Raw genomic sequence first — 144,179 nt, forward strand, 5'->3', positions numbered from 1 at the left:
TCCGCATTTGCCTGCTGTTGAGCTGCATTTGCTTGCTGTTGAGCTGCATTTGATATAATCAGATGTTTCAACATCTCCTCCATTTTGAGTTTACTTTTCATCTGAGCACACTGCGTCTCCATAGCAGTTTCATCAGTGTTGCTAGGGACAACAACCTTCCTCTTTAGTAGACTCTCTTTAGGCATGGATGGGGCTGGTTCAGACGGCAACATCCCCTCCATCCATAGAATCCGGTCTCTCATTTCATCTATCTTTGCATTTTTCAGGCGTTTGGACCGCCCCATCTTCAATAACTCCACAAACAAATTTTTCACAGTCCAGCAAACAATTTTCAGACCACTGTCTCTTCAACACATGTAGTTTTTCTCTCTCTTGCAGGATCTCTTTTCCTGCGCACACAGTTTGTGCAGTCACTTGCACCAGACACAACAAAGTTCATCAAATAATTTTGAGACCCCTGTCTCTTTAAAACACTTTTTTTTTTTTTTTTTTTTTGTCAGGATCTTCTCTCCTGCACACATAGATTGTGCAATCTCATGCACCAGACAAAGTTCATCAAACATTTGCACTTCCTTGCAGGGATCTTCGCTTCTGCCCACTGCATACCTCCACCATATGTAAGGGATTAGCTCGGTGGCGGGTGTGGATGACCCCTTGGGGGGTGCGTTTTCCCAGAGAGGTAGCCGACAAGTGCTTGCAAACAAACAGTGTGGTTTATTAAATGGTGTTTTCTTCACCAGGCTGTATGCAGCAAAACATCCAAAATAAAATAAAACAGAAAATAAATCCTTGCCTCTGTGGGCGGCTACCTTCTCACAACTGGAACCTGCCTAAGTGTCTGTCTCCAACCTACCGTCGGGCAGACTTCCTTGTCCTACAGCGGACACTCAATAGTCCTTTTATAATAGCTTCACAGGGCAACACAGTCCTTTGTTTCTTTCACATCAACAGTTCGTCTTCTCACCTTTGAGACGTATTCACCCTTGGTTACCGTCCCGGGCACACATCACTCCGGGGGGTCTTCTCCCAGGCCCACACATCCTGTCGGGAGGCACACGCTGACTGTCCTCCTGCTCCCAGCCCACATGGCTTCAGGACACAGCTTCTGGAGGCAGCAAACAATAGGAATTTCTCTGAACAAATTATAGAGCCTTAACTCCCTCATTCTGAACAGGTGAAGGCCTTTCAACTTCCTGCTGGCTAGCTCTGTAGCCAACACCCTAAATTAATTAATGGACTTTCTAAATCAGGTAGAAATGTATCTCCTTCCTGTGACTACATTCCCAGATTTAGCTGACTTCCTGTTACAGTATATAGACACCTAGCCATATATAGGTGTGATAGTAGCAGAAATATATTACTGTAAATGATTTCATTAGCGCAAGCATTTATTTCTGCTACTATCACACCTATATATGTCTAGGGGTATATATACAGACATATATGTGTATATATACCCCCTATACACATGTTAAGATGTCATGTCTGACATCAAACATGTCCTCAAAAAAGCACTGGCAGTGGCAGCCCCTGCAGCATGAAAAATGCTTGGCTGGTGAGAAGCCATATTCCTGTCCCGAAGCAACTCAGAGAAATGATCATTTCTCTATAGCGGTCACCCTGCTATGGAAGGGTTTTGTCACCCTTCCATAGCAGTCACTGTCAGTTAACCCTACACTACACTACGGTCCCTTTACACTTAACACTTTCCCTACAGAAACTAAATTTTTGAAGCTAACTTAAGTGTAAAGGAGCACTCTAACTACACTAGATATCCCTTTCCTCACACTAATAAATGCTAAATGACACTTTTAAAGTAAAATTAACAGAACTGCTTCCACTCTCTTCCATGTCCAGTATAACAATGCTAGGAATATGGCGGGGTGATCTTATATACTGGGGGGCGTATTCACTAATGATTGGTCTAGGGACCCCCTAGTCACTCCAATCACATTCCTAGCATTCTCCTGCCCCCTCAATTGGCTTTTGCTAATGGTTCTGGTCCAATCACGGGCTTTTAAAGCCCATTTCCTGAAGCATTGCATTTTGGTCGGTTCTGGTTGCCGAATTCCGAACTTTTTGGGCAAAAAGTTCTAAATTCGGCCGAACCTCGAACACCCAATGTTCGGACCGAACCGATGGTGGACCCGAACCATTCGATCATCCCTATCCAGGAGACACACAGTTACTCTAGGAGAGCTGGGTGGGGCTGTAGAAGGTCCTTAACCTATCAGCAGGACTGATATCTGTTCCTTCATGCACGGAGGAATAGGATGAGCACTGCCCTACAAAAATACCTCCAGCAGGCCACTGGTCTGAATGTCTCTGACCAAACAATAAGAAACAGACTTTATGAGGGTGGCCTGAGGGCCCTACATCCTCTAGTGTGCCCTGTGCTCACTGCCCGCCATCATGGAGCTCAATTGGCATTTGCCATTGAACACCAGAATTGGCAGGTTCGCCACTGGCACCCTGTGCTTTTCATAAATGAGAGCAGGTTCACCCTTAGCACATGTGACAGACATGAAAGGGTCTGAAGAAGCCATGGAGAATGTTATGCTGCCTGTAACATCGTTCAGCACGACCGGTTTGGTGGTGGGTCAGTAATGGTCTGGGGAGGCATATCCATGAATGGATGCACAGACCTCTACAGGCTAGACCCGCCTTTTCAACCAGGGTGCCGTGGCACCCTGGGGTGCCTTTTGGGCTCTTCAGGGGTGCCTTGGCAAAATGCTAAATATTGCCTCAAATTGCACAAAATTGTCAGCTTGCTGGCAGATGGATCTCACCTGCATTTTTTTGTTACACAAAGTCACAGTTTTTAATTTTTTCAGCATTGCAACCTTGGGCACTATGCGAGCCAGCTGCTGGCATTCTAATAAATGATGTCATAAATTGATAAGGAATATATTAAGCACCTGAGGATGTCTTTGTTTGCCCTTCTCTGTCTGCATTGGGGTTACATTAGCTGAATGAGGGAGGGAAAACGAGGGAGAGGAGAAACACTGGAATACTAGTCAGTGCCACTGTGCAAAGGTGTATAAAATAAATCATCACAAATGTTGGGTGTCCTATGTGTGTCGATGCTGCTGCATTATGTGAAACTATTCATTTCTTTTTTATTTTATAAAAGGGTGCCTCAAGATTGTGCACAGTTTTAAAGGGTGCCTTGACTAAAGAAAGCTTGAGAAACACTGGGCTAGACAATGGCACCCTGACTACCATTAGGTATTGAGGTGAAATCTTTGGACCCAATGTCAGACCCTATGCTGGTGCAGTGGGTCCTGGGTTCCTCCTAGTGCACGACAATGCACGGCCTTATGTGGCGAGAGTACGCAGCCAGTTCCTGGAGAATTAAGGAATTGATACCATTGAATGGCCCCCACGCTCGCCTGACCTAAATCCAATAGAACACCTCAGGTGTCACCTCAGTCCGTTTAGAAGCTCAGTGATGCCCTGGTCCAGATCTGGGAGGAAATACCCCAGAACACCATCAGTCGTCTCAATAGGAGCATGTTCCAAAGTTGTCAGGCATGCCTACAAGCACGTGGGGGCCATAAAAACTACTAAGTACCATTTTGAGTTGCTGACATGAAATTTCAGCAAAATAGACTAGCCTGCTGCATCATTTTTTCACTTTGATTTTTGGGGTGTCTTTGAGTTCAGCCCTCTGTAGGTTAATAATTTTAATTTCCATTAAACAATGTGGCCTCCTTTCATTCCTAACACATTACCCAGTCCATAGCAATATACTGTAGATATCCAGCATGATATTTTTCCCAATTGAGATCTAATGTGTTTTCAAAGTGTTCCTTTAATTTTTTTGAGCAGTGTATATTTATTTATTCATTTTTAATCATTCAGATTAGCAAACAAAATGGATAAGTAGACCATTGTAATACAGAATGTACTGGATAATTCTCCTGAATATAAAAGTAAAAGATATTTGTAATGTGTCTGTAAAGATGAACAGAATTTACCAGAAATAAAAAAAGTAACTCAGCAAATAACCATAGACAAACACAACAAACACAAAACTAAAATAAGAATGTGTGAATTAATTAGCTAGCAAGTCACTACTTGGGAAAATGACAGTGTAAGAAAAAAAAAAAGCATGACGCTATCTTTTTTTTTTTTTTTTTTACTTTTTTTCTTTTTCTACAAGGGAAAAACTCCTTCCATCAGCAATTATAGATTCAGTGTAAACCAGAATAGCTAATAGCTTTACTTGTTACACTGGATCTATTAGTTCTGTCATCCAAGTGAAGTCTAGGTGAATAATATTGTGCTATAATTCCAAACGTAACATTTTTTTCTGAATAGCATATAAAGCACCTCTTGAAATTCAGTATTTATCTATTTATTTATATGTTACAGGTACTTCTGCAATGCTCACATTTTATTCCTTTTGTTTTATATATATATATATATATATATATTGTACATTTACATTAGTCTCTGCCCTCAAGATAGCTTACAATCTAAAGTCCCTAACTCACATTCATACGTACACATACTAGGGCCCATTTTGACAGTCTTCTTTAACCACTTAAGCCCCGGAGGATTTAGCTGCTAAAAGACCAGGGGTTTTTTTGCGATTTTTTACTGCGTGACTTTAACGGACAATTGCGCGGTCGTGCGACGCTGTACCTAAACGAATTTGAGGTCCATTTTTTCCCACAAACAGAGCTTTCTTTTGGTGGTATTTGATCACCTGTGCGATTTTTTGATCATGCGCTATAAACAAAAAAAGAGCGTCAATTTTGCAAAAATAACAATATTTTTCACATTTTTTTATATGAAATTCCCCAAAAAAAATGTAAAAATCAAAATTTTTTAACATTTTCGGCCAATTTGTTTTATGCTACATATGTTTGGTAAAAAAAAATCGCAAAAAGTGTATTTTGATTGGTTTGCGCAAAAGTTATCGCATTTACTAACAAAGGGAAAGATTTTTGTCATTTTTGGTGTTTTTTTTTTTAACGCGTAATGGCGGCGATCTGCGATTTTTTTTCGGTACTGCGACATTGCGGCGGACAGATCGGACCCTTGACTGACATTTTTGACACTTTTGGGGTTACCAGTGACATTACTGCAGTAATCAGTGCTATATATATGCACTGTTACTGCAAAAATGACACTGCCAGGAAAGGGGTTAACTGTATTGGAGAGGGAGGGGTTAAGTGTGTCCTAGGGGCGTGATTCTAACTGTATAGGGACATGGCTATTGGTGTAAAAGCAAAGATCAACGGTCCTACATAGTAGAACCGTCTGATCTTCATTTTTACACCAGGGAGAATGACGAGCGGCTTGTTTACATTTCTCCTTTCACCGGAGCGATCGTAGTGTGACCGGCGGACATCGGGTCCGCCGGTCACACGCACTGACTTGTCAGTGAACGAGCCGCGGCAGGGGCGCGCCTCGGCGGGCGCGCGCCCACCCGCAATTGGCTCTCAAGTCAGTGACAGGCGAGTGACGTACCCATACGTCACTCTGCCTGGCCGGGGCTGACCGCCGCAGTATATAGTCGTGCGGCGGTCGGCAACCGGTTAACCTTCCTAGCGGTATTCCCGAGCGTGACTCGGGGTTAGATTTTAGAGCCAAAAGCGGTAACCCCGAGCCACACTCGGGGTAGCGCTAGGAAGATCGCTGGATCCTGGTAGAGGTTTTACTTACCTTTTCTCCGGGATCCAGCGAAGTATGCGGGCGGTATGCCGCGGCGGAGCTTCCTCCCGATCGTCTGCGAGCCCCGGCTTCCGTCTCCTGCGACGTGACGTTCGCAGGGGGGTGGAACCGGCGGCAAATTCAAATGTAAAAACACACCAAACACACTGATACCATTCAAAATAAAAAAAATTCACATTACATTGCCCCCCAGTGCCCTTTCCTGCAGTTTTACTGTACTTTTTATGTAAATATATATATATATATATATATATATATATACAGTATATATATATACATATATATATATATATATATATATATACAATATATATATATATATATACATATATACATATGTATATATATATATATATATACGTAATTCTTGTGAATGAGCAGCCCAAACCAACTGTATACATTATATATTTTTATATATATATATATATATATATATAATATATGTATACAAAATATATGTATACATACATATATATATATATATATATATATATATATATATATATATATATATATATATATAATAAATGTATACAGCTGGTTTGGGCTGCTCATTCACAAGAAATACATGCAAAATAATGGTACCGCTTTCAGCACCTAAAATCCAAAAGAATCATACCACCAGGGAGGTTAAACAAAATCAATGCAACCTAATAACAAATTATATATAAAACATATTATATATTAAAAAACTGCAATCAACATTAAAATTAAAATTATAATTAAAAAGTAATTTGAAGGGCAAGCAGACAGTGATAATGGTGACATCTGCTGCCTCTCCTATCAATTTAGGAAAGGATCAGCATTTTTAACTTGCATAGCCTCACATATTATATCAGTGGGCCCATTACACTGCACTTATTCACTTCAGAGAGGGAGCCCCAGTGGAAGCACGAAAATTATGTAAATGGCATCACTGGATTACACGTGAGTACTTTTTTCCCCTCTATTTTCCTTTTAGAGATGCATAGATAGTGACTAAGAAAAGTCTTTGTGAAAGGGCCATTCTGCTGGCCATTTGATCCTCACTGCAGGTATTCGTAATTGAGAGTTGTAGCTGTGAGGCCAATTTCCTTTCTGTTGTCAATGGCATTGGTGGCAACAAACAGAACATCACCAGCTAGGCAACAAACTGATTTGTCAATAGCCTCCATTACCTTAATTTACCGCTGAGTCCCCTAGGTCAGAAGTTCTTAGCAATTGTTTTAAATATTTATGATTTTCTTTTCATTACTTCAGGAGTAGGGCATACGAATGTCCATAATTTCCGTCTTTCTGAAAATGCACACCTTTCTAAAGCTTGGTAAACATTACCGTTGTTAGCCTGGGGGAGGGGAGAGACCAATCCCACCTCCCCCTTTAACCTTCAATAGGACACGTGTATCTGGTCTTCCAGTTATCATTTTTTAACATTTCTTTATATGCAGCATATTCGTCATTGCTTTGCTGAGTACATATTAGTTGCTGCCTGGTACCAAAGGAGTTTGCAATCAAATATCCTTTCTAGATATTGATGTATTGATGAAGTATTTTGCTAACTTCTCTAGTTTTTGCTAGTTTTGGTTAGGTATGGGTTATATTATTTCAGTCACATTCTGTGTTGAGCTTGCTCAGTCTGAGTTAAAGCAGTTGTAAACCCAAAAACGCAAACCAAAAAAAAAAAAAAAACCTGCAAGACAAAGGCATAATGAGCTAGTATGCACCGCTCATTATGCCTTATTACATCGGTATGTATTACTTACCTTAGAACGAAGCCCCGACACGGACCCCCGGACATCGCTGCGGGCGCTGCCATGGTCCCTCGCCGTCTCTTCCGGGTTCGGCAGCTCCGGCGCTGTGATTGTCCGGAGCCGCGATGACGTCACTCCCGCGCATGCGCGCTGGGGTGATTTTCTGGCAAGCTCCCGGCAAGCAAAACTGAAGTTCCCCCCGGGAAGTTACAAGAGGAAACCTTGAATATACTGGCTGCCATACAGTGGTACTTTGGGCATAGAGACTGCAAATGTCCACCACATGTAGAGGGTGAGCAACTGAATGGGTTGGAAAGCAACACAGGAACTCTTCTACTGCTGTCCTATCTTCAATTTGAAACCATTAAAACCTCAACAGTCAAAGAGCCGCTTTGCAGTTTACCAGTCTAGTGTAGTAGAGTTTTTGTAGTAGAGTTGGCTGGTCTGCGATGACGTCATGGGAGCCATGATTGCAGCACAGCGCTCTTAAGGGATGGCTATGTTGTCCCTTCAGAGCAAAGTACACATGCGCAGGTGACGTCACCTGCTGCAAAACATGTGAATATCTCCTGTACATTTAGGAGATATTCATTTTACCTACAGTTAAGCTTTATTATAAGTACTTTGTAGATAAAAGTTGAAAAAGTAGAGTTTTGCTTTTTTTTTTTTTTTTTTACAAATCAGGAGTGCTTTCTTGAAGAACAAAGCAGTGCAGAGTAAAAAGTAACAGAAGCAAAATAAAGTGGCATACATAAATGACAAATTGGAGCAGGACAATACAATGACATGTAGCAAATAACCTCATAAACTAACAGAGGGAAAAAAAAAGAAAGAATTCCCAACCCACCCACATGAGACACCGAATAACACCTGAGGAGTTATCCATCTATCCACAAATATGATCGTTAAAGCAGGCAGTAAGGGGGAAGGTAAAAGAAGTAGAAGAAGGGGGGTATCAGAAAAAAAGGGGAAGAATGAGAAGGAATAAGAAAAGAGATAGGGGAGGAAGAAAAGAGCAAGAGTGGGAGGTTGGAGCAACCAATTGCATCTCAACTCGAGGTCCAAGGAGACATACTTTATCATATTTCCAGGGACAGCCACAATTCATATATGTAAATTTATACTTTGGCAGGGCAGCATCCACCATTGCTTCCTAGGAGGAAATCACAGGGGGAGTTGAGGAGGTCCACTTAAGTAGGATTTCTTTTATGGTATAATACAAGAGATATGAAATTAACAATTAGGCCCCATGCACACGGGACGTTTTTAACGCTGCTGTAAGCAGCGTCAGGCGTTTTCTTTTTGCAGCCTAAAAACGCCCCTCCATGTTATTCTATGGCCTCATGCACACTCAGACGTTTTTGAGCTGTAAGTGGCTTAGGCGTTTTTAGGCTGCAACAAGAACCCACCACCTGCGCGTTCTGAGGACCAGCGTTACAGCGTTAAAAACGCCTGACGCTGCTAAAAGCTGAATAACTTTGCTATAACGTTGCTTAACGTGCGTTAAGCCACGTTATACGTTTTTTTTTCTTCCATTCAAAATCAATGGTTCCCTATGGGAGCCTATTGATTTGAATGGAGGTCGCACCGCAACACCGCAAGTCGGATCCGACTTGCGGGGTGACTTGCGCTGTGGGAATCTTGAGGGGGAACTCCACGCCAAAATGGGAAAAAAACGGCGTGGGGTCCCCCCCAAAATCCATACCAGACCCTTATCCGAGCATGCAGCCTGGCAGGCCAGGAAAGGGGAGGGGACGAGCGAGCGGCCCCACCCCCCTGGACCACACCAGGCCACATGCCCTCAACATGGGGGGGTGTTGGTGCTTTGGGGCAGGGGGAGCTCTGCACCCCCCACCTCAAAGCACCTTGCCCCCATGTTGATGAGGACAAGGGCCTCATCCCCACAACCCTGGCCGGTGGTTGTGGGGGTCTGCGGGCAGGGGGCTCATCGGAATCTGGAAGCACCCTTTAACAAGGGGGCCCCCCAGATCCCGGACCCCCTCCCTATGTGAATGGGTATGGGGTACACTGTACCCCTACCCATTCACCCCATAAAAGGCAGTGTATGGAAATAACGACAAGAGACGTTTTGGAAAGTTTATTAAAAATCTTCATCCGACTCTTCTTGTCTTCTCCTCTCCGGGGTCTTCTGCTCTTTTGCTGTCCGCCCTTCTTGTCTTCTCCTCTCCGGGGTCTTCTGCTCTTTTGCTATCCCCCTCTTCTTGTGTTCTTCTCTCCGGGGTCTTCTGCTGTCCCCTCTTCTGCTGTCCTCCCTTCTTTTCTTCTCCTCTCCGGTCTTCTGCTCTTTTGCTGTCGGCTGTCTTCTTCCTCCGGTCCTCCTCCGACGACGTCTCCGCTGATTATGCCTACCTCCGGTCTCTGCAGCTTATTATATAGCCATTAGGGGCGTGGCCCCGATGACGTCATCGGGAGGCCCCGCCCCCTCATGTCACATATGACGTCATCTGTGACATGAGGGGGCGGGGCCTCCCGATGACGTCATCGGGGCCACGCCCCTAATGGCTATATAATAAGCTGCAGAGACCGGAGATAGGCATAATCAGCGGAGACGTCGTCGGAGGAGGACCGGAGGAAGAAGACAGCCGACAGCAAAAGAGCAGAAGACCGGAGAGGAGAAGAAAAGAAGGGAGGACAGCAGAAGAGGGGACAGCAGAAGACCCCGGAGAGAAGAACACAAGAAGAGGGGGATAGCAAAAGAGCAGAAGACCCCGGAGAGGAGAAGACAAGAAGGGCGGACAGCAAAAGAGCAGAAGACCCCGGAGAGGAGAAGACAAGAAGAGTCGGATGAAGATTTTTAATAAACTTTCCAAAACGTCTCTTGTCGTTATTTCCATACACTGCCTTTTATGGGGTGAATGGGTAGGGGTACAGTGTACCCCATACCCATTCACATAGGGAGGGGGTCCGGGATCTGGGGGGCCCCCTTGTTAAAGGGTGCTTCCAGATTCCGATGAGCCCCCTGCCCGCAGACCCCCACAACCACCGGCCAGGGTTGTGGGGATGAGGCCCTTGTCCTCATCAACATGGGGGCAAGGTGCTTTGAGGTGGGGGGTGCAGAGCTCCCCCTGCCCCAAAGCACCAACACCCCCCATGTTGAGGGCATGTGGCCTGGTGTGGTCCAGGGGGGGTGGGGCCGCTCGCTCGTCCCCTCCCCTTTCCTGGCCTGCCGGGCTGCATGCTCGGATAAGGGTCTGGTATGGATTTTGGGGGGGACCCCACGCCGTCTTTTCGGCATGGGGCTACCCTCAAATTCCATAACAGACCCGAAGGGCCTGGTTTGGAACCCTGGGGGGACCCCCACGCCGTTTTTTTCCCATTTTGGCGTGGAGTTCCCCCTCAAGATTCTCACAGCGCAAGTCGGATCCGACTTGCGGTGTTGCGGTGCGACCTCCATTCAAATCAATAGGCTCCCATAGGGAACCATTGATTTTGAATGGAAGAAAAAAAAACGCTGCTAAAAGCAACGTGGCAAAACGTGCAATAACGCCAATGGAAAAAGCTACTGAAAGCACGTTTTTACAGCTGCTTTTTCCAGCGTCAGAACTAACTTTGACGTACGTTTTTTCTAACGCCCCGTGTGCATGGGGCCTTAAGCATGGTAAGAGCACTGCTCTTGTTCATGAATCCCCAGATAGACCAACTCCGGGGAAGCTGGAAGTGTCAATTGTAACCTAAAATATTCAATTCAAAAACATCCAAACAGAATTTTGCAATACACGGACAGTCCCAAAACATGTGTGGGTAGAAGCAAAGTGGAGTTTACTGCCACATTACTTAAAGTTACTGATACTCATCATTTTGAACATCCAGAAAAAACAAATACTCCCTGAACGAAATGTGCCTAGAACATTTATTGCCCACTACGTCGGTCTGTGTCATAGCTTCCTAGCTACTAGGAAGCTAAAGAACAATTTTCCTTCAATTGCCTCCACCCAGGGTACAGAGTAAAGGGGTCAGGTCTATAAAACATACTACTTAGGCAGCCCATACACAGTGCAAATTTCTTTCTTGCAACCACGATTTCCCCATCAATGCACTGCTGACAGGGGAATACCTCCCGCCGAGCAATTGTCTGCTCCTGAAGGGGGAAGGGTAGGGGAAGCTGTCCCCGCTGGAAGAAGACAGTGAATATTGCTAGCACCTAAAGCAGTCGTCAGCAATAATTACAAGAGAATCTTGCAGGCTGGTTGTACTCAATAGAGTAGATAGGTTGAGTAGTTGATAGATTGATCAACTTGGTACATTCAGTCTGCCCATTAACGATTCCAATTCAGGCCGGTTCCTGCTAAACCGGCCGAGATTCCAAGAGTGTATGGCTGGCCTTAGTGTATGAAATGCAGGGGTCAGATCTAGGTAATGTAGTACACCGCATATACAGTAGTTGGGCCAGGACTATGTACAACAGAGCATATTATACAGTGCAGGGTAGGGACATAGTGCCATTCAGAGGCGTAACTAGAACCTTCAGGGCCCCGGTGCAAGAAACCATGAAGGGCTCCCCGGACCCCTTACCAGGGCCCTTCCCTTCAAACCTGGGGCTCTTCCCACTGATCCTGGGGCCCTTAAGGCTCCATGTACACGGGACGCTGGAAATGGCTGTTTAGGAGCAGTTGGGCGTTTTTTTCAGAAGCCCCTGAACCCATCTACATTTTATCTTATCTGTCCATGTACACCAGGTCGTTTACAGTCATTTGCAGGCAGTTGCGTTCAGGGACTGTTTTTAGAACGCAATTATTTGCGTTCGAACGTGTGTTTCCCGGCGTTTCAAACGCGTCCGAACGCGATGATCCGCGTTTAGCGTTCGTGTTTTTCCATTTTAAATGGGAATAATTTTTTTGACCTCTAGGAACGGTTCTAAATGCAAACGCCGCTAAACGCCCGCTAAACGCGTGTACAAACACGACCGAACGGACGTTTCAAACGTCCTAAAAATTTCAGCATTCAAAGGGACTTTTAACAACGTCCCGTGTACATGGAGCCTTACTCTTGTTGTGCAGCCTTTTATTACAGTCCCGCAGCGGGACCCTTTCACAAGTTCTGCAATGGGCCCCCTTCCTGCCATCTTGGGGTCTCCCCAGAGAGAGAGAGGGAAGGGAGCACAGCGGGGGGGGGGGGGGCAGCACAGTAGGTGGGGTGGGGGACCAGGGGAGCACACAAGCACACAGGGGCCCAGAGATAGCAGAACACAAGTGAACTGGATAGGAGGAGTGGCGGGGGCAGCATACAGAGGATCCAATCTCCTCCATTTTCCTCCTGCAGCTTCAGGAGGAAAAAGGAGGACAGTGATTTCTCTACATGCTGCCCCCGCTGCCCCCTCCTATCCAGGTGTACAGGGGAGCCGCATAGGCCCCCAGGAGCATTGGGCCTGGTTGCAATTGCAACCCCTGTAGTTACGCCCCTGGTGCCATTTATATTGCTTGTCAGTCGAGGAATACATGTCCCATTGTTGGGGACAGTTCAAGGTTGCTTAGCTGAATGAGAACAGTCGTAAATTTACCCTGAAATGGTTTATGGTCTAGTAGAGCAAATTTAAAAAGGTTCTGTTATTCCTATACTGTTACACCTAGGTTGGCCATAAAGGGGCAGATGTTTCAGCAACTGGAAGTGAGCTATCAGCTATCAGCCCATCTTTACTAGGACACCCCACTGTGATTTTTTTTCTGGAAAGAAATGCAGTGGCACAGAAAAAAACAAATGACTGGTATCCGGTTGCGCAGAAATGTTATAATTCGTTGGAATGTTCCTGTGTTTGATAATAAGCTTCCGATTCTTGGATGTGCTCATCATCCCTTAGTTAACCAGTATACAGGTCAATAGTTCCCCAAACAATGGTTGAATCTGTCACACTACTTAAGATCCTTGTTTTTTTTTTGGTCATCCCCCTTAAACATCCTGGCCCATTTCAACCTCCTTCATCATACAACTCATCATTCTACTACTTCTCTCAAGGTAGGCTCTTACGCAGCCTAACAATGTTTCCTTTCTCACTTCTCTGTTATACATCCTGTCTTGCTTCACAAGGTCTCAATAACATGCTGTGGTGTTACACAATCAAAAACATCTTTCTGTATTCAGCACTGATCAAATACCTCAACCACCTGCTGTTTGCCTCATGGTCTTTTGATACACCTCAAAAACCTGCTGCCGTTGCTTCACTGTCATCTGTCAAGGCTTGATGGCTTTGTCCCTAGCTTGAAATACAGAAGAGAAGCCAAATGCCATTTCTACAATCTTGTACGCTTGTAATGCTCGATAAATTCCACAAATATCTGTATAAAATTTAGACCTTATAGTACTACTGCCAAATATTATCAAATATATAACTGGGCAGACACCATTTGAACCTTTTTTTGTCACGTATCGTTTTTTTTTTTTTTTTTTTTGTCCTACAATATTCTCTTGCAAGTATCTGCATCAAGTGACATCTCCATTCAGGTAGGAGTAAACATAAACTGCCCATATGCTCATTATATTTCTATAAAAGACCATTGTTTCAGTAAGAATTTTCAGCATAAACTGGTGACTCCTGCTTGGCTAGAAAATGACAATATATTCATAAAGTTCTCTACTGTCCATTTACATTACAAAGGTCCCAACGGTAAACTGCACCTTTATCACCAGAGAGAATTACCAGCCTAGTGCAGACATATATTTTAAAAATGAACTCCGGGCAAATAGTTAAATACACATTTCATATACTTATTCCATTTTACCTGCTAAGCTATGTGTATTTCTGTACATCCAGTCCCCAGATTTACACAACTTTGCTAGACAGCTGAGCTGGATGGATGGGTGACCTGACTTTTCTTAGCCTAATCAACTCTCTACCTCCAGTTTGTGATTAAACAGTGAAGGAGCAGCATCAGGCGGGCAAGCTCATCCCTTTGCTTACTCCTCTCATCATCATGTTCCTGATGTGTTCCATGTGGCCATATCTGGTCAATGATGTCACAAGGATCCCCACACCTTTGTTATATGCAGCTGTGGGGCATTCCCTGGTTGCAGGTGATTGGGCCGGTGGTTTGCTATCATGTAAAAGTTTCTACAGGTTTGGTCCAAACTGGGTTCAGCTCGAACCTTAGGTCATCACTACTTATGAGCAGATTTACACTGCAGCACAGCTGATTGGTTCCTGGTGCTACCCTTCTTTCTATCAAGTGCTGATATCACAACAAATTTAGGAAGTGACACATCTGCTTGATGTTTTACCTTATGTAGTTGAGTCCTAAAACAATAGCTAGTTTACTATACAGTATAAAGTATACTTTTTCGGTTTCAAATGCCGCTTTATGCATCCTTATTATCCTTAGATCTAGTATGTCTGGACAATGTGGTCACCTGCTGACTTGTCACCATCCACAGGCAGCTTAACTCTTTAATAAGGCACAGAAGTTGAGTCTTACTTCAGATAACTGCAGTACAGAGTCATCTGAAGTGTAAGAATGCAATGGATTTTCCTGAACCCTGTGTCTGTGAATAACTGACCCTGACTGAAGGAACATGGAGGAAGTGAGGGGTGTCTAGCTAAGACTAACCCAACTAGCACTAAATAGGAGAAGCCTTTTGCAAACATTTATTGATGTCATCTTGCTGATTTTGAATACATTCTTTATAAAGTGAAACAAAAAGTGCAGCGCTAGTACATAAATTACATATCATAAATAACAAAATGATAATAATGACTATATGAGTGTGCACAAAACAAAAACAAATTGGAAAATAAATATCCAATCCTCTATAATAGTCCATGATCCACAGTGAAAAAAGAGCTAAGATGTGTGGATATGAATGCACACATCACAAATGTGGTATAAACAAAGAGTTCAGAAAAAAACGGTGAATCCACCTCCAGTGACTGCTGCAATCAGTGACAAAGCTCCTCCACCAACATACGGGATGTATGTGCTCACCAGATATCCTGAGAACATGGTTTGTTTACAATCCCATCAGGAATTGGAAAAACCCTCTGTGGTGCAGGGACGTCCTCTCAACCATAGAATGGTGGACTTGCTAATAAATGCTCATCAAATGGAGCCAAAAAAGCTTATATAGTGTAGTATTTAATAAAAATGGAAGTAAAAGGAGGCCTACATGCTGGTGTCTGACCGCCATATCCCTGCTGTAGAACGGCGGTCTACAGAGGCGTAACTAGAACCTTCAGGGCCCCGGTGCAAGAAACCATGAAGGGCCCCCCGGACCCCTGGCCGGGGCCCTTCCCTTCAAGCCTGGGGCTTTTCCCACTGATCCTGGGGCCCTTTACTCTTGTAATGGGGCCCTTTATCATGGTCCTGCAGTGGGACCCTTTCACAAGTTCTGCAGTGAGCCCCCTTCCTGCCATCTTGGGGTCTCCCCACAGTGGTGGAATGCCAGGGCTCTGTTGCAAGTGTGACCTTTGCGATCCTGGAAGTTCACCCATTGGTGTCAGTAGTTTTTATTTTTTGGTATTTTAATTGTATTATTTTTTATCATTTTATTACAATGTCACTGACTATGACTCTGTCCATTCAGAAAAGGAAGGAGCTGGTAAATTACATATTTACCGACCCCTTCCTGGTTCTCTATTGTGACACATCCCCTGCAGCAGCCGGCAGGAGAGGGGAGGGAGCATAGTGGGGTGGGGGGGGGGGGGGGCAGCACAGTAGCGGGGGACCAGGGGAGCACACAGGGGCCTAGAGACAGCAGAACAGTAGGAGGAGTGGCGGGGGCAGCATACAGAGGAACCAATCTCCTGCGGCTACAGAAGGAAAAAGGAGGACAGTGATTTCTCTACATGCTGCTACCCCAAAACCCCCCGCCGCCCCTCCTATCCAGGTGTACAGGGGAGCTGCAATTGCAACCCCTGTAGTTACGCCCCTGGCAGTCTAGTTGATGTGAGTTATTGGCCATTTTTTGCTGTGACATGTACATGTTTTTTACTTCCATTTTTAATAAATCTTAAACTATATAAACTTTTTTTGGCTCCATTTGATGAGCATTTATTTAGCAAGTCCACCATTCTATGGTTGAGAGGACGTCCCTGCACCACAGAGGGGTTTTCCAGATCCTGATGGGATTGTAAACAAGGTCCATGTTGTCAGGATATCTGGTGAGCACATACATATGTCGGTGGAGGAGCACTGTCACTGATTGCAGCAGTCACTGAAAGTGGATTCAACATTTTTTCTGAGCTCTTTGTTTATACCACATTTTTGGTGTGTGCATTCATACCCACACATCATAGCTTATTTTTCCCTGTGGATCATGGACTATTATAGAGGATTGTACATTTATTTTCCAATTTAGTTTTTTTTTTTAAAAACACTCATATAGTCATTATCATTTTGTTTTTTATGATGTAATTTATATACTAGCTCTGCATTTATTTTTGTTTCACTGTTTAAAAGGTACAGTATATATTCACCTTTTTGTGCTAGCGCATTTTTGCACATTCTTTATAAAAGTGCCCCTTTTATAATAAATTGCTTTGATGTTATGTCTTCTAAATGTTGCTGTCATTGCATATCTGGTGTATACGAAACAAGGAGGCTTATATGCATTATTATGATTGTGGGCACAATAGCGGCTCAGAAGCCCATAATATTTGGAAAACATTGGATTGATAGGGCTTCTACTGTAATGATGTGATTGTCGAATAAAGCTGTGGACCCATTCTGGATATCCATGGTATGCTGGTTACATTCTCTTGCTCTGATTTTCTTCGGGTCCAGCCAGTAGTAACTGCAACACCCATTTACAAAAACAGCCATTTTGCAGGAATGTGTGCATTGGGAATATCGTGTTTGACTCCTGTACTCTGTACGTTAACCACTCCGGACCACTGCATTTTGCACTGACTCCTGCACTTGGTTTCTAACGCATTGCTGACCACTCTGTGTGATAACCACTCCTGATCCTTGCGCTCTGTGCAAAAACCACTGTGGCCCCTGCACTCTGTGGGTTACCCACTCCTGACCCCTACGCTCTGTTTGTTCCACATTCCTGACCTCTGAATCCATGACCTGACCTCTGCATCCTGTGAGATATGCACTCCTGAGCTCTGCACACTGTGTTATGCACTCCTAGCTCCTGCACTTTGTGTTGAGCACTAATGGCCCCTGCAATCTGTCTGATTTATACTCCTAAGCCCTGCGCTCTGGCTGTTATGCCCCCCTGAGTATAGGACTCTGTGCATTACGCACTTCTGATCCCTGCGGTCTGTGCATTATACACTCCTCACCCCTGCTCTCTCTCTCTCTGATGCCCACTCCTGACCCCTGCGCTCTATGCGATATGTACTCCTAAGCCCTTTACTCTCTGTGTCATCTACTCCTGAGCCCTTCATTCTGTGCATTACGTACTTATGAGCCCTGCCTTCTGTACATTATGCACTCTTGGCCCCTGCATTATCTGCATTACACATTCCTCCACTCTGTGTAATACTCACTCTTAAACTCTGCACCCTACGTTACACACTCCTGAGCCCCGTACTCTGCGTGTTATGCTATCCTGACCACCTGCACTCTGTGCGTTACCCATTCCTGCCCCCTGCAGTCCTGGCACATGCACTATAAACCCCTACACTCCTGGCACCTGCACTCTATGTAATACGTACTCCTGAAAGGTGTGTGATAGCCACTTCTGACCCCTTAAATCTGTGTGACAACTACTTCTGGCCTCTGCACCCTGTACACACTCCTGACCCCTACACTTATGCGCTTTGCAAACCTGATCCCTGGACTTCATGCATTATACATCTCTGACCTCTGAAATTTATTTGATAACTACTCCTGACCCCTGCACTCTGTCCGTTACACACTCCTGACCCTTTGCACCCTGTTCTTTACACACTTCTGACCCCTGCAATCTGTGTGTTACGCACACCTGACCCCTGTACTCTGTGTGTTACACACACCTGACCTATGTACATTGTGCAGTAATCACTCTTGACCCCTGCACTCAGTGCTATATCTACTCCTGACCCAGGAACTCTGTGCAGCAACCACTCCTGGCTTCTGCACTCTCTGTGCTACGCACTCTGACCCCCTGCACTCTATGTGATATTTAATCCCGAACCCTGCATTCTGTGCATTATGCCCTCCTGATCCATGAACTTTGTGCGCTATGCACTTCCGGGCCCTGAACTTTATGCGTAATGCACTCCTGGCCCTATACCACTGAGTCGGGACTCTGTAAGTTATGCACTTCTGAGCCTTGGACTCTGTGCATTATGTACTTCTTAGTCCTGCACTCGGAGCGCTATGCACACTTGGCCTCTGCAATCTCTATGCTATGCACTCCTGGCCCCTGCACTCTGTGCAGTTCCTACACCGTAGCCCTGCATTATATGCGTTACACACTACTGATGCCCATATTCTGTGCTATACCCACTCCTGACCCTGTACTCTGTGTGTTACGCACTCCTGGAGTCTGTGCAATATACCCTCCAGAGTCATACTTCTGAGCCCTTTTCTCTGTGCGCCATGCACTCGTGGCCCCTGAACTCTCTAGGGGGAGTTCAATAAAGCTGCTGAGACACTTTTCTGGTGTTAATCCCTCTTGTTAATGCGCAAAGCATCTGCAACACTTTTGGTTGCGGGGGCTGAGAAAAAGGCTGGTCACAGTCTCTTCGGGCGCCCAACAGGGTGGTAGATACAGCGCTGTAGGAACAACCAGAGGTGAAGAAATGATGGTGTCTTAGCGGGTCCTTGTGTAGAGGAGCAGATATTCTTCCAGGCTAGAAGGGCACAACTGAGGTTTCAGAGGTTTGCCTCCTTTGTCAAACCCCAAGGGCTTATACATCATTTATTTGTGTCTGTATATTTTTGTCTGCCAATTGGGCAGATTATCCCTTCACTTCCTGTCCTGGTGATAACCAGTCACTAGCACAGGAAGTGAGGGAAAACCTCCCTATATAGAACCAAACAACAATAAAAACATAGCCGAGGGTCTAATCTTTCCCCACTCTGCTCAAAGAAACATTTGGATTGGAACGTTAAAAGTAATATTTAACATAGAATACAATAATAGTCTGGCTTCTTAAAGTCTTTGTAGAAAGCTGATTAACAAGGCCCACAGCAATAGACTACCTGTGTGCAGTAGTAAGGAATTATACATCTGTGTAGAGGCTAAAGAATTCTAAGCCTGCTGTCCTGAACCACCATGAAGACGCCATGACAGCCAATTAGGTTTGTCTTCTCACATGATACTTATGGCTGATCAAAATATACTGTAAAAGTGATTATTAATATGAACCAAAAACATAAATTAAACAGCTATAGTGGCGTTTATTTACTACAGTACTACCAACACATGTGCAACATTGAAGGTGGTTGGTTCTCCTTTTTTTTGTTGGCCCTACCAGTCAAAATGAGACTAAAGCCTCGTACACACGCGTCGAAAATCGGCAGGGAATTTTCGGCCAACGTCCGATCTGCCGATTTTCGGCTTGTTAGTATGATGCTTCCGACAACCGACTCCGACTTTTCGGCCGAAAAAAATCTGGTGTGCAGGCTATAAAATTTTTGTCCGCCGTCAAAACACGGCTGATTTTCGTGCAGTCAGGACAGATTTCGACAGGGAAAGATCTAATGAGCAAGACTGGGCATGCTCAAAGAAGAAAGAACACAAAGAAAGCAAACCAACACATGACATCACTTCTAAAGTAGAATTTTGTCGGGCGAGAAAATTTGTGTGCAGTCTAGGCACATTCCAACCAACAAAACACCACTCTGGACAAAAGACGGACGATCGGTCGGCCAATAATCGTTGCGTGTGTACGGGGCTTAAGACAGAATTTGTTTGCCCCAATCCAACCACTGGCATTGCATTGCTGATCTGGGGGAGTTTAACCTCAACAGTTTCAAGCTCGAAAAGGTATGGTAATCAGGATTATTGTAATCCTGCTAATGAAGGATCCACGTAGAGATAAGGAGAAGGGATTGTTTTTCTGATCATAATTTGACAAAACTCTGCTTGGTGTTATAGTAGGGAGGGTAAACATTTCGGGTAAAAAAATGCACCACTGAGTTTTTGAAAAGGTAATTTACTAGGCAAATGATCTGTCTATAAAAGGTATAGGAGACGTGATATTCAAGAAATTTAAAGACAAAGGTGAGAGTTCTTCCTCCCACCTTTACACTAATCCTGTGCAACGTCAGTGTGTCGGTGGCCAAGTTTGTTGCTGAAAAAACAACAGGATAGATTTGTATAACCCGGCCCTGCCTTCTGTCAGTGACGATAACCGGAGGATATTTCTGTGTTGAGTCAGCTAGGTTGGCTGCTCATGTAAACTAGCACCTTTAATTCTTGTGCCAAAAGCATTTCGAAGAATTAAAGCCGCAACGCATGCATAAGGAAGCTATTCATTTTATCATTAATTTATTTCCCTTTGCAAAGTTACCATGCTGGTTTGCATAATTATAATGATTATCTCTGTGTTTCCTCTCTGGCTGAACATGCTGAAATCGCTAATGATTCCGCTCGTGATCTATTTAAAGGAGTTAACCCCTTCATTTCCAGGAGTGTAGAAGCCCTCTGGGCTGGCAGTGTGTTTTTTTTTTTTTTTTATAAGCACCCTCTCTAGGAAACCTTCAACCCTCCAAACATCCCTACAGTGGGCTCTTTTTGTAGAGCAGATGGCATTTCAGTTTGTTTTCAGCAATAACATCTGGGACTAAAGTGCTACGGTTTTAGGGAATGCAGCCGAGCACTACTATTCTCTAGAGGGGGGGAGATTCTTAGTCAATGGTGCACACTCAGCGCTCATTTATTCTTTCCTGGCAAATCAATGCTGTGTAACCCCCGCTGACCCTGAAAGAGTTAATGGCAATATTAATATTCAATGAGATCATGCTTGGCAGAGATTTTTATTGGTGAAAAATGAATTGTCTGGTAACGTTTTGGCAGAATTCATAAACCATAGGAGCTGATTTATTAACGTCGCTTTTTTTTTTTTTTTTTTAACAATAGGATGTGTTAATTTTACAATTCCATTTTGTTTATGTTTTTTTTTTTACTTTTATTTCCAGGAATCTAATTAGATATTTGAAGGCTAGTGAAAAAATTATGCCTTGAGCACATCAGCTCCTTAGTGTTGAAAGGTATCCACCAAGTATGAATTATAAGAGCTGTCTTTGCTTACTTGTCCTGGAAGGGCAATGTTCCAGGGCTGTCAATTCTAACCCTCTTCAATTTTCTCTTCTCTCTTTCTCTTCCAGTGCATGCTTCAGATACTTATGATCTGTATATGCTTGTTCCGAGAAAGCTGACTTGTTAGGAAGAGAAGAAGGAATGAGGAATGCAGCCCTAGAGCATGGACTTTCCAGAATAAGCCAGCGCTGGTATTTCCATGGGGGGTCCGCAGAACTTTTTTCGGGGGGGGGGGGCATCATTTAGGGTCACCCATGCTCCGCCCATTTTTAACAATGTCATGAAGGGGAGGGGCTTAGCCATTATACTTATTTAGAGTAGAGGCAAATGGCAGCGTTTATTTCTAAAGCATTTGTTAACCTAAAAAAAAAAAAAGTATCCTGTTCCCTTAAAACATGTTATACAGCACAGTGCTTGTGCTGTGTAATTTTGCCCCCCCCCCCTCCCCCCCATATCACCTAAAATACCTGGCTGATCCTGCCTGGCTATGTCCTCCCCTCTGTAAACTGACCACGGTATACCATGGCTGCTGAGCCTTGACACCGTGGTCAGTTTATGTGCCTCCGTCATCCGCAGCCCACCTGTCCTCCTATGTCTTCTTTACCCCCTTCCTCCCTGCCTGTCTGCTCCTGTGTCAGTGCCCCTCCTGCTGCTGTAGTTTCATTTAAAGTTTAATATCCTGTCTACCATCTGTTTAATAATCCTGTGTACCAGCTGGGTATGTGTTTTATAAAAATAAGCCATTCTTTACAAGTTTTCAGAGTGCCAATCACCGCTCACCTGACCCGCCGCCCCTCCCCTCCTTCTCCCCTCCCGACTGACAACAGTGAGGAATCCTCGGCCCCACCGGCTGCAGGCAGCTGTCAGACAGGGAGAGGAGAGAGCTGACAGGTCACGTGAGCGGTGCTCGGCGCTCTGAAAACTGATAAAGAACGCCTTATTTTTTAAAACACAGACACGGGCACACAGGATTATTAAACAGACCAGACAGGATGGTATAAAGTGGCTTAACAACCACTTTAAAAGGGAAGTTGAGATTCCGGGGGGGGGGGGGGGGCTACCTGCGGATGCCCATGGGTATTTCCTATACATTTACTTTCTCATTACTGAGCTAGCTTTTACTGTTTTCCAGCATAAAGTGAAGACATTTTTAAGATAGAATATATAGGTGTATAAGGGCACGATTCAGCGAATTGTGCCATGTATGTCAATGCTTATTATTTCCTATTCCTAATACAAATGTATTTGCATAAAAAATCCATTTGTGTGAAAAAAAAAAAAATATCCTGTATGTTAAAGATTGCAGCATAAATAAAGCATAAAAATTCTCATACCATAGCAACCTCTCAGACTTCATTGGAAGTTAAAGCACTTAGAATAATGCCATGTCCTTGCTGATTGATACCAATAAGTTGGTTCTGCCTTGCTGAAGAAGTCTGTATTGAACATACAATAAAATACGTGCGTGACAATTCTACAACATACTGCCTGTCATTTTTTCTGCTGTCAGTGTTTAAACTGCCAATACATTACACCCACTAGACTTGACGCCTAGTCAGGCAAATTCTTTGCGACTTCATATTGTGTGAACCATACCAAATATATTTGTTAGGAGGTATGTTTAACTTTTTTCTGAACACACTAGTATTTTATAGCACTGGCAAGACAGTATAAACCAGTAATTGCAAACCTTGGCACCCCAGATGTTTTGGAACTACATTTCCCATGATGTTAATGCACTCTGCGATGTAGTTGATCATCACGGGAAATGTAGTTCCAAAACATCTGGAGTGCCAAGGTTCGCCATCACTGGCCTAGGCCATGGGTGTCCAACCTACAGCCATCCAGCTGTTGCTGAACTACAAGTCCCATGAGGCATTGCAATGCTGACAGTTACAAGCATGACTCCCAAAGGCAGAGGCATGATTGGACACTCATGCGCCTAGGCAATCCAAGTGGAAGTTCTCCTTTCCCCCTCCCTTCCTGCAGTCATATGGGACACGTCACAGGTCCAGGAAGACTGCGGGACCATTTACAATGTGCAGTGGGCACCTGGCTGTGACAGCTTGTGCCCACAGTTGAGATGCCAGTATAGACCCACAATACAGAATGTACTGCACTACAATGAGCTCACCATACCTTATGCCCAAAATCTGTACCCTATATAAGATTTTATGGTTAGTAATAGATATTCAAAATAGAGAACATATTAAGTGGAAAGAAGGGGGTGCTTAAATTACCAGGGAAATATCACCTTCATGACAGAGGGGACCTTTTCCTTCAGAGTAAACCTCAGACATGAAATATAACCAAAGCATATCCTTCTATACTGTATACTTGTCTCAATCCAGAACACTAAGTGTCATTTCTGTCCGCTGTCTCGTTCCCCTGCTATAAGCATGAGTTTTCTTGACACCAAGAAAACAAAGGTAACAGGGAGGGATCTCCAGCTGATTGATAGTCTCCTGTGTGAAAGGGGGTGTGTCTCTTCTCTCCAATCAGCTCTCAGAACTCTCCTTACTGAGCTCTGCAGAGTGAATTTTCAAGTAGAACTACAGGCAAAACTTTTTTTCATTTTGGATAGAACAAGGGAGGGTTATAACCCTGTCAGATGTTTTTCACTATCTGTGTCCTATTGCAGAGATTTCTCTTCACTTCCTGCCCCATAGCCAAAGAGGAAGTGAGAGTAAATCCCTGCAAATTAAGGGAATTCCTTGGGGGCCCCCAGATCATTAGACCTAGTGTCCCCATTGGACGATTTGCTCTCTTTTACTTTTCTGGGGACAATCCAAAATCTGGGATTTTCTTTCACATTCACTTTCAAGTTTCAATGATAATGCTAAACAGGACAAATAGAGAAGGTGAACATCCTTAACGTGGGCACAGATAGCAATCCATCCCTACTATATCCAAAATTAACAAAAATGTTTTGCCTTTAGTTGTACTTTCAGCACTCTGCCCCAAGTTTTCTGACAGCTCAGACAAGCTTTATAAATGTAGCACTTTGAACAGATGTAGAGAAGACAGTACTGTAGATAAACAGATACACCTTATATAGGAGGATTTGTTTGCTCTTTGTTGATTACCTGAGGCCAGTCACTTCACTAAGTATCTGAGAGGGTTTACAAGCATAATAAAGACTGAACATGCTGGCCCCTATATAGCTGAACATAAGCAAGTGATGTGATTGACTTGAGTATTGCATGCGACAATTCAGCTGTGCACAGAGGAGGTATAAAGTTTACTGGATTCATGGAAATTATCATTATTGATTGAATAGTCTACCTTTCCCTAAAGTATAACTAAAGGCAAAACTTTTTTTTGTTTTTGTTTTTTTTATAGCGGAAAGAGATTAGAACACTTGTCAGTTTTTATTGCTGTTTGTGCCCCTTTTAGGGAGAATTACCTTCTCTATTTGTCCTGTTTACCATTATCATTGAAAGTGAAAGTAAAGGACCGTACACACGATACGAAAATCGGAAGTAAAATTTAGTCCGAGGAACGATCTGACGATTTTGTTATTGCTATGGATTGTTAGTATAGTGCGTTGGACAGCCGATTACGAATTTTCGGATGATAAAAACTGGATGTGCAAGCTATAAAATTGTTACCGTACGTCAACACAACGTCCGATTTAATTAGTACAGTTTTCGTCTGAAAATAATCGTAAGAGCAAGACTATGCATGCTCAGAAATGAAAAAACACATACAAAACAATTCAACACATTACATCACTTCTGAAGTTGATTTCTGTTGTACGGAAATGTTCATATGAAAGTAACCTCTTCACTTTTGATATGAGACTAGCATGCAACAAAATACGGACGAAAGATCGTTTGATAATCTGATCGTGTGTACGAGGCTTTAGAGAAAATCCCATCATTTTGGGTTGTCCCCAGAAAAGTAATTGAAGGAAAATCTTTCAATGGGGACACTAGTTCTGGAGACCTGTGGGTCCCCAAGGAAGTCTCTTAATTTGCAGGGATCTCCTCTCACTTCATGTTTAGCTATGAGACAGGAAGTGAAGAGAAATCTCCACCATGGAACGCAGATGGTGAAAAAAAAATCTGGAAGGGGATATAATCCTCACTTGTTCTATCCAAAATAAGAATAAAAAATTGCCTATAGTTCTACTTTAATTATAGGGAAAAGAAAATTATGTCTTTACCACATGTGTCCATAGACTAATGTCTCGTACACACGCATCGATTATTGGCCGGGAATTTTCGGCCAACGTCCGATCGGCCGATTTTCGGCTTGTTAGTTTGATGCTTTCGACAACCGACTCCGACTTTTCGGCTGAATAAAATCTGGTGTGCAGGCTATAAAATTTTTGTTGGCCGTCAACACAACGGCCGATTTTCCGTCAGTCAGTACAGATTTCGGCAGACAAAAAACTGATGAGCAAGACTGGGCATGCTCAGAGAAGAAAAAACACACGGAAAGTAAACCAGCACATGACATCACTTCTGAAGTTGATTTTTGTTGGCCGAGAAAATTCGTGTGCAGTCTAGGCACATTCCAACCAACAAAACACAACTCTGGACAAAAGTCGGCCGATCGGTCGGCCAATAATCGTTGCGTGTGTACGAGGCATAAGCTGCCAAGATTGCAGTGGGCCTCAGTGATTTAGAAGTCATTAAAGGGCCAAGACACATGTCCCAAACCTCTCTCTTCATAATGTAATATCTACCTGTCTAAAGCCACTAGTTAATGCCATTAGCAAGCATTCTTTCCAATCCAATATCAGGGCTGCCTGAGACTGACCACTCCAAGTATTACAATAAATGTTTAATGGGTAAGCTACATGTGAGCCGCAAGCTGTGAATGCTAACATGTAACTGTAGCATGATTAATCGCATTCTGCTTTCCCCTATAGTGGTTGATATGCTGAGCTCTCCCGATGGTTCCACCCTATTTTATTTAACTGTAAAAACAGACATTCAATGAGCTTTAACAAAATGAAACTATGTGTACATAGAATGTGCCTGTGTTGCTGCAGCGTCGCTCTCTGCCTATGCTATAGCATTAGAATACACTTATATACATATACGTAAATTACTCAGCATACCTGTGCAAATCCTATTTCTCTATGGGCATAGTGATTGCAAAATGTTACAGATTACCAATTTTTAAAAGAGTCTCTTTGGCTATATAAATCGCTACAAGAGCAAGCTGCGTTTGCTTCAAGCACAGAGCTGGGTATATGGCTGACATTTGATATGCAATGCAGGAGAAGCTCAGGCTTGCCCATAAGGGGGGTGGTCGAGTTGTTTGTAGTGGTCCATCATTCCTGTAGTTATTATGCACCAATGCCAGACCATCCCCTCTTACAAGGACGCACAGCCCCCACCCTGACACTATGCCACATAATGTATATATCCCATATGCAAATATGTGGAAGATGGGGGTCTCAGCTGCTTCATGCAAAGGGGATCTATAGGTTTGTATGTGAAATGAGGTGATGAGGAATGATGCATTATGGCTGAATGACCCCAGAGACTCCCTGTATTTCCTGAGTGTATATAGCATAAACAAGCATGCATGCCTTACATACATCATGCTAAGGAGAGATGGTGGGTTCATGCAGTGCTCTGCTGAGTCCATGCAAGAAAACAGATATGGAGGAAGCGCCAATTCATTTATTAAACAAATGCAGGCTCCATTATTACACATAAACATTTACTATTCAAAAAAATAAATAATTAAAAATAACAGAGCTAAAGCAAAAATGTAACATTTCTATCTATAATATAACCAGCAAGGATAAACTGACCCACACACATTTCAATCTGATTGTAAAATCTCTGTAATATTTCCTTTAGGTTTCTCAAAACCAATCAAATCTCCTATCAATGTCTGCACAACCCTTTGTTTGAATTTATATTCAAGCAGATAAGAACCAACACTAAATAGCTGGTAGTAAATCGAAAACAGTCTTTGTTAGATCAGATTGTAACATGTGTGGTCAGCTTTAGATGCCCACACCCTAAAAATGTCTAATGGAGATGTCGGTGTGAACAATAAAGTTTTAGATGGACCTCCATTGTTTATGTTATAATCAGTGTTGTGGAGATTGCATTCACTTAGGCCGGCCATACACAGTTTGAATCCAACAGAAAAAGTTCAGATGGACCTCCATTGTTTGTGTTAATAACATTGTGGACATTGCTTTCACTTAGGCCCAGAGATGTATAGTAACTAAGTAGAACTACTTCACTACAGTACTTAAAGCGGAGTTCCACCCAAAAGTGGAACTTCCGCTTTAGGGAGTCCTGACCCCCCGACATGCCACATTTGGCATGTCATTTTTTGGGGGGGGGGAGCGGGTACCTAGTTTTGACAGGTACCCGCTCCCACTTCCGCTCGGAGCGCCGCGGCGCCCTGAGCGGAAGTTCTCCTCTCCCCCTCCCTCCCTGCAATCTTCTGGGACACGTCAGAGGTCCCAGAAGATTGCCGGCCAATCACGGCGCGCAGCGCGACTCGCGCATGCGCAGTGGGTACCCGGCTGTGAAGCCGCAAACTGTAACAGCCGGGTGCCCACAGCAGTGATGCCGGCGTCGAGGGAGAGGATCGAGGCTTCCGGCGGCCGCATCGCTGGACCGTTGGACAGGTGAGTAAATGGCTGGAACTCCGCTTTAAGTACCGAAAGGCGGTATCTGTACTTTCCTAGAGTAGATTTTTTTTCTCCTACTTCCACTTTTACTTCACTACATTTTTTCAATGATTTCAATACTTCTACTTCGATATTTTTTTTTTGTGCTGCATAGTTACTCGTTACAATTATAAAAATTACCACTGCCAGAACAGTAGATGGCAGGTTTCATGAAGCTCAAAACATGTGTATTATCAGCGCATACGAAAATAAATGCTACTGTATGTATAAATAAAAGCTGCATTTGAAATAATAAAAAACAATATGATGTTCAAACTTTTGACTTCTTTCTTTAATAACTACATAACACAGTACTTGTACTTTTACTTTCAGTACTTGAGTAGCATTTTTTTTTTCAAAACTACTGGTACTTTTACTTTCAGTACTTGAGTAGCAACATTTTTTAAAAAAACTACTTGCAATACTTAAGTACAAAAAATGTTGAATACTTTAGTACTTCTACTCAAGTCACTTTTTGATCGAGCACTTCCACTTCTACTCAAGTCACTTTTTGATCGAGCACTTGTACTTTTACTCAAGTATGGGTTTCGAGTACTTTATACAACTCTGCTTAGGCCGGCCATACACAGTTTGAATCCAACAGATACATTTCAGATGGACCTCCATTGTTTGTGTTATAATCAGTGTTGTGGAGATTGCATTCACTTAGGCCGGCCATACACAGTTTGAATCCAACAGAAAAATTTCAGATGGACCTCCATTGTTTGTGTTATAATCATTGTTGTGGAGATTGCATTCACTTAGTCCGGCAATACGCAGCTTTAATCCCACAGAAAACTTTCAGATGGACCTCCATTGTTTGTGTTATAATCAGTGTTGTGGACATTGCATTCACTTAGGCCGGCCATACACAGTTCGAATCCAACAGAAAATTTTCAGATGGACCTCCATTGTGTATGTTATAATCAGTGTTGTGGAGATTGCATTCACTTAGTCCGGCCATACACAGTTCGAATCCAACAGAAACGTTTCAGATGGACCTCCATTGTTTGTGTTATAATCAGTGTTGTGGAGATTACATTCACTTAGGCCGGCCATACACAGTTGGAATCCAACAGAAAATTTTCAGATGGACCTCCATTGTTTGTGTTATAATCAGTGTTGTGGAGATTTCATTCACTTAGGCCGGCTATACACAGTTCGAATCCAACAGAAAATTTTCAGATGGACCTCCATTGTTTGTGTTATAATCAGTGTTGTGGAGATTGCATTCACTTAGGCCGGCCATACACAGTTCGAATCCAACAGAAACATTTCAGATGGACCTCCATTGTTTGTGTTATAATCATTGTTGTGGAGATTGCATTCACTTAGGCCGGCCATACACAGTTTGAATCCAACAGAAAAATTTCAGATGGACCTCCATTGTTTGTGTTATGATCAGTGTTGTGCGGATTGCATTCACTTAGGCTGGCCATACACAGTTTGAATCCAACAGAAACATTTCAGATGGACCTCCATTGTTTGTGTTATAATCAGTGTTGTGGAGATTGCATCCACTTAGGCCGGCCATACACAGTTTGAATCCAACAGAAAAATTTCAGATGGACCTCCATTGTTTGTGTTATGATCAGTGTTGTGCGGATTGCATTCACTTAGTCCGGCCATACAAAGTTCGAATCCAACAGAAACGTTTCAGATGGACCTCCATTGTTTGTGTTATAATCAGTGTTGTGGAGATTACATTCACTTAGGCCGGCTATACACAGTTTGAATCCAACAGAAAAATTTCAGATGGACCTCCACAGTTTGTGTTATAATCAGTGCTGTGGAGATTGCATTCACTTAGGCCGGCCATACACAAATGAAATCCTAGGCTGGCCTTCCACGATTCGAACTGCTAATGGGATGGCTGAATGGACCAAGTGGACCGATCGATCAATTCTCTTGCGATTATCGCTAGCAGGTGCTATAGCCACTAGGAATAGTCACTGAAGATAATGGCCTGGCAGGAGGGATTCCCGCATCAACACTGCCTGTGTTAATGGGGAAATCAAATGGATTGGTTGCCAGAAAGAAATTTGCTCCTTGTATGGCTGGCCTTAGAGCTCATTGACACTGTTGTGTATTAGCCCTTATGAACACGGGTGCATTTGCCCATACAACTTAGAAAAACGGGTGTATTTTGGCATCCAGGGGGCACAGATGGTGTGCGCAGTCTGCAAAAATGAATGATAGGCTGAGCTATGTGGCTGTAAGTATCTGTGATCAGGGCCATGAGAGCACAGGGATGTATGCAATGAACACAGAATCTACGCATTTGGGGCCTATACCTTCAAGCGCATACGACCCTGGTCCTGGATATTGTTCAGATGTGCCGATACCTTTGTGGTGCGATTTGAAACCATACAAAATAAATAGGCTCAAATGGCACTACAAAGAATCGCATCGGATTTGCACAGAAATGCGGTGCGATTCCTGTATCAATAGCATGTGGTTTCCTACGCTGGTCCTGTGTGAACCAAGGCTGAAGTCACTATGACAAGCCTGGGTTCACACAGGAGCAGTGGGGAAACTGCATGCAATTTGGACAGGAATCGCAACGCATTCCTGTTGAAATCACATGCGACTCTTTGCAGTGTGATTTGAGCCTATTCATTTTGTATGGGCTCCAAAAGCACTACAAATGTATCGGTTTCAGGTATCGGGAGCATTTGCATGAGTACAGATACTGTTATTGGTGCAACCCTACCTTAAAGTACATGCCAAAATGTATGTGACCAGTTTCCTCATACATCTCAGCTCTGCAGTAATATGCATTTTGAAACTATTGGCACGTAAGTGTTTTTCTGTGTTTTAGTGCATTAGGCGACCAATAGAAGTCAAACGCAAACACTGTGTTTTTACATGTTGGAAACATTTATTAACCTCTTCCTTAAGCAGCGCCTCCTCCCAGAATTAAAACCCATTAAAAGGCCGTCGTGAGAATAGGCGAAGGGGTTCACAAGCCTTGTCCAATGGCTGATAGCTTACTCACTCCAGCCTTTGAATTGTAGTAAAAACATGTCAAAATCCTTGCTTGCGCACAAATGGAATGCAGGCTCGCACATAACAACGCACCTGCCTAACGCTACAGAGAAACGCACCTCCATGTACATGCATTGGTCTAAAGGGGACTTGGTAAAAGAGAAAAGAGAAATGTATTTATTTTATTGTTCCAGGTACTTATGAAAGTCTGGGCGGGAAATGACTAGTGGTGTTTGTGGAGATCTATACATGAGGAAGCAGGATATTATCCGTGTAAGTGTGGGAGTGTATGTTGTGTATAGTATGTATGAGGTATACAGTATGGAGTAGCAGGGTGTCATCCATGTAAGTGTGGGAGTGTATGTTGTGTATAGTATGTATGAGGTATACAGTATGGAGTAGCAGGGTGTCATCCATGTAAGTGTGGGAGTGTATGTTGTGTATAGTATGTATGAGGTATACAGTATGTAGTAGCAGGGTGTCACCCAGGTAAGTGTGGGAGTGTATGTAGTGTATAGTATGTATGAGGTATACAGTATGGAGTAGCAGGGTGTCATCCATGTAAGTGTGGGAGTGTATGTAGTGTATAGTATTTATGAGGTATACAGTATGGAGTAGCAGGGTGTCATCCATGTAAGTGTGGGAGTGTATGTTGTGTATAGTATGTATGAGGTATACAGTATGTAGTAGCAGGGTGTCACCCAGGTAAGTGTGGGAAGTGTATGTAGTGTATAGTATGTATGAGGTATACAGAGTAGCAGGGTGTCATCCATGTAAGTGTGGGGAGTGTAGGTTGTGTATAGTATGTATGAGGTATATAGTATGGAGTAGCAGGGTGTCATCCATGTAAGTGTGGGGAGTGTATGTTGTGTATAGTATGTATGAGGTATATAGTATGTAGTAGCAGGGTGTCATCCATGTAAGTGTGGGGAGTGTATGTTGTGTATAGTATGTATGAGGTATACAGTATGGAGTAGCAGGGTGTCATCCATGTAAGTATGGGAAGTATATGTAGTGTACAGTATGTATGAGGTATACAGAGTAGCAGGGTGTCATCCATGTAAGTGTGGGAGTGTATGTTGTGTATAGTATGTATGAGGTATATAGTATGTAGTAGCAGGGTGTCATCCAGGTAAGTGTGGGAAGTGTATGTAGTGTATAGTATGTATGAGGTATACAGTATGGAGTAGAAGGGTGCTATCCAGGTAGGTGTGGGGAGTGTATGGTGTGTATAGTATGTATTAGGTATATACATGCGGTAGCAGGGTGTCATCCAGGTATGTGTGGGGAGTGTATGTAGTGTATAGTATGTATGAGATATACAGTATGGAGTAGCAGGGTGTCATCCATGTAAGTGTGGGAAGTGTATGTAGTGTATAGTATGTATGAGGTATATAGTATGTAGTAGCAGGGTGTCATCCAGGTAAGTGTGGGGAGTGTATGTTGTGTACAGTATGTATTAGGTATATACATGAGGTAGCATGGTGTCATCCAGGTAAGTGTGGGGAGTGTATGTTGTGTATAGTATGTATGAGGTATATAGTATGTAGTAGCAGGGTGTCATCCAGGTAAGTGTGGGAAGTGTATGTAGTGTATAGTATGTATGAGGTATACAGAGTAGCAGGGTGTCATCCATGTAAGTGTGGGGAGTGTATGTTGTGTATAGTATGTATGAGGTATATAGTATGTAGTAGCAGGGTGTCATCCAGATAAATGTGGGGAGTGTATGTTGTGTATAGTATGTATGAGGTATATAGTATGTAGTAGCAGGGTGTCATCCAGATAAATGTGGGGAGTGTATGTTGTGTACAGTATGTATGAGGTATATAGTATGTAGTAGCAGGGTGTCATCCAGGTAAGTGTGGGGAGTGTATGTTGTGTATAGTATGTATGAGGTATATAGTATGTAGTAGCAGGGTGTCATCCAGGTAAGTGTGGGGAGTGTATGTTGTGTACAGTATGTATTAGGTAGGTATATACATGAGGAAGCATGGTGTCATCCAGGTAAGTGTGGGGAGTGTATGTTGTGTACAGTATGGAGTCGCAGGGTGTGACCCAGGTAAGTGTGGGAGTGTATGTAGTGTATAGTATGTATGAGGTATACAGTATGGAGTAGCAGGGTGTCATCCAGATAAGTGTGGTAAGCGTATGCTGTGCAAAGTATGTATGAGGTATATAGTAGCATGGTGTCATCCAGGTAAGTGTGGGGAGTGTATGTTGTGTATAGTATGTATGAGGTATATACATGAGGTAACAGGGTGTCACCCAGGTAAGTGTGGGAGTGTATGTAGTGTATAGTATGTATGAGGTATATAGTATGGAGTAACAGGGTGTCATCCAGATAAGTGTGGGAGTGTATGTTGTGTATAGTATGTATGAGGTATATAGTATGTAGTAGCAGGGTGTCACCCAGGTAAGTGTGGGGAGTGTATGTTGTGTACAGTATGTATGAGTGGTACAGTATGGAGTAGCAGGGTGTCACCCAGGTAAGTGTAGGAAGTGTATGAGGTGTACAGTATGTAGTAGCATGGTGTCACCCAGGTAATTATAGGGAGTGTATGTTGTGTATAGTATAGTATGTATGAGGTGTACAGTATGGAGTAGCAGGGTGTCATCCAGGTAAGTGTGGGAAGTGTATGTAGTGTATAATATGTATGAGGTACTGTGTACAGTATGGAGTAGCAGGGTGTCACCCAGGTAAGTGTGGGAAGTGTATGTTGTGTACAGTATGTATGAGGTATGGAGTAGCAGGGTGTCACCCAGGTAAGTGTATGTTGTGTACAGTATGTAGTAGCAGGGTGTCACCCAGGTAAGTGTATGTTGTGTACAGTATGTAGTAGCAGGGTGTCACCCAGGTAAGTGTATGTTGTGTACAGTATGTAGTAGCAGGGTGTCACCCAGGTAAGTGTATGTTGTGTACAGTATGGAGTATCAGACAGTGATGTAGTGACCTGGGGGTAGAGCCTAGGAGGACACAGGCAGTAATATTATGCACCCTGCTCCCATTGTACACTGACCCCCCTCCTCCTCCTCTGTATGGGTGCCCTCTGCTCCTCCTCCCCCTGTGCCATTCTGAGCCCTGTGCCCTCCTTCCTCCCCTCCCTCCGTCACCACCTCTCCTCTCCTCTCCTCCCTCCCTCCTTCTCTCTCTCCCTCTCTGGCTCCTGTTCATATTGCAGGTCAGGGGTGAGTCCCCACGTCACGCTGGAAGATGGCGGCCGGGTGGCTGTGAGATGAGGAGCCCGGGGCTGCACTGACAGAGCCGCTCGCATGCAGTAAGGTAACCGAGGGGGTGCTGGGGGGGACAGTGGCGGTGCCCTTTAGGGGTGCACAATGCCTGGCACACAGGGGGAGGGAGAGTGCACGGAGTTGTGGGGGATGAATGGTGGGTGCCATGGACGCCTGTGCGGGCTGTGAGTGCCCCGTAGATGTGGACGTGGTGGCAGGGGCTGTGAGGGGGCACAGGGGATGGGGGGCAGAGCTGGGGGGTGGGCGGGGACATCATTTTATCTCTTAGTAGTGGTCTGCTGCCAGCTGGACCCTCCACACTCATACACTGGCACAAGGTGGGCTGCCTTCATGGGGGAGGGGAACAGCCACTTCCCTGGGGATGTGTAGGATAGTATGTATGTATGTATGTATATAATATATATGTGTGTGTATATGTGTGTGTGTGTGTACATATATATATATATATATATATATATATATATATATATATATATATATATATTGCATATATTTATGTGACTGTCTATCCCAAAGGGCAGATTGGGGGGTGTGTGTGTGTGTGTGTGTGTGTGTATGTATATATATATATATATATATATATATATATATATATATATATATATATATATATGTATCTCTTTTCTATATGACTGCTTATACCATGGGGTAGATGGGGGGTATATGTACCTTTTTTATCTATGTGCCTGTTTATACCCAAAGTGTTGTTGGGGGGCGGGGGAAATATACCTTCTCTATGTTACTGATCATCCCAGAGGGCAATGCAGGGTATATACACGTTTTCTCTTTATCCCAGAGGATTGTGTGTATGTATATGTATATGTATATGTGTGTGTGTGTATGTATATGTGTGTGTATGTATATGTGTGTGTGTGTGTGTGTGTATGTATATGTATGTGTGTGTGTATGTATATGTGTGTGTATTTTTTTATGAAAAGGGGGAAATATAAACTAACATTTTTAATATATCACTGCGACTTTATTCCAGATGTAGTATGGGGTTAGATTTATACTTTTTCTATGTAATTGTTTATCTTGGAGGGGAATTCAGGTGTGTGTATACCTTTTTTCCTTTTGACAAACATTTTTACAGGGTACATTTGCGTTTATATATAACTTGTTTTGTGTGTGCAATGATAATAATAATTTTATATATAATTATGATTATTGCTAAAAATATATATATATATATATATATATATAATATATAATGAGATTTTTTTTACTTTTTTTTTTTTTTTTTTTTTTTAATTCATTTTTTGGTATCATTAGAGCTGCTTTGCATACGTTATAGAACAAGCCCCCCTTGATGTGTAGTAGTTGGCGTTGCTGTATATACAGTGTGTGGCAGTATATACAACCAGGGAAGCCTCCTTTTTGGCTTACTACAGAATAGCTTCTCCTAAGTTGTTGTCATAGATCTTATGTTTGCACACATGACCTGCAATGCTGATTGGACCAGCAGAACCTTTGTGTATTACCCTGGTCCATTGGCACTATGTACAGGTTATAACCCCTTTAGTGCTCTAGGGCAGTTGTCAGGAGATTGCAGTACACGTTAACTCTTCTTCCGCTGAGCTGTCACTAGTGATCATTCTGTGAACCCCACTCCTCGTGGGAAGAAATCAGGTCCCCTGCTCCCTGGAGATGGTATATGTCAGGGTGATTGTTGTATTGTTTTTTGCTTTGAGTGGGATTTCTTTCCAGGCTCAAACCCATGCCTGTACATGCTGATCTGGCACGAGTTACTGGCTTACATTACGTCTGCAATGGGTTAATTTCCTAGAGCGTTGACTTGCTACGTATGCGATCTTTATGCTTCTCACGCATGTGTGTGTTGTAGGGATGGGAACCTGCTCTGCCATGGTATTAAGGTAAATAAAAGCAGTTTACCTCCTTCATCATACACCTTGTAGCTATTAAGGGGGTGTGGGGGACTAAGTAGTCAGCATTTCCTCCTAACAAATGCAGGTGCTGCTTGAGGTTTGCAGAAAATCTATATAGTTCTGTTGGATTTTCTCTTGGTTTACAGATAGCACTGGGAAGGGGTGGGGAGGTGGGTCTTTGTACATCTGAATAATTCTATAGTAAGATGGGTGTACAGCTGATTTGCTGGTACTTTACATATATCAATTCAGTCTTTGATATCCAGTGATGGCTGATCAATTATGCTGATGTGTTACAAAATTCTCAATCTTGATCCCTGTCTGAGCGCGTATATGTAACAATGTCCTGGTGCAAGGAAAAGGAACACTGCTATAATAAAAAAGCAGTCTAAAATAATCAAGTACAATAGTTTAATTTTTCAAATATTAAACCAAACTCCTTGAACAGTTGATTCATTGAAGCTTTTTGCTTTGCTATCATTTTCTCCTTTATGTATATGATGTTTCTGCCATTCCTATAGTTTGTTCATAAGTGTAAAATTAGTCAGATAATCTAATCAAAATGTTTCTCCAGATACCAAATGACTGACATTGTGTAGAAGCAATGGCTATCACAAGGTATAATTTAGTGTCTTACAATCGTAATGGAATTGTGTTTTATTAACTATTTTCTTGAGATTCCAATTTGTGATTGTATCGCTGCTCCTTGCTTTAAATTTAAGTGAATTCCTAACTGGGTTGGCACTTTAGGACTGTATTACCATGCTGTCTTCTAGGCAAAAAAAAAAAAAAGGCTTATAGAAATGTAGACGGGGGATGGGCAAAAGCAGAGTTCAGGATCCAGTTGGTGCAATCTGGTTGCCATCAGGCAGAGAACATAGGGCTTAATCAATAAAACAGTGCAAGGAGCAAAGGGCAGTACTCAAAGTAACCAGTAAAGGCCCGTACACTGCAGATTGTCGGCCGAAAAGATTCGGCCGGCGACCGATCGGCCGATTTTCGGCTTGTTAGTATGATGCTTCCGACAGCCGACAGCGCACTTTCGGCCGAACAGAATCTGGTGTGCAGGCATTAAAATTTTTGTATGCCGACACCAGAACGGCCGATTGTTCGCCAGTCAGTACAGAATTCGGCCAACAGACAGCAGATTTGCAAGACTAGGCATGCTCAGAAAAGAAAAAACACAGGGAAAGTTAACCATCACATGACATCACTTCTGCAGTCGGCGGACAAAATTCGTGTGCAGTCTTTTGCACTTTTCAGCGGACACGACAGCCCGGGGACAAAAGACGGCCGATCGTTCGGCCGACGATCGGTACATGTGTACGGGGCTTAAGAGTCCATCTTGGACTAGCTTGGCTTCAGTACATTGTGGTATGGTTGGTATCAGTTACTACAATTAGTGGTGTATGTGTGTGTGTGTGTGTGTGTATTTCCAATGAGCATCGTTCATGTCTGTGCGACTTCAAGTTGCAATGACTTTAAAGTAGTCCCTGCACTACTTTGGTCCAACCTTGATGTGCTTTGAGGTCCATAGACATAAACATAGCTTCAAGTCCAGTCAAAATTGCAGTGAAATCGCGTGACTTTTAGGTTGCACAAGGGTGAAAGGGGCCTTATGTTGATTATAGATGGTTGTGTGTTTTTTTTTTTTTTACAGTCAACCAGCTAAACTAAACAAAAAATGAATTGATTTCCCCATTCGCACATTTGAAGTGAATGGGGGAATCCCCAGCCCGGTGCTATTGTATTCTGGCAGTGGGATTTCCCTCCTGCCAGAATACACTGATCAGCATCGCAGCTGATTTGGCTACAAGGGCTGATCAAGGGAAAACAGTTCTGTTCAGGAGGTTTTAATCACTAGATCAATTTCTCTCCCAACAGGAATGGCCAGCTTTACACTGGTGATCAGTGGGCATAACCCTCTTACAGTGATGTTTAGAATATACTAGGCATAGGGCATGTTTGTTTTTTTTGTTGTTTTTTTTATGGAATGAAAAAAGTTAGTACAGCGCCCTCCTCAGTTTTTATGTGATGTTAGTACAGTGATCTTCCCGCTGTGCTATTGTGTTCTGACAGGTGGATCACCCCCTCTGCCAGAACACACCAGTCATTGCTTGTAACCATTGGCTGAAAACGCTGATCAGATGCCGATTAGCTTCTCTTATTCCAGCATGCTCGTATGACTGAAGCTGGACATTCAGCCAGCTTCTCTCAGGCAGGTTACTTTACACACGTGCCACATGTCGGCTTGCTTTTGTTCAACCAGCTGATATTTGGCCCGGGTGTACCAGGCTTTACAGTGGTGTTTGGAATGCCGCCTTTACAGACAGCTAAAAAGGGGACTGGTGTCACCCTTCTGGGTTTGTCAAGTGGCATTGGTCCTGGAACTATGCAGTACACAGCTCAAGGAATCCTGGTTGAGAATGCCTGAGATCTGTATAACTGAGGGTAGTACACCCACATGTATATAAGCATTTTGTGCAATGGCAGAGAGGTCCTATGTTTTCTTAGTACCTACATTTTCCTGATTTAAATAGGAAGCATTTTAAGAGGTTGTTGCCACTTTTAGTTGCTCAGCTAAGGTTGCCCTTGCTGAATATTGAAGGCTGTATGCTTCAGAAGGAAATACTTGGGGAGTAAATCTGTAATGGTTGTGGATGTGACTGGCTTAGCAGCACACCTGGAATGTAACATGCACAGAGGCGTCGTTGCTCTTTCCCCTCCTCGTGCCCCTGGCTCTGCTTCTAGGCAGAAGCCTGTTTGAAATTACAGCCCGGGTGGCATTTTTCTTTTTCTGCTCTGTCTGTATCATGGTAGAGCAAGTCCAATGTACCTTTAACAAACCTGATCAAAGAACCATAGGAGCCTTAAGCTTGTTCTGTCATGTACCGGGACGTTGAAGTTTGTGGCACAAATTCAGTAGGGAAGATCTAGTAACTGAAGAGGAAAACATTTACCAAATGAAAAACTGCCTATCAGTTTAAGAGGGTTCATGCACACCGGGCTTAAAAAAAAAAACAGGAGTTCTGCTTTTAGAAGCAGCTTATAGTTATACTAGCCATACACTGTACGAAAAATCGTTCAAAATCTTTTTCAAATAACGAACACTCGGTCATGAGAGCAAAAGGATAGTGCCATCATAGAATGACCGAAGGATAAAGTGTTCAATGGACATAAATGAATCCGTTTTTGTCACATATAGGCATTTCAATTTTTAACGGGTGAGAAACGCATCAACTTTTTAATTTATCGTTCGTTCAATATTTTTTTTGTTTTTAAAAAGTCAAACTATTTATTTTCTTTTTGTGCCCATTAACTGGACAAATCCAAATGACAGGTTTTCATACAATTTTTTCGTATAGTGTATGGGGACCTTTATCCTATCTGTCCATGCACGTTAGGACGTTTTAGAGGCATATTTTAAGCTCTGCGTTTAGAGGCAGAAAAAACTCTTCTGGTTTGCATTTATGAGAGCAGTTTTCTGCCCTCAAGCAAAAAAAAACGCTAAACGCTCCTGAAAACATCTAAACACCTGTACAAAAACACTATACGACTTTTTTTTTTTTTTTTTACTTCAGGCCAGGGTGCATGGATCCTTAGCATTATCCTTCCTTTTCATATACTTTTTTTTTGGGAGGGGGTTTAAATGCTTAAATTAAAATTCATTTAAAATATCGGTACTCCCAAGGCTTAGATGTTTTATTAAAACAGACTGGCATTATGCAGCCAAGAGTCTTTGATCCATTTGATATGATCCTTGGGGAGATCTGTTTGCCTGATGCATACATATATCCAAATAAAGGTTTTCTGTAAATAAGCACCTAGGTTGGTGCTGTAATACCCTGTGCTCGTGCCTTTGTTTAACCCGCTTAGAGTGGTAGCATAGGGTTAAGATTGGGAAGCGTGCCTCTCACCATCTGTGTAATTACTGCACCCCCTCCTCCCTTCTCTTTTGTTTGGCTTCTAATTATAAAGTATCACAGAGTTGAATTGGCATTGGTTGGCTAACTTCTAGCCAAGTAAGGTATAATATTTACCCTAGTGATCAGTAATGGACCATTGGTCCTTTTTTGCTTTATTTTCTTTTTTCTTTTTTCTTTTTTTTTTTTCCCTGAGTCACTGAGTATTGTTTATCTTGTTATGCAAAATGTTGCTGTGCCGAGTGGTTGTGGAGACCTCTTGGATGGCACATTTCCTGATGCCTCTCAGCACAAAGGAGAAGAGAAAAGGGAGATAAATTGCAACCCTATAAGTGGCCAGCTTTTCACTAGCAATCTGATCCTGATGTCTTCAGGGCTATTATTTACAGGGGGTGGCTGACAGTTCCAGGTTTAATTATTTAAATCAGTTTGACCCCAATGGGTCAGCACAAACTGCCCTTTTATTATGCAGAGGTAGGTCCCTTGCTGCATCTGACATGCAGTCACATGATCATCAGCAAACATCCCCCCTCATCCCATCCTTTTTCTGCCTGCTTTACCTCTGGAAGCTTTATAGGTTTACAAGATGAATGAATGTCATCTTCAGATTCAAATAAAGCTAGTCTTGGTTGTAGCAAAAAAAAAAAAAATGATCAGGGGAGTTTTCTATTGTCCCTAAATTAGAGGTGTTTGAATAAAAAAAATAAAAAAAAAAAAAAAAGTGTCTATTATTATAAAAGGCTAAGGATATTTATTTTATAACCTATTTACAGTAGTTTCTTCAACTGTATTGTGGGGGTACTTATCCATTGCTCATGAATCAAAAGGATGGTCTATAGAGCAGGACAGTCATACCTTTTCTTACCGGCTATATATCTTGTATTCCTAAGAGTATGTGTTTACTGTGTATGCGTCAGTAAAGCAATACTGAAGGTGATGATGGATAAATATTAAAGTAGTTGTAAATATTTCTTTATCCCCCCCCCTTGTGGACAGACAGTCTTGGCTGAAGTGCTCTCTGTACGATAAAACTGGTTATTCATAGTCCATTCTGTTTTTTTTTCTCGGTGTGTACAAGCACTGATCTGAAGCCGTGAGTACACATGGCAGCGTGTTTTTCATTCCTAATTACTTAAGATTTGAACCACAGATTAGTTATACATAATTCACCAAGTTTTAAAGGAAGTATGTTGTAGTGAAAAATGCAAACCATGTCTTGCAATGTAATTTATTAATATAACTCTGTGGTTATTGCACAATGGGATCTTATATTAAACCTAGTAAGCTAATCAGTGCTGGTTTTGGTCTTTCAGCAATGCATTTTCTCCAGCAGAATGTATGCTTACTTCTCTATTGGCAAGTGTGTTGCATTCAGCTGCACTTCTACATCTGTGATTTTTTTTTTCTGCCCTCATGTCCTTTTGCCCTCAACATTTACATCCTCTTTCCTTGTATTTTCAGTTTCAGACTTATTTGCACTTGTTTGCATATTTTTTTGCTGGTTCTAGAATGGGTTAACGGTTATCACGAGCAATTCCTGAAAAGTCTCTGCCTAGTAATAACTTGTAGAACAATGAAGCCTGGGGTTTGATCCATCGCCAAGGTAAATGCAGACACCGCACAGATAAAAGGCCTCATGGTTGCCTTACCTGTTCTTCAGTAAGAGTGAGGTGTGACTGCTGCTGGAACTGGTCCCAACAAACTACTAGCTTGGGTAATCTTTTCACTCGCTGCTCTGCGTAGGGCTCATTGCAGGCAAGTCTTGTGACAGCTCTTACTGTTTGCACCGATCTCTGCAACAAACTAAAAGCAATATAAAACATTCATTACTGATATGGTACTAATCTCTTCATATTGGTTTCAAAACGTATAATTGTATTTAGCTTCATATCCTTCTAAAGACTTGACCGTTTTACCCAATTACACAAAAAGCAGCAAGAGAATTCCACTAGACCAGTGGTCTCCAAACTGTGGCCAGGATGTGGCTCTTTGCTTGTCTTTATCTGGCCCTTGGGGCACTATTCATCCTACTGGCACAAACATTGGGGGCATAATTCTTGCCACTGACACCAACAATGTAGGACTAATCCAACCACTGATACCAGTGATGGGTACCCTTCCAGACCACTAACACCAATCATGGGGGGGGTACTATTCCTCTCACTGACAGCAGTGACAAGGCACTATTCCTCCCACTGCCACCAATGACGGGCCACTATTCATTGCACTAAAGATTCGGCATGGTTTACTCCCACTGGCGGAAGTCTAGCATCCTAAGGCTCCACTCACATTTGAGCATATCGGTTTTTTTCAGGCGTTTAGAGCCAGGCATTGACTTCTAACAAAAACGCTTGTAATCTGCCAAAAAAAAAAAAGCTAATGTACTTTTTTTTGCTTCAGGCGACAAAATGCTCATATGTGAACAAGGGCCATTGAAATGAATGGGATTTTGCTTGTTGGGCATTTTGAGACTTCAGAGATGAGCGTTTTAGGGGCTGAAAAATGCTCGGTGTTAAGGACAGTAAACAGACCCCTGCACTAGACTAACGAAACAATTGCAATTTTGCATCTATGCTCTGTGTTTACACATTTCTTGGGTTCCATATGAAATGGTCATGTCTTGACTGATGATCAGTGCAGTTTGGGCCTGGACTTGTGGCAGATTATGGATGTGATGGTGGCTGGCCATAATGGGCAGATCTTTGATGACCATTTAAGAACTGCCCATCCTATTGATGAAGCCCAGTACTGTTGTGACTTTACACCTGACTTTGAAGTGAATGATTTGACTCCTGTACAGGGAACACATAATTCCTTTCTTCGTGCTATTTTGTAGAGATGTTCCAACATGCTGGAAAATCTCTCCCAATCGTGATTAGTGTTTAAGTCTATATTTTATGGGATCATTACTATTCGAATACTACTAGCATCTTCTTTAGGTTCCCATTTTTTTTCCCCCTGTTGTCCCACACTGATGCATATACAAATGTTAGCATGGGTCTTGTAAAAAATAACTCTAAACATTTTTCTTGACGCTTTCTTTACCAAGGAATAAAGAACCTCTCTGGAATCACCCAAGGGCTTTTTTTTTCCAGTATTTAGTTAGGCTGTTGTGCCCCAGCTCTCCTACTGAAGGGGATTTTAGCTTTAACAATGGCAAACCAATAAAAGCGCGAGCAATGATACATCTGCAAGAAAATGCATCATGCCCCCCCACCCATCCAAGAAAAATAAGGGAGGTTCCTTTTCTTTTCTGTACGACAATGATGATCAGCCAGCTCTACATCCAAAATACGTGGCGAGTAGAAAGGTGGAAATACTGGATGAACCTGCTGAGTTGAACATCTTATTGTACCTATTTTGTATAATAGGCTTGTGACCTCAGAGGCAACACGTTTTAAGATGCTGATTGTTAGTTATTCTGAATGGTGGAAAATATGGACTGTCAGAAACTCATGATCTCTGTGCATTCTCCAGGTATAATATACGTCCCAGGACTTGAGTTATGATGATGGTAGAAATGTAAAATGGTTCCAGAGAATGCTGATATAGTCACGTTTTAGTAGCTAATTGTCATATGTACAGAATTTTGCATCTGCCTTGTGCATGGCTTCGTTTGCCATGTTACTGACTCCTGGCCTGGTTATTCTCTGGGTGCACTGTGAATAATACATAAGCTCATTTCGCTCTGGCCTCTCACCCCTCCTGCATTACAGATCAAGAGCCATTCTCCATCTCCCTGAAAGCTTCTCTATTACTCGGGGGCTTTTTTCTTTATTCCAATAATGCATCAACCAACGGAAACACTTTCTGTGATAAGTGTGTCCAGCATCCTTTAGAGCTTTCTCCTGAACATACCCACGGGGCTTGGTTTCTGGATAGGTTCCGGTTTTGAAAGGACAGAATGTTCCACTATGATGTTTGATGGTACAGTCCAATAGTTGCATTGTATGCTTGTATACACAGGGGTTAATTTACTTAAACTGGAGAGTGCAAAATCTGGTGCAGCTGTGCATAGAAACCAATCAGTTTTGGGCTCGTTTCACATTGGTGCGATGCGAGGACCCTGAAAATCCACTACGGGTCCTGGCATCGCACCCGTCTCGTAGGCAGTTTACACTGTCATATGCAAACCGCTGGGAGTGTCAATACAAAGTTAATGACACCCCCCATATCAGTCGCATATCGCAGTTTGAACTGTCAATTCGGGCAGGAATCTGATTGCATGGGTGTGAACACCCATGCAATCCGATTTTGGCGTGAACTAAAAAAGGGTACTGCTCGAGTTTGGTCCGAACACGATACGAATTTAGTCATACACTCTGTATGGCTGAATTTGCATTGCACAGACATCGCATGTGATTTGTACAGCGGTGCGGTGCAAATCGCATGCAATGTCTGGCATCGCTATAGTGTGAATCGGCACGAGATGTCAAAGCTTAATTGAACAAGCTGAGGTTAGAAGCTGATTGGCTACCATGCACAGTTACACTAGATACTGAGTGCTCCAGTTTTAGTAAATCAACCCCCACAGTATCCAATAAGACTCCACATCACTGGCATAGTTCTTCAGATCCAATCTTTCACCCACATTTTCTGTGTCATTTTAAAATGGTGTAAACAAGTAATAAAAATGTCAGACACTTCAGTTTATAGTCTGAAGCAGAAACTCTCCATCCTAATCTCTCCTGGTCACCCCCAAAAATTCCTGTGTCTTAACTTGAGAGATCTGTAAAATGTCAAGTTTTTATGAAAGAGAAAAGCCATTGAGGTTGTAGCTTCTTATTAAAAGGGAACCAAATAGTGAGGCCTATTTATGACGCTCTTGCCATAGAGCCCTTTTACTGCTGAAAGAAAAGCTCAGTGTTTTTATGTTAAGAAATGCTCTTTGTAGGTTAAATCCTCTTCCTTCGTGTGGCATCCAGGACTCTGGATCTGAAAAGAGATGGCTGTCCTGTGCTGCGTATCTGTGTGACTGTAACATGTAGGTCAGGTTTGTAAAGCATGAATCAGCCTGTGTGGAGGAAATGCACTGAAAGCATTCCAAACTGCAGGGCCTTTACTAGTGGGGCTGGCTGCAATCCAGAGTCAGGAAAATCAAAGGAAGACGCTACTTTGTACACCCTGGAGTATCCCTATGAGGTAATAACCCAGGCCTGCCTTTGAGCCACTCATTGGAATGACTGAATAGTGATTTTAATGGAATGCAAAAAATGACATCCATTGTAGCTTAAAGAGGAAATTCACTCAATCCTCCAAAATCTTGGAAAAAATACAAGCAGCATCTAAAAACTGCAGTGATGTGACTTATCTACTTACTTTTCTTATTGTTCCGTTCTGCACTTTATAAAACAGCTTGTTCCCCACTGATCATGTATGTCAGTGGCCAATTTAACTGAGGGCAGCTGAAGCCAGCACCCTCAGTTTCTGGGGAATTTTGCGGCTTCTCCACCCTCCACAATACGGGTTTGCGCATGAGGAGTACATAGCAAATCAGAGCATGCGCAGTACAGCGGCACAGAGAAAGTCCCCACATGCGCAGTATACATTGGAGTCCGTCCTCCGGCAATACCTGCCCATTTCTTCCTCTCCTCTGCCCTCCTTCCGGTTGCCCTCTGCCCTCCTTCCGGTTGCCCTCTGCCCTCCTTCCGGTCGCCCTCCTTCCGGTTCTTCTCCCCTTCGCTCACAAAAAAAAGCCTTAAGACATCTGGGATTTCTGATGAAAATATCCCAGGAGTCAACAGGAGCAGATGTTTGACGTCATTCGCCAAAGCAGGGGAAGCAGGAAGTGGACAGGAACTATGGAGAGAAAATATATTTGCAGCTAGAAAATGTGTTTTTTGTCACCCATTCATATTAAAAGAGGGGGAGACAATGCTGTTGGAAGGAAGTTTGAAAAGTGACTGAAGAACCGCTTTAAAGTGATTGTAAAGTCAGAAGGTTTTAGAATGCATTAAGATAAAAAGCCTTCTGTGTGCAGCAGCCCATAATACTTACCTGAGCCCCATCTCTATCCAGAGATGTCCACAAGTGCCTTGGCCATCTGGGACTTTTGCTCCTGATTTGCTGAGACCCAGCAGCGGCGCCATTGGCTCCCACTGCTGTCCTTCAAACTCAGCCAATCAGGAGAGATGGGGGTGGTGCCGAACCGCGGCTTTGTGTCTGAATGGATGCACGAAGCTGCAGCTCGGATCGGGTGCCCCATAGCAAGCTGCTTTCTGTGGGGGCAATCAGCAGGAGGGATGGGCCAGGAGCTCCAGTAAGGGACCTGCGAAGAGGAGGATATGGGCTGCCTTTTGAAAAACAAACTGCCCAGAGCAGGTAAGTATAAGTTGTTTATTTTAATTGGAAAAAAAGAGACTTTACAATCACTTTAAGCCCCCGTTCACACTAAGGCGACCTGTGAGGCGACCTAGTCGCCTCACAGGTCGCCGTAGGTCGCCTTCCATAGGGAAGCTGCGGACCTGTTCTAATAGGAGCGAAAAAGGGTCCGGAGCTTCTTTGGGGTGACCCGGAGCGACCGTCATAGACTTCAATGTTATGAAGTCCGTGCCGGCCGCTCCGAGGTCGTGGCGCGCTGCTCGCACCGCGACCTCGGAGGTCGCCCCCCCCAAGTCGGATCGCCCCAGTGTGAACGGGGCCTCAGTCTTAACTTGTTTTTCAATTCTAGGGAGAAAAGTGAACAAACATTTGATACATAAATGTACTATGTTCTTTTTTTATTGCAGAACTGCACTGCATCTGAGCGCCACAAACCAAAAACGCTATTTTAATACCTTTTTTAATATTCATAGCAAACTAGTCCTTCCATTCATGTCTCCATGCTTTATTTTTCTGGGAAATTACTTTGAAAAAAACCCCCCTTAGCATTTTTGGCCGTGACCATTTTGAGTAGGGGCAGATGATTCATGTAGCATTTACTTCCTTGAATCCATCTGCCCGTAGTTCAGGCATGCAAGCAGAAGGGTGTGTTTAACTGAGAGCCCCTCCTCCCTACTTGAGGGTTCCTGGGATGTATGACCTAATTTGCCTAGAAAGTAACTGAAGAAATGTGAAAAAAGGTTTAAAACAACTAAATGTAATCCACTTTACTATAAGGATTAAAATTAGTCAAATAGTCAGCGTTGATTGAGTGAAGTTCCACTTTTAACTGCTGCTTAAAGCTGAACTCCGGGCAACTTCCCCATGCAGTGGGCTGTGCCTTCATTGCATGGGTTAACTGCTCAATTTTGTCTAGGGAATTGGAGAGCCGAGATAGAATTACCTAATCCTCCCTCCTTTCCTCCCAGTGTAAGACTGGCCTCTGCGCCTCCTGGAGCTCCTGACTCCTCCCTCCGGTTGAGTGCCCCCCACAGCAAGCAGGTGGCTATGGGGGCACCCAAGCTCAGCTGAAGCTCTTTGTATCCATTCACACATGGAGCTGCTGGTCAGTCCCACCCCCTATCTCTCCTTATTGGCCAACTGAGTTTGACAGCAGCGGGAGCCAATGGTGCTGCTGCTGCGGTGTCTTGGCCGGCCAGTCAGAAGGGAGAGTCCTAGATGGCCGAGGCACTCGTGGACAACGCTGGATAGAGATGGGGTTTGGGTAAGTATTAGGGCAGCTCAGTGGGCTGCTGCACACAAAAGGCTTTTTTTTATTTTATTTTTATTTTATTATCTTAATTAATAGAATCCATTAAAATAAAAAACCTTCTGCCTTTACAATCTGTTTAACTTGCTTTAGGGATTTTTAACCAGACCTGTATTCTAGTAAAGTAGCATGTTTCTAGATAGCCCTCTAACTTGATAGCAATATGGGCCTTGGCCACTCAGCTCTGCATCTTTGCAGGAATTGGTGTGAGTCATACTTCGCTACAGGATGGCAGGGTAGGTGGGGGGAAGGTGTCAGCAGGGAACGTGACACGCTGAATCTGTAAAGTGCAGATCTGCCTTTAACTGCACATGGAAGCTTACAATGGTACAGTGTCCACATGTGCATTTTATATTGAGTGTTAAGGCCTAAGTTTAGGTAAAACTTTAAAAAAAATAAATAAATAAAATCGGCTTAAAGCGGTAGTATACTCCGCCAATAAACATTTACCTACAGGTAAGCCTATGATAAGGCTTACCTGTAGGTAAAATGAATATCTCCTAAACCTGCACGGTTTAGGAGATATTCTCCCTGCATGCAGCCGCTGACACCAGTGGCGTATGCGCTCTGAAGGTCCGGTGGACCTTCAGAGCTCTTTTCCGGCTACTTGCCGGAAAGTAAACTCCCACTCACATCGCCGGAGCCACTGAACCCAGAAGAGACGCCGAGGGAACATGACGGCTCCCTCAGCGGTGTCCGGGTGACCATGTTGGGGCTTCGTTTAAGGTAAGTATTTCATAATGAGTGAGTATGCGATGCATACTCACTCATTATGCTTTTCTCCTGCAGGCTTTGTTTTTTTTTTGTTTAGGAGGATACAACCGATTTAAGAGAACCTTATATTAAATTGAATGTTTTTTTCCTTTTGCTGATACTGCCTCAGTTGCAATGCTCCTCTGTTCTCTCCCATACCCTAGCCGTAATCTTCCAGTGCTGTGGGGGTTCATAGAAGAGTGACCTGTTACAGGCACTCAGCAAGAGCCCCTTGTGCTGCTGGCTGGTTTCTTCGTTGAAATCCGCCACTGCTTTTCCCTGCATATCCCTGCAGCTGAAAACCTTCCAGTTTTTTAATCTGCCGGGACTAACCTGCCAAAGGCACTCATCGAGAGTGCTGACTATGCTCACCTTTTCTGCCGCCCTCCTCCATTCATAGAAGCTGTACTATAGCTTCCATGAATGAATGGAGGATGCTCTATGAATGGAGGATGGGCAAATGATTGACGGGTCCACCTTCAGAAACTACAGTACAGCTGAATGGAGTAAAAAGGCAGGCATAGTCGCCACTCTTGAGTGCCTGTGATAGGTCCAGCGCTCAAATTAATACCAGCAGCACTGGATGATGACGGTTGTGGAGTATGGGAGGGGGAGTGAGGAAAGAGGATTCTAAATATGTCCGCCTGCACCAGCACAATGAGCATTTTGTATTAAATAAGTGCAGTCCCTTGTGCTGATTTTCTTTTTCGGTAAATAAAAAAAAAAAAAAAAAACTTGGGCTTTAAAAAAAAAAAAAATAGATCTGCTTGATAAAGTTTTCCAAATAGTGCATCTTTCATAGAAGTGAATATTAGCACAGGCAATGTAAAAATATATATACAGTTTGTTTCGCTGCACAGACTTTCACTTCCCCTTAAAAAAAAACATATGGAGGAAAAGGGAGAGCTTTTTAAACTTTGAGTTTTTATTTGTACTAGTAATATTAAGGTGCTCTAGTTTTTTCTTTTTGTTTTTAGATCCTAATATGTGAACTGCCTGTTATGTGAATAGGATAACTTAATTCTACATACGTTCATAGATTTGAAACCAATTTCTAATTGTAATAATGTTCTAAATGTGTATACTTTGCATTTTAAATATAAAGCAGAGCTGGCAAAAGATTGGCAGCGTCCTGCTTTATAAGTGAAGTCCTGGTCTGTCCAAAGGGTCCCCCAGACACTGGGCAGACAGCTGCATATTGGGCACGAGATCCATTGTCTGCGTTCTCTGCCTTTGCTCTTGGGTTACATGGGCAGATGCCAGCTTACATAGCGTGAATGGTAACGAGTGTCAGAAATTCCTGGAAAAGCATTTCCTCCGCTCCAGGTCATCCACGCAGTGAAAGCAAAACAGGCTTGTGTTGGCAAACTGGCAGCGTTCCTGATGGGTGTATTTATTTATTAGCTTCCAACTTTTTCTTTTTTCCTTTAACCCATTCTTCTCACCAGCATGTTGTGGTTTTATGCATCTATAGAAATATTCACCGGACTGGGGTGCTTTTTCATTATGTTCCCCTTTTTATTAAGAATATTAAGTTCAGTCTGGCGTGGGTCATTTATCACAAATATTTTTGACATCTCATCTGTACTTTTTCTCTGAAGTACAACTGGTTGCAAACAATCCTTCATGTTTTAAATAATTTAAATACTTAACAAAACCTTTTTTTGCACACTGTATGGTAGGGGTGTCGTACGTTTTTTTTTTTTTTTTTTTTTTTTTTTTAACTTTCCCTGCCTCTAAACGCTCCTGCATGTTAGCCTATGTGTCCATGCACACATGCAGTGGGGAAAATTATATCTTTGATCCCCTGCAAATTTTGTTCCCCTGCAGATTTTGTAAGTTTGCCCACTTACAAAAAAATTAGGGCTCTATAATTTTTATCACAGGTGTATTTTAAATAATAGACACAGAATATCAATAGAAAAACACATAAACCAAATGCTATAAAATTAACTTGCAGTCCAGTGAGTAAAATTAGTATTTGATCCCCAAGTAAATCATGACTTCGTACCTGGTGGAGAAACCCTTGTTGGCAAGCACAGAGGTAAGGCATTTCTTGTAGTTGGTGTCAAGGTTTGCACACATTTCGGGAGGGATTTTAGTCCACTCTTCTTTACAGATCTTCAACTCCTTAAAGTTTCTTAGCTGTCTCTTGGCAACTCAAAGTTTCAGCTCCCTCCATAAATTTTGTGTAGGATTAAGGTCTCTGGAGACTGACTAGGCCACTCCATGACCTTAATGTGCTTCCTCTTGAGCCACTCCTTTGCCTTAGCAGAAAGTTTTTGGTAATTATCAAGACCCAATCCATGACATCTCTTCAGTGTTCTGGTTGAGGGAAGAAAGTTCTCATCCAAGATTTTACAATACATGGCCCTGTCCATTGGCCCCAAAGCTCCGTGCTTTACTGAAGGGATGGTGTTCTTAGTCAGCATTTGTCTTCCTCCACACACGGCGAGTCAAGTTAATGCCAAAGAGCTTAATTTTGGTCTCATCTGACCAAAGCAATTTCACCCAGTCCTTCTCTAAATCATTTAGATGTTCATTGGGATGAATGTAAATGTGCCTTCTTGAAGAGGGGAACTATCCTTGTTTGGAGGAAGAAAAATGCTGACTATGACCCTAAGAACACCATCTCTACAGTCAAGCAAGGAGGTCGAAACATTATGCTTTGGGGCTGTTTCTCTGCTAAAGATATGGACCGACTTTGCCAATGGATGGGGCCATGTATTGTAAAATCTTGGATGAGAACCTTCTTCCCTCTCAACACTCAAGGTGGGTCATGGATGGGTCTTCCAGCATAACAATGACCCAAAACATACCACCAAGGCAACAAAGGAGTGGCTCAAGAAGAAGCACATTAAGGTTATGGAGTGGCCGAGTCAGTCTCCGAACTTTTAATCCTATAGAAAATTTATGGAGGGAGCTGAAACTTTGAGTTGCCAAGGGATAGCCAAGAAACCTTAAGGATTTAGAGAAAATCTGTAAAGAAGAGTGGACCAAAATCTCTCCTGAGATGTGTGCAAATCTGGTCACGAACTACAAAAAACGCCTTACCTCTGTGCTTGCCAACAAGGGTTTCTCCACCAAGTACAAAGTCATGTTTTGCTTGGGGATCAAATACTTATTTTACTTGCTGTACTGCCACTAAATTAATAACATTTGTATTTTTTTTTTCCCAGGGTTTTTGGTTGATATTCTGTCTCTATCATTTAAAATACACGTATGATAAAAATTATAGACCCTTCATTTTTTTGTAAGAAGAAGGAGATCCAGCGCACTGAAAGTTGTCAGCCCCAAAATAACTAGGTTAAATAAAAACAAAACAATCATGTGGAGGAAAGTCCAATGTGCTAACTTAGTGGCAGTGGCTGTGGAGGCGCTAGGGAGCAGGGAAGATGAGGAGAAAGGCAGCGCCACCTAAGAGTAGCTGTTTGAGACTTTAGTAGCCAAAATTTGTGAACAACTCACACGATCATAGTGGATATGCTCATCAAGTAGATAAGAGTCCCCGATGTGGGGGCTGGATGGCCGGCGTTTCTTGTCAGGGAGACCAGATGGAGCCCTCGGCAGTGTGGGTTGGCAGCAACACTTGCTGGAGCTGGTTCGAGAATCCTGGGTGGACGGAGGTCGAGGCGACATCACGGGCGTCACTAGCAATAGGGGTGGCATGCATTCGGTTCATGTGTGCTCCTTCTTCAGGATGACCTGAAGGGCTGTGGAGGGGGCGAGAGAGGCTGGCTCACGCTCTCAGCAGGTCGCTGAGAGGCTGAGCCAGGCCTGGAACAGCTCTGTGACGTCAGCCATCGGTGGGCTTTAGCCCGCTGTCAGCTGAAAACGGGTCACACGAGTGCAGAACGGACTGTAGTGGCTGTACTTCTCCTTTTAATGTAATAGGTTTAACTCCCTCCCTGAGCTCCTGGGCTATGAGCTCCTCATGTCATTGGTCAAGAACCAGACTGATGCACAAAACCAAATCATCTGGATGCGCTCAAGAAAAAGTAGTGAACTAAAGTTTATAAACTGATGGATCTTTGTTTTAATAACACCCGGTTAAATTTTGTGATTATTATTAGACTGCTATATGATGAGTCTAAAGCCCCGTACACATGTACCGAATGTCGGCCGAACGATCGGCCGTCTTTTGTCCGGTGCTGTCCTGTCGGTTGAAAAGTGCTAAAGACTGCACAAGAATTTTGTCGGCCAACAACAGCCGACTGCAGAAGTGATGTCATGTGATGGTTAACTTTCCTTGTCTTTTTTTCTTTTCTGAGCATGCCCAGTCTTGCTAATCTGCTGTCTGTCGGCCGAAATCTGTACTGACTGGCGAACAATCGGCCGTTCTGGTGACGGCCAACAAAAATTTTAAAGTCTGCACGCCAGATTCTGTTCGGCCGAAAATTCGCTGTTGGTTGTTGGAAGCATCATACTAACAAGCCGACAATCGGCCGATCATTCGGCGGCCGAATATTTACGGCCGACAATCGCTACGTGTGTACAGGCCTTTAGGCCTCTTTCACACGGCCACTCCGATTTTTTTTTTTTTTTTTTTTTTTTTTTTTTTTTTCCCCTTCCTCTCCGGCACTTTTTTTTTTTTTTTTTTTTTTTTTTCACCGACACGGATCTGCTCCGTATGTCCGCATATCATCCCATCCATTTGCGAATGATATACAGACATAATGTATGTCTATGGGGATTGCGGATGTCAGCAGATGACACCGCTGACATCCGATTTTGCATCCGTTCCATTTTTTAAACGGAAGAAAAATAGAGTTCTGTTCCGTTCCAAAAAACGGAACAGGACTGAAAGGACACAAATCGGATGTCAGCGGATGGTTATCCGCTGACATCCGCAATCCCATTGACATGCATTATGTCCGTATATCACCCGCAAACGGATAGGGTGATATACGGACATACGGAGCGGCTGTGTGAAAGAGGCCTAAAGTTTTTTATTTGTGCCGCAGCATTTGCTGTTGATGGTTATTCTGATTCAGGAGATTTTATTTCTGTGTTCTTTCTTATCCCAAATCTAAAATATCTGACATTTTTTACTAGACATTGCTAGGAGTTGCTAAAGGCGTTTTTTTTTTTTTTTTTTAATTTAAAATAATAAACATCTTCTACTTACCTGCTCTGTGTGCAATGGTATTGAACAGTGTGGCGCTGAACTTCCTCTTCTGGGGTCCCCTGCCGGGGCTCTCTGCTACTCCTCTTCTGTGTCTGCCCCTCATAGCAAACCACTTGGTGTTCAGGCTCAATCCTGAGCTGGGCTGTGTGCATCCATTACCACAATGCCCCTCGGTTTAACTACCTACTCACAACATGTGATTGACAACTGCATGAGCCAATGGCTCCTGCTGCTCCCTCATGGCCCGTACACACGATCCGAAAATCGGATGAAAAATAATGCTTGTGAAAAGATCGGACGATAATCTGATCGTTAGTACACTTACGAGAGGCGATCACGACAGTTCGCCCGATATTATCCGGTCGTGCAAGCATAAAAAGTTTGATCGTATTATAACACATCGTACGATAATCGTATTATCAGTATGTTGTTCGTCCGAAAAAAATGGTGAGCAGTAGACAGCGCATGAGCAGTAGACATCATTTCCCCTCACGCTACAGCGTGGTTACGCATACCGCAAGCTTTTGAATCATCGTCCGAGAAAATTTGTATCGTAAGTAACCTCTCCCATTTGCGAATATAATTGAGAGTTCCTAGCAACCAAACAAAAGCGGACGGAACGTCATCCGATTTTCGGATCGTGTGTACTGGGCATCAGTCTCTGAGTAGATGGAGAGGGGAGAAAAGAGATGCAGCCAAACACAGCATATGATTTATGTCGCATTTACTTCCTGTAACCCATCTGCCCTTAGCTCGGGTATGCAAGTAGAAAGGCGTGCTTGGCTGAGAGAGCCCCTCTAGATGAAATGAAAAGAAAAATGCCAATGAACACTTCTAAGATGTGTGACATAATTTTGGCCTGAGCCAGAAACCAGGTAAAAACTGAAGGGTGGGGGGAATGTGTAAGGTTAGAGGATAACTTCACTTTTTGTAACATGTTACACCCACATTTAGGTTTTACCACATTACTTTGGAATAGTTCCCCGCACCCCTATTCTGTGAGATCTGCGAATGAATTAACTACAATTCCTGTTTGCCATCATGGAAGATGGCTTGTAGTTCTCAAAGAACCACAAGAGTGTTGATGAGCGACCTCATAGTTCATCAACTTTTCCTGCATTTTAGTAATGGTCTGCCCAAAGGTACGGGCAGGCAGCTGTTCCAAGTGTATGCAGGAGCCTGACTGCCACTGCAATCCATTAATAAAAAATAATAAAATAATGCCCCCTTTTTTTTTTCACCTGCAAAATCATGCACATTTTGTGTGTGTTTTTTTTTTTTTATTTAGGTGAACTTAGGCTTTAAGGCTCCATGTACACGGGACGCTGGAAATGGCCGTTTAGGAGCAGTTGGGCGTTTTTTTTCAGAAGCCCCTGAACCCACCTGCATGTTATCTTATCTTATCTGTACATGTACACCAGGTCGTTTACAGTCATTTGCAGGCAGTTGCGTTCAGGGACTTTTTTTAGAACGCAATTATTTGCGTTCGAACGTGTGTTTCCCAGCGTTTCAAACGCACAAACGCATCCGAGCGCGTCTGAACACGTCCGAACGCGCGTTTAGCGTTCGCTTTTTTCCATTTTAAAGGGGAATCATTTTTTTGACCTCTAGGAATGGTTCTAAACGCAAATGCCTGCAAACGCCCGCTAAACGCAGCTGCAAACGCGACCTAACGGACGTTTCAAACGTCCTAAAAATTCCAGCATTCAAAGGAACTTTTAACAACGTCCCGTGTACATGGAGCCTAAAACAAGATATACCTTCCTACAGTATCTATTTACTAATGCTAGCAGCATATGGATTAAAAATAGTTAATGGTAATTAGGTTTAGTTTCACTTTAGGCCGGCATTTGCACATTTTAAATCTCGTCATGTTATCCAAAATAAAAAGCAAACTTTGGATATTTTTTATTGTTAAGAATCTTCAGGGGTCAGTAATATGATAGGTGAGACTAGTACTTTTTGGTAGGGGGTTTTCTGACTCACTCTTTAGAATTTTTACTCAACAGGTCTCTAGCTGCCCGGTACATAGTTTGCATTTTCGGTAAATTGCTATTGTTGTGAAAAGCAATTGGCATGAATGTTTTGAAGGACCCTGGTTTATTTCACTAGATCAGGAAGAAATTCTGAACACATAACACTGTGTACACTGAGAAGCTTTTATGTTTACAGGGCAGTTGAGATCTGTTTTGTATATGAGGATTTTCAAATGGGTGTCTCCATATATGAAAGGAATTCCGTATTCAAAACAAGCAATATCACCCCTCCCCCCCTCCTTTAGATCATGTGTGTGCCCTGCACTAAAAGATGTTCCTCAGGGTGAAGAGGTTAAGGGCCAGTCCAATGACAGCAACCATATTAATAATTAATGCATGCTTATTGCTGAGGTCTGGAAGTTGTGGTCACATGACATATTGGGAAGAGAGGACCTGGTTATTAATGATATTCCCTAATTAACTCATTTCCTCCTTGGCCTTTCTGATAGTGTGCATAAATTGCAATGCTTATAATAAAATGTTGATATTTTAAGACTGTTTTCTTGTATTAGGTGACTTCGTAGCACAGAAAGCATGAATTTGTCATTCCACTTTCCTCAGACAGACAGCAGTCCAGTGTAAGGCTCCATGTACACGGGACGTTGTTAAAAGTCCCTTTGAATGCTGGAATTTTTAGGACGTTTGAAACGTCCGTTCAGTCGCGTTTGTACCCACGTTTAGGGGCGTTTGCGTTTTTAGAACCGTTCCTAGAGGTCAAAAAAATTATTCCCCTTTAAAATGGAAAAACGCGAACGCTAAACGCGGGTCATCGTGTTCGTACGCGTTTGTGCGTTTGAAACGCCGGGAAACACACGTTCGAACGCAAATAATTGCGTTCTAAAAAAGTCCCTGAACGCAACTGCCTGCAAATGACTGTAAACGACCTGGTGTACATGGACAGATAAGATAAAATGTAGATGGGTTCAGGGGCTTCTGAAAAAAAAACTCCCAACTGCTCCTAAATGGCCATTTCCAGCGTCCCGTGTACATGGAGCCTAATAGTGTTGCCTGCTGACCCTGTCAAAAGATGGTGTCCTGCTCAGGGCTGATAGTGGTCAACTGGGGGTCACTTACTTCATTGGATGTATGTAATCTAAATTTGACTTCGGCAAAAGAAGGCGGCATTGTAACAGGGGTGTGCGTTGCCTTTAGTTTGAAGAGCTACTTCTTAAATTATTGTATCACTTTACCCTGCCCCCTCCTGTGATTGTCCCTTTCTTAGGATTACCTCTTTCAGGCCTTAATTACATCCCAGCTGCAAGAGGCCAGAGGCTCAGTGTCTGTCTCCCTCTTGCTCTTGTGTCACATTTAATGCCATATCGTCTGCTCCTTCAGAAAGACCCTCATCTTAATTTAAAATACAAGCTAATGCAGTTCTTGTCTATGCCTGCCTGCTGTATTTACAGAAATCTAGTTCCCTCTTATGGATGTCTATAAGAGAAATTAAACATCTTGGATAAAAAAATACAGTATGTACATTTTTAGTGTGTGTGTGTGTGTGTGTGTGTGTGTGTGTGTGTGTGTGTGTGTGTGTGTGTGTGTGTGTTTTTTTCCTTAGGTATTCTTAGCTTTATCAAGTTTTTTTTTTTTTTTAGAAAAAGATTTGAGCATAGAAAGATCTACATTTAATACTGTATTGCACAATCTTGATCTAAAGGTAACATAACACTAAAAACAAACTGAGAATTATCCAATGAAGCATGTCGTCTGAATTTGTTGAATCCAGTGATGCCATTTCATATATCTAGTATACTTAGATCCTTGTGTCCATAGACATTAAATTTGTTTCTGATTTAGCCAAATTTGGGTGATGATCTAATGTATATGGGGCACCAATTGAGAAAACCAGTAAGGGTTTGCCTGGATACAAAACAATAGGGACAGTTTAGGAAAACCTGTCTGATCATTTTTGCTTCTCATTTTTATTTCTCAATTCATGCTGTCTCAAACCGTTCTTGTTAAAATATTCATCAAGACTTATAATTTTATACAGCTGTTGTTAAAAGGTCTGACCACCAAAAATGAACACTGTGGTCGTGGGCCATATCGCCCACTGATTTTTTTTTTTTTCTTCCCAGTAGCAAGACCTGCTCATTATATGCAAGCCATAGAAAGGCAGATGTCTCGCTGAGAAGTCCAGGTGGTAGGACATCTGCCCATTCTTGCACACTTTTCCAGCATCTGATGTGGTCTTCTTTATTTCTCCATAGGAAAGGGAGCAATAGCTATTTGCCTTTTTTTTTTTTTTTTTTTATATTATATTTTCTTTCTTTTTAAGTTATTGGAGATTAAGTTATTGGAGAAATTGTGTGTGTGTGTGTGCTCCTTCAGGACCCAGAAACACTCACCCATACTTAAAATATCACTTATTGTAAACCATGCACAAATTTGTTGCTTTTATCTATCGATCATTGGATCACCTAATACTCTCGATTCCTAAATCTGCTTTTGCCACCCTGGAGTCCATTCTGCTAATGCTTAATTCTCCCTAATATAAAAAAAGAACATGCAAACGAGAGAGAACACCATAATGGCGACCATGGCAGCTGGACAGACCTGCTCTTAGCTGCACAACTATAAATACCCTTCCTTCCCTTTTTTTGTGATCACATTCCCTCTGTTCTCAGCTGCATAAGCTGGGAATGGAAAAGCAGCAGCTTGCCAGTGAATGGCTGTGCAGTGGGGGCGTGTCCGGACAAGTCTGATCATTTGAGGAAAGCAGCCCGAGTTCCTTGCATAGCTAGAGAACTGACCACAGTGTGCTCTCCTGCTCGGTGTGATCAGTCTTTATAGGAAAAGCATCCACCCCCCCCCCCCCCCCCCCCGCGGAAGGAATACCAGGGATTTTGCATAAAGAAAGCAATACAAAGAGAACAGGTTGCTTTTTCATATAAGTACATGGAACAGCAGGCACATATCAGGAATATGAAGTGTTGGGGTAACAAATACTTTAAGCAGGGTATATTTGTTCAGTTTTTTTTTAATTCGTTCAACCAGTGCATTGAACAAAAAAAACCTGACAGATCCTTGCTTCAATTCATGGATGCCCCATTCAGCCCTATGGAGCAGCGGATGTCAGCGGTGACATGTCCGCTGACACCTGCTGCCATCCGCATCCGATCCTGTCCTGGGGAGCGGATCGGATGAGAGCAGACAGGCGGCCCGCTCTCATCCGATTCCCCATAGAGAGCAGCGGGGCTCTGACACCTCCCTCTCCGCACAAAGTGCGGAGAGGGAGCTGTCATCCGCCGGCTCAGCGGGGATCGGCGGATCGATCCCCCGCTGAGCAGAGCATGGTCCGTAACGGAATGCGGACCGTGTGAAAGGGGCCTTAGGCCTCTTTCACACGGGCTTTCCGATCAGATCCGCCTGTCAGTTTTTTTTAGGCAGAACTGATCGGATGCCCAATTCAGCCCTATGGAGCAGCGGATGTCAGCGGTGACATGTCCGCTGCCATCCGCATCCGATCCTGTTCCTGAAATCCGGACGGATGGAAACCCTATTTTCCATCCGTCCAGGGGATGGGATCGGATGAGAACGGACAGGCGGTCCGCTCTCATCCGATTCCCCCATAGAGAGCAGTGGGGCTCTGACACCTCCCTCTCCGCACATAGTGTCATCCGCCGGCTCAGTGGGGTTTGGCGGATCGATCCCCGCTGAGCAGAGTACAGTCCGCAACGGAATGCGGACCGTGTGAAAGAGGCCTTACAGTAGTAATCAACATGAAGGGCCAGGTGTGCTATGCTAGCAGAGTGGGCTGGGTGCACAAAGTGAGGAGCAAGGCCTGGGGTGGCCACTGGGTTTGTACAAAGCCAGTTCCTAGCCCAAGATTACCTCCTGTTTGCTTTCCTTTCTGAGATCATTGGGTGATAGATGCAATAAAGCCAGAGAAGTGCATTATCCCTGCTGAATATAGAGTCTAAAATCCTATTTGTAGAAAAAAAAAGAAAAAGGCGTGTAGTCGTATGCAGATCTTCCAGCAGCAGACTGCAATCCATATTGTATTTTATATATGAGCATGTATATATGAGCATGTGGCCCTAAAAAGCATTATTCTTTTACATTTGAGATGAAGTGAGAATTTCTTACAGTGCTTTATCTCTAACCTGCGTAAGTTATTTGTATGCACGGGGTATGGTAACTGAAGATTACAGATCCTCTGGCAAGGAATGGAGCTAATTGTTTACCTGTCCTTTCTAGGAACACTCCCTAACCGCAGTTGCTGGGCATGACTCTGCCTGCAGGGCTCTAGATGCACAGCTGGTACCTTCCTGGGTGGGCAGTAGGAGGAGGGGTGCAACAACAGGCTTCTTGCCTTTCTCGGGGAGAAGGAAAAAAAGCATATGTACAAACACAAAGGCTATTAACAAGCAGGTATTATATTGTTGTAATGAATTCCCCACAATACACAAGTGACAAAAAAGGTTTGGCATGACACTGGATCAGCGGCTGCAGTTTAGTGATTCGTAACGCTAATCGGGGTTGTACCTGTTCCAAACCACACATTTACACACGTGTACTTAGGCTAGCTCTTCCTAGCTTAAATTGGCTGTCAGATCTGGAAAACCTAAAGATACTACACTTTTTTTTGCTTATGTTCACTCTGAACCTTTTTTTTAAAAAAAAAACATTTCCATTTTGACTGCATCTTATGCACTGTTTGTTCTTATAAATCTTTGTTTATGTTCTTTTATAGCCTTACTGTGGTGACATAAAAGCAATGTCTGCCATCAACTTTTATGGAAGTGTTTGTGGGCCAAATTTTTTTTTTTCCTTGCATCTCCACTCATAAGTACCGTATTTATCGGCGTATAACAATGCACCTCAAATTTAGGAGGGAAATTTTAGGAAAAAAACTTAAATTTTAAATAAACAGCATTGAGCTCAGAACTTTTTTTTTTTTTTTTAATCAAATGCAGTCTTACCTGTGTCCACCAATGCAGCCTCGCCAGCGCAGTGTCCACCAATGCAGCCTCGCCAGCGCAGTGTCCACCAATGCAGCCTCGCCAGCGCAGTGTCCACCAATGCAGCCTCGCCAGCGCAGTGTCCACCAATGCAGCCTCGCCAGCGCAGTGTCCACCAATGCAGCCTCGCCAGCGCAGTGTCCACCAATGCAGCCTCGCCAGCGCCATTGCAAAATACATATACATGCCATTGCACAGAGCAAAAAAAAAAAAGCTGGGCAGCACTGAGGCAGAGGGGGCGGGCCGAGTAAAAGGGAGGACGAACGGCTGCGGTCTTCTGACGTCCCGGCGCCTATGGTAGATGTCACACGACCCCCATCCCGGCATTGGCCCACTGTGCTGTCTATCATAGGAGGTGGGACTTCCTATGACAGCAACCGCTTGTCCTTCCTTCTGCCCGGCCTGCCCCCCTCTGCCTCTCAGCGCTGCCCGGCTTTTTTTTTTTTTAGATCAGCGTAAAACGCACACTGGTGTTTTGCCCTCCATTTTTAAGGAGGAAAGTGCATGTTATACGCCGATAAATACAGTATGTGTAGCTGAAGGAATTTTCACATGGAGTCTAAAGTAGACAACTAGCAACAACCCCCCCCCCCCCCCCCTTCTTTTTTTTTTTTTTTTTTTTTTTTTTTTAATTATTGCCTGCATGCTTTTAAGGAGGATTTGCTATTGATTGTTGGGTTGTCACCTAGACAGTAAGCAAGTGGAAATTCCCAAAAAGACACAAATGGGAGGACTCTAGCTTGCTATGTCCAAAACTAAAAAAATAAAATTGGGTTCACTGCAGCATGAGTTTTTGTTTCTTAGGATCCTCGCGTGCGTTTTCAGGTTTGCAGAAACATACATTTAACATGATTTCCTATAGGTGACACTTACATCTATGCGTTTTCAACCGGTACATTTATTAGAAAGGGTCAGGGGCTTTTTTGCCTGTAGCAGGTTGCATTTTTGGTTCCATAGACTTCATTGGAACCCCATCAAAAACCCAAGCACTGTGTTGTTGTTGTTGTTTTTTTTTTATTATAATGTGTTTTCGCTGCATTTTTGCTGCTTTCTCTTGTCTGTTTTCATGCACCTCCACTAACAATAAAAAGTGCAAAACGCATTAAAACGAGTATTAAAAACTGCAAACCACGCCGCAAGAAAACACCTCAACCACAAAACGCATAGGTGTGAATCTAGCCTCAAGTAGACCTTGAGGCTAGGTTCACATTAAGAGGCAGTATGAAAATTTGAAGATTTGATTTTTGTGTCTTTAATGCTTTAACTATAAACATTTTGGACTAGGTGGGACTTTAGATGAGACCCAAGCTGGTGTTGCCCGGCGTCTCCATCCCTATAACAAAACACATAATACACACAATGCTTTAACTATAACTAAATGGAAAACCTTTTTTAGTTTTTGGTAGTGGGGAAGGATTAGAACACCAGTTCTTATTGCTGTCTGTGCGCCCGTTAAGGAGATTCACCTTCTCTATTTATTCTGTTTACCATTATCCTTGAAAGTAAAAGAAAATCCCAAATTTTGGGTTGTTACCAGAAAAGTAATAGAGGGGAAATCTTCCAATGGGGACACTAGTTCTGGTGACCTGGGAGTCCCCAAGGAATTCCCTTAAATTTGTTAGGGGTTTCCTCTCACTTCCTGTTTGGTTATGGGACAGGAAGTGAAGAGAAATCTCCTCAATGAGAAACAGATGGCAGGAGTTACCTTGCTGTATCCAAAATGTAATAATAAAAAAAAAAGGTTTGCCTATAGTTCTACTTCAATAATACTAATTATATAATAATAATATTACTTGTTGCTACAGTTGAACTATTTATCCCTACCAACTGAAGGTAGCTAGTACAGGACACAGGTTTTCTTTGCAAACTGTAGGAAAGATTTTCTGTTAGTACTGGCATACAAAGAAAGGACAAAATCATTTATTCCATGATGTAGATGCAGAGATGGTTTCCTAATATGAACTCAAAGTATGGAGGGGTCAGTTAAATTGCAGATTAGTAAAACCGAATGCAAAAAATACTATATCTACATTGACCTAGGTTTGTGAGGACTTTTTTCGTGGAAGGTTCTCGATGTTGCCAAAAAAATGTTTACAAAAAAATGTTTGAAACTCAATAAAAAATGTATTGATTGGAAAAAAATGTTTACTGACTGGTTCCTAAAAGAGTGATTCTAAAAAAGACTGATGTCTGAAAAAACTTTATCTAAATAGAAATCATGGTGTTTTATAGTTTGCACTTTTTTTTACTTTTGTTGGTATCCTTGGTAGGAAGCATCTGGATAGAGTTTCTATGTGCTTCCTATGTTTGAGGATTTCCTCCAGTTGCTCCAGTTTTATCCTACGCTCCAGTGATTTACTCCTTAGTATACCTGGCATTCTGAGTGATTTAAACAAACGATTAGCACTTTTGCCTTGCACTGCATCTGAATGGAAAGAACGATATCTGAATGAAGTTTGTTCTTTATAGATCTCCACAAACTGTCCAAAAACCTACTGGTATGCTAACTGCTTTCCATTAAAAAGTAGGTCGACAGTGTGTGTATAAGACTACAGGGAGTTCCTTTATGACCTGAGAATAGTTGTGTTGTCCTTGCAGAAAACTAAGGATGTCACAGCGTTTGATGGTAATGAAAATTATCACCCTACAGAGGGCTGAATTCAAAGACAGCCCAAAAATCAAAGTGAAAAAATGATGCAGCAGGCCAGTCCATTTTGCTGAAATTTCATTGTAGGTACTCAGCAGTTTGTATGGCCCCCATGTGCTTGTATGCATGCCTGACGACGGATAGTGTCCTGGTGTATTTCCTCTCAGATGTTGACCAGGGCATCACTGAGCTCCTAAACAGAGTGAGATGCAACCTGGCAGGGTGTTGGGTGGACTGAGACATAATCCCCTAGAGATGTTCTATTGGATTTAGGTCAGGTGAGCATGGGGACCATTCAATGTTATCAATTCCTTCATCCTCCAGGAACTGACTGCATACTCTCGCCGCATGAGGCCGGGCATTGTCATGCACCAGGAGGAATCCAGGACCCAGGTATGTAGGGTCTGACAATGGGTCCAAGGATTTCATCCCGATTTCCTGATGGCAGTCAGAGTGCCATTGTCTAGCCTTTATAGGTCTGTGCATCCCTCCATGGATATGCCTCCCCAGACCATCATTGACCTACCACCAAACTGGTCATGTTACAGGCAGCATAACGTTATCCGCGGCTTCTACAGACCCTTTCACGTCTGTCATATCTGCTCTGAGTAAACCTACTCTAATCCTGTGAAAAGCACAGGGTGCCAGTGGCGGACCTGCCCATTCTGTTATTCAATGGCAAATGCCAATCGACCTCCACGGTGGCAGGCAGTGGGCAGAGGGCCAACTAGAGGATGTTGGGTTCCCAGGCCACCCTCATGAAGTCCGTTTCTGATTGTTTGGTCAGAGACCTTTACACTAGTGGCCTGCTAAAAGTCATTTTGCAGAGCTTTGGCAGTGCTCCTCCTGTTCCTCCTTGCACAAAGGCGCAGATACTGGTCCTGATGATGGGTTAAGGACCTTCTACGGCAGGGGTAATGAATTAAAATTCAAGGAGGTCCGGTCGCCAAAATTTTCTTTGGGCCGAGGTCCGAATCTGAAGTCTGTGCTTTGACTCAGAAAGATGGGCAAAACAAAACTTGTCCATCAGCGTTGCTCTTAACATAAAATATGCCCATTAGAGTGCCCCTTAACATAAAATGTGTCCATCAGCGTGACCCTTAACATAAAGTAAGGGGCACTCTGATGGGCACATTTTGTTAGGGGGCACTCTGATGGGCACATTTTATGTTAAGGGGCACTCTGATGAGCACATTTTACACATTTTTTGTTAGGGGGCACTCTGATGGGCATATTTTATGTTAGGGGGCACTCTGATGGGCAAAACAAAACGTGTCCATCAGCGTTGCTCTTAATATAAAATATGCCCATTAGAGTGCACCCTAACATAAAATGTGTAAAATGTGCCCATCAGCGTGCCCCTTAGCATAAAATTTGCCCAAAAGCGTGACGCTTAACATAAAATAAGGGGCACGCTGATGGGCACATTTTATGTTAGGGGGCACTCTGATGGGCATTTTATGTTAAGGGGCACTCTGATGGGCACATTTTATGTTAGGGGGCACTCTGATGGTCAAAACAAAACATGTAAATCAGCGTTGCTCTTAACATAAAATATGCCCATTAAAGTGCCCCTTAACATAAAATATGCCCATCAGCGTGACCCTTGACATAAAATATGCCCATTAGAGTGCCCCTTAACATAAAAAATGCCCATCAGCGTAAAATAAGGGGCACACTGATGGGCACATTTTATGTTAGGGGGCACTCTGATGGGCACATTTTTTTTTTATGGGGCACTCCAATGAACACTACAAAATATGCCCATCACTTTAAAAACCTCTCATCAGCTTTAAGTGCAGCTTTGAAATTGGGGACCACATTGCTTTTTCCCCTTGTGCTCCACATACCTGAAGCCAGTAGTCGAGCCAGGAGCCACGAGCAGCAGGGGGCGGGGCGCGCACATAATGTTACGCCCCAACTCGCTGCCCGGCTGAATGGAAGCCGCAGTAAGGAGCAGGGGGCGGGGCGCGCACGTGACGTCACGCCCCTACTCGCGGCCCGGCAGGACACCGGCTGGGAGTGAGCCGGTGTAAGGAGGGGGCGCGGAGCACACACAGCACGTCACTGGTTGCTGGGACACCCGCGGTCCCAGCAAACCAGTGACTGATAACAGGAGGCAGCCTCGCGGTCCGGGCGGAAGCATCGTGCGGGCCGCCAATGGACCGCGGGCCGCCATTTAGTGACGGCCGTTCTACGGCCATGTCCAGCTGTCCTAGAGTAACTGCCTGTCTCCTGGAATCTCCTCCATGCACTTGAGACTGTGTTAGGTGACATTGCAAACCTTCTGGCAATGGCACGTATTAATGTGCCATCCTGGAGGAGTTGGACTGCCTGTGCAACCTCTGTAGGGTCCAGCTATCTCCTCATGCTACCAGTAGTGACACTGACCCTAACCAAATGCAAAACTAGTGAAAACCAGTCAGAAAAGATGAGTAGGGAAGAAAAGTCAGTGGCCTCCACCTGTAAAACCATTCCTGTTTTTTGGAGGTTGTCTCATTGTTGCCCATCTAGTGCACCTGTTGTTAATTTCATTAACACCAAAGCAGTTGAAACTGATTAACAACCTCCTTTGCTACTTACCTGACCAGATCAATATCCCAGGAGTTTAATTGACTTCATGATATGCTCGGTTTTAAGTGTTCCTTTAATTTTTTTTGAGGTGTGTGTGTGTATGTGTGTGTATGTATAGGTGTGTGAACATTTTTTTTATATATATATATATATATATATATATATATATATATATATATATTAGGGCTGGGCGATAAAACGATACCGATAGGTATCGCGATAGTCCCGTGCTCGATAGCAATAAGAAAACTTGAACGATAAATCGAAAAGTCCCCTCCGACGGGTTTAAACTTTTAAAAATGGCGCCGCCCGGCGCCAACACGTCATTGCGCACGCGCCGCCGCCGCTCAGGAGAGGCCGGGAATAGCCGAAATTACACGAGCGGTGGCGGCGGGTGCGCAATGACGTATCGACGCCGGGCGGCGCCATTTTTAAAACGAAGGCGCCTCTGGAACGGGTAAGTGAAACAGCTTCACTACCTGCCGTTATGCAGGGCTGCGGGCACACTACAAGGGATGCAGTGCTGCGGGCATGGTCTACCTGTACCATGCCCACAGCACTGCATCTCCTGTAGTATGCCCACAACCCCGGATCCTCTTGTACCATGCCAGTACCCTGCATTCTCCTGCACCATGCCAGCCACCCTGCATTCTCCTGCACCATGCCAGTCACCCTGCATTCTCCTGCACCATGCCAGTCACCCTGCATTCTCCTGCACCATGCCAGTCACCCTGCATTCTTCTGCACCATGCCAGCCACCCTGCATTCTCCTGCACCATGCCAGCCACCCTGCATTCTCCTGCACCATGCCAGCCACCCTGCATTCTCCTGCACCATGCCCGCCACCCTGCATTCTCACCCTAGGGTCCTTATTTTAAATGGGTAATAAAAAATATCAATATATATCGATATCGACCGATATGAAACACTGATATCGTGATACAGTTTTCAGCCATATCGCCCAGCCCTAATATATATATATATATATATAAATATAAAATCACAGGACACAATTCGTAGGTCGAGGCATAGCATGTTCTGTGAAAAGTTGATTTAATAAACATACTAAAAAAAGGGCTCCCCCCACAATCTATGCCAGGCCCTTACCCCCTTCCTGAACCATACTAGGCCGACTGAGGAAGACACCCCCCCCCCCCAAACCAGTTCTTGACCGGAAGGATTTGCCTCCTTAATGACAAGGCCATTTTCTGTGATTCGGCACTGCATTATTTTAACGGAAAATTGCTCGGTCGTGCGATGCTGTACCCAAATAAAATTGATGTCTTTATTTTTCCACAAACAGCTTTCTTTTGGTGGTATTTGATCACCTGTGCGATTTTATTTATTTTTTTTTTCTATAAACAAGAGGGCGTCAATTCTGAAAAAATAACAATATTTTTCACATTCTGCTATATAACATTCCCAAAAAGAAAAATGTAAAAATCAAATTTCTTCATCCTTTTAGGCCAAATTGTATTTTGCTACATGTTTTTGGTGAAAAAAAACCTGCAATAAGTGTATTTTGATTGGTTTGCGCAAAAGTTAGCGCAAACTAGTGGAAAGATTTGTCATTTTTATTTATTTTATTTTTTTTACTAGTAATGGCGGTAATCTGCGACTTTTAGCCGGACTGCGACATTGCAGCGGACAGATCGGATCCCTCACTGACATTTTTGCCACTTTTGAGGGGACCATTGACATTACTACAGTAATCAGTCCTGAAAATATGCACTGTTACTGTAATAATGACTGGCAGGGAAGGGGTTAACCTAGGAGTGATCAAAGGGTTAAATGTGAGCCTAGGGGAGTGTTTACTAAGGAGCGTGTGAAATGACCATAGAGACCTGTGATCCTATATAGAAGGATCACAGGCGCTCTGTGATCATTTGAGAGAGAACAACGGTCGGCTGCGTTTACAACAGCAGATCGTCGTTCTCTCTCAGCGGGTAGCGATCACGGGTGTCCAGCGGCAATCGGTGCCGCCAGTCCTGTGCATCGGCATCCCTGCTGCCTAGTCGTTCGTCGGTTCGCGCAGCCGAGCCAGCCTGCCGCAATAAATCTGCGGCTGGCGGTCAGCAAGCGGTTAACAATAAGAGGGCCCAACCATACCATGTGAATGAGTAAGGGCTACATGGTATCCCAACTCATTCACCAAAACGTTGGTGGTAAATTTAAAACACAAACCCAATTTCTGACAAGTCCTTTTAAATAAAAAAAAAAATTAAGAGAACCTGTTCCCTCAAAGTATTTCCATTGTCAATCACGTTAGTCTGCAATACACGTCCATAGCAATCATGAAGAACTTCAGCATTTGAGTGTTGTTGGATGACGTGATTGACAATGAATGTACATCGGAATTAAAAAGAAAATAAACAAATGTAATGAAGGACTTGTCAAAAACTGCATTTTTTTTTTTTTTAATAATGAAAGAGTAGGGGTACTATAAATGCCTCTTACTCATTCACATTGGGGGAGGGGGGAATCTAGGGGCTCCCTTATTTCTAAAGGGGTTTACAGTTTCTGGTAAGCCCACTATCTACAGACCCTCACAACCACTGGGTGAAGGTTGTGGGGAAGAACATGGGGACAATGTGTTTTGCCAGATCGGGTCCCCCTTGGCAAAGTACAGCAGGTGGCCTGGTATGGTTTTGGGGGGGAGCCATGGAGTCCCCCATGAAATCCATTCCAGACCCAAAGGGCCTAGTATGAATTATAAGGGGAATGCCATATGCTGCTGGGTACAGACTCCTTAGGCTACATTCACACCTGAGCGTAGCTTTTTTTTTTTACCGCGATTTTACTGCGATTTTTTTTTTTTTTTTTTTTTTTTTTTTACCGCGATTTACAGGCGTTTTTGTGCAGGCATTTTTAGATTGAATAGAGACCAATGGAAAACGCCTCTAATCTGCCCAAAAACAAGCTCATGTACTTTTTTGAGCTTTGGGCGTTTTGCTCACAGCATCAAAACGCTCAGATGTGAACAGGGGCCATTGAAATGAATAGGATTTGTCTTGTTGGGCGTTTTTAGAGCTGATCCTAGAGCAGAAAAACGCCCCAAAACGCCTGCCTACATGTGAACGGAGCCTTAAAGTGTAAGTCTAGTTCCCCCCCCCCCCTATAAAAATAAACCTGTTCTATTTACCTGCTCTGTTGCAGTGGATTTGCACAGAGCAGCCTAGATCCTCCTCTTCTCGGGTCCCTCTTCTGTGATCCTGGCCCCTCCCTCCCGTTGAGTTCCCCCACATCAAGCAGCTTGCTATGGGGGCACCCGAGCCAAGTCACAGCTCCCTGTGTCCATTCAGACACTTCACCCGGCCCTCTCTCCTGATTGGCTAGCTGACTTTGATTGACGGCAGCCAATGAGGAGGGGGAATCTGGGACGGCTGAGATGCTTGGGGACATCGCTGGATAGAGAGGGACCTCAGGTAGGTGTTAGGGGGGGCCGAAGGGGGCTGCTGCACACAGAAGGTTTTTTTATTCTAATGAATAGAATGCATTAAAATAGCAAAAAAAACCTTCTGCCTTTACAATCCCTTTAACAACCTGCAAAAAACTGTGTACAAGTCTATGGGGCCAAAATTGCAGCTGCAATCGCACCATCGTAGCACAGGAGCCTTTTCCAAAAGACGTGCTGTGTTGCGTTGCATTGCTGTGAACTGGCACTATAGGGAATAATGTGGTTTTCATTGTCACGAGATTCTGTGCAACTCAAATCACCATCTGAAATTGCACCAGTGTGAACCAGGCCTTAGTGAACAGATCTCATCCATTCTCTTCTCCAGAGTTGTTCTTTTTGGCTAGTAAGGCCACCCATAATAGTGATGAATCAGTAGGAACGTGTGGTGGGAGGCGGGCCAGCCTTTGACACTGCCAGGAAGTGATAAAACTCACTTGTTACAGGAGCCAGAGATTCAGGGCATCAAGGTGGAAGGGGCCATCAAAGGTATGCATTGGACTGTTCATTACCTTTTTTATGCTGATGGATTTACTTTGATAAAATAATGTTCTCTGACAGAACCTGGAATGCCAACTGCTTGCTAAATACATGGTAGGCTTTTTTTTTCCCCATACTAAAATCACCTTCTAGTAAATGACGGGCAAAGCATAATGGGATATATAGGAACTGCAGTCCTTTGTGACCTGTAAAATGACCCCCTTGCTTACTATCTTTTGGGATGTCTGTGTCACCATTTTTGTTGAATTTAAATTAAGAACAGTAATTCAGACAGACTACAGACTTTTCAGAAAATGTCATTATGTACAGATTCCACTGACAAGCGCTTAGGGCTCATTCACACCAGCAGCATTGTTAAAACAAGGCGATTTGCCTTATTTTCTATAGTTTCAATTACACCAACACATTGGAAAAAGCTGGGGCATTTTTGCGCTTTCGGACACGCTTTAACCCATTATAACATGCTGCAGTGCACAGAGGTTTAAAAAAACAAGCAATAAAATGCATTTGAATGGATGGCAGTGCATGTTCATAACACACACAAGTGCACATGCATTATGTGCTCAATAGTGCAGATTGTGTTGTGTGAACAGGCCCTTCTCTAGCTATTGCTGATTAGCATTCTCCTGAAACATTGACATGAATAGTTAATAACATCATCTAGGTATATTGCCTGTATTTGCAACATATACAAATAAATTCTTTGGAAACCATTTTAATCTTATAAAGACTGAGACACGCTTTCATTTTATCTGCTTTGCCCCTGCAGCTTCCCCTCCCCCCAGCACTTGGTGTTCACTGTGCCTCTGTTTAAAAGGCATACAGAGTTGGCAAACAGTTTACTGGGAAGGTCCTGAGCTGGTGCCTGGGGCTGGTCTGCATTCCACAGAGCCTGAGACGCCTGCTGGGCAAGTTGGAGGGTGAGAGGTGGCGGTCTGTGTGGTTGAGGGGGAGGGGTGGAGTTTTGCAAATACACAACAATGCACCTAGATACCCACCTGGACACCTTTGTGTTCGCTTCCAGTGTAATAGCATCTATGGCATAGATTTAACTCCAGATACACTGAAACCTTATATGCACAATTCAAACAGTACTTTTCACATTGACTTTTTTTTTGTCTGTTTAGCCCTGCAAAATCTGAGAAGATAAGACTCTACACTAGTCTGGGCAACTCTGCTTTGTAATTTCAATGCATATCTAAAGGTATCGTTACACGATTTTACTTGCGCAAACGTTTTTCAAGTGTTGCTTGCAGTCATTAGGTAGTGTATGATCAGTCAATAAGTAATTCAGAGTGACTAAAAGTAACTTCTGCAGTGAAAATCTGCCAGCGTCCTGGACATTTCATAGTTTGCGCCTAAACTTGTCTACAAAACGGAAAGGATTCATTCATTCATTTTTTTTTTTTCTTGTAATAGAATTTGTTGAAAGAAACCAATCATTGCTGCCTGCGCAGGGGAGTTGTTTCAGTAGTACAGGCAGTCCCCGGGTTACAAACAAGATTCTGTCGGTTTGTTCTAAAATTGGAGCGCCAAGATCCTTCAGAAAAAATGAAAAGTCAGCAGCTACAACTACTGTAGCTGCTGACTTTAAATATTAGGACACCTGTCTGTTCAAAAAGCCAGCGTTGTACTCACCCGAGCCGATTCTTTAATTGGCTATCAGGTGCTGGCGCCGCCATCTTAACTAAGGGAAGTTGACAGTGAAGCCCTGTGGCTTTACAGTTTCCTACTGTGCATGAGTGAAGTTCGCTGTCCTTTGTGAATGGGCCACAGTCTTCTAGGACCTGTGAAGTGTTCCAGAAGGCTGTGGTGGAAGGGAGTGTGTACCCACTCCCCTCCCCCATGTGGCAGCGAAAGGGGGGGAGAAGAGAGACAAGCGGAGCTTCCCCTTTCGGGTGGAGCTCTGCTTTTAGTGAAATTTCAACTTTTTAAATAGGTGCAATTCCAGCTAAAAAAAGTATTTGGATGGCTAGCATAGGGAAGGGTCAACACCCCAGTAACATTTGTTTTGCTGTCTGTGTCCCTGTTCAGAAGATTTTACCCTACTTTCTGCCCCTGTGACAGTTGGATTTTGAAAATGTTTGGGTTGTTGTGGGAACAAGCATTGGTTAAAAAGTTTCAGTGCAGACACCTTTTTTCCCTTTTATAACTCTTACAGGAGTGAATTTCCCTTCCTAGGGGTAGATTGCTCTCACTTCCTGTTGTCTCCCTCCATTTGTAAGTATGAGTCGGATGTGTGCAACTCTGGTACTGCCTGTAGTTTGCAAAATTGACATTTCATTTGGGTCTTTTATTTTAAGTCTCCACTACCAAACGAATTGGTAGTTTACCTGGTTTCCCCCTAATATATTGAATGGTGGGTATAGCGATTTATGACTTGGACAGGGACTCTAGGTTGTTTGCGCTCTTTTCAAAGGTGCGCAGTGTGAATGGGCCATTGTTCTTTGTAAAGTGTATGTTACCCCATTTTTTTCATTCCTATTTTTAAAGAGAAAGGGTTGGTAGGGTTCACCTATACTTTAAAGATCATGTTGACCCTCAAAAATTCAAATCTGTCCAGGTATGTACAGTATGCTTTCCAATTGCTGAGCTGTTCAGAACTCCTACTATAAACCATTTTTGCAGTACCTTGTAAATAAGGCCTCTTGCATGCTGTAGTATAAGCATCAGACAGTCCTGGCAGAAAAAAAAAAACACAAGGGTAGGCTTTGTACCACTTGTGCATATTTGCCAGTATGTACACTAGGCCTGCTGAATATAATCGCCGAATCGAAGCATCGCGATGCGACCCTTCGCGATTCTGCATCGATTCGGGGTGATTGACTAATCGATTACCTAATGACGTCACTTCCGGGGGCGGGGACAGAAGTGACATGGCGACGCTGGCCGGGCTTGTGGGATATGGAGCTCCTCCTCGCGGCGTGGGAGAGGAGGAGAGCGGAGCTCTCCGTATTCTCTCTGGCCCCAGGATACACACGGCATGCCCACTTAGCACGCTGCTGCCCGACCGCCCGCTCTGACAGCCCGGCCGCCCGAAGTCGCGGCCTTCCCAGCTTGGTACACTTCTGGTAGCGGTGCGGTTCTCGGCAGACAGCCTGAGTTGACCGCAGGGGAGCGAGGAGGCCCTGCTTTCCGCCTGTACCGTGCACTGCACTAGTCCGAGCTCCAAATTCCCGACATGAGGCTCATCAACCGGGACCTGTCTGAGCCCTACTCCATACACCTACCGCTACTTCATCCACAACTGGCTGCAGCTCTGCTTCCTGGTAAGTCGGGGCACTACAGGGCCCAGCATTCCTCCTTACCAGGGCCTGCTATAATACAACTAGGGGCACTACAGAGCCCAGCATTCCTCCTTACCAGGGCCTGTTATACTACAACTAGGGGGACTACTACAGACTCTGTAGTCCCCCTAGTTTTTGTATAACAGGCCCTGGTAAGGAGGAATGCTGGGCTCTGTAGTGCCCCTAGTTGTAGTACAGTAGGCCCTGGTAAGGAGGAATGCTGGGCTCTGTAGCTCTGATTACCCCCCCGCCCTCCAAATACTTACCTGAGCGGGATCTTGATCCAGCGCTGTGTCTGGGAGCAGCGGCACTGCTCTCTCTGTCACTCCTCACTGGACTCAGTGAGAGCAGCAGGAGCCAATGGATCAATGCTGTCAATCAAATCCAGTGATGAGGGAGTGGACGACACGCAGCGCATGGCTCGGGATCAAGCCTCTGGTGGCAAACGGAGGAGCCAGGAGTGAAAAACAATTACTTTGAAGCCACTTGAAATCCTTTTCTACCTGTGCCCACTCTGCATTTAAAGCACTGGAAGTCATAACCATGCTGCGCCTTCCCCGGCTCTTGCATCTTAACTGGCAGATGGAAGTACAGAAAAGCTAGTAAAAGTTGATCATATTCATCTGAACGCGTTCTGTATGAAAACCCTTCAAGACGGGCACAGGAAAGTAAGCTTCTGTTGGTTGATGAGCGTTGAGCATTCGTCCCTTATCACACATGCTTAGATGTGACCATGATAAAGAAGAGAGACCACTTGCAGAGTTTAAAATTTTAATCCTTTTTTTTAAATTGTAGGTTGACCAAAAGCCACAGGAATACCAGAAATAGTAATTGCTTCTAAGAAGCGATTGGTGTTGTGTTTATCTAATCTTTGTAGATGAAAATTGTGTGGAGTGGAGTTCTTCCTAAATGCACTGAGCAGCATCGTGTATTACGATATTTCAGTACAGATGGACTTTAGCCTGTGTGCTCCCTGTGTCTATAGAAATGAAGTACAGGAGATCTTGCCATATGTATGTCTGTTTGCATATAGTCCACATTTTGCAGGCATGTTTGACAAATACAAATGCATGAAATAGTGTAAAAAGTCTAATTAAATATGCTAAATATTTTCTACATTTTTACATTTGTGAACGGATACTCGTCTGTCAAACGTTCAAGAACTTTGTGTGTCTCTGTTCAAAGATCAGTTTACCAGTGCCAGATCTGTATCTCTCCAGCCGGGTGTGCCACATTTTAGTACTCGCATGAGATAGTGGGCAATAGAGTTAACCTGTGCCTTCAACATCAACAGTCACTGCATTTGCTTTTGTATTTCTCTGCCTGTTATGAGGTTTTGACTTTGGCCCCATACAGTTTCTTCAATTCCTATTTTTTCAAACGGGAAGGTAAGGCGATTAATTCATCAGGCACTGGGAGAATCTCCAGCCGACTTGCCTTCATTTTGAGCCCATATTGCTAGATTACAGGCACACCTTGTGCCCCAGGGCAACACTGCCCCCACCTCCTCCTTTCTGCGAATCTTCTCCTGCCAGGGTGTGTCTGGAATGGAGATTAACTACTTATGACCAGAATATCAGTGCTTTTTTATCTGCCTAACAATGTGTTTCCATGAAACATGCCCACTGTTAAATTAAAAGCCTAATGTTAAGGTGCATATGTAGGTATTCTTTTGTAAAGAATTGTAACCAGAGCTTCTCCCATCCTCTGGAACTCCCCACCCCAATCTGTCCAGCTATCTCCTATTCTGTCCACTTTTAGGCAGTCCCTGAAAACTCTTCAGGGAAGCCTATCCTGCCTTCAGCTAATAACCAAATCTTTTATTTCTTCCATCAGTTCATACCCCACAGATTACCTTTTTGTTCCAACAGTGCCTCCCTATTAGATTGTAAGCTTCCAGGAGCAGGGCCCTGCTAACCCTCTTGTATTGAATGGTATTGTTGCGGTATTGTCTCCCTTAAAGCGGTTTAGGAGATATTTACAGTGCATGCAGCCGCTCGCGCGAGCGGCGCATGCGCTCTGAAGGTCCGGGGGGACCTTCAATTAACTTGTCGAGAGCCTGCCGGAAAAATCACTCCCGCGCGCATGCGCGGGAGCGACGTCATCGCGGCTCCGGCCAATCATCGCGCCGGAGCCGTCTCTTCTGGCCAATCACCGCGCCGGAGCCGCCGAACCCGGAAGAGACGGCGAGGGATCATGGCAGCGCCCGCAGCGATGTCCGGGGGTCCGTGTCGGGGCTTCGTTCTAAGGTAAGTTACACATAATGGGCTAGTATGTGATGCATACTAGCTCATTATGCCTTTGTCTTGCAGGTTTTTTTTTTTTTTTTTTTAATGTTTTAGGGTTTACAACCGCTTTAATATTGTAAAACGCTGTGCAAACTATTGGTGCTATATAAATCATCATCATAACCGTTCAATACCTTTTTAAAAAGTAGTTATTAGAAATTGGGTGGAGTCCATCCACCTAATACTAATGATTCAGTCTCTTTCAAGGACTCTTTTGGTTTTATGCTGTACTACTGTGATCAAGGCCAGGAAAAGGGGTGGGCGGGAGGAGATGTTGCCCTGGGCGCATGGTTTACTGTAGGAATGGGGGTGCATTCCTTCTGTTTCAAAGCTGACAGAATAGTGGCAGTAATTTTAACAAGCGAGTTACTGTTGGTTATAGAATCCCCTAAGCTTGCACATCATGAATGGGGGTGGGGGGCACAGTTTGACATCTTTGCCCTGGGTGCTGGAAGACCTTGTCATGGCACTGCCTGTGGCCATTGACTCCCCATGGTGGATTCTTTTTTTTTCCCTGGCATACAACAGGTTCCAACACACGTGGGGCAGTGTGGTAATGAGATTACCAAGTCCCAGAAAGCTCCATTTCCTAAGATCGGTTCACAACAGGTGTGGCGGGACCCCCTTTAGGATGATGCAAAATGCCTCCTCTCCTACCTGGCTGGTTCACACCACTGCACTGTAGGGATGTGCTGGAAAAAAAAAAGTACAGCAGGCCACACTTTTTTCCAGTGCATAACAGTTTGAGGCAGTCCACATCCTTTAGAAATTAGTGATTGTAAAGCTTCCATTTTTAAAAAAAATAAACTAATAAACATGTCCTATTAACTGCTCTGTACAATGGCTTTGCAGGTCCCCTAGGCAGCATCTATTCCAATAAAGGCATCCGCACACCAGCAAGCATGAGATCAATGGCGTTGACAGGTAGTTTCACTCGGTCTTTGATGGCGTGCACTCCAGCCTATTGCAAGGGGTTGCTGTCTAAATTTTTATAACTGGTTACCTGTTTTCCCCTCGGAAAACCTAAAACGGAGAAAAATCGCAGCCAAGTATTACACTGTATAGCAAATTCTTAACAATATCCATGACATGCAAGATGTGCTTTACGGTTTCACTAGGTTTCCCAACTGAGGGCACTGCAGTAAGGTAGTTTTTAGTATTGCCAAGTATACAAAGTACTCCTATTCAGTCTAAGCCAAGCTTGGCACAGTCTCCAAAGACTGGCATACAACAATGTGAAAAGGCTTCCAAAGTCTAATATTACCTCCACTGAATATCCCCCTACGGTAATAGGACACATCTGCCTTTCATTCTCAGTTCCTAGGTGTGATGCAAAAACAGGTTTGAAAAAAGGTGACATGACCATTAACGGGTCACATTCCATAGCTCATGTAATATGGGGCAATTGTCAGCTACATGTCCCAGTCCCTGGCACCGCCAGCACTTAATATGCTGTAGTATGTCTCTCCTGGAGGGGAACTATTTTGGCTTGGGGGGCATTCTTCTCTGGCACCAATAGGTGTCTCACCCCCTCCTCCTTAAAAGCCTAATTACCCCTTTGTCAAAAGATTCTTAGCTGAGGTTAATGCTTTACTCTTTCTGGGAATTATCAGTTGGGAGGGCAGATCCTGGAAATAGTCCTTAGTAGTAGTATATCGCTTCATGAGGGATACCAGCTTGTCTACATTCTTGGGATCTGTATGCCGAATGTGCTGCTGTATTATGACAGGCAAGTCTCTGATGCATTGCTGTCTCTCCATAAATCTGAGTAGGCAACCACTTGTTTGTAAAGTGGAATACATCATACATCTAGGAGCTTGTGGGGTCAGATTTTGAAAACTCACACATATATATGGCATTCTGGGGTTGTAAGTCAAAGTAGGTGTTTTGGGGCTCCCCCATTCTAAAGCAGCCTACTGACTCCATGGGTAGCTTCTAACATTCAGCAACCCTCTCAAAGGTTCTGAGGTAGGCCTCAGCACCATCCTCCAGGGACATTTCCAAAAAGCTCTCTACATCAATCTGTTGAGGTGTAGAGGAAGGCCCCCTACACCATCTTTTACCTCTAACAGAACCTGTACCAGCTGCTGTAAATATAGGTGTACTTGCTGCTGTCCCTCTACCCCACCAGGCCTTCTTACAGTCAGCTGATGCATCTGTGTTGAGCAGGTAAGCGGTTTTCTTGCTGGTTAGCATTTGCCAATATGAACTGTTTTACATGCTCTATTTTTAACAATAGGCATCTGCTCACATCAAACTCCAAGTTGTGATGGGGACATGCTTAACTGGTGTTTGCTGGGGTAAACCATGCAAGCAGGGCCGGTGCTTCCACTAGGCAAACTAGGCAGCCGCCTAGGGTGCAATGCCACTTAGGGGCGCAGCCACGAGTCGGCACTCTCTCTCCATCATGAATGATTATTGTGAGCTGAGGGCAGGGGTGGTGGTGGGGGAGGAAGAAGGGACAGAGGAAGATGCCAGGTGTCTTGGGAAGTGGCAGAACTACCAGGTCCTGGCTTTCCACCACTGTTGGAGGGGCCCCAAGAGGCAGGAATGGAGCCCACCAGAGTGCTGCCTGCATGATGATCCTCTTTGGCTGAAGCTGAGCGGCCTTAACCCCAGGCAGGAAGTGACTCTCTGCACTGAGCTGGTAGGCAGCCGTTCATTTCCCTGGGTCGGTATTAAGCAGGGAGCAGAGGAAAGCTGAACCTGAGCCAGAGCTCGGCACTGGAGGGCGGAACCTTTACTAGGGCAGAAGCGACGAGCCACCGGAATGGTCTGAGGAGGTTGGTGATGAAGGACAATGCGGAGCTCTCTGACTGCTGCTTTTCCCTCTACCAGGAGCCGGTTGGAGCTGTGGTGAGCACTTTGGTCCAGGAGAGGAGCGTCCTGGGAGAAGGATTCAGCAGTATCACAGTGAGGGAGGGCAGAGTGCGGGCCACTCTCTTCATACCGCCCAGTTAGTGTCCCCAGAACAGGGGATCAGGGCCACTGGGTGTTACATGGAGCATCCCTGGTATGAAAGGAAATCGGGGTCACCAGGTGTGCCATGGGGAATCGGGGTCACCAGGTGTGCCATGGGGAATCGGGGTCACCAGGTGTGCCATGGGGAATCGGGGTCACCAGGTGTGCCATGGGGAATCGGGGTCACCAGGTGTGACATGGGGGATAGGAGTCACCGGGTGTAACAGGGGTTCGGGGGTCACCAGGTGTGCCATGAGGAATTGGGGTCCCTGGGTGTGCCATGGGGGATTGGGGTCCCCAAGTGTGACACGGAGGAACATCAGGGTCCCCAGGTGTGACATGGAGCAACATCAGGGTCCCCAAGTCTGACATGGAGCAACATCAGGGTCCCCAAGTCTGACATGGAGCAACATCAGGGTCCCCAAGTCTGACATAGAGAAACATTGGGGTCACTGGGTATGACAGCATGACATTGAGGAACACGGGGGTCCCTGAGTGTGACATGGAGGAACATCAGGGTCAGTGGGTATGAAGCATGACATGGAGGAATATTGAGGTCCCAGGGTGTGACATGGAAAAACATCAAAGTCCCTGGGTGTGACATGGAGGGACATTAGGGTCCCCGGGTGTGACATGGAGGAATATGGGGGTCACTGGGTATGACAGCATAACATGGAGGAACCATCAGATCAGGGTGACTAGGTATGACATAGGAGTTTTTAACCCCTTCCCTTTTTTGGGGGGACTCGAGCAGCTGGTCTTGCCTAGGGCGTAAAATAGTCTAGCACCGGCCCTGCATGCAAGAGACAGGGACACCCAGGAACAATCCAAGCAGGTTTTTTCTGCACTTATATTCAACAAGGCAGCCAATACCTTTTTCAATACAGGAGGGCTTAGTACAGCGTACAGCAAGTCTATAGCATAAACAAATCAAAACATCTTATCTGAGCCACTAACTTTACTCAGTCCAGTTCTTGAGCGAAGGTGACCATAAATGGATTGGGTGTGTTTTTTTTTTTTCTTCGATCTACACAATGGAGGTGGATAGAGGAAACCTCACCAATTAGATATTGTATTCTGACAGCTGGACTCTTCACTTTAGAATTCACTGAACAGCAGCTGCAGTGGCTGATCAAGAAAAATTTTCAAACAAGTTCAGCTTCCTTTGAGCGGGATGGGCTACACATGACATGGCCCTGCTGAACCTTTTGAATTTTGACCCATCTATGGCCAGTTTTACATGGAACCCTCTGATGAGTTTCCCCAAAGGAAAAAAGGTTGCTCTTGTACACAGGTCAGGACATTTTTTTTTTTTTTTTTTTTTACTCCCCTGGACAACTATGCTCCAGAAGAGCAAATGGCAACATTTTGCAAACTCGTTTAGGTATGTCAAGTGCTTAGGCGTTCGTTTCATTGGCCAGAATATTCATTTTATTCTAACCATTGAAATGAACAAACGTGTGTTTAGGTTCATATTCTTATTTTTTTTTCTGCAGAAAATTGGACCGCTCCTTAACTTGGTGGCCCTGGTGCCTCTAAAAGCAGCGTTTCTGAATGCCTTGTCTGTATGAGGCCTTAGGCCTCTTGCACACTGCAGCTTAAAAATGCTCAGTACAGCTTTTTTTTTTTTTTCTGAGCTAAAATAGAGCCCATTCATTCTTAATGTGCCTATGCACACAGCCGCGTAAATGAGCGCCGCGTTTTCTTCAGTAAGAACAAAATAGAAAAATCTGCATTTTTGGTCAGTAATTTGCGCCTGATGCGCGCAAATGCGCTCAAATGACCCAAAATGCCAATTGAATATCAAGAACGCTAGAATAAATTTACGCGCATTTGCGCGAGTGCATAAGCGCGAAAATGCCCGCATTACAGTTACGTCAGAAAACGTAGATGCTCAAACAGGAGTATCGTGTGTAAGCTGCCTTACTGTCACTTGGGTTATCCAAGTGAAAGTATAACCTAAATGTAGGCAGGAGAGCGCTGTATACATATGCTGACTTTTGAGCCAGAAAGTCTTACCTACTGCACACATCTAATGCAGTGTTAGTCTAGGTTAGAAAGACATGCAGAGCTTATGAAAGAACTTTTAAGGGTGCATTTACATTATATGCGGTGACCTGTGTTTTCCTGCAGAATAAAAAAACACAAATCACCAACAGGGCACACAGGAATCAATTGTTTTCTATGTGCCACATCCACACCCCAAAGCTGGTGCAATCATGCTGTTTCTTTTCATATTGAACTGCATGTAAAGTTTTAAAAAAAACTAAACCATTAATGCGCCGATTCGCTGAATTGGGCATTGCACCCACCTCCTCGTCAGATCTCGCATAGAAACTAGCCTGCACAGCCTGCTTTGTTTTACAGTGCAGCTAGTATGAATGAGCCCTAACATTGGAGTCAGAGACCAATTTTCAGAAAAATGTGAAAATTACCCCTAGAGATTTATAAAGGAGGGTTTGATTTTGCTTGTACTAATTTTCTACAGTATGATGTAATCTGTCATCGTGTTTTAAGTGCAAGGCCTGGAGTGTCCTAGAATAATGAAAGACACTGATGGAGGAAGCAGTTTGTTGGTGAAATGTTATCTGTCTATAGCTGGGGTCTTCAAACTATGGCCCTCCAGCTGTTCAGGAACTACAATTCCCATCATGCCTAGTCATGTCTATGAATGTCAGAGTTTTACAATGCCCCATGGGATGTGTAGTTCCGCAAAAGCTGGAGGGCCGTAGTTTGAGGATCCCTGGTCTATAGAATAATCATTGTTTCTCATGGTGCCATTTGAACTATAGTAATGTACATGATCTTTGACACTCAGTTCAGGCTTACTTCAACAATGTTGGATGGGATTTTAAAGTGACTCTGCTGATTGCTCGGTTTTATTAGATCATTACGTTAAAGAGGCTGAAATACTGCTTGGCTCTTTCCTGCCATCTGCATTGCCCAACACTGCTCTGTAGCAGAGATAAGGTCCCCCTGATTCATCTGGGAAACTGATGCTTCTTGCAGCGTGGATCTCCTTGGTCCCAGCAGCTCTTAAGTCTGGTATTTAACCCAGCAGGCTAAATGAAAAAAACAGCAGTCGCTGTACTAACTATGCAGTGATAGTACAGTGATCTCCCCTTATGTGCTATTGTGTTCTGATAGGGAGAATGCCTTCCCCCTGACAGAACGTCATTGGCTGCAAACGCTAATCAGATGCCGATCGGCTGCTGAGTTGACAGAAGTCATTCGTGAGATCCGCTTCTATTGGACAGACAGCTGCATACACGGGCTGAAAGTCGGCCATTCTCTACTGTAACTGCTGATTTTGGCTGACATTCAGCCTGTGTGTACGGGGGCTTTACTGGTTCTTCCACTGACCCCACAAAACTAGAAAACACGAGTGACTTGACTGTTTTCACTAGGGCAGCAGGACCTCAGACTTGCATTGTTATAGCCGTAAAGCACCACTATTGTGCACCACTCCAAAGCAGGAAAGGAAGCCTGTGTATATAATAAGCAGATACCTGTATGGCCGATCAATGTATAAATACACAATGGTGACATTCTTTTCATTGGTGCTCATTCACATCAACGCAGCACATTGCGGTTTTGGAGAATGTATATGTGCTACTTGGTGCAGTTGCAGTGCGATTTTTGGCCCTAAAGACTTCAATGGAAACCACCAAAAATGTCAGTGAATAGCATGTATATGCGGTTTTAGTGCATTTTCTCCATTGTTTATTTATTTTTTAATAAATCCAGTCTTTCTCCCACAAAAAGATGCATAAAACATAAAAAAAGGGTAAGAAAAACCACTTCAAAATCACACTGAAAAATGACTAAACTAAAATATGCCTAATTAAAGCTCGTTTCCTGGAACACTGGTAACTTTTAGTAAGGATACTATGCTGTACTGTATACTGTTTATATTGTTTAGGCTTTTTTTGTGCACCTCACTGTGTCTGGTGGTCCTACTCCTCCAAGCAAAAAAAAAAACACATGAAGTACGTACCTTGCAATGGCCAGAAGAAGCCAAGCAAATTGACTTTTGAGAAATTAAAGCAGTACTTATTCTGCAAATATTACTCACAGGAAGTACATTAGTTACCTAATAGGTTTTAGAACCCATTCAGACTAGCGCGACTTGTCAGCATGACAAGTCGCGGTCGGTCGGTCGCTGTTGAGTAGTACAGGACCCGTTCTAATAGGAGCGATAGTAACTCCGACTTAGAAAAAGGGGTCCTGTACTTCTTTGGGGCGACCTGGGAGCGACTTGCATAGACTTCCATTATGTGAAGTCCCTGCAAGTCGCCCCTCGAAGTCGGATCGCCTCAGTGTGAACCGGCTCTTATCGTATAGCATTTATACACAAATTAGGAGGCTGTTACTGAATTCTATGAATGCAAGTATAAACAAACTACATGCAGAGTTCTTGATTTTTCTTGTTTTTTCCATTGCTGTTTGATAGTGCTGCTGCTTTTCCCTTTTTTTTTTTTTTTTTTCCTTGTTGGCTTGACACGCACACTCCTGTGCAGCAGTCCAGGCTCCTCCTCCTCTGGGCAGGTGTTCTGCATTTCAAGAATGGAATTCCCAGCCTCCTTCTAGCAACAAATGTTTGTTCTCCTAAAACTGATGTGTCAGATCTCCCTCCAGTACTCCCTCCTCTCTTCTGACACACGCAAACACACACCTGAACTCCTCTGCCAACTCCAGTCTTAAGAACACTGGCTCACACGCCACTTGCAGCAGGATTGATCGCTCTGCTTTTTTCCATCATGCGTGCACCCCAGTTAGATGGAACATTCGTAATGTATTTTTTTATTCACATTTCTTATTTTTAGTTCATTTATGTAGTTCATTTATGTATGCATTTCATATAAGCAATATAGGAAGGGCAAGTATTAGCATTTACAAATTCGGTTCAGAGTAGCCTTTTAAAAGTGGTTCATAATTTTTGCTTAGTGGTTAAATGCAGCCTAATATACTGGCCCTTCCCAAGATTACAGATGTAAAAGACATATTCAGAATTGTACTAAAAAGTATATATTTAGGTATATTTTTTAAATGTTTTTAAAGTGTATTCTGTATGGCTGCCCCCCTCTCCTGATCTTTTACTCATCTTTCCCCAATCTAGCGCTGATAGTGGATGTGCAGCTTATCAAAATCCTTTTTTCTTTCCATTTCTGTTGCATCTCTAGGAGAGTAAGTAAAGGAAATTTTTTCAAAAGGATAGGAAAGTTTTGAAACCGTTTTAACCATTACATACTTCATCCAAACGAACAGAAAATGTTATGGGCTCAACATACACCAGTGAGCTATAACATTATGACCACCCTTCTAATATTGAGTAGGTCTCCTTTTGCCACCAAAACAGCCCTGTCCCTTTTGAGGCATGGACTCCACTAGACCTCTGAAAGTCTGCTGTGTTATCTGGCACAAATCCATCAATAGCAGATCCTTTAAGACTCCACTTGCTTGCCCTCTTCCCATAGTGCATCCTGGTGCCAACTGTTCCCCAGGTAAGCGACATGATGTAAGTGAAAACATGATTCATCAGACCAGACCACCTTTTTGCATTGCTCTGATGTCCAGTTCTGATGCTCATGTGCCCATTGTAGGGACTTTATTTGTGGACACCGGTCAGCGTGGACACTGGTCAGCATGGGCACCCTGCCCGGTCTGTAGCTATGGAGCCCCATGCGCAACAAACTTTGATGCACTGTGTGTTCTGGCACCTTTCTATCAAAACCAGCACTAACTTTTTCAGCAATTTGAGATACAGTAGCTCATCTATTGGTTTGTGTAGTCCGATCCAGCCTTCGCTCCCCACATAATCCGTGAGTCTTGGCCACCTGTGACCCTGTCACCAGCTTGCCAATTTTCCTCCCTTCAACCACTTTTGTGATGGGGCCTGACCACTGCAGACCGGGAGCGTCCCACAAGAGCTGTAGTCCTGTAGTTCTGACCCAGTCACCCAGCCGTTAGTTTGGCTCAAATCCTTAAGCTTGCTCATTTTTTTTTCCATGCTTTAACAAGCAAAGACTAAATACTTAAATGTCCATCAACTTTAGGGACAACCTGTTCACTTGCTGCCTGATATATCCCACCCACGTTTAGGTGCCATCGTTGCAAGATAATCAATTTTTTTCACTTTATCTGTCATTGGTCAGAATGGTATGGCTGATCAGTGTATAATTTAAGGGCTGTACAAAGTGCATCACTTAAAAAGGTGCTTGAAGTCCAAGCAGAATGTGGATGAAGCAAGCTGAGCCTGTAAGTGTCCTGAAAAGTGGAGTGGGATAGGGTAAGAATCTTTGTTTTATTGCAGTCTGTGTCCTTGTAGGAGAGATGTTCCCTGTCCCAATGACCCCACAGGGAGTGAGCGAAATCCTACCAACTGGGAAAACGCAATCAAAACATGACAGATGTTGGAAAAATGCGGAGACTGAGCTAAGATGCCTGTGAGAACAAGCTGCAGCACCTTGAATTGCTTTATCATCCTCCTTGGATTCCTTTGTACAGAACTGTGCTGCATTATTTGTATAAATGATTTGTATCAATGGTTACTTTTAAATATGTATACAGAAGCTTTGATGTAAAATACAGTGCATTCATAAAGTATTTAGACCCCCCCCCTTTACTTTTTCCATTTTGTTATGTTGCAGCCTGATGCTACAGGTTGTTTAAATTCATTTTTTTTTCTCATTACTCTACACTCAGTACCCCATAATGACAAAGTCAAAACAGACTGCTTACCTGATACTGCACAAAAAGGATACTCCCATAGCCAGCAGATCCAGCATTGAGCTACTAGGATCCTTCTCTCTGCACAGGTCTGGCACCCCCATGTTGCCTGTGACAGCTGCTGGCTCTCCTTTGTCTAAGCGCCACTAGGCCCGCCACCCCTCTCCTCCTTAATAAACCGAACTGCACATCATGCATCCCAGAAGACACCGGGGGCACCATGTTAGTCTCCAAGGTGAATTCCGGAAGTTGGGATGGCAGGCTGAGCCTTTTAAGCCGGAAGAAAAACAGTAGGTAAACGAAAAAAAAAAAAACCCATAATGGGGCAGGGGGTTGGGCGAGCTGCAGGATGTAGAGGGGAAGAGTTCAGTGGGAAGCTGAAGGTCTGCTTTAAGTATTTAGTCTTTGCTTGTTGAAGCACCCAATTACTGCCTCAAGTGTTTTTGGGCATGACGCGACAAGCTTTGCACACCTCACACCTAGTTTGGGGGAATTTTCTGCCATTCTTCTTTGCAAATCCTCGCAAACTCGGTCAGGTTGGATGGGGACTGTCGGTGGAGAGCCATTTTCAGGTCTCTCCAGAGATGATCAATAGGGTTCAAGTCAGGGCTCTGGTTGGGCCACTCTAGGACATTCACAAAGTTGTCCATAAGCAACTCCTGTATTGTCTTGGCTGTGTGATTAGGGTCGTTGCCATGTTTGAAGGTGAACGTTTGGCCCAGTCTTCAGCCCAGGTCCTGAGCGCTGTGGAACAGGTTTTCATTGAGAATATCTCTGTACTTTGCTCCATTCAGATTTCCCATAACCCTGACCAGTCTCCCAATCCCTGCTGCTGAAAAACGCCCCCGCAGTATGATGCAGCCACCACCGTGCTTCACTGTTTGGATGGTATTGGGCAGGTGATGAGTGGTACCTGGTTTCCGCTAGACATAACATTTAGACTTGAGACCAAACAGTTCATTCTTGGTTTCATCAGACCAGAGAATCCTGTTCCTCAGTCTGACTCCTTCAGGAGCTTTTTTGCAAATTCAAAGCTGGCTTTCATGTGTTTTGCACTGAGGAGAGGCTTCCGTCTAGTCACCGTGCCATAGCCAAGCCCAGATCGGTGGAGGGCTGCAGTGATGGTTATCCTTTGTCCCATTTCCACTCTGGAGCTCAGAGTGACCATCGGGTTCTTGGTCACCTCTCTTACTAAGGCCCTTCACCCCCCCGATGTCTGTCTCATTTTGGCCAGATGACCAGCTCTTGAGTCCTGGTTGTACCAAACTTCTTCCATTTAAGAGTTATGGAGGCCACTGTGCTTTTGAGAACCTTCAGTGCAGCAGAACATTTTTTGTAGCCTTTCCTAGATCTGTGCTTTGCAATAATTCTGTCTCTGAGCTCTGCAGGCAGTTCCTTTTGACCTCCATGACTTTTTTGCTCAGATACAGTATGCATTGTCAGATGCGAGGCCTTTTATAGAAGAGTTCGTGCCTTTCCTAATCATGTCCAATCAATTTTATTTATCACTGGTGGACTTCAAAGTTTAGAAACCTCTATGCAACAATCAAGAGAAATGGGAGGCACCTGAGCTAAATTTCAAGTCTTGTTGCAAAGGCTCTGAAAACCGGATGCCATTGTGATATTTCAGTTTTTTGTTTTTCAAACATTTCTAAAATACTGTTTTCACATTTGTCATTATGGGGTACAGAGTGTAGATTAATGAGAGAGAAAAAAAAAAAAGAATTTAAACAACTGTAGTATTAGGCTGCAACATAACCAAATTTAAAAGGTAATGGGGGTCTGACTACTTCATGAATGCACTGTATATGCGGGCACAGCTTCATATGCTTGTATGCTTTGGCATACTTGTGTATTTCGCTGGTGCTTATTGACTTGAGTTGTGATTTAAGAATCACTAGCTCTTTAATGGCAGTTGGATCTTTGCCCTTTCATTGATGTATTTTTTGGGTAAATTCGCTGATAAGTGTCAGTGTGTTTTTTCACTAAATCTAACATTACTGTAGATAATGGTGGGTATTTAGAAGTATTTCTTATTGCTACGTAGTTGTTTTTGAGCTTTTGGGAGAAAGGCACTTGTGGTACCTCAAAGCCTCCCCTTTCTGTCCTGCTATGGGATCGTTCCTCAGCCTCCTGCTGAGCCTGGCAGCCTGCACTTTTGCGCACACATTTTCCAGAGTCTGTGTGGTCTCTTTTGTCCAGTCTCCTTGCTGCTCAGTGCCCGCCTGTGCCAGCTGCCTCTGAGGGGGGAGAAAAGGAAAATGAGTAGTGGAGGGTTTTTTCTGTGTCTCATCAGGTGTCAGAACACTTTTTTTTTTTTTTTTTTTTTTTTTTATATTCCTTCATTTACAAATGAGCTCTTGCCTTTCAGATACATAACCCCTCCTAAAACAGGAGTGTGGATAAATCTGAGGAGAAGCGAGGGCATGCTTGTTCCTCATACAAGTAAAATGGCAGTCAGTTCCTGAATGGGAATATTGTAACAATGGAGCATATGGCAGAGGACTGCCTATTGGGCTTCATTAGTGGAGAGATACAAAATGCAGCTTGATATTCAGTTAATATAATGCATAAATAGGAGCTTCTTGCCATAGACTTCTAAGAAGGATCCGACTACTTTTCTACTCATTAGCTAGTGAGGTGTTTGACCGTGTACTTGGGCAGAGTTGTGCTCTTGCCATTTCTTGGGCCTTCCCTGTTTGCACAGTGTGTAAAGATGATGTACACTATTCTTCTACCAATTAGATTCTGAGAGGTTTTGGCTGTGCTATTTTTTTTTTTTTCGTTATTCTTTGTTTTCCCAGCTTTTATGCTTTTTCAGTTTGCTGTGGAAGAGGAAGCCCCTGGGTACAGTAGTGGCTGCCAGGAAGCACACTGACCCTTTTGTACCTAGTGGCTATACAGTGTGGCTTATAGAAGCAGTACCATATTAAGGTAGATCTAACTGTTAGGCCCCTTTCACACAGGTGGACCGTTCAGATCCGCCTGTTTTTCAGGCGGATCTGAACGGATGCCCCATGCATCTCTATGGGGCATCGGATGTCAGCGGAGACATGTCTGCTGACATCCGATCCGTCAAATATGGATGGATGGAAACCCTATTTCCCATCCATCCAGCGGATCAGATGAGAACGGACAGACGTTCCGTTCCCATCCGATTTCCCCCATAGAGAACAGCCGTAACCTGACAGCTCTGTCTCCGCACACGGCAGAGACAGATCTGCCATCCACCTGCTCAGCGGGGGATCGGTGGATCAATCCCCCGCTGAGATAAACTGAGTCCGCCGACGGACTCTACAGTGTGAAAGGGGCCTAACTGTATGACATTTAATTTGCTAAAGCAACTTCTATCATAATCAACTGATGTTTTTTTTGTATCCCACATCATTGCTCTGGACTATCATCCTGATAGTGAAAACGGTGAACAATGTATGTTGTCACTGCTGCTTGTATTCTCCACCTGTTGCTAGTATGACCTTGCAAGAACACAATTGGGGGACAGTTGTCACCCTAAAACCGGAAGTGTCTGAAGCAAGCCCTAATGACAGGATCACCAGGATTCCTTTAGGTCACATTCAAACCATTACCGCAATGCAGAATGGATTCTTTTAGGTCACATTCACACCATTACCGCAAAGCAGAATAAAGTGGTTGTAAGGGTTGAAGGTTTTTTACCTTACTGAGTTTCACAGCCCCCTAATTATCCGATCCAGCACTGTGCACGATTTGGCTGCTCTCCCAAGTCTCTGCCTCATTGGCTGCGACACAGCAGTGGGAGCAGAGGAGGAGTGCCCCCAAAGCCGCTTGCACTCGGAAAAACACTTCGGGGCACTCTGAGAAGAGGGGGAGCCAGGAGCACTGGTGGGGGACCTGAGATGAGGAGAAATCGGGGTTGCTCTGTGCAAAACCATTGCACAGAGCTGGCAAGTATAACTTGTTTGTTTTTTTGTGTGTGTTTTTTTTTTTTTTTTTAACCCTTAATATCACTTATGCACAGGTAATCTCATTGCGGCATTCCTGCTATTTATTTAGAACGGCACCCCAGGGAAATATAGTATAAGTAATTTTAAGATGCCCCTGTGCTATAGAGCACCACATTGTACAGATGTGAACACTGTGAATTGTAGTATGCTGTGTGGGTTTTTTTTTTGTTAACCTATTCAAATGCATGGGCTGCAAAGTGTCTATGTTTTGGGATGTTGATCTGTCCCTAATAGCATGTAACTGCTTTGATGTGTAGTTACATGTGAACGAACAGCCACTGTGTCTCACTAAATTTGTACAGGCTGCTGGCCACAATTGATTGCAAACTCCCTTGCATACCTGCCGCAGAAAAGGGGGTTCTTCTTTTGGAACAGCGTTTGTACAGCAGTCCTTAGATGTTGTGGCTTCAGTAAAAAAACATTTCAGTTTTTTTTTTTTTTTTTTACCTGGTGATCCTGCCAGGATCACTTTTATGTCCCATAGTGACAATGCTCTCCCACTATCCCACTACTCCACTCCATTCCATAGGGGACATTGCCTTGTAGTTCACAGAACATAACTGAGAGAGCCAATAATTGTTTGAGATTTTAGTTCAGTCCACAGAAGGTTTCAAGGACACTGGGTTTCTATGAGGATCAGTAGGCAATTTTCTGTACTTGCAGAATATACAGTATATATAGCCTTACAAAATAAAACTACAGCAGCCACCATATCTAAGGACTTGTAAGCTGCAATATATTACATTTTTTGTTTTTTCATTTAGATACAATTTAATACTCTTTCAGCTGTATTGGATTTTGATCTGTATCTTTTCCGGATTTTCTGCCCTCTTTAGGGCTCATGTACAAAAAGACTAGGTTGATCGCCAGCCATGGGAAAACGGGGTAAAATAGGGCCACCATTTTACCATGATGTTGCCGATCCTATCCTGAACACAGTTCTTTCTCATTCAGGAAAGGGAGGTTGAAACTCCCCTAACTGCAGCAGCTTCTAAACTCTTGTAAAAGCCTTGGTGTGGATGGACAGGGGCTTTTATGGAATTGCGTTTAGGAGCTTTGGTTAAAAAAAAAAGCCAAAAGCTCTTAAACTCAAGTTTAGAAGCGGTAGTGTACATGACCCCTAATAGTCATTACAATGTTCTGACCATATAAAATGCCATTGGCCAGCTGTTTTAACATCACCTGAAAGAAGGTGACTTTTTTATTCTTTGCACTGTAATCTATTTCTGTGTCCTGGTTTGCTTCTCCTTTCCTTCTCCTACATTTATTCTCCATTCACACCTGGGCGTTTTTGAGTGTTTTTCAGCTCCAAAAACGCTCAAAAAAAATGTTCCAAAACGCCCAACAAGTAAAACCCCATTCATTTAAATGGCCCCTGTTCACATCTGAGCGTTTTGCAAAACGCCTGTAGCTGAAAAAAGTACATGAGCTTCTTTTTGGGCTGATTACCAGCGTTTTTGATAGATGTCAATGAAAAACGCCTGAAAATCGCGGTAAAACGCTACGCTCAAGTGTGAATGCAGCCTTACAGCCGTGGCCAAACGTTTTGAGAATTACAGAAATATTTTCACAAACTCTGCTGCTTCAGTTTTTTTAGATCTTTTTGTCGGATGTTACAGTATACGGAAATATAATTACAAGCATTTCATAAGTGTGCGTAATTTATTGACAACTGCATTAAGTTTATGCAAAGAGTCAATATTTGCAGTGTTGACCCTTCTTTTTCAAGACTTCTGCAATTCACACTGGCAAGCTGTCAATCAACCTCTTGGCCACATCCTGACTGATGGCAGCCCATTCTTGCATAATCCATGCTTGGAGTGTCAGAATTTGTGGAGGTTTTCCTTTTTTCACCTGCCTCATATGGTTGACCACAAGTTCTCATTGGGATTAAGGTCTGAGGAGTTTCCTGGCCATAGACGCAAAATTTCGATGTTTTGTTCCCCAAGCCACTATCACTTTTGCTTTATTGCAAGGTGCTCTATCATGCTGGAAAAGGCATTGGTCATCACCAAACTGTTCTTGGATGGTGGGGGGAAGTTGCTCTCGGAGGATGTTTTTGTACCATTCTTTATTAATGGCTGTGTTCTTAGGCAAAGTTGTGAGTGAGCCCACTCCCTTGGCTGAGAAGCAACCCCACACATGAATGGTTTCAGTATGCTTTACCGTTGGCATAACACAGGACTGATCGTAGCGCTCTACTTTTTTCTTCTCTGGACAAGGTTTTTTTTTCCGGGTGCCCCAAATAATTGGAAAGGGGATTCATCAGAGAAAATTACTTTACCCCAGTCCACAGCCATCCAATTCCTGTACCTTTTGCAGAATATCAGTCTGTCCCTGATGTTTTTCCTGGAGAGAAGTGGCTTCTTTGCTGCCCTTTTTGATACCAGGCCATCCTCCAGAAGTCTTCACCTCACTGTGCGTGCAAATGCACTCACACCTTCCTCCTGCCATTCCTGAGCAAGCTCTGCACTGGGGTGCCCCGGTCCCTCAGCTGAATCAACAGTAGGAGACAGTCCTGGCGCTTGCTGGACTTTCTTTGGTGCCCGGAAGCCTTCTTCACAAATGCAGGGGAAAGGTTTATGGGATTAAGTAAATTTTCATGGCAAAGAGGGACTTTGCAATTAATTGCAATTCATCTGATCACTCTAATAACATTCTGGAGTATATACAAATTGCCATAAAAAAAACTGAGGCAGCAGACTTTGGATAAATTTAATATTTTGTCTTTTTTTTTTTTTTTTTTTTTTTACTTTTGGCCATGGCTGTAATATATACATTTTCTCTCTCTATCCCTTCCTACTTCTCTCTCCACTCCTCCATCTTGCTGGGCCCCGCAGGCAAGCCTTGCATATGGTTTAAATTGACTGAGAACCTTGTCAGCTGAACTTTGCTTGACTCTGCTGTAGCTTGAGCAGCATTCATGCATTCCTGACTTGTGTGCCTTGTCTTTTTGGTTTTGTAGCACGAAGAAGGGTGGGTTTTTTTTCCCCCTCCATTTCTGGTATTGCTGGTAATAATGTAGAACACATTGTAGCATAAGGCAACGAGTCAAGCTATTTAAAAAGACCAAAACGCATTGCAAGCAGGCAGGAAGCATGATTAAAAAGCAGTTACAATATTATGATTGTGTGTGTGTGTTTTTTATGTTTGTGTTTTTTTTTCTTTAAGAGCTGAAAATGCTGTGGTCAAAATTGACTTTAGATAATTACATTTACACTTAGGACGTTGGTGTGTATGGCAGTCTATCCCGTGCCACGAAATTTGCCACCTTGTTTGTAAGATACTTTGCCTATACTTATCAAATTTTTAAGGCTATGTTTTGGTGCACAAATAACGCTTGTGTGTTGGCGAGGAGCGTGGAGTGCAGTACAAAGGTATAACTGAGCCTAAAGCCTAGTACACACAATCAGAAAATCTGATGAAAAATACTGCTTTATTGCGATCGTACAATAGTTTGATTAATACTGTTTTCGAGAGCTGCTCACAACAGTAAAACAGTATGCAAAATTATCCAGAGGGACAAACATGAAAATGTTTCTCGTAGGATACCGGAATGTATGGTTTTTGTTTTAACCACTTAAGCCCTGGAGGATTTGGCTGCTAAACGACCAGGGGGTATTTTGCGATTCGGCACTGCGTGACTTTAACGGACAATTGCGCGGTCGTGCGACACTGTACCTAAACAAATTTGGCGTCCTTTTTTTCCCACAAACAGAGCTTTCTTTTGGTGGTATTTGATCACCTGTGCGATTTTTTTTTTTTTTTTTTTTTTTTTTTTTTTTTTTTTTTTGATCATGCGCTATAAACAAAAAAAAGAGCGTCAATTTTGCAAAAATAGCAATATTTTTCAAATTTTTTTATATGAAATTCCCCCCAAAAAAAAATGTAAAAATCAAAATTTTTTTAACATTTTCGGCCAATTTGTTTTATGCTACCTATGTTTGGTAAAAAAAATCGCAAAAAGCGTATTTTGATTGGTTTGCGCAAAAGTTATCGCGTTTACCAACAAAGGGAAAGATTTTTGTCATTTTTGTTTTTTTTTTTAACGCGTAATGGCGGCGATCTGCGATTTTTTTTTTTTTTTTTTTTTTTTTTTTTTTTTTGCGGTACTGCGACATTGGGGCGGACAGATCGGACCCTTGACTGACATTTTTGACACTTTTGGGGTTACCAGTGACATTTCTACAGTAATCAGTGCTATACATATGCACTGTTACTGTAAAAATACACTGGTAGTGAAGGGGTTAACTTTATTTGGGAGGGAGGGGCTGTGTATGTCCCTAGGGGCGTGCTTTCTACTGTGATTGGCTGTGGCTTGAGCTGTAAGGACACTGATCAACGGATCTACATGATCCGTGTGATCAGTGTCTTTACCCCGAGGAGAATGACAGGCAGCTTGTTTACACAAGCTGCCTGACTTTCTCCCTCTCCCCCGCCGATCGCAGAGTGGCCGGCGGACATCGGGTCCGCCGGTCACACGCGCGGGGGGGGGGTCCGTGACCGCGCGGGAGCGCGCCGCCGGTGGCACGCGCTCGCTCCCCAGACCCTCCCAGGCTAGTGACGTACCGATACGTCACTCTGCCTGTGAGGGGCTGACCGCCGCAGTATATAGTCGTGCGGCGGTCGGCAAGCGGTTAATCAGTACAGTATTCGTTCGAAAAAAATCTGAAGAGCAAGACCACACACGAACGCCTCGTACATACGAACGGATCAGTGGTCACTTGTGCTCCACGCTGGTCACAGTTACCACTGAGCAGCCATCTTGCACCACCAGACACATTACACACTGCAGTAGTGTATGTATTGCATGGCCAAAAGAGCCCCAGGTAACATGACTGCACACCCAGAAGCACCCGAAACATCCCACATCCCTTCACAGGCTGAAGTTGCACTTAAAAATGCACAGTTTCAACTTACAAACAAATTCGACTTAAGAATAAACCTACATTCCCTATTGTGTTCGTAACCCGGGGACCGCCTGTACATAACTTCGGAGGTTGTATTCTGTTGTACAAGAATTTTAGTAACCTCTTCATTTTCGATATGCTTAAAAGCATGCAAAAAAAAACCTATGATTATTCATTTAATATTCTCATCGTGGTTCAAGGCTTTAAGATTATGACTTTTCTTCACCAAATAATAAATGAGTACATGTGTCTCACAACCAACTTCAGTCCAGCAAGTAAGGTGACAAACCTATAGTTTGTGATTACTTGCAATTATTGTGCCTCCTCTAGACAAAATTATTTTCACCAGAGCAGGGGTTGAGATGGAATATTGCCTAAGACAATAAATAAAATATGAACAGGTGTTCCAATTTCAACCTTACCACATTACCTAAAACGAAATAAAAATGTTTGGCTGGACTTTAACCATTTGCCAACCGTGCTATAGCTGAATGACAGCATAGTCGGCTAGTTCTGGGAGGCCATCGTATGACAGCCTCCAATGATCATGCACGCCCGCTGCAGGGTGCAGGTGGCTGCTCTGTGATCAGATTGAGGTAAAGACTTAATTAGTGGATCTTTACCAAGTGGTCAGCGGTCTTCAATCACAGGTGATCACAGATGTAAATAGGCACTCTTTTTCTCATGCTGGCAGCATGAGGAGAAGAGAGCTGATAACTGGCTTCTGTAAAAGGGACATGTACACTGATATTCAGGACACTGATTATCAGTGCAGTCCCAATGGTGCCCATCAGTGCCACCTCATCAGTGACCGTCAGTGCAGCCTCTATCGGTACACATCAGTGAAGAAGAAAAATTACCAGTTTGCTAAATTTTATAACTAACGATGAAAACGTTTTGTTTTTTTTCCCCAAAATTTTCGGTCATTATTCGTTTATTTAGCAAAAAACTAAAAAACCCAGTGTTTATTAAATACCACCAAAAGAAAGCTCTATTTGTGTGGAAAAAAAAATAATAAAAATGTAGTATGGGTACAGTGTTACATGACCGTGTAATTGTCTTTCAAAGTGCGATCGCGCTGAAAGTTGAAAATTGGCCTGGTCAGGAAGGGGTAAAAGTGCCCAGTAGGCAAGTGGTTAAAGGTAAAGTTCAAGTGAACATCTTTTTAAGTTATTGCATTACCTTTAACCATGGAAGAACAAACTATTATGTTATTCAGGAGCAAGAAGCAAGCATGATTGAGAAAAACTAAAGAGAAGTTCAAAAGTTGGGCTCCAGCTGTATTTTTTAGGAGCATTGGCACTGGCTTCTAATCTAAACAAATTTTTAGGAAAGGTGGTAGTATTCCAAACTATCCACAGCTTTCTTTTATGTCTCTTGTTGATTTGGATAAGGTCTTCTATAATATTGTCCAATGAAAGATGCAAATTAAAACCAAAATAGTGTGATCCACTTATTTAAAATGCAAATACGAACATAAAAACTGTTACGCATATTTCATAGGTGCTCATAGCTTTATAATGCTCGAATGCTAAAAGAAGTTGTGGATTGTTGGAACACTAACACCTTTCTGTTGTAGAAAGAGGGAAGTAAAGAGAAGAAGTGGAACCTGTAATAAAAGTAATTACCAGAGTAGATACACATAAAGATGAGTTTTTGCTTGTATAATTCGAGGAGGATGATCGTGTTAAATGTGGCGTGCACTTTAAGTGGATTCTGAAGTGCAGATCCCTTAAATTTATTTTAGACAGTATTTTGAGGTATGCACTGTTGGATATTATTATATAATATTTGGTTAAAGGGTAAGGTAGATTGAGTATTTTGAGGTGATAGAGCGCTGCAAATATTTCTGTATCAGGAGTTGGGTTTTTCTTTTTTTTCTTTTTTAGTGGTCTGTGTTTCTATCTGGAAGATTTCTCTTCTTCCTGTCGCAGAGAAAAGATGGGAATTGAGTGAAAATCTCAACAAAGTGAAGGGAAATCTAACCTTTGTCAGTTAAACATACAGTATGCTCATTGAAATATGTCCCACTTTATCTCTGTTCTGGTAAAGCTTGTCTGCAGGGAAACAAACGGGGAGCTTTTAGTCCTCTGAGGCTGGTCAAATCTTCAAAATAGAATAAAAAAAAGCCTTTGAAATACAGAATAATTATCAATAAACTGTTTTAAATTGGCATACAAGTATATATTTGACATCAAATCTCTATTATTTTGTGGAAATAACATGGTGGGGGTGGATTTCTGCCAGTCACAAGCTGTGTCACAACCCTCCAGCCTGTGTCTGAATAGGAGGGAGGTGAAGCCTTCATTAATCTACATATAAAATCCCTCCCCCATTATGTTTAGTGGCAATGTAGGGGGAGGGAGGCAGAGGCCTATCATTTACCATTGTATATTCGCCCACATGTGTGACTCTGTAGTCACATGGGCTGCTTAGATGTGATAGGGAGGAAATGCTCCGCATAGAAACTCACGGGAAACTGCAGCTGTAGTGGCAATTCTGCACATGCTCAAAATCCCTAGTTATTGAGAACATCAGGATCAAAAAGGATTTTTGCAGAATACAGAAATTCATTCTCCTAGTGAGTGAGTATGAAAAGCATGTAATACAGCATTTGTTGATAGTATTTTATGATGTGGGTCTAGTGACACTTTTGCATCTGTGCCTTTACTCAATAATGACAGCTATCCCAGACAGATAAGTGGCCGTACACCTATTTATTTTTAGACTTTATATTTGTGTGTGTGTGTTTTCAGAGAGTAGTCATTTTTAGGGGTGTGCTTTGTGGCCAGTTTAGATATGAATATTGTGTTGTGGAATCTTTCTCTAATATCTTTTTAAATATAGACCATTTAAAATGAAACCTCTTTTTAATCAATGTATTTATATTTTTTAGGCAGAGCATACTGAATGAAAAGGGGAAATGGATCTGCCAAACCATGCCAAACAACTGCTGCTTCAGCTGAATCAGCAACGAGCCAAAGGTTTCCTGTGTGATGTCATCATTGTGGTGGAAAATGCCCTGTTCCGAGCTCACAAGAATATCCTTGCCGCCAGCAGCATGTACTTTAAGTCTCTTGTTCTCCATGATAACCTGATCAATCTAGATACTGACATGGTCAATCCGGCAGTTTTCCGGCAGATTTTGGATTTTATCTACACTGGTAAACTCTTAACATCTGACCAGCCAGGAGAGCAGAACTTCAATGCTCTTCTCACTGCAGCAAGCTACCTCCAACTCCACGACTTAGCAACTCTTTGCAGGAAGAAGCTCAAGCGTGCTGGGAAGCCATTTGTTGGAAAGCTTGGAGTGCCCAGCATAGGCCGAGTTGGAAGGAGTCACAGGCTCTCCACTCCCCAACTTGCTCACATGCGATTCTCCGGCTCATCTGATGAAAACAAGGGCTCCAACTCAAATGAGCTGTCCAGTACTGCAGGGCAAGATGAAGATGTGTTTATCAACAATTCTAACCAGGAAAATAGCCACCCTTTAAATCGAGGTACAGGGAGCAACAACAGCCTTCATAACAGCACTAATGGGAGTGACCATGAGCTAGGCCTTGACCTTTCCAAGAAAAGCCCGTCCCTACCTGCACAAGAAGAGAATGTACAAGCAGATAGTTGTGCAGGTTCTCCCCAATCTGCCTCAGCATCTGTAGCCAACAGTGCCTCATACGAAGAATCCGCCCTCCAAAAAAGAGACAGTGAACCAATGGAAGTGGAGGAAAACCACTCTGAATCCGGGCCAAAGAAAATCCTTCGCCACTGTCCCCGTAAAAAGGAGTGGGACAGGAAAGAAGGAGAATTGTCTCCAGAGGAACGAGGAGAACCCATGCCCAATGGAGTTATTGTTGGGCCTAAGTCAAAAGAGAGAATATCTGGTGGGGGCTATGCTTCAGAAAAGAGTTTCCAGTGTAAAGAGGAAGTAGAAAATGGCAAAGAGAACAGTGAGGAGAGTGGGCATAGCGAGAACGAGACTGAACATCCTAGTGCCAACTATGTTTACCGACAAGATGGATTTGAGACTGTGCCATTTGGAGATAACTTGTATGTCTGTATCCCCTGTGGAAAGGGGTTTCCTAATTCAGAGCAACTGAATGCCCATGTGGAAACGCACACTGAAGAGGAGCTATATATCAAAGAGGAAGATTCCTACTGCAAAGAGGAAGCAGAGGACCTGTCCACTCCCAACACTACCTTTCCAAATGAATCACGGCCATTCAAGTGCTCAGTGTGTGAGAGAAGTTACAAAGATCCAGCCACCCTTCGACAGCACGAGAAAACGCACTGGCTGACCCGTCCTTTCCCCTGTAACATCTGTGGCAAAATGTTCACACAGAGAGGAACCATGACCCGCCATATGAGGAGTCATCTGGGTCTCAAACCTTTTGCTTGTGACGAGTGTGGGATGCGCTTTACAAGGCAATATCGACTGACCGAGCACATGCGCGTCCACTCAGGGGAAAAGCCCTATGAATGTCAGCTCTGCGGGGGAAAATTCACCCAGCAGCGCAATCTGATCAGTCACTTGCGTATGCACACCTCCCCATGTTAAACCAAAGACTCTTATGACATCCTAAGAATGTGCTTCTCTTGTGCACACAAACACACACAAACCAATTTACCTTCCTGATGACTTGCTGCTTTATGGGTACCTGTTTTCCAGTTGTATCAGAGATGGAAGAAAGGGGGTGCATTGCCTCACCTGAGCTTTAACGTGTAATGAATAATAACATTTCAACATGTGGCACAGTGGAAGCCAGTTGACATAATCTTCAGTTTACACAACAAAGAGATTACATCCCAAGCACTCTTTTTTGCCCCTCTACATCATCGGCACCTACATAAAAGACTTCAAACACTCTTGCCAAGGAATGGCCATTGTGATGCTTGCAGATTCACCAAATTTATATTGTGAGCATTGCCATCCTACTGTTCTAGCAGCAAGGAAACCATTGAAGTTAGGTCTTTTGGTGTAGAGTGCATTTTGGTGAAGTTTTACTGAAGGCATGTTATTACACACCCTGTGATGATCACACCTTTCTACATCTTGGCCCTGCCTACTTCTGTCCAGCCTTAAGAGGTGCTGGCCTCCTACTTATATCCATGAATGAAAACCAAGGAAACCTCACAACTCCCTCTCCTGGTTACCACTGTGGGCATCTGGATAGGTTCCTGCCAAGTTGCCCCTTTCTTACACCAATGTATAGATGGCTGAAGGAGGGCTGGCACTTTTCTGGGGCTCTTGGTATCCCGTGGCTGTGAATTCTTTGCATGTTCCTTCTTGGTACCTTTCTTCTTTCTGAAGGCCCTTTTTCCACAGACTGGAAACTAACATTGCCCAACAGTTGCACCCATGTGAGCCAGTGGGAGGGAGGTTCTTTGTTTTGCCTCCCTCTGTTGTTTTCCTGTCTGTAATAGGTACTTGTCTCAGTGCTGGGCTGTGGGAGACTGTCTAATTTACATTTTGAATCTGTGAATTTTTGAACTGGAAGTTTAGGGTTATTTTGGGGTGGTGGGTTAGGTTTCTTTCTTTTCACTACTCACTTTTTACATGTTATTGAGCTTCTCATGTAAAGATGAGCTCAGGAACAGACACATCGTAACTCCTTCTGTCCTGCAGAGGGCACCTAGTACTTTGCTACAGTGCCCTGTTAACCTGATCCAAAAAGTGTTAAACCGTAGGAGGTTTTTATTTTCTCCACCCCACACACCTCCAAAATATTGGAAACTATTCTCTTTACTGCCAGACTGGCTTCCAGTTGTAGCCTATCTGTTGGGAAAGAAAGTTCTCACCAAGTTGCTGTTTATGGTGACTTGTCACCAATTAGGTACTCCTGTGTGTATATGTGAGTGTGTGTCAGTGTGCGTGTCAGCCTATTGTGGCTGTGTATGTAAATGTGTAAGGTGGAAGGATGCGATGGACTGGTCACTTTTGCTACCTCTTGAACTCTTGACAAGTGAGATGCTTTTACTAAGAAGCTTTTGCATAGTTTTTTTTTTTTTCATGTAAGTAAATGTATAAAGTTAGAACATTTAAATTAAATGGAAAGCATTCAAAACATAAGACTGTCAGGAATTTGCCATACTCTACATGTTACGGCTATGAAAAAGATCCAAAAATGAACAGAACCCAAAGAGATCCAATCTGAAATAAACCAAAATAATTACCAAACCCTTTCCCTAGATAGAAGCCACCTCTTGCTGCAGAGGTTTGTGATATTTCCACAGCTGTGACTCCCAAAGTGTTACATAGTCTCCTAATACCTTTGCAATTTATGGCCAGCCGCTGTTTAGAAATGCATCAGAATCCAGAACTTACCAAAAACTGGTGTACCCTTTCAAACCATGGCCACTTTGGAAAAATCAAGTTTACATTTTTTTTTATTTAAGACCAAAACTATGAAACTAAAGAAAAGTCAGGTTGAGCTGCAAATTATTATTTTTATTTTATTTTTTTTTTTATAAAAGTTCAGTCCTATGACCTAAAATGAATGTAAGAATAGACAAAGTAACAAACTGAGTCTTGAAAATATAGTTGACTTTTCCCCATGTGTAATCAAAATGATACGTTTTTTGTGGTATTTAAAGCCCCATCCTCTTCTGAACAACCGTGCAGGCAGGTCTATATGATAAAAAAAAAAAAATAGATACAAGCTGGCATCCCTTTCTTCCCTAAAGATGGTAATCACCACACTTCCTAGAGATGCATGGATGGTGGAATTTGAAGGATTGTTTTTCCTCTGCAGATAGTGGCAGGGACTTGTATGCCAACTATTCAGCTTGCCAGGAAAATAGCTCATTTGCATATGATGGAATTGAGCAGATCTCAGCAGATTGCAAACATTTTGACTATAGAATGGGCATGTTTATTGCATGTGTTTTCTTTAAACTATCAATAATTTATATTATTGGTCTACCCCATTGAGCACTGCAATTCCTGGATCTACGCAGTGACATTGTACATCTGTGTAACCTAATTAATCATGGAATTTGCTATGCTTGTAATAGATCTAGTGTCCTATCCATGCATTGTCTCTTTTAGTTAAAAGTAGATGATTTGCATTCCACACTGTTGATAACTGCTCTTGGTTGACTCATATTCTGGTTACAATCCAATTCAGTAGTTTACATTTGTGTAATTCAGTATGTGGGAAATAAATACAGACGCTTCAGGGCCAAAGATGAAATATCTTCTGGGGCCTGCTGATATTTAATTTGACAAATTTTCTCACAAGGGCATGTTTATTAACATATGGCTATATCTCTTAGCAACCTATATTGATATATATAATCAGTTCAATTGAGATGGCAAGTCTGAGCAGTCTGCTGAAAGCTGCACTCTTAATTTAATTCAATGGGCAACTAATAAAGTTCTAAAGAAAATATGTGCATCATAAATAGCCCCCAGTGTAGAAAGCATTGGCAGGTTCCTTGCCATCTTGATTGGTCAGTGTGGGATGACATCTCTTCCGCACAAGCATGGGAGTCATGTATCCTACCTAACACACTGGCCCTGTACATTTTTGCATGTCTTTTCTGCAATAAACAGCCTGCCTGTTTGCAATTTTTATTTGTTTTTTTGTGCATTGGTTCCACTTTAAGAAAAAGTGGTCCAGGTGCATAATGGCCTAACGGTAGATATCTCCTATCTTTTCCTTTTGAAGCTGCTTCTGTACAACTAGAAGACATGCCCCTCCCTACATCCTGATCCTACAGTAAGTGTACTTTTCTGTAAGTTACTATGGTGTGCACATTGCATTGTGAAATGATGGGGGGAGTGCCCAGAGCACTGAGTTAACCTTGGTATTCGCATACAGCGCTGGTTTTGGAGGCTGCTGGATGTGAAGGAGCAGTTTCATTGGAAAAAAGGCATTTCCTGCTGTTGAGCAATTATGTAAGTTGGATTGTTTTTTCTTAGGGGACAACTCCATGAAGTTATCTGCAATGCTTGGGAGGTAGACCGAGCTCTTTTTTACATAGAAACCTCTGCTCTTCCCACAGTTCAGCCACTTTCAGGTTGCAGTGCTCTGCATCTATTGAATTGCTTTAGTTGAGCTCTTTGGACCTATATGAAGACCACCACTGCAGTTAAAATATTAGCCCCAGGACTGCAGGTAGCAGCTGAACTGTGGATAAAGCAAGCTTTTTCTTTCATTATCACCAAAAGAAAAAAAAAATAAGACTTAATTTACCTTCACAAGAGCTTTATGGGATTCTTTAACATCAACTAACATTGAGAGAAGAGCACAAAAATAAGTCTGATGTAATTTTCAAACATGGTTATGGGACTGAACTTTTTTTTTTTTTTTTTCCCCACAGCAGTTAAAGTCCAAAGCTAGCCATAAACTGGCTGAACAAAACTGCACCGATAGACATATTTCCTCCTGCCAGGATGTCGTATTTCAAACAGTACCTGCATGTGATTGGATACAGGCGCTGTTTGGCCGACAAGTTTTCCAACAGGCTCCTTTGATAAAAGTCAATTGAACAATCAACTTTTGCCAAATGGAGTGGTGCCGGCAGGGCCATTCATTGCCTGAATTTCGACCGATCCAGCAGAAATTGGCCAAAATTCGAGCAGTGAATGGGTTAAGTCTGGATTCTCCATTCCTTCCAAGAAATAAAACCACTTTTGACAACTTAATCAGTATGCCCTCCAAAGTTTCTGAGATTTTTCACTTAATGTTTTTTTTTTTACTGACTCTGCAGAAAACCAATTGCTTCTAAACAGTGGTAAAATGCAGTCCTTTCAGCTTTCTAGATTAAATTAGTTAACTAGAAAACGTATTTCTGTCCGCAATGCATGGGGGAGCCCTTAGACTTTATTTTTAAACCAAAAATGGGCACTCTCACCATTGCTTATACCATTAAAAAAATTCATGATCATTTATACCCTAACAATAAATTAAACTGCACCTTCACCCATCCCATGGAAAATTAAATCTGGACTCCCAGAAAATGCTTTTGACAAGCTTTTTTTTTTTTTATGTATATTTTTTTTTTCTCAGCACTTAATATCGACACAAAGTCTGTGTATAGTTGAGCATTGTACTTTTTTTTTTGTTTTTTTTGTTAGCTGTGTAGGTTCGTGTTCTAGAGAATGAATTCATGGAAATACATTTCCAAACTGTGACAACATTAATAATGACAATACTTCTCAAACTTCAGGGACTGGCTACCTCCAGGCACCAAACTTTCAGCCACATTTCTATGACATAGTATTGTATCTAACATTTTCTGTATTTTATGAGAAAAGCTAAACACTAGTTTCATATTAAAGCAAATTTTAAGAATTGTGGGACCTGGGTGGAGGGATGGGAGGGATAGGGGCTATATTCTGTGTATGAAACACACTTCATATTGTAAAATGGTAGGCAGTGGGGAAAAATACAATAAGTTCCTGAAATTTTTTTTTTTCTCGGAATAACAGGAAAACAATTTTTAAGACTTGTAAACCATAAACAAGGATGTATTATAAAACTGAAAAAAAAAAAGACGAAAAGGAAAAAAAATAGCTTCTACCCAAATCCATAAACTATTTTTTAAACCAAAGCACATTTTGAAGAAACCAACTGGGCTCAGAAAAAAAAGGAAAAAAATAAAAAATAAAAAAATAAAAAAAGGACTATTTATATTTATCTCATTGTTTACATAACTCTTTACAGTTTCAGACCTCAGCAACAGACCAGTCAAAATTAATTCCACATTTTCTTTGGGTTTTCACTGACCTCATTGCTTTCATGTTTGGAGTTCCTGGTTTATTGGCAGTGCATGGAAGTTTAATGTGGAGACTTATAAAATCTTAGATAGGATTTAACCTTTTCAAACGCATGAAGAATTTAACTCTTGCCATGGTGGTGGTTAAACGTATATCTCCTTTTTAGGGTGCTGGAAACCCTAATTAGCTTAAACATATTAATTTGATGAAATGACCAATGTACAGAGTGGTTTCACTGTCTTAAAGGCACAATAACACAGAAAACCCTTGGCAAGTAAGTAATTACTTCCTCTATGACAGATGTATGGTATTTAAAATTATTACAGCTTCAATTTTCTGTTTTACATTTCTGCAAGGGACAGTGATATGTTGCTGTCTTAGAGTAACTTGTCAAAGAAATATGGGGGCAGCCATTGGCAATAGCCTTCTTAAAATTGTAGGTATGCTGATCCACTAGCTTCAGAACTTTTGAATCACTGACATGGAACAGATCAGGAAAGTGAGACAAGGGTCTTTCTCTTCCTATTTGTTCTAGGTCAGTGACTGAGAGTATTGAAAACAGGGGGTCAGCATGACCCAGAGGTCTTTCTTTCCTGGCCTTTTTTTTTTTTTTTCCTTAAAGGAAGGAGGTCAGGAATAGTAGCCTCTGTGTTTCTCTTATGACAGCCGTACTTTACTGTTTATGAACAAATAACCCACGTTTAAAAATGTTCCTCCTTCAGTCTTAAAGTGGACCTATTCTCATTGATTTATGCATAACGTGTTAATTGATTTGCTGGGGATAGAAGGGCTACAATACCTTACCTTTTGGAAAAGATCTAGTAACGGACTACTTCAGTACTGGTCACTTGGCCTAAATCCTAGGCATTCAGATGACCAAATGCCTATTTTTTTGGGTTGCATAACCAGAGGGAGATTTGATGGTAGTATTTCCTACAGGAAAAGTATTACAGCCATTTTTTTTTTCTAACCACCCCAGCTAAAAATTTAAAGCGGTAGTAAACGTTTAAAAAAAAAAAAAACATCCTGCAAGGTAAAGGCATAAATATGAACATTATGAAAGACGTTTATTATTACATTATGAAAGACTTAACTTAAAACAAAGTGCTGTCACTGTTGCAGAGGCTTCCATCTTCACCCAGTCTTCCTTCAGGGTTCGCAGGCTGCGGCCGCTTGAATGGTCGAGCCACGATGATGTCACTCCTGCGGCACAGGGCTCTAAATGAATGGCACGGGTATGCCTTTTCTTCATAGCACATGAGTAGGTGACGTCAACGGCTACCACTCACTAGAATATCTTCTAAACGGTGCACGTTTAGGAGATATTAATTTAATCTACAGGTAAGCCTTATTCGCTTAACTGTAGATAAAAATAAAGGGAGAGTGTTTACTACCACTTTAACAAATTGAGCATAGGGTCACATTAAGTAAAATGTTTATCCCTTGTATATGTGTATGTTAACTTGGTTAAGATTAAAACAAATGTTTTTTTTTTTTTTTTTTTTTTTTTAAAGAAATGTAGCTGCCATTTATTAATCTAAATCTACACGTTCTATAAATTGGGGCTTTTGTATGACCCATAGATAATATACCATTAATTTTGTCTGGTCTTCAATAACTAATCAAAGATGGTGCAGACTTTTTGCAGTGCTTGTATTGTTTCACTATGTATGTGCAGTTCTGAATGTATTTATTTCACCACCCCCTCTGGATGACAGCGGCACATAAACAGGTTGGTTATACATCCTGACCACCTTAATAATGTTTTCTTCAATAAGTTGGTCAGGGGCCCTTCTGGAAGGGCCACGTTGAAGCTGTCACATGGGGCTAAAATCCTTTCTGTCATAGGCCCTCAAACACTGCAAGCGGCCTGTGGCAGGTTAATGCTTTGAAGACTAAAGGATTTCAGAAAAAGCAAACAAACCTAAATATCCTCAGAGACTCAACAAATAGCCATAAATCACCAAGCGGGACTTTCTGTAGTTCTTCTGTTTCATACTGGATACTTCTGTAATTTTTTGTTTTTTATTGTTACAATGTCACCGGCTTCATTTGGTATAAATATAAATGTATAATTTTTTTTTTTTTTTCTGCAAAATGCTTTCCTTCTATTTTTTTTTTTTTTTCTCCTGTTTTGATGGAATGTTTGGTAATTCCTTCAGTCGTTCAGGTACAGGAGGTGAGATAAGACTAAGAAGGGATGTGTCTTTATCCCTTGTGTCCTGTTTTAAGGGGCCCATGTAAACAATCTTGTTGCGGCAATGAGTGCATTACTGCAAGGTGGTACCAGTCATTCTCATTATCACCCCAAGGCACACCTACTGAAAGTCGTGCAACAATATACTGACATGCACTCTGGTGTGCTGCGCTGCCAAAAGATGGTGCGTGTACCATTCTTGGCAGCACACTGCAATGCACATTAGTGTGTTGCCTTGTTTTGCTCTGTAATGCACATCGGCATGGGTGCTTTGGGTTGACATTTAAATGAATGGCACTGCATCGCGTTGTGGTAGCGTGCATGTTATCGCGACAACCTGATGTGACCTGGCCCTAAAAGTTAACGGAGTATGAGGACCACATTAAACATCACCCCACTGCTGATGTGATAATCTACTGGATGGGACTAGAAATACAGCAAATTTTTTCAGTGACATTTTGTCTGTCCTGCCATAGCAGGGAGCTGTGCAATGATGACAGATATTGTTTGTGTGTTGCTTGTGGCTGTTCTGTTTAAAAAAAACTAAAGGAATGTATTTTTTTTTTTTTTTCATTGCCAAATATGATAAATGATATACTGTTCCTATTGGAAATGTAGGCAAAAATGTTATCATTCTTATAAACATTAATATATTGGTTAGTAGATTGAAGCCTTATTTTTCTGAAGATTATAATAAAGAAAAACCTGGAGCCTTGTCCGGGTCACATCAACAAAGTTTTTGCTTTGATGGTACGAATCTGCACGTATTCTGTTTATTTCAGTTAGTTGTGCCCAGTCATGCTACACTTTGTAATCTGAACACAAGATTAATCTGCATGTGTCTGGTATAGCATGTTGTTTCACACAAAAATGGCTCTGCCTTAGCCCAACCTTTTCTAATTCAAAAACAATCCAAGAAGATTCCGATTTGTGAGCAACTGTGCATTATTACATTTTAATATGTATCATAAGTGTACCTCTCATGCTAAATCAGAAACCAGATGAACCTTTAAAAATTGTAAATAGTTAAAGGACCACTTTGCCCACTTTTACAAGCTGTAGTAATAAAAAAAAAAAAACAACCTTAAACAGGTTGTGTGCAGCGTGACAGGCATTTGACACTGTCTGGGCATTAGTTTAGTTTGTCATGTATACGTGATTACTGGAGAGAGAGGTTCCACCTGTCTGACTTCTAGGAATCTTGCCAGGGAGGCACCCTTTTTATTGTGTAACAGCTTACCTTGTTTATAGATCATGAATCACTAGCTTCAGATTTATTAAAAAAAAGGGTAATTTAGTAAGGGTAATTAAAGACCTCTCATTGCTCCTAAATAACACCCAGATCACAGACTTGTCTCAGGGCTGGGCAGATGTTGCTTTTTTTTAACCTCTTAAATTATGCAGACTTTTTTCTTTTGGTTTTCTGGCTACTTATGCTGAGAAATTTGTGGCTGATTATACACACAATGTCAGTGAAATGGCTTGCTTATTTCTAGTCCTGTCCAACTGTAGTTTACAAGTGATGGGGCAAAGAACTGGAAAAGGAGATGTAATAACTGCCTTTCTCTGCTCTCAGTCCTACCTCTTTGCTTCCTGGGGCTGCAATGTTCTCCTCATGGATTTTCTATTCAGGTCAGAGCACTCTATGGAGGAGCTCAAACTCTAGTGTCATATAGATAAAATAAAGTGGATACAGAAGATTCTGGTGATCTGAACATTCGAAAAACTTTCAGTCTTAATGTACAGTGATGAAAAAGAACTGTTATTTTATGATCTTTTCATTAAAAGCTTGATTGAAAACTGGTATACTTGAATCTTATTATTCCATTTTCTACATTTTGTATTTTGTTCAATTTGGATCCATTTTTTTTTCTCCAAGTGCATTCGTTCAGCAAAATAATTGCACTCATCAGCAACACCACTAAAGTTGGCAATACAGTATGTGCAAGTTTAAGGGACTGAATTCAGTGGATGGCCTTTCCAGCTCGCTTCATTCAGTTCCTAAAAGTTGATTGTTTAGTCCACTTTTGTCAAAGGAGCTTGCTGGAAATTTTTACCTGAACAGCGGCTGTATTCAATTGGATGTAGTGGCTGTTAAGGAAATTTTTGCCTGAACAGCGGCTGTATTCAATTGGATGTAGTGGCTGTTAAGGTAATTTGACAGCTAGCAGGACAAGTTGTCCATACAATAGCCACAGTGGGAGACTTGTTTTATGCCGAATGGGGAAAAAAAAAAAAATATGGCCAGTTTATGTAGTTGAACACGTATGTAGGAATTCCTCCTCTGCTTTTTAGGCACCACTCTCCACCGTCTCCCACAACTCGGGTGCTGGCTGAAAGGGACCATCTGTACTACAAACCCACTCCAAAGAAAAGATGAGACAGCGGCACACTGATAAGCGACCACAGGACAATTACATTTAGCGTAAATCACAACCTAGCAAGGCATGAGGGGAACATAAGAACCCTAAACTTCAGAAGGGCAAATTGTGCTCAACGATAGAGGAAATAAACGGAGACCAAACCCTAGGAACACTGACCACAGAGGAAAAATGGGAATGCTTTAGAAACATATTAAACAAATGCATCTCACAGTGCATTCCAATGGGAAATAAATTTAAAAGAGCCAAAGCCAAACCTGGCTGGCTTAGCCGTAATGTAAATAAACTTGGAAGGGAAAAAAAAAATGGCCTTTAAGAAATATAAATCGTAGGGGACATTATCGGCTTTCCAGCTATACAAGGAATTAAATAAGAAATGTAAATACGAAATCAAAATGGCTAAAATCAACTTTGAGGGACAAATAGCAGAGGATAGTAAAAAGAACCCTAAGAAATTATTTAAATATATCAAGAGCAAAAAAAACGAGGTCAGAACATGTTGAACACATAATTAACGATGATGGGAGGATGGTTACAGAGGACACTGAAAAAGAAACTGCTTAATGCTTTTTTCTCTGTCGCTCATTGACAGACGTAGTCCTCCTTGATTAATATCAACTCGGGTTATACTGCCCTCTACAGGAGTAGGACTAGACAGGAAAGAAAACGTTCTGGCCACACCCTAGGGGCAGTCCCAGAGGGTATATCCTCTCACTTCCTGCTACAGCAAATCAGTTTTTTTCTGTCTAGTTAGGAGTAAGGACCTAGATTCCTTGCTAGGATCTTCGGTCCTGGCAGGATTTTTTTTAGAAATACTTTTTTTAGACAGCTTTTTTTCTCCAGTGTTCCTGTGAGATCTTCAAGCAAGTACGCTGAAACTGGGCGACGGGCTGGATGTTGAGATCCAGTGGTCACCCCAGTAAAGCCTACGAGCGCGTGCAGGCCATAGCTCCGCGCTGGGTCGGCCGCGACATAGTCCCACTGGACGGGGACTGACCCTGCGAGTTAAACGTCTCGCCTGGACGCCAATGACCAACAGAGTCACGGCGTCCGTATTGGTCGACAGCCCCCCCCACCCCGGTGGAGAGGGGTTCTGTCAGGAGTTGGCGCCCGCCTGGTTCCGGTATGGTGAGTAGAATGTTCCCCCTCTCCCCCTGTCGGGTTTGTTGGTGGACGCCGGCCCCTCTCTGGGATGGTCGGACACTCAGTTTCTGGGTCTCCCCTCTATCCTATAACAGGTCACAGATCCCCCAATTTGAGTGTGATTTTTGTGAATAGAAACCAGGAGGCTTGGTTTGGGAGCTGACTATCTAAAGTCACTATATGACTGTAAGGGTGACTGAAGTCAGTGGCAGACTACTAAAAGGCATTACTATAGAGGTATCCTACCTGTCTAGTGTGTACACAGGCCGATGCCTATGCCTGAGTTACTGCAGCCACAGATCGCCATCCCTCCAGAAAGCCGGTCATGTTTGAGGTGACCAAACACCTCGTGGAGTAATTGGGAGGCGACGGAAGGCGTGTAAAGGGGCGGAGCCACCTCCTTGGCCCAGGGAAAGCAAGCCAAAGACTTCCTTTTAAAGACTTAATTTTTTTGTGTTTGCTGGCAAGTGTCTTGTTACATGAACCCTGCCACACATGTATCCCCACCTGATCCCCTCATGGTGGCCGCAGGACCCTCCAGTACCCCACTTGTGATGATGCATTATCAGCAGTTTTGGAGTCTTTGGTATCCCGGGTGGAGGTAGCCTGTCAGGGACGGGGGTCAAGAAGAGCGACTCCCGCCTACCCCTTATGGATTCTGAGCTGGTCATTGCAGTCCCTTTTCTGGGGTTGTTGTCTCCGGTACGGTCTCCTCAGACAGTAAGGAGGACGCTTCTGCCTCCGCCATAGCACAAGAAGCGTTGGTGGAAGCACTAGTTGTGTCTGTCCGGGAAACCTTAAATCTTGAGGTTACACCGGCAGAGGTAGCTGAGACTCGTATTCCTTTTTTGGTACTAGCAAGCCTACCAAAATGGTCAAGGGTTTCCCTTGCCCAAATAGGGTCGTCCGTAAATGAGCCCTGCTATTTCCAAACGCATTGCTAGGCGCTATCATTTTGAGGAATCCCTCATTACAAAGATGGACGGTACCACCAATAGTGGACTCACCGATTTCCAGACTAAATAAAGCCACTGTTATCCCGTTGGATTGACAGAATGGGCCCCACCCATCTCTAGGGTGGGGGAGACGTCTTCACCGGTTTCCAGGTCCAGGGCTTTCCAGAATCCCGGATAAAGGGGTTCGCAAGGTCATATGGTCGGGATACAAGATCGAGTTTCGATCACTTCCACTGGTGCAATTCTTCCCTTCTAATAGTCGACATCCCCAGGTTGCTTAAAAGCTTTGCGGGGGACAGCTTGATACAACAAGCAGTGGTAGTTCCCATTCCTTGGAGGAGTTCTAGTCGAACTTGTTCACAATGCCCAGGAAAAAGGGCTAGGTGCGTCCAATTCTGGTCTTGGAAGAGATGGAGTCCATCCATACAGTGGTGGCCTCCCTGCATCAGGGGGATTTCCTGGCGTCCATAGACATTTAGGATGCCTATCCTTATATCCCCATCTTTGCAGGACATCAGCGTTTTCGTTGCTTTTCCCAAAGATCATCCCTGGTTCCCACCAGGAGACTGAACTATCTGGGCCTAATTTTGGATACATCCTTGGCAAGAGTGTTTCTCCATGCGGAGAAACTCCAGAAGATTCAGTCAATGATTCGGATGTTGCTGTCCGTCAACTGGCTGGGATTGATGGTCGCCTCCTTAGAGGCAGTACCATTTGCCCAGTCTCATACCCGTATTCTCCAAAGAGGAGATTCTTCTCATATGGAATCGGAATCCCGATTCCCTGGACAATCGGATCCGATTGAGTGAGCGGACCAGGGAGGCTCTGGTCTGGTGGCTTCGGTCTCCGATGCTCAGCCAGGGGAAGTCATTTCTTCTGATAAATTCCAGGTTACCGATTAAATGTGTTGGAACTGAGAGCGATCAGACTTTGTCTGATTTACTGGACCGAGCAGCTCCAGGGCAGCCCGGTTCGGATCCAATCGGACTATGCCACGGTCATGACTTAGGTCGATCACCAAGGGGCACCAAGAGTGCCCTGGGGGCCATAGAAGTGGCCAACATTCTTATTGGGGGAACAGTTGTTCCAGTTCTCTCCGCGATATTTATCACGGGGGTGGACAGGAAGATTATTTCAGCCGTCAGATTCTGGATGAAGAGGAATAGTCTCTTCATCCAGAGGTATTTCACCAGCTGTCCCTTCATTGGGGCACCCCGGATATGGATCTGTTGGTAGGTTGGCTCAACAGGGCTCGCACCCGCGATCCTCTAGCGGACGCAGCAGACGCGCTGAACGGCCTGTAAAGGCAGTATCAGCTACTATATGTCTTCCCCCCCCTCTCAAATTGCTGCTGAGATTTCGCCGCAGGATAGAGGTGGAGGGAACTCCAGTTATCCTGGAAATTCCGAGCTGGCCTCGTCAAGCCGGGTACGCCGACTTGGACAGGCTAGTCGCAGACGCTCCTTGGAGACTTCCTCTCAGGGAGGATCTGTGGTCTCAAGGACCGATCTTCCATTGTGCTTTACAGTCGCTGGTTTTAATGGCCTGGCTATTGAGACCCAGGTACTGAAGGACAGAGGGTTGTCAGCTTCAGTTATTCCTACTCTAATTAAAGCAAGGAAAGCGACTTCCAGCAAAGTCTAATATCGCACATGGAAGACTTGTATCGCGTGGTGTGAATCTTTGGAATTTCCCCCACGTACCTATTCGGTGACCCGAATCTTGGCTTTTCTGCAAAAGGGGGTTGAGCAGAAACTATCCTTGAGCACTATCAAGGGTCAGGTTTCAGCATTAGCAATCTTCTTTCAGAAGCTTTGGGCTACTCATTCCTTGGTGTTCAGGGGGTGCGGCACTTGGCTCCGCCAGTGCGCGCGCCCTTACCGCCCTGGGATCTTAATTTGGTGTTTGTCGGTTCTTCAGAAACCTCCCTTTGAAAATATCAGGGAGATTCCCTTGCTTACATTATCCCAGAAGGTGGCCTTCTTGGTGGCTATCACTTCTGCACGCAGGGTGTCAGAACTGGCTGCATTATCATGCCATTCCCCATATCTAGTGGTTCATAGGGATAAGGTAGTTCTTCATCCGAAGCCATCCTTTCTTCCTAAGGTGGTTTCAGATTTTCATCTGAATGAAGATATTGTGCTAACTTCCTTGTGTCCTAAGCCCAATCATCCTCAGGAATATGCGTTGCATTCCTTGGATGTGGTTCGGGCAATCGGGGTATACCTGAAGACTACGGAATCGTTCCGTAAGACGGATTCACTTTTTGTGATCACGGATGGCCCCAGAAAGGGGTTGCCTGCATCTGCCGCGACTATCTCCAAATGGATTAGACAGACGGTGGTACAGGCTTATTCTATTAAGGGTCGGAATCCTCCGTTCCCTGTTAAGGCGCACTCCACTCGAGCGCTCAGTACTTCCTGGGCCTACCGCCATCAGGCGTCAGTGGTCCAGGTGTGCAAGGCGGCTACCTGGTCGTCGGTTCATACCTTTACAAAATTTTATAAAGTTGATGTGATGGCATCGGCGGATGCCTCATTTGGCCGCAGGTTTTGCAGGCCGCAATTTGAGGAGACCGGTGGTCTACCTCGAGGGTTTTTTTCCGTTGGAATTTCAGTTGAGTCTCATCGTGTGATTGATGAGCCTTTAAAACTTCTAGTTGGCACCGGTTGGGCCTTCTAGATTGGATTTTGATTTCCATTTTCCCACCCCTCATTTGTGGCACTGCTTTGGGACGTCCCGAGTTGATATTAATCAAGGAGGACTACGTCTGTCAATGAGCGACAGGGAAAAATGGATTTTTGTAAAATCTTACCGTAAAATCCTTTTCTCTTAAGCTCATTGACAGACGTAGTACCCGCCCCTCTGTTTTTGAGTTGGGTTGGGTTAAATTCTCTAACCACTGCTTTGTGACATAACTGATTTGCTGTAGCAGGAAGTGAGAGGATATACCCTCTGAGACTGCCCCTAGGGTGTGGCCAGAACGTTTTCTTTCCTGTCTAGTCCTACTCCTGTAGAGGGCAGTATAACCCAAGTTGATATTAATCAAGGAGGACTACGTCTGTCAATGAGCTTAAGAGAAAAGGATTTTACGGTAAGATTTTACAAAAATCCATTTTTTTTTTTCCCCCTCAGTCTTTACACAAGAAAAGGAGGGGTACACTGACCACGACTGTGTGGTTAGCAGTAGTTCACAGGACTTGCCTATGGCTAATAGAGGGTGAAATCAGGGAAAGGCTAGATAAAATTAACACAAGTAAATCACCAGGCCCAGATGGCGTACATCCGAGAGTACTTAAAGAACTCAGTAAGGTTATTTCTAGACCGCTGTTCCTGAACTTTGCTGACAGTATTTTGACAGGAAATGTACCAGGTGACTGGAGAAAAGCTAACGTGATACTGATATTCAAAAAAAGGCATATCCCGGGAAATTATAGGCTGGTCAGCCTGACGTCAATCGTATGTAAACTTCTGGAGGGGATGATAAGGGACTATATCCAAGAGTTTGCTAAAGAAAACGACATTATCGGCAGTAATCCGCACTGGTTTACAAAGGGGCATTCGTGTCAAACCAATCTGTTAACATTCTATGAGGAGGTTAGCTGTGAGCTAGACAGTGGGAGACCTGTGGATGTGGTTTTCCCTGGATCTGGATTTTGCTAAGGTGTTTGATACAGTTCCCCACAAACACTTTATTCATTTAGGGCGAAAGGCATCAACCACAAGGTTTGCTCTTGGATACCGAGTTGGTTAAAGGGGTGTGTCCAAAGGGTGGTAATAAACAACGCATACTCGGACTGGTCTGTGGTGGTAAGTGGGGTCCCCCAAGGCTCAGTTCTGGGACAGATTTTGTACAATTTATTCAAAAATAGCATTGTGGACGGGGGTCAGTAGCTCGATCTCAGTTTTTTCAGATGACACAAAATTGAGCAGGACAATAACTTCACATCGTGAGGCAGAAATCTTACAGAATGACCTAAACAAAATAACAGAGTGGGCAGCTACATGGCAAATGAGGTTTAATGTGGATAAGTGCAAGCAAAAAAACACGCTAGGGGTATCAAAAATGGAGAAAGTTCTGGGGGTCTTCGTAGAAAATAAACTTAGCAATAGCATGAAATGTCAAGCTGCAGCTGGCAAAGCCGGCAGAATATTGGCATGCATAAGGAAGGGGATGTATTCCAGAGATAAAACTATAATCCTACCACTTTATAAAACTCTGGTCCAACCACATCTGGAGTATTCTGTCCAGTTCTGGTCTCCAGTACTCAGAAGGGATGTATTGGAGCTTGAGAGAGTACAGGGCAATAAAACTCATTAGGGTATTAGAGGACCTTAATTATGAAGAGCGTTTAGAAGCACTTGATTTATTCTCCCTGGAGAAGAGATGCCTGAGACATGAAAGCGATTTACAAAATACCTCAACGGTGATCTGAGCATAGAAAAAAAACGATTCAGTCGCAAGGAATGCATGAGGATAAGAGGCCATACAATGCGTATAGAGGAGAAGAGATTTAACCTCAGGCTACGCAGGGGGTTCTTTACTGTAAGGGCTACAAGACTGTGGAATTCTCTGCCACAAATGGTAGTAATGGCTAGTAGTAATGCGGGTAGTATGGCTACTTTTAAAAGACTCTTGGACGTACATCTCAAAGATCAAAACATTCAGTGGTATGGGAAATGAATACATCCACACACACCTACACAGGTTGAACTGGATGGACTATTGTCTTTATTCAACCTCAATTACTATGTAACTATGGTATTCACAAGGCCACGTTTTACCGGTAGCAGAATCCTCATCTCTCCCTGATCCGGTTGACAGATGTATTGAGGTCTTATCCTGACACCTGTATACGGTTGTGTGATCTATTCTCAGGCCTGCTCAGACTACCATTCTAGTCTCTCAGACTATGTTTGAATGGGTAAAGGCTCTGAGAGAGGCACTGACTGTAACCCTGTTACCGTCATCTGCCCTAGAACTCGCTCACCAATTATCGCAGACTCTGCAATTTGTATGCAATGTTAACCTGGACGTTCTTCTGCTTGTGGCCAGAGCATCAGTGGTAAGTGTGCTGATATTGTTACATAGTTGCATAGTAGGTTGAATAAAGACAATTGTCCATCCAGTTTAACCTGTGTGTGGACCTATTCATTTCTCATAACCCTGAATGTTTCGATCCTTGAGATGTATGTTCAAGAGTCTTTTAAAAGTAGCCATACTCCCCGCAGTTACTACCATTTGTGGCAGGGAATTCCAAAGTCTTGTAGCCCTTAACCCCCTGCGTAGCCTGAGATTAAATCTCTTCTCCTCTAAACGCTTTGTATGACCTCGTGTCCTCATTCATTCCTTGCAACTGAATAGTTTTTTTTCTATGCTCTGATCACCATTGAGGTATTTGTAAACCGCTATCATGTCCCCTCTTAAGCGTCTCTTCTCCAGGGAGAATAAATCTAGTGCTTCTAAACGCTCTTCGTAATTAAGGTCCTCTAATCCCCTAATAATTTTTGTTGCCCTTCTCTGTACTCTCTCAAGCTCCAATACATCCCTTCTGAGAACTGGTGACCAGAACTGGACAGAATACTCCAGATGTGGTCAGACCAGAGTTTTGTAAAGTGGTAGGATTATAGTTTTATCTCTGCTTGTCAGACGTGCGATTTGGCTAAAGTCCTGGTCGGCCGACCAGCCTTCTAAGAAGCTTTTGGCGGATCTTCCCTTTCAGGGTGATCGCCTTTTTTGTTACTCCTTGAATGACTTGATCAAGATGGTCACTGGGGGAAAGAGCACACTCCTTGCTCACTCGACTAAGGGTAAGTCTCCCTGGCGAAAGTGAAGTCTTTCCTTTACAGCCTAGAAGCGTCTTTTTCGTGCGACCGTGTCGCAGAAAACCAAACCGACTTCGGGCGGAAAAGGATCTGGTAAAAGGTGGGCTGGTAAGCCGAAATCCTCTGTCCCCAGCGCCTCCAAGCAGACCCCTTCTGCCTGAAGGGGCGCCCCCACCCACTTCAGGGGTAGAGAGACGTCTCAGTTTTTTCCCGGATCCTTGGACCTCACTGTTGCGCAACAGGTGGGTCCACAAGGTAATTCAATCCAGGTACAAGATAGTTTCGTTCCCGTCCGCCAGACAGATTTTTTCCCTCCAACCTTCAGCTGGCCCTAGATCGTCTTGCGGGGCTGCAGGCAGCGATTAGGGATATGCGGTCACAAGTCGCGATTGTACCAGTTCCTCATCAAGAACGCTTTTGAGGGTTCTATTCAAACCTGTTTACCGGTCCACGGAAGGAGGGCAAATTGCGTCTGATCTTGGATCTCAAAACTCTGAACCACTTTGTGCACGTCCAGAAATTTTTCATGGAGTCCCTGCGGTCAGTGGTGGCTTTCTTGCATCAGGGGGACCTGCTGGCCTCGATCGATATCAAGGATGCCTATCTCCATGTCCTTATTTGCCAGGGTAATCAACAATTCCTCCGCTTTGCGATGGGCAAGTACCATTTCCAATTTGTGGCATTACCATTTGGTCTCGCCTCTTCTCCCAGGGTCTTTGCCAAGGTGTTGGCCCCTATCCTGGCTTTGCTACGACAGAGAGGAATAACGATTCTGGGGTACCTGGACGATCTTCTCTGAGCGGACTCGTCTGTGACCTTGGAATGGGATTTGGAGGTGACCATTCACACTGAAGTAGTTCCGTTGGAATCTTAACCTTCAGAAATCTGCCCTGGTTCCAAATTCCAGCAACCAGACTGGAGTATCTAGGGATGATCCTAGATTCAGCTTTGGCAAAGGTATTTCTACCTCCTGTGAAGTTACAGAAGTTAAGGGAAGCGATTCTGTTGTTGCTGGCTTGCGACCTGGTGTCTCTCAGGTCATCTATGTAGGTGCTGGGCCTGATGGTGTCCTCCTTCGAGGCCATACTATATGCTCAGGCTCACACAAGATTTTTGCAACCGGAGATCCTTGTCAAATGGGACAAGGATCCTCTATCCCTGGACATTCTGATTTGTTTGAGTCGGAGATCCAAGGATTCCCTGAATTGGTGGTTCAGCTCTCTTCTCCACTGGAAATCCTTCCTTCCAGTATTCTGGACTATGGTGACGACGGATGCCTGTCTGACCGGTTAGGGGGGGGAGTGCTGGGCACCCTGAATGTTAGAACGACCTGGACGTTGAAAGAGTCCAAGCTCCCGATCAACAGTGTGGAACTGAGAGCATTCAAGTTGAGCCTGTTCCACTGGATGGACAATCTCAAGTGGTGTTCCGTCTGAGTCCAGTCCGACAATGTCACGGCCGTGGCATATGTCAATCATCAAGGGGGCATCAGAAGTGCCCTGGAGGTAGCTGAGATCCTGCGCTGGGCAGAGGACTACGTCCCAGCCCTATCCGCCGTGTACATTCCTGGCGTAGACAATGGGCAGTGGACTACATGAGTCATCAAACTCAGGATCAGGGAGAGTGGTCCCTGCATCCACAGGTGTTCCACCAGCTGTGTCTCTGGTGGGGGACCCCGGATGTGGACCTGTTCACCCCCAGACAAAAAAAAAAGGAAAGTTTCAAAGTTTGTGGCTCGGTCCAGAGATCCTCTGCCCGATGCAGTAGATGCCCTGGTGGCTCCCTGGAGCCAGTATGGGCTAATTTTATGCGTTTCCTCTGCTGAAACTTTTAGCTCGCCTGCTATGTAGGGTCGAGTTGGAGGGGATTCCTGTAATTCTGTGGCTCCTGATTGGCCCCGGAGATCCTGGTATGCAGACGTGATTCGGCTGAAGGTCGCAGGTCCGTGGACACTTCCTCTGCGGGAAGATCTTCTATCTCAGGGTCCGATTTTCCATCCTGCTTTACAGTCACTGGCTTTAACGGCTTGGCTGTTGAGAGCAAGGTGTTAAAGGACAGGGGTCTCTCTGATTCTGTGATCCCTACCTTACTTAAGGCTACGAAGTCCACTTCTCTGAAGATTTATCATCGTACGTGGAAAGCGTACATTGCTTTGTGTGAATCACTGAAGCTGCATCCTAGATCCTTTGCTATCAGCAGGATCCTGACCTTTCTACAGAAAGTAGTTGACCAGCGTTTGGCGTTGGGCACTCTTAGTGTCAGTTCTCGGCCTTGGCTGTGTACTTCCAACGCCCTTTGGCTACTCACTCTTTGATTCGTACGTTTCTTCAGGGGGCTCCCCCCAGGAGGTCTGTGTTTCCTCCTTGGGACCTTAATTTGTTTCTATCGGTTCTTCAGAAATCTCCTTTAGAGAACATAACACATTTCCTTGTTCGCCTGGTCGCAGAAAGTTGCCTTTTTGGTGGCTATCACCTCTGCGCACAGGTTTTCTGAACTAGCGGCGTTATCGTGCTGCTCTCCTTATCTGGTAATACACAGGGATAAGGTTGTGTTACGGCCTAATCAGTCGTTTCTTCCTAAGGTGGTTTCAGACTTCCACCTGAACGAAGACGTAGTGTTTCCTTCACTCTGTCCGAAACCTTCACATCCTAAGGAAATTGCCTTGCATTGCTTGGATGTGGTTCGGGCGATACGGGTGTATCTGGAGACTACTGAGTCCTTTCGTTAGTCAGACTCTCTGTTTGTGAATACGGATGGACCCATAAGGGTCAGGCTGCGTCTGCGGCGACCATCCCTCAATGGATCAGACAGACGGTGGTGAATGCGTATTCTCTTAAGGGGAAGGTTCCTCCTTTCCCTGTTATGGCTCACTCTACGCGGGCGTTGAGTGCCTCTTGGGCTTTCTGCCATCAGGTGTCAGTGATGCAGGTTTGCAAGGTGGCCACTTGGTCGTCTGTACATACGTTCACCAAGTTTTACAGGGTGGATGTGTTAGCATCCTCGGATGCATCCTTTTGCAAGGTTTTGCAGGCCGCCATTAAAGGAGCAGTCTTCTTTTCTTCTTAAGCCCTAGTTGTTGCTTGTTGGGCTCCATGTTATATAGTTGGCTATATTAGCCGTGGGAATTGCATTCTTTTAAGTTTGTCCTTTCCCCACCCCTCAGTGGTTACTGCTTTTGGACGTCCCATCCGTCTATGATTTAAAGCAGCAGCTACGTCAGTCGGTGGACGAAAGAGAAAAATGGGCCTTTTTTTTTTTTTTAACTTACTGTAAAATCCATTTCTCTGAGTCCACCGGCAGGCGTAGCTCCCACCCCTCTTCTCTCTGAAGAGTTGGGTTTTGGTTATTATTCACTGCTTGCAGCTAAACGGAAGATGCAACGGTGAGGCCAGGGGTAATAACCCAGGGACCCTGCCCATCCTATTTTTTACCTCTTGTCGGGTCTACTCTCTCTGTGTTGCCGCAGCCTGCTCCTTCCTCATGTGCATGCTGCACCTAGCTAGACTCCAGGCACAATGCCCCTCACGAATCTCACCCAATCATACTGGGAGGCAGGCTCCACCTGACTTCCCAACACAAGAGTCCCTAACTCTGACCCGCTGAACCGCTTTGCTGCGGGGGGAGCTGGAGGAGGTAGGGGGAGGGATCTGGATATGCCACATGTGTTGTGACTTCACTGACTTGATGGCAGTGCCTAAAGTCTGAGCCATAGGCGGATATTCAGGATTTTGCCCCGGCAAATTAGAACTGTTGGCAACTATACTAATGTACCATGAGCTGTAGCTAGAGTAAATAATATAGGTAATTTCTCTTTCATTCAGCGACGGACACAGCGCTCCATAAATTATAACTACAGGGTTTTATTGCCTCCGTCAGGAGTAGGACTAGGCAAAATTTGGCTATGCCCATGAGCTGTCCTCAGCTAATATATAACCTCCTCTCTGCTATAGGTATTCAGTTTTTATTCTGTCTAGTCAGGAGTAAAGATCTAGGCTAGAAAGAAAATTCCTGTGAGCAACCTCCCTATAACGGATATTTAATTGCTGCAAACACCTCACTTCTCATATAAGTGTAATGGTAAATATAAAATATAATTGTGCTGCGCAATAAAAAACCTTTAAAATAACTAGTGATCCAATGGTAAAATTATAATGAAGGATATGTGCTAAGTGTATAAAAATTATTCATAAAAAATACAATCTTAAAAATATGCGAATATAGTTATGTACTAAAATTAATACTACAATCATCCATAAAATGAAATAGAAAACAGTGCAAATAGGCAAATAAGTGCAAAAATAGATAAAATTAATCAGTATGAAAGTCCAAGTGTTCAAAAAAATATCAATATGTGCAGAAATATAAACTGATCCAATATAATAGTCTTAGTGATAAGAAGTGCAAACTTCTGGAAGTGCTCAAGCCACCTGGATGTGGCTGGTGTTTCCCAAGATCAGTGAGTGACCAGAGTGTCACAGATCAACAACCACTGTGCACCCCCTTGTGAATGGGTGCTCACCTCAATATAGACTTAATCAAGCATGTAAGCAGGGGATCTCATGGATGGCCTGTCTGGATGACACCATTTGAATTGCTCAAATCAGGTCAGTATGTGTAATCTGCCAACGTGACATGTAGACAGAAAAAGGCTTGCAATAGTGCTTGTACCTTTTTAAAAACTTTTATTCAAATGAAAAAAGAGAATTCACACTCACATGTGTCGGTGCATCCATGCACCTTTAAACCGCTATGTATTACAGCTGCCAACTGCAGAGAAACCGTGGTGGTGTAGCGGGAGATGCCGCAGCCGTGTACTACCTTCTATGCTGAAACGGCCCGACACTCTCGACCAATGAAACAGCGAAGCGCTCCGTCAGTCCTTGCCCCTCCCCTACGCGTGACGACACAAGGGACCACGTGTCTTCATCAGGGGGATTTGATTGGACGGCGTGGTGCTTAATGCTTTATATAGAACAGATGGTCACCATTTTACTGGAGCCCTATTGACTTTAGAATGTAAATAATGAACACAAATGCAAACGTATAATTGAAAAGGACGAACAGGAGCTGACTGTCTCTCGGTGTATCTCTCATCACCACTCTGGTACAAGACATAATAAATATATTAATCTATAAAAATCCTACCTGCTGGGATCTCTTGGTCCTAGCAATTTTATTTTTCTCCTTCCATGCATCTTTTTCTCCTGGAAGATCTACAATCAACTGCCGGGCTGGGCAATCTAGATCCAGTGGTCCTCCCCAGTCCAGCCAGAAAGCGTGTGCAGACCCTAGCTATGCAGTAGGTCGGCCTCGTGGACAGAGGCTGGCCTGTGAGTTGAATGTCTGCACCATTGAGCGGTAAGTACAGTCCCCCCTCTCCCCCTTTTGGGTGGTTTGCAGTGGACGTGGGTATCATCCCAGGATGGTCGTTGCCTACCTGCAGGTTCCCTCCTTCCATCCTAAAGTCCCTCAGTTGAGCTGGGCTTCCCCCCCACTTGAATGTCCCAGACCTGAAGTCTGGTGGGGGTCCCAGAGCAGAAGACTCAGCTGAAACCCCTGGGTGTCTCCCCCGCCATCCTCCCTCTGTAAAGTTTTTGGGGTGGTGTGTGTCCTGCCCTGGCAGTATAAAGTCATGTACCTTGGTCTGGGGGGGTCTCAGTGTAGAGGGTGCAATAGAGACCACTAGGTGTATATCCTGCCATGTGCAGTAAGGGGTATAGTGCAGTTGGGGTCCCAGTGCAGAAGGGACAGTGAGTGGAGGCGGTGGCGCGCAGCATGTTTACTATGGCTGATTTGGCATTGCGATTAGTTTTGGCCTCAGTCCTGGTGTCTCAGACCGTAACTGAATGGGCCAATCTTTTGGGCCAGGGCCCGGAGAGTGAGCAGGTTCCCGCTGCTTTTGTTGATTTAGCTGACCAGTTGGTCCAGGTGCTGCAGTTTATTTGTGATGCAGCTTTGGATGCGCTGTCCAAGCTTTCTATTCTCGTGTTGGTGATTAGGCGCATGTTGTGGCTTAAGAATTGGTCCGCAGGCCAAGCCTCCAAGAAAGCTCCCATTGATATGCCCTTTCAAGGCTGTTTGGGGCTATTCTGGATGACATCATTAAGGGGTCTCACAGGGGAGAAGAGTACTTTCCTGCCACAGCCTAGGAAAGGGAAGGAACCTCATCGCAAAGTGGGCCCTCCTCACCCCATTGTTTTGTGCTCCCAGGGCTGCAGACAACGGAAATAGATCTTTAAGTCTTCCCTGGGAGGTTCCAAGCAACCTTGGTCTGGTAACCCTAGAGCTGGCTTCTCTGGATCCCCAGACAAGACCCCTTCAGCATGAAGGTCTGCCCATCTTCACTGTTTTTCCGGCCCCATGGACCTCATTCATGGGCGTCAAGGGGATCCACTAAATAATCCTTTTGGGGGCACCAAAAAAGAAGGGCAACGTTTACCCATTTCAGGTTTTTTAGGCCCTGAGTCTCCTTGTGCGGATAAAATTCCTGCAAAGGTTTGGGTAATGTCTGAACTACCTAAGGTCCACCCTATCCCTGTCCAGAAAATTGAATTACCTAGGTCAGGTTTTAATTCTGACCAGGGTGGTCCTTCCTCTGGAGAACCACAGGCCGTGAGTCACCTGCTGCTGTCACACAGACAGTTCTTTCCCCTAATTTGCATACAGGTTCTTGGTCTGGTGGTGGTGTCCATCATCAAGACAGTTCTGTTTGCACAGTCCTGTATGCAGCTCCTAAAGCAGGTTCGGGTCCACAGGAGGTTGGTGGGCTTTTACCTCAGCCCACAGGGTATCAGAATTGGTGGCATTATCCTGTGGTAGTCCCTATTTGGTAGGCTAAAAGAGATAAAGTGGTTCTTTGTCCCTGTCCGTCAATCAAAAGTGCAAGGTGCTAGTCCATTAAAGTGATTTCAAGTGAATAAACAGTCTCTAAAGTGCCAAAATAAGTGCAGCTGCCGCAATGGATCATTCAGGTGCTCACGATCCCACCACCAGTGATGGATGGCTTCTCACCCTATAATTTGACCAGTGTTTCACCACTAGGTCAAAAACAGCTTTATAGTATCCCCAGACAAATCGGTAGACTCGATCCTCTCATTAGGTCCTGAGTGCTCCCTGGTTGCTGCACAGATAATTAAGGTGGCTCTGTCCTCACTGTATTTCCCCAGTCTCCGTCATAAAACAGGAATAAATGGAAAACAAATCTAGTGCTCTCTGTATATAAGGTATTTATTAAATAATCCAAATATTAAAACTCACATTTGTAGGCACATAAGCTGTGCGGGCTGGGTGGGCATTGAATCGGTGTAGGAGATGCAGGAGAAGTTGTGTCCTGTAGCTGGATCTCGCCCGTGGTGTATCCGCCCCCTAGACGCATATCGTCAGGTGCTGATGAGCATGTGACTTCCTCAGTAGGGGTGTGGACAATCAATATTGTATAGTACTTTACCCCTCTTGGTATATTGCCGATGGTTCACTGATCACTGTAGCGATCCTTACTAAGATGTTTTCCAGATGAAGCTACGCATCAGCCTTGCGAAGCGTGTTGACGTCATCTTTGGCCGTGGCACCACTTGAGGTATCCCCAAATGGGTGACGAGCCACAGCGATGGATGGAAAGGGAAATAGCTGTGAAGACTACCCTGCATCTTCGGGAGATCCAGCATCTGCATATACAGGTTCTGGGTGAGAAGGATATAAAGGTGGAATTGGAACACATATCTTTGGAACATCTCAGTAAAGATCGCTACAGTGATCAGTGAACCATCGGCAATAAACCAAGAGCAGTAAAATACTATACAATATACTGCTTGATTCATGCATTACCCTTAAATTGTATATGTGGTTTTGACACGGGCAATGCAACACAGATCTCCTTTGCAGTACAAGACTGTCATCCCTGTGACACTGGCTCCAATTAGCCTATCTAGCCACAGGGAATAGGTGGTACATAGAGGATTTGACATTTATTTTCCAATTTGTTTTTGTTTTATATACTAGCGCTGCACTTGTTTTTGTTTCACTGTTTAGAAGGTATATATTCACCTTTTTGTGCTAGCGGCTCCTACCTCATATTGCTCACTCGTTACAGTTTTTGCAAAATAGGTGGTACGGCTGACATTCATACATGGAACTTTACCCCAGAAGGGTTGCATTCGCTTGCAGTGGGGTGAGATCATGGCAATATAGCCACTCACGGAATTAGAGAGACATTAATAGATACTGTCCTTGATGAAGATAGGCAACACATGAATTCAATTTCCTTATCAATTGTGTGTCTCCTTATAATCGGACATCCCTACTCTTTAATTTTGTTTCATGGTGCTGGACAAGGGAATTCCCTTGCACAGATGATATACCTCAACCATCGGAACCTTAGTTTATGTAGCTTCCACTGCTATAGCATGAGCCTTGGCCCTAGCACTATCTTCCCCATACTCTATCCTATAGCTTGAGCTCCCAGGGGTGAACACACAGGGGAATTCCCATATTATTCAATGACATACTACTGATACACGAGATACGGCGGTTTGCCGTGGGAATGTCCCCAGTGTGTTCGATACACCTGGCGTCCGGATGAAATTGTCATTTATGTTGTACTTTGTCCTGTTTTGTTGTCAAATGCTAGCATGATACATGCACAGAGATAGATCGGGTATTCTCCTATCCGGGTTCTTTAAATTGTATCTATTGTGATTAATAAAGCTATATATTTTATATTTTATTTTGTGTCCCCCTGCCATTCATTTGTCAATGGGATAGCTTCTTTTTTTTTCTGCGTCTATGAAGGGTATTTTTTGTTGCATGCTTATTAAGCTAGGTTGACAGACACCATACAGGTGTTGGCAATGGTAGGAAAATTACCTTAATAAGCCTGGACCCTTTGTTCTTATACCCCAAGCCCATTGCAGCCATCTTTGTTCCCAGCTCTGAGGGCTCCCCAAGGTCGTCCTTGAAGAGGCTAAGCAGGTTTTGAGGGTCTCTTGGGTCCAGTCATTCAATAGGGTGGTTAAGCAGACCCGGAATGGGGTGATCCAGATAACTGTCTTGGAAGTCAGAACATTCTTTACGTTTTCAAGCACGGCCTTCCATACTCCCCAGTATGTATAAAGCACAGCCTTCCAAAATGTTAGGAGGTTGATTCAAGAGGAATGGCAGTAGTGATATGAAGTTTTACGTTAGTAAGCAGTGGCAAATGTATACCCTACGCCAGAGGGAAATGCTAATTCTCTAGTCAAAAGAATGACACTTAACGTGTTGCGGTAACACTACTTTACAGCACTGCACCCAACTGCAAAGGTATAGACACAATCAGTATGCATTTTGTCAGGACTGTTATTCTTCCTAGGGAAGATTCAGTTTCCGTTGGCTGTATGCATGATTGATGAATTGACAAATATCTGAGAGATTCATATTGACAGGCAGGGGGCGGTTGTAAGCCAATGGTCGCAGTACTTAGTGGCAAGCGCAAAACAGTTGGGAGCTAGAGTTGAGGTCCCCATCGCCTATGAATCACTGCAAGAGCAGATTATTAGTGCTCTTGGTAAGCTTAGGTGCTTGGCAGATTTTGTGGACGAAGTAAAATTTGTTATCAATGTTCCGCTAAGGCAGTGCAGCATTCAGTGACAATGAAGGGGGCTTTAAACCCAGTCCTTGGTCAACAAACCCGTCCTTAGGCAGGATGGTTGTAAGTGCCTGTATGACAACAAGTTTTTCCCTCTGATTATAAGTTTTGACTATTCCAAGAGACTCATCGCCACTCAACCCTGAGTGTCCTGAGTTTGCTGTACAGATGGATGGTGCTCGCAGTCGGCTCTTCTTTGCCGAATAAATGTGTTTAAATTTCATGAAGTGCCACACATCCTTGGAATATCGAATACTCTTTATTGATCACGATTAAAAAGTCACATGTACATCCCAATGCTAAGCACTATTCCAGGAGCAATCGGTGGTTAGTCTGGCCTTCCCTCTCATAGGCGGTTCTCTCTGCTAGTTTGGTCCACACTACATTCTACGGCTGAAGATCCTTTTGCCAGAATGGAAAACTTCAAGAGCAATGAAGGGAAGGGTGTGCAACAGTAACTTTATGAAGGATGCATAGCTATGGTCCTTTTCAATCCCAAATGCAGCAAAGTTGATTGGACAGCGCTTCACAATACAGATGGACAATGATCCAAAACACACTGCAAAAGCAACCCAGGAGCTTTTGAAGGAAAAGAAGTGTCATATTATGCAATGGCTGAGTCAATCATCTGATCTCAACCCAATTGAGCATACATTTCACTTGCTGAAGGCTGAGGTAGAAAGACCCACAAACAAAGAACAACTGAAGACAGCTGCAGTTAGAGCCTGGCAAAGCATCAGAAAGAAGGAAACCCAGTCTTTGGTAATGTCCATGGGTTCCAGACTTCAGACAGTAATTGCCAGTAAAGGAGTCTGAACAAAATACTAAAAATAAATATTTTATTAATGATTATATTCATTTGTCCATTATATACATTTGAGCCCCTAAAAATGAGGGGACTGCGTATCAAAATGGTTGCAGTTTCTAAAATTTGTACTTGATATTTATGTTTAACCCCTTGAATTAAAGCTGAAAGTCTGCACTTCAAATTCATTTGGATTGTTTCCTTTTAATTTATCTCTGGTGGCATACAGAGCCAAAAGTATGAAAATGGTGTCTGTGTCCAAAAATATACGGACCTGTATACTGTATGCTTTTTAGCCTACCTTGAAGAACATCACAAAATAGTGACTTCTACTAAAAGCAACCAGCTTTTGAGACAACACTTTAGTCAGAAGCATATATATAGCATTAAGAGTACAGTGGTCAGGAGTGTTTTATGTACAGCCTAGCGTACAGTGTGCAGTGGTCTGGAGTATGAGATGTACAATAAAGTGAATATCGTGCAGGGTCTGTAACGCCCACATTGCAGGGCTCAAGCAGTATTGGGACAAGGTCATCCAGTGCCTAGGGTGAGGACTGGAAAACTGTGCACCCTGTCTCCCCATAGAGTGAAAAAGGGGACGGGTTCAAAAGCAGCGTGTGCAAAAATGTTTGTGGCATGCAGTGAAATAGTACCAGTATAGACTGCAGTGAACTGCAAAGTTTAAAACTGGTGCAAAAATATAGGACTAATGATGGTAAAGACAAAAATTAGTTAGTGGGGCCACGGAAAGGAAAAAAAACTCCCTGCATCAGCGCTTCAACTGGATGAAAAAATGTCCCTGAACCGTTAATGTCAGTGGAAGGAAAAAATGTCCCTGCATCAGTGGTGTCTCTGAAAAGAAAAAAAAAAGTCCCCGCATCAGTAGTGTCACTAGAAAAACAGCACCCCAATACATTCCCCACCCCAGTTCCCTCAGTCCTCCCCCCATCCCATTCCCCCCTCTAGTACAGAGCTCTTCCAACCCCCAGCTTATTATCCAGTCCTCAGTGCAGGAGGAGCAGCTGTTAGAAGGCTGGGCTGTCATGCTCTGTATTAGTGTTCCCTGCTCTGCAGCATGATAGCCCAGCCTCCTGGCAGCCACTCCTACACTGAGGATGTACTGTGACTCCTAAACACAGCAACTGGCACAGGAAGTCGGCTTCTGTTTTTTTAAAAAAAGGACCGCCCTGCTCCAGAGGAAAGAAGGCCCTGCTCACAGGAGTGACACTGCAGTCACTCTTGTTGGTGAGAGGCAGGCAGAAGGGAGCTACTGGAGCTCTCAGTGTGCCCCTCGCACATAGAGATGCTGCCCCTGGAGCTTGGCTTGGGTTCAGGCGTATGTAATTCAAGGAGTGCTGGACTTAAGAGTGGGTAACACAAGCCAGTGTACCAACAATATTACCTTGCTCCCCAGTTTCCCCGGTACAGAGCAATCCATTCAACTCTCCCCCTTTCCATCAAGTGCAGTGTGACAGAGAGAAGGGCATAGGTGGCGAACCTTGGTACCCCAAATGTTTTGGAACTACATTTTCCATGATGCTTAACTACACTGCAGAGTACATGAGCATCATGGGAAATGTAGTTCCAAAACTTCTAGGGTGTCAAGGTTCGCCATCACTGTACTAGGAGAAATCCTCTGCTGGCAGGAGGCGAGGGCTGCATGATATGCCACTGCTGCTCCTCCTCTGTGTTGTATGAAATGGGCAGGAAGGGTTCTGGACCTCAGAGGCGCACTGTCAGTTGTACACACAGAAGCCGATAGAGAAAGCAAGTACCAGCTTCTGTTTACAATTAACAATTTGGTGAGTACAGGGCTGGGGCCAGAGTATATGTGTATATATACAGTATATACATAGAGATATGTATTTTAGAGGAGAAAAGCTAAAAGTCTGTCTTCTGCCTACAGAAGTCCTTAAAGCTGAACTACCACCAGCTTTAAAGAAAAATAGTTTTCCAGTGTCACTAAACTCTTATTAACAATTACGCATGGATCATTGTCATCGTCAGATACAACAGTCTAATCAAGCATCTACATCACATGTGAAAATAAGTGCCCCAAATACTATTTGGCCTCTTCCGCATCCTGTGGCCACATGACATCTGTTACATGTTCTCCACTCCACTGGGTGATCTGGGGCAAAAGCAATCAAAACTTCTGACTCCTGAAAGTGCAGTGTGTTTTTGTGTGCCCACACTGAGCTGGTTGGCTAGCAGGGAAAAAGAAGCTCTATAAATCATCCCTGCTAGAGCCCCCAGCAAACAGACACAAAAATCACGAGGGGCAGAGAGAAGGTGGAGGAGAGGGAGGGAATGTCATTCAATGTGCTGGAACCTCTCTTCAAAATGATGAAAGCTGTGTGGGACAGCTTCAAGAGAAAAAAAAGGAGTAAATAACTTCCTCTCAGTATAAACTTGTGGAGGGTTGCCGCTACTAATAGTCAATGGAACTGGCAGGATAAACTAAAGCCTAGTACAAATGGGTCGGATGTCGGCCAGCATCGGCCAATTCAATAGAAACCAGACAACATTCGGCCAGTGTATAAGGCAGCCAGTCATAGCATAGCAAAGAAAGCTTATAACTGAAAAAGGTCTGTTGACCACCTCCCGTTCTCAGTTTGATCGGCTGCATGGGGGGCCAGAGGAGAGATTTGGGATCTATTAGACCTCAAATCTCTCCATAAAATGGACCAATCATGGCCCATGCTGTCACAAGGGATGTTATTCATCCCTTGTGATAGCAATAAAGTTTGTACAAAAAAAAAAAAAAAATTTTTTTTACAGTGTCAAAATGTTTTTTGTATAAAATAAATAAAAAAAAATTTAAAGTGCCCCAGAACCACCGTGCTTACGTGCTAATGCAAACACATACGTTACTCCTGCACGCATACAGTATGTAAACGGTGATTGCACCACAAATGTGCGGTATTGTCCCGAACGTCAGAGTGAGAGCAATAATTCTAGCACCAGACCTCCTTTGCCACTCAAAACTGGTAACCTGTGAAGGCATTTAAAGCGTCGCCTATGGACAATTTTAGGCACCGTAGATTGCTGCCATTCCACGGGCAGATGCAATTTTAAAAGCGTGACATGTTAGGTATCTATTTACTCGGTGTAACATAATTTTTCCCATTATACCAAAAAATTAGGCTAACTTTACTATTTTGTTTTTTTATCCATAAATGTGTTTTTTTTTTACCAAAAAATTGCGTTTGAAAAATTGCTGGGCAAATACCATATGACATAAAAAAAATGGCAACGCACACCATTTTATTCTATAGGGTCTCTGCTAAAGAAAAAAAAAAAAAAAAAGATATAATGTTTGGGGGTTCTAAGTAATTTTACATGTAGGAGTGAAGTTTTAGAATAGGCTTGGGAAGGAGGTGGTTAAAAAAATACACATTTTTTTAGGAAATTGGCACAGGATTCAGTTAAGAGACAATTGGGACATTTAAATGCAACCCAGCAGAAGGATGGGCAACGGTAATGAGACTCTAACAGGCTCACTTATGAAAACAACAATAATACTGTGGGCAGCCTGCAGCTCAAAGTTCTGCCTGAAAGACCTTATGTCCAAAACTGGCTATGGTTCCTCCTTGATGGTTGATGCACTTTGCCAACCTGAATCCTGAAGATGATCCTCCGTTCGAGCGTCCAGTATTGCAGCAACAACCAAATTGCTCAGAGCTCTGGAATGTTGAGTCTCCTACAACAAGGTGTTTAAGACTCCTCCTCAACTCTATAGGCTGGAATTCAATGTTAGGATTTTCCAAGATAGCTGGAGAAAATTTCCCCAACTTCAGAGCTGGACTCCTAAACCAACAGACCAAACACAACCTGGTCTTCAGTGTCAAGCAGAGTTGTATAAAGTACTCGAAACCCATACTTGAGTAAAAGTACAAGTGCTCGATCAAAAAGTGACTTGAGTAGAAGTACTAAAGTATTCAACATTTTTTGTACTTAAGTATTGCAAGTAGTTTTTTAAAAAAATTTGCTACTCAAGTACTGAAAGTAAAAGTACCAGTAGTTTTGAAAAAATAAATTGCTACTCAAGTACTAAAAGTACAAGTACAAGTACTGTGTTATGTAGTTATTAAAGAAAGAAGTCAAAAGTTTGAACATCATATTGTTTTTTATTATTTTAAATGCAGCTTTTATTTATACATACAGCAGCATTTATTTTCGTATGCGCTGATAATACACATGTTTTGAGCTTCATGAAACCTGCCATCTACTGTTCTGGCAGTGGTAATTTTTATAATAGTAACGAGTAACTATGCAGCACAAAAAAAAAAAATATCTGAGTAGAAGTATTGAAATCATTGAAAAAATGTAGTGAAGTAAAAGTGGAAGTAAGAGAAAAAAAATCTACTCTAAGAAAGTACAGATACCGCCTTTCGGTACTTAAGTACAGTAGTGAAGTAGTTCTACTTAGTTACTATACATCTCTGGTGTCAAGTGGGTCTATTTGTCTATAGACTCAACTGATTTGTTCAAGGACAATAGAGTGTTGTGTTTTAGAGATCTGGAGTAGGACTAAATATATGGAACTGCCATGAAGGAGGGTACCATCAAGCCCAGAACTCTCATGCAGAGTTGGACAGTTCCTGCAGTGTCTGGGTCTAGGTAGTGGTGAGGCAGTGGTTTTTCTTTATTAACAAAATTTCTGGCTTGACCGTATTCTGATACATCAAGTGGTGTGTCTGTTCCAGTACTAGTTTCCAAAGGCTCCAGATCCAACAGAACCTTTTAAAGATTTGGTTTGTCTACATCACCTTGTGCATCGCATACTAGCTCATTCTAATACTTACCTTAGGGGTCGCGGCATCCGGCCATCTGATTGGCCACGGTGACGTCACTCCCGCGCACGCGCGCGGGATCCAACGGCACCAGCGGCCGTTCCTTCAGAGTGCATGCGCCAGTGATGTCACTGGCTGCATGTAAGGTAAATATCTCCTAAACGGTACATGTTTAGGAGATATTTACAGTACCTATAGGTAAGCCTTATCATAGGCGTACCTATAGGTAAAAGATGCAGAGGAGGGTTAACTCTTTCCATGAAAAGGGGGTAACAATGTTTCTCAACAGTTCCAGTAGTAGATGCCAATGCTCAGCCAACACAGAGTGTTTAAAAAAGATACTTCAGAGACTGGGCCACACAAGAGGCTATGCCCTGGTAAGCTTTCTGTGGCCAACTAACACAGTACACAAAGGTACACAATGGCTTGGAAAGTGCCACAAGCAGATTCCAGTGCCTGAGGGTCACATTCTAGTCAAGTGAAGTCTAGGTGCAACTTCCCAAGTTATTGCAGAGGATACACCAATCTAGATAGCTGCTCAAAGAGCCCAGCTCAGCCACAGTCTTGATTGAAGAAACAAAATAATCTTGAAAGAAAAGAAGATTAGTAAAATAGTTACAATTTTACTCAGTAGAAAAAAAACTTCCTCCTAGGACAGTAGCAAAAAATTGGAGCATGTTTGTCCTGTATGTGGCAGTATAACCTAATTGGTGGTTTGTGTTGTGCTACTACCAACCGTTTCCCTGCGGCCTTGCGTGATGCCTAGAATTTGCATTTCATTTGTATGTTATGTTTGAGCTTTGGGGTAATCCCACATTCCAAAACATATGGTAGTGGCTAACTGCATTTTGTGTAAAAGCCCCAGAGTGTATGCTTATATGATAGGTGTAAGTATATTAGTAGGCGTACTGAAGCAGAAACTGCTTCAAATATTCTCCAGTGTTGCAGAATATGAAAATAAAATGGAAGAAAATGTAAGCAATCTGTCTATAAGCGCTCCTGAAATAGACAGTGGATGTCAACTAAATATACAGTGTGGTAAAAACTTAGTCCTCACAGTCTTTAATTGACTAATACCATAAGTCTATTAACGGGTGAATATAAACATCAATCCTCCTTCCAGATCTTCAATAAACATAAAAGTCCAATGTTATTGACGGTAGTTGTTGGGTAAGTATTGCAAAACTCCCGTGTAATCTGGTCGGGTCACCACAAATCCACCACCAAGTGCAGGGGGACAATAAGAAATGGCCACTCACCGGATAGATATGCTCACCTACTCTCATAAGTGAGCACCACTCGCATAATGATCACAGATCCACATGTCACCATAGGATAGATTGAATCAAGCAAGAGATGGTTCCCAATCCAGTATAGTGTCCCTTTTTCTGCCAATGTCTCCCAAATATGTGGAAAATAAACAGATATCTCCACTAGTGCAATACGTCTCATAAAGCTTTATTCCAAAGTAAAACAACACATAATGCACTCACTTGTAGTTGGATAAAATACAGCATCTCTCATAAAGGCAGTATCGGGACCCCTTCTCCTCATCCGATATGGCTCCACGCCAGATCGGGTAGTTCCGGATGTCCTTTGCTGCCGACAGCTTCGATTGGGTGCGTCGTCTGGCCACGCCCCGACGCGTTTCGTCACTTCCTGACTTCAACTGGGGGCGCGGCCAGAACGACGCATCCATCCTCTTTATGCTCCGCAATCACAGCGTCGCAACCAATGGTAGAGCAACCAGGTCAACCGGAAAGACAACATGCCGACTTCCGCCGGAAGGTAAACAAACCATGGACAGTTCCCCCGTCTATTATTGATCACCCACCACCTCTGCGGACACCTGGCAATATGGAAACTACGCCCATAGAACTAAATACCCAGACCAATTCCTACAAGGATTCTAGTCTGATCGGGTGACCTGTTACTCATAAACGAACGGGTACTGCCGATAATTGTTACATTACCGGAAAAATAGCCCGGTCTAAATATGTCATATACCCACAGTGCAAATAGCTGCGATATTAGGCACAACATAATAAAATAAAATCATGAATATGCATATACCCATGTATGTCAATACAATATAGTAACATAAGACATATTTAAAATATATAAAATATATAAAAGGAGAGTATACTAAAACTCAGGTGAAAATCAAAAGTTTAAAACTAATTAAAACAAATATTAAACTCACATATAGGAGCCTAAACTATATCATAGAAATGGAATGTCATAAGATTGGCAGATATGACTGCTAGTAACTGAAGCCATAAACAGGGATATCCATGTAGGGATAAAATATATAGACACAAGATAAACTTAATACACACTAGGTGAAATTAGATAAAGTTAAGAGTCACTGATAAAACAGTTGATGTCTAATTCGATGTTTAACCCCACCGGGGCAAGGGATTGGGTCAGGAATATCCACTTCGTTTCGCATTTCGAAAGCTCCCTGACCCAATTAGCCCCTCGCCACGGTGGAGTGACTCGTTCAATGCCCCAGAACATTAATTCACTCGGGTCCATTTGATGGTACTGTCTGAAGTGGGCTGGTACGTTATGTTCCCTTTTGCCATTGATAATATTAGTAATGTGTTCCCCAACACGAACCTTCATTGCTCGTTTGGTCCTCCCAATATATACCAATTTACATGGGCACATGAGCCCATATACCACATGGGTAGTATCACACGTGATAAAAGATTTGATTTTAAAAACCTTGTCAATGGCAGGGACAGAGAAAGACTCGCGTCTTCTCAGGTTGGTTGGGGCAAGGGAACACGCCCTACAGTGTCCACACGTGAAAGACCCTTTACGGTCTGGGAAAAAAGAAATCTTAGGTGGTTCTATCACCTTTTTTACCACCCGGTCGCCAAAGTTTGGAGCCCTCCGGTAAATGAAGGATGGCTTGCTTGGTAGGGCTGGGCCCAGGGTTTTATCCATCAACAATATTGGCCAATGCTGTTTGAATATAGCCTCTACCTTTTTATAATCGTTGGAGAAGTCAGAGAGAAAACTCCACTGTTTGGGGTCATTCTCTGGTTCTTCACCTCTGACTCTAGAGTTTAGAGGTCTTGGAGCTTCCAGGATTTTAGTAATTTCCTTATCCAGCCCATATAAAACATGTTACACCAGTGGATGAGGATGTCAGTGCCATTCTCAAAACTCTCTCCTTTACTTTGGAGAAGCAGGTGAGAGCCTGGTGGGACATCACCACATTAGAAGCTTACATCTCAGAAGGGATTGTAAGCAGAGGCCTCAGGTGGGATGTGGCACCTCAGGATGGGTTACACGACGAGTTGTCCACATCAGAATGGTATAGGTTTTTTAACCAAGCAGGTTTGGAATTACAAACTTTAATATTGAAAAGGAAGAAATTGAAAATGCAAATTTTAAATAATAAAATCTCTGAACTACAAACAAAAATTGAAGCCAAAGGGGATATCCCGGAGATTAGGGAATTTAATAATACTATGAAAACCAAACTCGATAAGATTGACAAGGAAACTCATCTGAAGAAGGTAAAGAAATTCACTAGGGACCAACAAGATTTTAGGAGTGGTCAAGTTTTTGTTTGGCAGGCCACTTTACCTATTACTGTGACGGTCACAGCCCCTGAGACAGAAGCTCCTATGGAAGCTAGCGCTAGTGGGGGGACCAGTGAACCACTGCCTGTTCCCCAGACTTCCACTGGAGATAATTCTGCTCCCCAGGCTGCCGCTCCTGTCGTTAGACCAAAGGTGTTGCTGCCCCGACCTACCGTGAGAGCTATCACGGAATGGACGGGCCCACCGATTAAAGGAGCTAACAAGGAAAATAAGCATAATACCAACAATAATAGGAACAGACGGGGGGTTACTCGGGGGAACCTACAATCAGGAGGCTTACCTACCCATAATCATTATTCAGCTCTGACCAATAGACCAAATGGAGGGAATGAAAATCCAGAACCAAGAACACCCCAAAATTACCCCAGTCAGCCTTTTTTAGGGCGGGGCAGGGGGAGAGGGAGACACCGGCTGTACAACCGGGGTCACCAATCCGACCGCCAATCCCACAGAGAAAATATCGAGGAGTACGGGCCGGACGAAAGTTACAGCTCAAAAAAACGAAGAAGGGACTGGTGAATGTAGGCATCTTTAACATCAGTGATACCAGCCTGAATGATAATGAACTCCATATTCTAGATCAAGGACTTAAATGTGCCCCTAAAAGAGTTATTAATAAGTTCAACACGTATGTGGACACACATAAATATATGAGAAAGTTGAACATAAAGAAACATTTTCTAAATAACCCTATCACGTCCGTCAGTAACACCAGTGGAGGCATGGTTGTTAACAGTGGATTACGGAACAAATCAGTGTTCAATCCACCGCCTCAAAGTAACCAGTGTTTGGATGTTTTCAAAAACCTGGTGTTACGTCAGGGCTCGACAATCCCCGGGCGCCAGGTCGCATTTGCGACTAGAATTAGCGACCTGGCGCCTGGGGGTGCCCTGCAGAAGGTGTCCTGTCATTTTTGCCCGGACTTCCGCGCACGGAGTGCACGGACTTCCGGGCCGTCCGAAAATCGAGGCCCCGGCTTTTCGGCCTACTTGAGATGACAGGCTTCCAATGGGGAACTGGCGCCCTCTTGTGGAGGCCGGGAGTAATGACTGTTTCCACTGCCTTTTTGTTCTCAATTCATTCATTACCATCTCCCTGTCCAGTTAGTTACCTTTGACAGGGAGTGTGGTTATTATTATTTAATTTATTTTTTAAATGTAAAAAAAAAATATATATTTTTTTCTTTTTTTTTTAATTATTAAAAAAATAAAAAAAAATTCTTTTTTTCCAATTATTAAAAAAAAATATATATATATATATAAATATATATCTATATAAATATATATCTATATAAATATATATCTATATATATATATATATATATCTATATATCTCTCTCTCTATATATATATATATATATCTCCTTTTTTTTTTTTCTCGTCGCCATGCCACAGCCGAAGGCCCCTTTCACACAGGCTGTCTGATCAGGTCCGCCTGTCAGTTTTTCAGGCAGACCTGATCGGACCCTTGATTCTCCTCTATGGAGCAGTAATCTGCCGCCATCTGATCCTGTCCACCAAAAGCAGACGGATGGATCGGATCAGATGGCATCGGATGGAAAGAGACAGACAGTCTGTTTTCATCCAATTGTGCTAGAGGAGAGTGGGGTTCTAGTCGTATTTATGTGTAAATTTAGTATCCGTTTTATTAAATAAAGCTTGGTTGTTAGTTTAAAAAAAAAAAAAAACTGGCTCCTAACTTTTTTAGCTGGCTCCTAGATTTCAGGAAAATTTGTCAAGCCCTGTGTTACGTGACCTTCAGTCTCTACAACCTGGTTATGAAATAGAGAGGAAGTATAAACATATACAAGAGGGCCTAGAAGCATTAGAGTCCAGGAAGGAGATAATCATACGCCCTGCAGATAAGGGCGGGGGCGTTGTGATTATGAATGAAACATTTTATCACAACCAAATACAGGCCATGTTAAGCGATGATCTCACTTACACCAAATTACCAGGCGACCCCACTGCAAAATTTGTGAAGGATTTGGAAATCCTGGTGGGCTTGGGTGTTAGGGATGGAGTATTGACCAAGAAGGAGAAGAATTATTTACTCCCCAGTGCGTGCCGTATTCCCATTTTATATACACTACCCAAGATTCACAAGAATCCGGAAAATCCACCTCCGAGACCAATTGTGAATGGAATAGGGTCAGTTAACGCCAGATTGGGCCAATACCTGGACAAATTCCTGCAGACCAGCGTACTAAGAACTAGGGCATTTCTTAAAGATACAGCTGACCTGCTTTTGTCTCTGGGTGATGTGCTGTTGGGGGACGACTCGTCGGCCTTCCTGGTGACGGCCGACGTGTCGTCCCTCTACACCATCATCCAGCACGATGATGCTCTATTGGCCCTTAACTGGGCTATGAGTCAAAGGGAGGATTTACCATGGGAGCAGAAGGTCTTTATCAGGAGAGCCTTGGATTTTTGCCTAGGCCATAATTATTTTTGGTACGACAGCAAGTTTTTCAGCCAGAGAACTGGCGTGGCCATGGGCGCCAAATTTGCACCCAGCCTAGCAAACATCTTTATGGCAGAATGGGAGGACAAATTTGTATTCAATACCAGCAGACCAGAGTTGAAATATTACCGTCGTTTCATAGATGACATCATTTTCATCTGGGAAGGATCGGAACAGAATCTCATCACCTTCATGCAACATTTGAATAGAAACCAGAATAACATCAAACTGGATTTTAATTATAGTCAGAGTGAGATCCACTTCCTTGATGTTACTATCAAAAGGGAAGGGAATTCCTTATCAACTAAGGTATTCTTTAAACCCACAGATAGAAACAGCTATCTGGCCATTCAAAGCGGACATCATCCGAACTGGCTTAAGAACATCCCCAGGGGCCAGTTCTTACCTGTAAGACGAAATTGTACATCCACTAATGACTACTGTGACCAGGTTGAAATTCTGAAGGAGAGATTTGTGGCCAAGGGCTATGAAAGATCTGGGCTGGATAAGGAAATTACTAAAATCCTGGAAGCTCCAAGACCTCTAAACTCTAGAGTCAGAGGTGAAGAACCAGAGAATGACCCCAAACAGTGGAGTTTTCTCTCTGACTTCTCCAACGATTATAAAAAGGTAGAGGCTATATTCAAACAGCATTGGCCAATATTGTTGATGGATAAAACCCTGGGCCCAGCCCTACCAAGCAAGCCATCCTTCATTTACCGGAGGGCTCCAAACTTTGGCGACCGGGTGGTAAAAAAGGTGATAGAACCACCTAAGATTTCTTTTTTCCCAGACCGTAAAGGGTCTTTCACGTGTGGACACTGTAGGGCGTGTTCCCTTGCCCCAACCAACCTGAGAAGACGCGAGTCTTTCTCTGTCCCTGCCATTGACAAGGTTTTTAAAATCAAATCTTTTATCACGTGTGATACTACCCATGTGGTATATGGGCTCATGTGCCCATGTAAATTGGTATATATTGGGAGGACCAAACGAGCAATGAAGGTTCGTGTTGGGGAACACATTACTAATATTATCAATGGCAAAAGGGAACATAACGTACCAGCCCACTTCAGACAGTACCATCAAATGGACCCGAGTGAATTAATGTTCTGGGGCATTGAACGAGTCACTCCACCGTGGCGAGGGGCTAATTGGGTCAGGGAGCTTTCGAAATGCGAAACGAAGTGGATATTCCTGACCCAATCCCTTGCCCCGGTGGGGTTAAACATCGAATTAGACATCAACTGTTTTATCAGTGACTCTTAACTTTATCTAATTTCACCTAGTGTGTATTAAGTTTATCTTGTGTCTATATATTTTATCCCTACATGGATATCCCTGTTTATGGCTTCAGTTACTAGCAGTCATATCTGCCAATCTTATGACATTCCATTTCTATGATATAGTTTAGGCTCCTATATGTGAGTTTAATATTTGTTTTAATTAGTTTTAAACTTTTGATTTTCACCTGAGTTTTAGTATACTCTCCTTTTATATATTTTATATATTTTAAATATGTCTTATGTTACTATATTGTATTGACATACATGGGTATATGCATATTCATGATTTTATTTTATTATGTTGTGCCTAATATCGCAGCTATTTGCACTGTGGGTATATGACATATTTAGACCGGGCTATTTTTCCGGTAATGTAACAATTATCGGCAGTACCCGTTCGTTTATGAGTAACAGGTCACCCGATCAGACTAGAATCCTTGTAGGAATTGGTCTGGGTATTTAGTTCTATGGGCGTAGTTTCCATATTGCCAGGTGTCCGCAGAGGTGGTGGGTGATCAATAATAGACGGGGGAACTGTCCATGGTTTGTTTACCTTCCGGCGGAAGTCGGCATGTTGTCTTTCCGGTTGACCTGGTTGCTCTACCATTGGTTGCGACGCTGTGATTGCGGAGCATAAAGAGGATGGATGCGTCGTTCTGGCCGCGCCCCCAGTTGAAGTCAGGAAGTGACGAAACGCGTCGGGGCGTGGCCAGACGACGCACCCAATCGAAGCTGTCGGCAGCAAAGGACATCCGGAACTACCCGATCTGGCGTGGAGCCATATCGGATGAGGAGAAGGGGTCCCGATACTGCCTTTATGAGAGATGCTGTATTTTATCCAACTACAAGTGAGTGCATTATGTGTTGTTTTACTTTGGAATAAAGCTTTATGAGACGTATTGCACTAGTGGAGATATCTGTTTATTTTCCACATATTTGGGAGACATTGGCAGAAAAAGGGACACTATACTGGATTGGGAACCATCTCTTGCTTGATTCAATCTATCCTATGGTGACATGTGGATCTGTGATCATTATGCGAGTGGTGCTCACTTATGAGAGTAGGTGAGCATATCTATCCGGTGAGTGGCCATTTCTTATTGTCCCCCTGCACTTGGTGGTGGATTTGTGGTGACCCGACCAGATTACACGGGAGTTTTGCAATACTTACCCAACAACTACCGTCAATAACATTGGACTTTTATGTTTATTGAAGATCTGGAAGGAGGATTGATGTTTATATTCACCCGTTAATAGACTTATGGTATTAGTCAATTAAAGACTGTGAGGACTAAGTTTTTACCACACTGTATATTTAGTTGACATCCACTGTCTATTTCAGGAACTCTTATATAGTGTTTCAGCGCTACTATCATTCCATTAACATTGTTACCAAATATTTATATTTGTTCAAGTAGCAGCTTCAGGGTTATCATTTTATTTCCAGCAGGTGCTGGTGCATCCTAAAGCGCGGAGATAGTCACACAGTTTGGGCGGTTACTGAGGATTATTATTTTATCAATCTGTCTATAAGGCCCCTTTCACACTTGTGCGACTTGTCCTGGGACTTGGGACTGCAAAGTCACATGACAAGTCGTACCCCATGATTTCCAGTGAGCACCATTCATATCTGTGCGACTTTAGGTCACAGCGACTTCAAAGTTGTCCCTGCACTACTTTGGCCTGACTTTCATGTGACTTGAAGTCCATAGACCTCAAGGTACACAGGCATTGCTTCAAGTCGTATCGAAGTCGTGCCAAAGTCACACGACTTTCAGGTCGTACAAGTGTGAAAGGGGCTTTAAGGTAAGTTGTGTTTTCAGCAAAGGGTTACTAGGTAAAAAAGCAGGGATTTTAAAAAAGAGATTAAGGATGAATAAAATCCTTTTAATGCCACTGACAAGTCATCTCAGCAGAATATAATGGCTAAGACCCCATTCACACTAGCGCAACTTTTCAGGCGACTTGGTCGCCTGACAAGTCGCGGTGGGTCGCCTGCCATTGATTAGCACAGGACCCGTTCTAATAGGAGCGACACAAGTCGCTCCGACTTAGAAAAAGGGTCCTGTACTACTTTGGGGCGACCTGGAGGCGACTTGCATTGACTTCAATGATATGAAGTCCATGCATGTCGCGTCGCCCCTGTCTGAACGGGGTCTTAATAAAAGAGGCAGGCTGTAATTCTGTTTTAGTCCACTTTGGCAAGATCATTACAGTGGGCATGCTTTCTTATGCTCACAGCTTATAGTAGGTAGGTGGGTATGGAAACAGTCTTAGATTGCATGTTTATTTCCTAGCCTTTTTACCAAAAGGTAAAGTGTTACTAAACCCACAACAGTAAAATCAGTCTGTATATAAAGCATGCTTGTTATACCCACTGTGGAACCTAAGGGGTTAATCCGTCGCATTGTGTAAAAAGGCTGTTTGATCCTGTCTTCTCTGATCCTCCCCTTTTTTTACTGTCCCTAATCCTTCTGCTGATAGAACAGAGCCCTAGGAGACACTGCAATTGCTCAGCTTGGTGTGTATTACTAGAAAGTTTTTTTTTGGGAGGGTGCATGTGATCAGCACAGGGCCAATCAACACTGTCCAGACAGAGGATCAGGGGTCATGCAGCATCTTAGGATGATAATAGGAGAATGAAAAATCATCCTACAAGCTTTAACCAGACACTGATAGAAGTCATAAGACTGCTATATACTGGTAATGAGAAAAGGTATTTAGCAGTTTATATATACTAATATGATTGCATTTCCATGTTCTGTGTACTGTGGGAGATCAGATATAGTGAATGCAGGGTCCTGAGTTTAGTAACACTTTAAAGTTTATCTAAAGGTTTTTACTGCTATCCGTGTCCCTCTCCCTCCCCCAGGGACAGACATGGCAAATTTCTTTAGAAGCACTTTAGATCTTCAGCCATTCTATGCATTAAAAAAAAAAAAAATAGGTTTCTATTTGTTCTACAGGTTTTCAAATATGCAATTTTGATGTACTTATTAAAATAACGGAAAACATGCTACTGCATGAATATCTATTAGCCACTTTAAGACTGGAGGATTTTCCTGCTTAATGACCAGGCCACTTTTTTCAACTTGGCACTGTGCGAATTTAACTGACAATTGCGCAGTCATGCAATGCTGTACCCAAACAAAATTTACGTCCTTTTTTTCCCACAAACAGAGCTTTCTTTTGGTGGTATTTGATCACCTCTGCGCTTTTCATTTTTTTACGATATTAATAAAAAAAGAGTGAAAATTTTGCGAAAAATTGACATTTTCTACTTTGACAGTTAAAAAATATCCAATATATTCAATTTTTGTCATATATTTAAGCCAAAATGTATTTAGCTACATGTCTTTGAAAAAAAAATTCTCAATGAGCGTATTTTTAACCACTTTAAGACCGGAAGATATTACCCCATTCCTGACGAGGCCATATTTTGCGATTCGGGACTGCGTTAAATTAACGGACAATTGTGCGGTCGTGCGATGCTGTACCCAAATTAAATTTATGTCCTTTTTTTCCCCACAAATAGAGCTTTATTTTGGTGGTATTTGATCACTTGTGCAATTTTTAATTTTTTAAAAAAAGAGCGACAATTTTGAAAAAAAAAAACAATATTTTTCACATTCTAATATATATAACATTCCCCAAAAAAAATTTACAAATCAAAATTTTTTAACATTTTAGGGCAATTTGTTTTCTGCTACATATTTTTGGTAAAAAAAATCACAATAATCGTATTCTGATTGGTTTGCGCAAAAGTTATCGTGTTTACTAACTACGGGAAAGATTTGTCATTTTGTTTATTTATTTTTTTACTAATCATGTCGGTGATCTGCGATTTTTTGTGGGACTGCGACATTGCGGCGGACAGATCGGACCCCTAACTGACATTTTTGACACTTTTGGGGGGACCAGTGACATTAATACAGTAATCAGTGCTAAAAATATGCACTGTTACTGTAATAATGACACTGGCAGGGAAGGGGTTAACATTGTTGGTGATCAAGGGGTTAAATGTGTGCCTCATGCTTACTGACGTGTGTGGGGGGAGGGGTTTGTGTGACACAGACACAGATCGCAGGTTCAGCTATGCTGAATCTTGTGTCTGTCCCTGCCTGTCACAGAGGAGATCCGCCCGCTTTGTTTACACAAGCTGGCAGATTTCCTCAGTCTTTCCCTGACGATTGGGGAAGAGCGGCGGTGATCACTGCATCTCCTCCCCTGGCCCGACTCCTCCGAGAGAGGGAGGAATCTGGCGACGTAGGTCTACGTCGCCAGACCCAGGGCTGCCACCTTGCTGCAGTAGCAGCAACGTTAGCAGTCCGGAAGTGATTAAAAGAGAAGTATGGTATTCAGTGTTTTTCCTAATTTATACATATCTAGGTGGATGCAGCATCAGTGCGATGCATCTGTCCCTCGGGGCCTCTACACTGAGAACCAAGCGATCGAACACTGCCGATTGCTCGGTTCTGACAGCTCCCCAAGCAGAGAGCCAGCGCCTTTCAATCAGCAGCTCTCTGCTCTGCCCTCTCCTCCCTCATCGAAGTGCTATGCCGTGGTGTAGGTCCAGGCACCTGGCAGATCCCGACTTCATGGTCATGATGATGTAGTGTCTGACCTGACTTCTGTGACGTCAGCAGAGAGCGGACTTTAGACCGCTCTCTGCTGAAAACAAATTAGAGGAGTGCAAAACGAACTGCATTCGTAACGAACTGCACTCCTGTGATCCATAGGAGATGTACAGCCAAACGAGCTTTGGCTGTACATCTCCTTTAAGCACTTTGCACTTGGCCTGTCAGTCTTCATGTAGTTTTCTTCCTCCCTTGTTCAGTGTACTGGTATCCATTTCCAATATCGTGGATGCCGATGATTTACAATAGAACATAATGCTGTATATGCATGTGCAGATATTTCATCAAATGTTTTTTTTTCTGAAAAACAGATACTGCTGAATTTCATCTGGCCCAAATAACTTTTTTAGATTACGTGGTTTTGCAAGAAGTTCATGACCTTCAAATAAAGAAGTTGAGAAAATTCCAGTTTCATCTTGAGTAGTATTGTTCTGTTGTTGTATGTCATAAATGTCATCGTACGCATGTGCCCTCTGTAAAACTGTGGCAATGTACATTTAGTAAGAAAGTATAGGCATCCATTTGCACACATTTTTATCTGTTGAGGAGTGTTGCATGACTAGGGTAGTTCAGATCCCACCTGTTTAACCATATTACCTGGATCAGTACCCAACACCACC

The 144,179-nt window shown here is 43.4% G+C and overlaps 1 protein-coding gene across 1 annotated transcript; it reads left to right on the top strand.

Annotated features, from left to right (window-relative positions):
• Nucleotides 1-34,388: 34,388 nt before the first annotated feature.
• On the top strand, nt 34,389-98,919 carry HIC2 (HIC ZBTB transcriptional repressor 2). The gene is made up of 2 exons (XM_082247870.1): nt 34,389-34,486; nt 97,006-98,919. Exon 2 carries the CDS (start codon nt 97,033-97,035, stop codon nt 98,662-98,664), a length of 1,632 nt encoding a protein of 543 aa, XP_082103996.1. The 5' UTR covers nt 34,389-34,486; nt 97,006-97,032; the 3' UTR covers nt 98,665-98,919.
• Nucleotides 98,920-144,179: the final 45,260 nt, after the last annotated feature.

Source organism: Pelophylax lessonae, assembly GCF_965119305.1.
Source record: "Pelophylax lessonae genome assembly, chromosome: 1".
Classification (NCBI taxonomy): Eukaryota; Metazoa; Chordata; class Amphibia; order Anura; family Ranidae; genus Pelophylax; species Pelophylax lessonae.

What these genes read in the sequence shown, in the direction of transcription:
- HIC2 (XM_082247870.1), top strand. Translation starts at nt 97,033, where the DNA reads ATGGATCTGCCAAACCATGCCAAACAACTGCTGCTTCAGCTGAATCAG.